Source organism: Brachypodium distachyon, chromosome 3 (assembly GCF_000005505.3).
Source record: "Brachypodium distachyon strain Bd21 chromosome 3, Brachypodium_distachyon_v3.0, whole genome shotgun sequence".
NCBI classification, from domain to species: Eukaryota; Viridiplantae; Streptophyta; class Magnoliopsida; order Poales; family Poaceae; genus Brachypodium; species Brachypodium distachyon.
The window spans coordinates 47,646,321-47,765,183 of NC_016133.3; the positions used below are offsets into that span (position 1 = coordinate 47,646,321).

Genomic DNA, 118,863 nt, shown 5'->3' on the forward strand with positions numbered 1-118,863 from the left:
CTCAGATGGCCGACACCCTGCCTCTAGATCGATGGTTTTTGAAAAGAAAATTCCGCAAAACGATGGTTATGTGTGTGCTCAATAGGTGTTTTTGTGAATTTTACTCATTACTGGAAAGAAAGTGGAGCATTATATTTGTCATTATACTTGACAAAATTAGAATTATCCAATTATTTTCATGTTTAGTTAGTTTCTTTAGGAATACCGATTACATCATTTTTCTAAGAAAAGTGTAAGGAAGACTCCACGGGATTTGCACGTGCCACCACTCGATATCACTGGTACATCGTCTTCCAAAACAAATGCAGCACTTTTTATAAGATAAAGTGTCAAATCTTGCTTTCAGCCAAACTATGCTTGATACTAGGTTGGTCCTATACATTTAGGGAAGAGTAGTTATAATGTAAGGGAGCATGTAGGAGCGAACGTTCGCTCTCTAATCTTTTCGCACTATGGACAAAGTTACCACCGCTACATAACTACAACGAACTAAATTTGTCACCTTCACACAAGTAAAGTTATCACTTACATAGGACAAGTTGTCATAAGAGTACAAAGACACGTGCCGCGATCACAACCACGTTCTGCCCGATCGGACGAACAGCAAAGCGTTCGGTCCAGTATACTAAATATTCGCTCTTTATAGCACATGACTCACTTCAACTTCTATCCAAATTTTGTTCATAGGTCACATCGATATATAAACAATATTTTTTCTTTGAAAGCTGTCCGTAGTGTTCGTGAAACAAAATAAAAATAATAAGTTGATTGGACTGCAATCTCTCGAAATCTCAACGGTTCACTATAATTCTCCAACTTGCTAAGTTGTGTTCTGGACAAGCTAAAGTATTTTAGAAACCAGCTCTAAAGTTCTTTTTCTCCATTATTTACTCTCGGAAAGCCACAGTTTATGCAACCACGTAGGGCTTTGTTTGAATCTTACGCTTCTTGGACTAATTTGAACATACGTACACGTATCTTGCGTTATCTTCTGAGCGATCTTCTGTTGGATCCATGTGGGGTGAGATCTGAGGCCTCGGTTCGCTGGTTCGGTTCTCATCAGGTCCCTCCCCCTTCTCGTTAGAAATATGCCGACAATTATGGGGAAGGCATGATGTATTGAATAATATCTTTGAATATTATTTTTAATGTTGATTAGAAAGTGCTGACAAAGTTTGCGAAACTAAATGTTTATACGGTGATCACTCTTTTATTATTGTCCGTAGTCGCTTGTCATATGTGGATACATACGTAAACTACCGTAGGTATTAGTTGGACAATGTTTCATGACGGTCAGTGACATAGAGATATCGAATTAATAATATGGTCACGTGCTAGAAAACATAAGTTGGAGATACTCATTCCGAGACCTGGCCGCTAGGAAGGAGCGCAACAGAAGGACTTTCGAGGTTTGACATTCCCGGCCAGGAATGGATCAGGGCGTGCTCAGCCGACCTAGGAGGCTAGGAGGCTAGACTCCTCCCATTTGTTTTCTTTCTTGGATTCCCTTTTTGCAGTGTTTTTTTTAGAAATACGGTACAAACGCAAACGCTTACAATACGTGCGTACACTCACTCTTATGAACGCACACACCGAAAGATTGAGCCGCCGATAGATCTTGAGAGATTGATGAAGTCACACATGCGACTCGATGTTGACGGTACGTCACCTACAACTGAAATAATAGCGCCCGTTAAATCCTAAAATAATCAAGAAAAATGTGATACACGTCTCAAATACAGGATTTGAACCTGGATCGGCTAGTTCCACCCCAACGAATCAGACCACCTGAATTAGGTTCAGTTCACTTGCAGTGCTTCCTTTAATCAAATGACGAAAATCAACCATCTTTTTCCTAAAAAGAAGACCTGGCCGCTGGCACTATCGGTGAGTCTCTGAGATTACCGGTTGATACACGCACTTTGCATCACATAATTGTGAGGCAATTGTGTCAATTCATATTATAATCTCCGATATACTGATCATATTTGCCGCCACTGATGCCATCACCTGAAGGCCGAAGCGGTTCAGCCCGTTGTCAGTCTGCCGACATAGGGTAACACTTTGCAATAGTGCGTTTCAGCATGACGGCTTGCATATACCGACTTTTCATTGGATGAATAGCACCAAAATGTAGGCATGTGTTCTTCAACGTCGTGAAGGACGGTACCATCGGCTCCCAAAACTCCCACGAGAGATCCCCGGCCATCGATCCAACAAACAGTCCATGGAAGCAGTGTCACTATTTATTTATTGTCGAGCAGTATCTATCCGGTGCATCATGATTCATGAGGCTGCTTTGTCCTTCTTTTCGAAAAAACAAAACGAGAGAAAGAGAGAGGTCTAGATTTCCTCACTTTCTTACTCATAACTCAATTGTAGGAGGGCTACATCACAGAACAGAACAGCTAGCCACATTGCTCTCATCACATAAACTTTGCTTTTCGTGCGCCACATTGAAGAAGAAAGCTGAGCCTGCCATCACAAAGTTCTTTCGATCTGATTTCTCACTCACTCGATCCACAGTTTGCTGCAGTCCCAATTGATATGGCAGGGATGCTGTTTTTTAATCAGATCGCACTTTCAGTCTATTCCGTTCGATTTTCAGCTACACTACCTCTTGTGGCCTTCTCTTTCGATAAGACCAAGATTAGATTCGGTTCAATGAAAATCTTATAAAATTATAAGTGCGTAGGTGAGGTTGATGTGTATATTTTCCCCAGTTGATATGGATTGTTTATTTGGTAGTAAGCAGCCACGGATATTGATCCAAGAGGAAGAGCTTTTTGGAACTTTTCAATATGTTGTCAAAAGGGTGCACACTAAAGCCACATGCCAAGCCTGCACCAAAGAAGCATAAATGGATGAGGGGAACCAAAGTTGCTCCACTGAAAGGAAGAAAAGTGAGGCATATATGAAAACTTGCTTTAGATCCTACCATTTGACCTGAGCAACACTTATAACATTTTCAGTTGACCGTATTTTTATAAATGCATATCTCACTGCTACAAAATACACTATCACTGACAGGCGCTTAACCATTGTTACTAAGAGGTTCGGCTTCGGTTAGTGATAATTAACAAAAAAAATACAAATACACCGACTTGGATCGGTGCTTGTCGATGGTGATGATAAGCAAACAAAATAAAGGCCAGACATGTCTTGAGCCCCACAATAGTGCCACGAGGTCCTCTGCTGATGCGACCCTCCATCGCCACTACCCCCATCGTCGTAGAATCCCATCTGTCCCTTGTGGCCCTCGGTAAGCTCAAGCAAGGAGCCACTGGCGTCCATTTCCGGCCGTTAGATGGAGGTAACTTCAGCACAACACAATCCCGCAACAAGGGCCAAATGTCCTAATGATTTCTATTCCCGTATAAAAGTCGGTAGCCATTGGTTTATTGGGCCTTGCTCCCCCACAAAACCAAAACATGTTAAGCGCCACACTCCGTACTAACAGGGTCATGTGTGTGAATGTGGTGTGCGTGTGACGCATGTTTAGTGCGTGAGTTCAGATACTACAAGCTTACAAGCTGTATTGTAATCGAGAGGCCCCAAAAAAAAGTCATATGTTCTAAGGGGACACTACTCCTGTAGAAAATTATGTAGCCACCGGTTGATTCAGCCTTTTTCTCAAAGGCAACGAGAAACCCATCTAGTGGACTGCCTGTCATTGGGACAACTAGGCAAAATCGGTCCACACATTTCGATCCAAAAAATTGATCCAATCATTTAGGTTACGAGAAGCCTCCGACAACATGCTCGGCCTATCTCTAGTATGCATTCAACGGTGTTAGCGCCCATATCATTGGGCCAACGTAAACCTTGCCCCCTCCTCTTTTGTTCAGCGTGACCTACCTTGACACCAATGATAAGGACGAAAACCCCCTAAATGTGTATTAGAGATAGACTGAGCCTGTTGTCGGAGGCTCTAAGACGATTCTCGAAGTCTCTAAGCAGCGGTAGTAGTCTTTTCCAAATCCCAGAGTCTCTAAGGAATCTCGGCATCATTATAGATGGTGCCGCTTATGTGCGACGGGCAAAAACATTGTAAGCCTAAAACGGCGCCATCATGCCGGTGGCGGAGAGCTTCCTATGCCATGATGAAGGCCCCCGTGCCACTGCCGGACGGGCCTGGTGATCGCTGTGGTCAACAGAAGGTACGCCCATTAGTATACAATCGGGATGACGATCCTGAGCCTATGGTTCACACCAAATTGAAGTTTTGAAAGGGGCATATGTTTAATTAAGTTTTAATGTCATTTAGGGAGAGAAAAATTGTTTTCTTCTTTCTCCTGGGACAAAACAACACTCTCTGGCTGCTTGATTTGGTCATGTCTGCCGCACGCACGACTTGGTTTTTTTTTTTTATTTCCATGACATTTTTCACACTCTAGCTATGCCAGCTGCTGCTGTTGCAAACTCAGGACAGAAGCAAATAAAAACGAAGCCAACCCAAAAGGCCTCTTCAAACACAAAATGATGTCTGAGCATGTGCACAAGTGCTGTTCCTGGTATGCATGCCACGCCAAAAGAAACTCCTTTCCTTTTTTCCTTTCATCTCTGAAAGTTTCTTTTGGGCAGTGAGAAGTGCACAAGAAGAGACCACATGCTGGAATCTGAAAGGGCAGCATCATTGCATTGTGACTACCACTGTAGGTTGTTTGATTGAAGTTGGAACATGCCAGTGTCACTGCATAAGCATCTCTAAGCATTTGTTTGCAGGGGCATGTGTACAGCAAGTAGAGACATTCCTTTGCTGCAAACAAAGGGTCAGGCCTCACCTGTTTCCATCACATTCAACTATTCAACAGGCTGGTGCATGAAAATTGTATGTTCATCAAGTTCATAGAAGAAACATTGCATAATTTGTTCAGACATCACACATCAACATGTTAAATGTTAAACACAATATCAGTATGTTAGTATGTCTTCAGTCTTGACAGGTGACACTTGGAACCTGGTGAAAGGCCATTGAGTACTACAACAATGAGCTAGAAAATGTGAATAACACAGTTGAAAGGAAAAGACTATCAGTAAATAGTAAATACTTGCACATGAGAATGAGAAAATGTGAATAACACAGTTGACAGGAGTATCAAAAGTTCGCTGTAAATAAACCCTCAGCGCTCAGTTCTCAAACATGCTTTACAGCAACTTTACATTGTATAGATGCTTATCTTCCAATTTCATGAGTTTTGAATGTTTACTCTGCAGTTTGCCGAGCAACTCCTGTCATAGGCTCACAATAGGCAACTGAACCAACCACGCAGCCAAATTATTATCACTGCGAAAGAGCATGCATGCTAAATGTAGAGAAGACAAGCTCTGTCCAACAGATACCAGGTACGTTTTTGTAATTTACATGACGCCAGCACAGTCCAATTTTTGTAAATGAGAGGAGACAAAACCTTTTCACAGTCAACCTCCCATCGAGGTTGAATGGAATTTGTGAGGATTGAGACTCGGGAACAGCCCGTGAATATGTTCTGGCACGAAATCATGCCTTGTGAGAATTCCAACAATGGGAGGCCTCTGCAGTCAGCAGGAGAGAAATCAGTCATCAGTAGTGGATAAAAGAAATGAAATACAGAACATGCTACACCTATGAGTTTTGGTTCATGAGGCCAGTGTGAACAGTTGACATGGAATCATAAACGGATCTTATGACTTTCACTACCATCTACAACTAGATTCTAAAATCCATACTGCGTGCACTGACTAACCAAGTGTAAATATGTGAGGCACTGATTAGTGTTTTTTTTTAATTGCCATTTGTGATTCAGTGAGTGTGAGAATCATCCCAAAAATAAACACACACACACACATAGAGAGGGCCCTTACGTCTGGGGTCTTTGGCACAACCAATAGATGCCTCAATCCTAGTGCTCGGAATAGGATTGCAGCTTTTGCTAGTGACATTGTCTCAACCACTGTATATGGTGAGGTGTTTGCAATCGGATGGAGATCCACATACATTTCCATCTCTTCATCAGTGAAATTTAGGTCCTCAATTTTCAAACCCTTCCCTGACCCTGGCTTGGCAAAGTCAAAGGCACCAAATCTTTCCAGAATAAAGCTACCACTGGTTTTGACCCGCTCCTTCATGAACATCTTGCCTTTCAGCAAAACTAATAGGTGAGATCTGATCACAAGCCCAACCAACTCAGGTGCTTCTGCTAGAGGTGGCTCATCAACCACAGGAAAACCATTGTGGCCTGTGATCCTCAATGCGGTAATAATGTTCCCTACCTTCTCAACACCTGAAAAGGTGATTAGAGGGCCAGACACAACATCACCAGCAACCAAGTGCCTCATGTATGGTTCAGCATGGGCCTCCATGTACGGCAAACCTTTCATTACCACTATCTGATCATAAACCCCTTTGTTAAAGTTATCTGCTATGGTCTTGGATATGAGAAGAACAAGCATGACCAAAGGGAGCATTTGCAGATCATTGGTGAGCTCTAGAAGAATCACACAGACTGACACAGTCATTCTCATTGTTCCACCGAGAAAAGATGCTGCACCAAGAAGCGCAAAAAGGCCAGGATCAAGATCGGATATGGATCCAAGAAGCGTACCCACTATTCGCCCATATGTGGCTCCAGCAAGAATAACAGGGATAAAGAGACCAGATGGGACGGCAATGCCGTAAGTCACAAGACCGAGGCAGTAAATAGCGATGAAAAAGATGAAAAGACTAGACATATGGAATTCAGTCTCAGTTCCATTGCTGAAGAGATTGCGAATGGCATCATCATTTGTGTTGAAGAACAGTGATGCAAGACCATTGTAATGCCCTGGTGGGCACTGGAAGTTCTTATAGTTGCCAGAGCGACCGATGGTGGGACATTGCTCCATGGCATCCACAGGGCATGGGGTGCAAGCAGCAAGCCAAGGGAGACCATAGGAGCACATTGATGTGATAACTGATATTGTCATAGTGAGAAGGATCTTGGACGGAGCACCTCTCCTGCAGGCAGATAAAGAAAGCAGATGATATCACATCTTAATATTAAGCAGAGCAAACATAAAAGAGGCCTCCGAAGATAATACTGTATTGCAATTCTTACTCAGCTCTTACTCATTGATAATACTATAAACACGGAGAATTTTATCCAAGAGAAAGTTAAAGAGGCCTCCGAAGATGCCACCAATTACTCCAAGGAGAATTATTGCAATCAAATCCGGAGTACTGTAAGTTGCAACAGTTGAGCTGAGATCAAACATAATCAATCCACCTTGCCCAAAGAGACCACATTTTCCACTTCGACAGAACTCAATCAGACCCTTCAACACCACAGCAACAACAGCAGTTGTAAAGAATGTTCTCCATAAAAGAGCACTTCGCCACCTGTAAAATGGAATTTTGATAAAACAAAAGCAAATTCATATTTATCATAATGATTTTCGATTTTTTTATTCATAATGGCTAAAAGTTTTGAAAATTTTCCCATAACTAAACTAATATTTTGATGATGAACATGGAGGTTAACAGTAGATAACTATGGTATTATCAATTTCTCTAATCCATTGATCTAACCGTCATACCACATCTCAAATTAATGATTCTCATCAAACACTAGGAACACACTTTACATCAATATTAGATAATGAAACATGCGTAGTGACAGCTCAGGGCTACCCCTGTTGTGGTTTTGCACAAAGCTAACAGAGAACTGAATGCCCCAAAAGAACAAATGATAAGTTCCTAGGAAAGAGGTGCTACCATGATGCTGCTTCTTCAAGAGCAAACAGGACACCGCCAACAGGTGCACGGAAGGCAGCTGCCACTCCAGCCGCACACCCACATGTAATTAGATCTCGCCTATCCCTGTCATTCTTAAAATATCTTAGCCAATTGCATGTAAGATGATACTTGCGTGACCCTCCCTGACCAAGCAAGTTGGCAATGCATGCCCCTGTATGCACCATCGGGCCTTCCTTTCCAAGTACAAATCCAGCTGAAACTCCAAGTATTGAGCCAAATATCTACAAAGCAGTAGGAAATTTCAGCAAAAATATAGCCTAGCATGGACATTACACACGAACATTACACACGAATGTTCAGCAATTTCAGTGCAGAATGATATGACAAGTGCAGACCAGCCCATTCAACGTTTAACAAACAACCATCCACTACAAGTTTTTGTAAGAGAACATCTTCTGAGTCGGCTATTAATCTATTAACATAAGAAGAACGAACAAGTGAAGGCTTGATACACTGATCCTACTTTCTGACCCTTTGTTGTAGTTTCTGGTAGCGGTTAGTACTACCACCATTGTAAAAGTTTGCATACTAATAAAATGATACAGGATGTCTTGTTGGTTGGTCCTTTCTTATCAGTATCACAGCTGATGGATTTCCTAAGCTGCAAGATTTTCACTCGAAATAAGAAGTATTAAGACTGCCCTTTAGTAATTGAAGCATTTTTTAAAGTTAAACTGTAAGAGCGGCGTGATTGCAGTCCGACAGTATATAGATATAAACAATTTACAAAGTGAGGCACCAAAGTGCGACCTTCGAGGATCGAACTCTGGTGGGCTGCCAGCATACCTCACTGGCTGACCACCCAAGCTATGCTTGGTACTCAGTAATTGAAGCATTAAATTTATTCACACGTAATTGACAACAGAAGCCTTATAGGCCATCAATCATGATATAATATTTAGTCAAGCTCAGTTATCCTGTACTGAAAAATGCTTGAAAAGTAAGAGAGTACGCTTGAATTCATGAATCAGTCATACTTGATTACAAATCTGTTTGTAAGCAAGGCCTCACCTTCACAAAGAGTGTACTAGGAGCCAATATAGAATAAGCATCAACTCCATTAAGATATGCTTTGACTTCAGGAATCCCAGATCCAGCTGCTGCAGGTGCAATATAAGCACATATTGCCGCTGCAGCAGATGCTAAGACTAGATTGCAACCTCCATATGCAAAAAATGCAGTAAAATACCTGCACTGGAAGCATAAAACTATTGATTGCTTCAAATAATCCCACAGGTGTAAGCAACTAAAACTTTTCAAACTAGCAACCTGGAATGCTCTTCAGTCCTACTAAATTGGTAGGACAATCCTACTAAATTGGTCATAAGAAAAAGAGAGAAACTTTTATGGTTTCTTTCATGAAATTTGTGATATTCCCAGCATTACTACATGGAAAGGTAAAAGCCTAATAGTTACCATACAATCTATTTGTGGAATTTATGGACCATGAGCAGAAACTGAAGCAGTGTATGACAAATAGCAAAGAGATGAACTGAACTTCACCTTTGTTTGAGCATAAGATCACTTGTAAGCAACAGTTTTAATCCAGCAATGTTTTCTACCGCGAGGTTATTGAAGAAGCCAACAATCCCAGTCAAGAGCCCGATAAGAAGCACCAAAGTCCACTTCATAACAATGTATTGAAATATCTGCTTCTTCTTTCTCGATCGCCAGTCTTGCTTGAAAAGGTTATTCTCCACTACTCTGAAACATGCAAAATATCCAACGATGTAAGAAAACTGAACGAAATGTCCAGTATGGATGTATGCCATCCGTGAAATATTTACATCTACACAATCAATCTCTCTGAGCTCAGTGATCACCGGACAACTCACGCAGGCCATTACCAGGGAAGGAGCAAGGAATGAGGCAGAATTGAATGGAATGGTTCCCTCTACCAAACACTACCCACGTGTATCTGCCAGATGTACATATTGGCAGATTTTCAGATTCTTGGTTCCTTTTACTCCTGCAGTGTTTTATCGGAAAACAGTATCTGCATCCTTCCAAATGAAACCTTTCTAAGGGAGATGAGCACACAACTCAGCAGCAGAGAACAGAGTCCAAAACAAAAATATTCCCATTTATTTTCATTTTTATTTTCTGAAGAACCGATTCCCATTTTTTTCTCAATATCAACTTCTTGTAATCTCATGGGCATACACAATCGATAGTCCAGTAAGTACTGATTATACTTGAAATAGACTAGAGATCAGCAAGAGTCAACATCCTAGATCCTAAAAGTCTCTCGAATTGCTGCTCTCGGCAATCATTTATGTTTTCCTCCTCTAAATAGACAAGACTGCTGCTACTTTCTGTGCCAAACTGAACTAGATAAATGCAAAGAGAGCTTCAAATTCTAACATAACAAAGCCCATCTTACTGTAAGAACCCAAAAAATAGAGCCAAATATAAAGTATATCAGCAACATGAAAGAAGAAGGGGTTGATTGGAAGGCAGGGACCGGAATGCGTACTCGTAGTCGAGGCTCTCGATGGGGCAGACGTTGGCGCCGACGATGGCGATCTGGGAGGTGGTGTTCAGGGTGCGCTTCCGCAGCAGCGGCTCCCGCACGCTCCCGCGGCCACTGCCGCTGTCGTCGTAGCGGAGCAGCGCCGCCGCCGAGCCGTTCTGCCGCCAATCCCCTCCTCCGCCACCGTCCATGCTCTCGATGTCCAAGTTGTGGCTCCCCTCCCGCTCCAGCGTGCGGAGGCGCTGCTGAGGCCGCGGCGAGTGGCCGTCCATTTTGCCGTCGCCTCTTGCGTCTGGCCGTCTTCTGGTCTAATCTTTTTTTTTACCCAGTCGTCTGGTCTAAGCTTTGATTCCCTCTCTACATCTGCAATATAGAAGTGTGAAAGTACAGAAGCATTCAATTAAGGTTGCATCAATCATTTTTTTTTGTTATTCCAAGTCATTGGAGAAAAAAAAAATTACAAGACGTTTATCACAAATAATTTGATTGCAGCTTACAATTTTTTTTCATCCTTCCTAAATACTCCCTCCGTTCCATAATTTTTGTTGTTGTTTTAGTTCAATTTTGTACTTAAAACAGCGACAAGAATTATGGGACGGAGGGAGTATAGAAAATAAACATGACCTTTTCTACAAGATTCATTGGGGAATTATATGCGAAATAGTTCTAAAATTCGTTACTAGAGCTAGCCTGATTTTGTTTTTAGATCTGATAATTTTACGGTGCAAAACTATAACAAGGCGGTATTATTTTTCCTTCGGAGTTCGTAACAAATATTAAGCGGGATATTGCATGAAAATGTAAACCATGTACTACATGGCAATATAAAGATGAACCAACCATATAAAAATGCCCAAAATAGAAAACTGTTGTCAGTTCAACAACGAGCAAATTTAGCCCATTGATATGTTATTTGAACTTGTTGTACAGTCACCGATTCATGCAGAAATAGCTGGAAGCCTGGAAGACGTATATAACACATACTATCTCTGTTCCTGATAAATTAAGATGTTCTATCTTTGTCAATCTCTCAAGATCTGCCGTTCCAGTCTTTCGAAGGTGCTCATAGAGGTAGGTGTGCGTGTGTACGTTCATAGGAACGAGTGTACGCGTCTGTTGTGAGCGTCTGCGTTTGTACTGTATTTCTAAAAAAAATGTTTTATCTTCGTTCCCAAACAAACCGGTTTGAACAAGTTTATAAAAAATATACTAATATCTAAAATATCAAACAAACTTATCATTAAAATATATATCACGACAGATTTAATAAAACTAATTTAGAGTTGTAAATGTTGATAGATTTTTCAATAAAGTGGCCCAAACTTTAAGATGTTTGACTTAAACAAAGCTAGAACATTTTACATTTATGAACGAAGAAAGTATTTAATAGCTGGATTCGGAGATGAAACAAAATTGAGTTGGTACTTACTAAGATTTTTTTGAGAAAAATATCTTCATAAGGTAACATGAATATGTACAACGTACAAGTACAATACGAGCAACAACGTCATCCTGCACGTCTATTGGGTGAACCTTGGGAAGGCAGATCGTGACGATGTAAGACCTATACCCCAGTGACTCTGTGCAGTACGTGAGAGGATCTGCGAACATATTGTAGAGGGGCTGACATCGACTTACTATAAGAAATTGTTGCCTTAAAAATCCTTGATTTAATTATATTGATAATTTCGTTGGAAATGTGGGTCTATCGACTCATCTTGTATCATATTTGTTGGTATTAGATATCATTTTGTCGAGACCGGCTCCACAAGCATTCAGTCACGTGGATGGTATGAAAGTTCCGCTCTGCTTATCCAGCAATCCTCGTAAATACTCCTTCCGACTCATATTACTTGTTTCAAATTTGTCAAAATATGAATGTATTTATGCCTAAAAAACATGTAGATACATGTAATATTTCGACAATTAATATGGATCAGAGGTAGTACTATAGTTCATGTCAACAGACTCGTGGTGTCTATTACGGGATATTTTTTCTCTCGGTTTACCAAACATCCGACCCGACTTACGCGGCTAGGTTTTTGTAATATGCGTGCCCCTTTACGTAAAAATGGCTTCTAGAAGGGACTTTAGAATCAAAAATACGAAGATGGTCTAAAATTTGCAAGCACATCGACTCACAAGAAAATTGAAACATCAGTCCTCCTAGAGAGTCGGTTTTATGCTTGGAGTGAGCAGTTTCGGTACGATTGTTTGGTACGCGTGGAACAATCAACAGAGTCACATGCTATCACTCTTCTGGGTCAAGACAAGCAATGGGACCCACATCGAGAACCCAATTAGGTGCATCCAGCTTGGCTTTCCTGTTTGGCCATTTCTTCCTCCCCCGATATTAAGCTACTGGCCATTTCCACTGATCCAAACTCCCGATCAAGATCAAGGGAGCATTCTAGAAACGGAGCATGGTCACTCAACTCCATTCTACATGTGTGTGGATTAAGTAGTGAAATATCGGATCCATAATTCAGCATGAACTCGGTCGCGTGGCACAGATGAGAATTCACATGGAAAAACAGAGAAGAACATATTTGGAAATTCAGCTATGAATCTGTAGCAAACTAGTCATGCATCATAATGGCAAGGAACAATCGGAAGAGATCTTTGGGGGCTGAGACGAGAAAGAAGCATGTACGTACTCTTCAACTTAAATATTTGAGAGGATGGATCGGATATGCTTACCTAGGTAGAAAATTTGGCGGTGATGAAGCCAAATTAAGGAGGACTTCTGGACATCGATCTGCAATTTGGAGGCTACTCGATGTCTCCCTTGGCTCCCTGTGTCAGTACCTCTCTCCCGAGCCCCTCTATCTCTTTGCTTATATACGTAGCTAGCTGCTGCCTAGTTGTCGATGACTTCAGAGACAGAACAAGATGGGTCCTACAAGTTATGGTTGGGATGGAAAGCTCTTGCATAGAGGATTAAAAGAAGAGGCGTAGACAACAACCCCCACACCCCCCCCCCCCCCACCGGCGCCGCGGCGGATTTGGGGGACACGGCAATCCCAACCACGAGGAGATCTTCGCCATGGATCCACCGCCGCCTTCGCCTCCTCCCGCCCAACCGGCGGCCGCCCACGGCCGTCGCGTTGGCCATATTGTCTGCCTGCATCCTGGCTGGGTGGTGTTGGAGGAATTATTTCCGGATCTCCGGGAACCGACCCGCGGCGTCATTGGGGGGCGCTGGACTCGTTTGGCCCCGAGGCGGGGGAACCAAAGGCCTGGCTTCTGGCCGGGTCTTAACCCCAGCCGCGGTGAATTTGGGGGACATGGCAATCCCTACCACGAGGAGATCTTCGTGGAGAGCGTCGGAGAGTGCTCCGTTGGAAGCGACAGGGAGTGCGACGCGGAGAGCAGCGACCGCACGCGCTCGTCGGCACGAGATGAGGCGGAGAGCGCCCGCGCCATGCAGCCATCGCCTCCCGCCCTGAAGATGGAGCCACCGTGGATGACGACGGCGCCGACGCGTCCAAGTAGTTCTTAGTATTAGTTTTTTTATAAAGTTTAAATTAATGTATTAACTAGTCCTCTCATGTGTGATCGCCTCTTTTAATTTATGAACTTATTAAGTATTAGTCCGATCTTAATTCGATTTAAATCTTTGCATGATAAGTGTTTGCATAATTATCGGCGTGTTAATCTGCACCCGATGTGGCTGTAACCGTCAGGATATTGTTTTCGCTTTTAATCTTACCCCATCGGGGTTACCTCGTTAAGCCTTAATCACGGCTAGAACGGCCTTTATTTCGCCAGATTGCAAACGGGGTTTGCAACAATATAAAATTTTTGTTCTTACTATTTGTCACAAGTAGACACGCGCAAATTGAACACCAATAATGATATGGACGCTGGCACCGCCGCTTGAATGAACACCACAATTCATAGAAACGTCAAATATAACATCATAAATAGTTCATGCAACCAAACATAATGATACTTATGTTCTTCAAACTACTAAAGTGATTAACATCACCACAATTCTGCAATAGCAAATAAAATACGACGATGACTTCATGGTTTGATTCTCACTCCCTCCCCTTCTTCCTCCCCCTCCTCGCCTTCTTCTTGGAAGGCTCGGCATCCACATCCACCTCCTGGGTTTCAAGCTTCCTTAAGAACACGCGGAATGCCACATTGTCGTAGCACGGGGCTCAGACACCGGGGATGCGCTGGCACCCCCTTTTTGGTTCGGCAGTGGGCGACAGGGATCGCTCCAGCGATCGCCGGCGAGGCCAATGCAAAGCGTAGGAGCACAACGATTCTGAATTTGCTATTATCCAGCGAACTAGGGTTTACAGGTTGCCAGGGAGAGTTCCCGGGCACTATCTCCCTCTCTTCCGCTAAGGACTACTTGCTACTTTTAGCTAATGCTAATAGTGACTGGAAACTCAACGAGCGAACCAAACCCTTTGACCTTTGGTGGGGGTCCTCCTTTTATACCGAAGGGGATACCGCAGGTGCCACGGTGCATGGATGACAAATGGCGAGCAGGGAGCTAGTGCAGCTCCCCCTCGGTGCGTTGGCTTGCATGCAAGCTATGTAGCCCTGCAACTAGGGGCCTAGGCGCCTAAAAATTACACCCGGCCAGTCACTATATGCTGACTGGACGGGGAATCCCCTTTCTGTCGGTGCATTAAATGCTCGCGTGTGCTTCACTCTTCGTCCTGACGAACCCTGCGCACAGGGAGCCCGCCGAGCGGCCACGTGGCGCCGCTGTCCTGCCCGCTCGGTCCCGCTCCTGTAACGGGCGCCGGCGCCCGGGAACCCCCCCTCCTGGCAAGGAGCCTCCCGGGGAGCGCCCAGGCGGGAATTCCCTTGCTGCCCTCCAGGGCAATCCCCGCAGGCCCGCTAGTCCTTTGGGGCTGGCGACTTGCCGGGCAGCTTGTGCAGTGCTGCCCGGGATGCGGTCCTCCGGGAAAGCAAGCGAGGTGGCCCACGCGTCATGCAGCGGTGGTATCCCGGGTGCCACTGGTGCGACACGCATGTTTTGCCACAATGTGAGGCGCCCTCTTAGACACACGTCTAGTGTCTTCGGCATGCTGCACCATGCTCTTGAAGTCGTTTGCGAGGCTCATCTTGTCACAGAACGGGCACACCCATTTGTCACCGTAACGGTGTTCGTACGCTCCATACTCCAGTGCCTTGAGGACGTGCCTTCTTTTCGCATCAATCGACTCCTGGTTCACCGCCGACATCCGAATCCTTTTTCCAGCATATTATCAACAACAAGATAATGGTACTCACACGTGTTCTTTACGAATAAATTCACGCCGGATCATCAAGAATATCCAATTCATGAAAAAAGCTAATCACCGTATGTACGACGAAGAAAATGATTCTGACATAAATTCAGCGACAATTTATATCACCTACGAATTGACACAGATCATGCCTACCAACTTAATAGAAAACCTAACATCAATAGTGTATCCGGCTAACCCTAAGTCGAATCGACTTACCCTACAGATGACAAACTAGATTGCATCGACAAACCTTAGAATAACATTGCATCGACCTCATGGACTAACACTAGGTTTGTTCGTACCTCTGGTTGATCGTTGCTGACGACGTCCTGAACCACCGACCCATGATGGATTGGAGCCCTGCCGTAGTCGTTGGAGTAGTCCCAGTCAATCGGCTGTTGCATGGGGTCAACGACGCCGACGATGTCGTCCTTCTCCTGGCAGGGATTGGACCCCGCGCGAGGATGGACGCACATGCCGGTGCTTTTTCCACCACGGTCACGCCTTCCTTCTCCTCCGCTAGATCTGCCACGATCACGGCCTCCTCCTCCTCCACTGGATCTTTCACGATCACGACCTCGTCCTCCACTGGATCTGTCATGACGATACGTGCGTTCGCTTCATCGCCGGAGGTGGTTGTGCGTCCGGGATGTTTTTTTTTTGCTAGATCAGAGGGAGTCGCGGGGCAGTCAATGCGGACGACGCAGGTTTTATTCCATAACAGGCGTACGCCATTCGTGTACGTATACACGTCGACTCCCTCGAATACATATACACGTCGATGCCCTCGAATACATATACACGTCGACGCCAACGAATACAGTCACGTACAACCCCTTGCGGCCCGTATGGGCTTTCGAGTGCCATACGCTTTGTTGTATGCGGCGATATTTACAAAACTCTCACAACAGGCGAAGGGGCATGCGTCAATCCCAACCGTCCTTGTTTTCGCCCGCCCGAAGAGGGGACTATAGAATGAGACGTGTTAAAAGAACTAGTTGAAATCCCCGTGCGTTGCAATGGGCCACCACACTCTCTCCTGCAAATGCAAAGTGACGAAACTATGCAGAAATCGACATGAATGCTTGAAGTCAACCAAATTTGTGTCATTGCGGAGAACATATCCCACACAAACAAGATAATCATGTTATTATGCACATGATGTCTCTTTCATTTTGACTACATGTGCTCGCAAAAACTTGATCATCAATAAAAAAAAAGACGTTGCGCTACCCCATGACTATAGGTGGCCAACGTGCAGAGCCAAAAAGCCCGCGAGCTCCCCATGATTGGTTCGTCCCGGACTTAGCCTGGCACAGAACTAAACGGGCGTGCCAGCCCGCAAGCCATTGTCTCAGGCCCGCGGGCGGTACGGCATGGCCAGTTTAACTTTGATTTAATCTTTTGCACAAGCAACCCATGTCATTCCAGATCCGGCGACCCACTCCGCCACTTCCCACATTATGTGCGGGCCTACCCGTCCCCGACTACTCTTGATCTGGCGGTCCAATGCCTGCTCTTCCCTTCTCCCTATCTACATGTAGGCGGCACACGGGGCACGAATCGGAACCTCTGGCAGGGAGAGAATGGATGGATGGTTCGTATCAGGCCTGGCCGCCTGGAGATGCCATCGCGACGTGGCCGCCTAGAGGCCGCGCTCGCTGTTTGAGAATTTCCCTCACGACGGGGATGGATCCTGGCCTGTTCCGCCACTGCCAAACAAGATCCGGCGCGGGAAACGGGCTAGCCCGCAGTGGCCTCGGAGGCGGGGAAAAACTTTTCGTTATTTTATATATTTTTTTGATGGCATATTGGCTGTAATTTTGATGACATGACGTACCGCGACGTCCGTATCATCACCACCAACTCCAATTTAATATATTGGTATAGATACAAGAGGCAAGTCGATCAGGGAGAAGGACGATTCGGATATGAGAAAAGCCGTCATTTGTCGTAGCTTCACTCCATTTGCATTGGAGGATGTACCGCATATATATAACCCATATATGTGGGACGTGCTTCGTCGGATGAACGTGTCTTGCACTCTTACATCACCTCACCACTGTGAATTAATATTCCAATCCCATGTGTCAATTATCCATGATTAGTAGGAGCAGTAGTAATTGCCTAAAGGGCCATCGGGATCTTTTCCCATCTTGCGTGATCGATCCGTCCATCGTACATGAAGAAGACTGCAAACAGTTCCGAAGAAGAAGATAAGAACGTACCCCGTACTAGTTTGCAGTCCACATCCATTGCACCCCAGTCTGAATTAATATGTGGAAAGCCAGCGTCAAGGGCTCAAGGGTAAGGCTAGGGACGAGACTCCAGATTTTAAAGCCTGCACGGAACAGTGAGAGAGAAAGAGAGAGAAGAGAAGATCAAGGTTGTCAGAATGCTAATCTCGCTCTAGTTCACAGTAAAATAAATTAACTAAGAGAGAAAAGGAGGGAGAAGGTCAAACATGTGGCTAAGAGGATGGATGCCAATGCAATCGGTGGCACCGTTTCCGCTTTAACGAGACTCCAGATTTTAAAGCCTGCACGGAATAGTGCAGCACGACGGTCGTAGGTTCGAAGCCGGCCGGCCAGCGTGTACAAAATCAAAACCTAGGGCTGGGGGTGAGATTACATATGGATCGGATCATTTAGATGAGTTTCCGATCTCCCGATTCCTGCGTGTGCACAGAATGATGACTTGATGCGTGGCTGTGACCTGGGAGAAAGCGATGGAGGAAATAACGCAGAGAGGAACTGAAGTGGGGTTTTGCACTTATTTTAATTGCACGGTGCCAAGCTAACACACGTCGTATATACGTGGATTAATTTGACTCGTCATAGGGGCCCATCGAAGCCATCGATCCAATCTTCGTCTACAAATTGCTGCACGATGTTTTGACTTTCCCAAATCCCATAGACACAAATGCCTCGTTGCAATATTGCATCAGATTGCAGCTGTTTCGCCTTCCTACAAAGCCAACAAAATCATTGGGATGCAAATTATTAGATCAGATCACGATGACCAAACGGTTATCTTGTATCATCATCAAAGACATGGCTCCTTAAAGTGGCATGAATATTCTGCTCTGAAATACAGCAGCAGCTACTGAGAATTAGAAACGACACGGACTAAAACTACTTGCTGCAACAGTATGCAAGAGTAACTTGGTCAATGTCTTTCAGCAAGACAACTATTTAAAAAAAAAAGTGGATTATTTGATAAAGAATTGTTCATGGTGGCACATATACAGATCATATTAGCAATGGCACATTTGAAAACCATTCTAACCACACATTAAGTTGCCATTTATAATGTAAATCCTCAAATAAACAATTCTTCCTACTGGATCAGAACTCAAATAAAATTCAATTGTTAGTAACAGCAGAATTTCGTCTATCCTCAAGTACCAAATAAATCATAACTCAAATAATAGATATCCCGTCTATCCTGAATTACCATAAAACATGTCACCAGATAGCAAATTAGCGTTGACAGGTGTTGCTACCCTGGTTCTGGACCATTTAGCCTGGACAAGTAGCCAAGAACTCAGGGAGGACTAGGAACTGAGTTGATCTAAATATAGGCAGTCGGATCAATAAAACATTGGGATGACATAGCAACATGTCATATCAAAAGGTTAGGGAAGATGCTACCAGAATATATTGGATTAGGAACACAACTTTTTGTAAACCACAATACTGAAAGGAACAAAAATCGATCACCATGGTGGCCTTGGTAGTTTGCACAAGGAGTACGTTAAATTCATTATTATATGATTGCATAGCAGGCGATGCTTTTTTTCATGGCTTGGGTTGAATGCTTGGAAAAGAACATAACGAATAGCAATTGGAAAGGCTTGAAAAATTGCAGTGATCATAAACACAACGTAATGGATAGGTAGGGGCTTAAAATGTTCCAAACTGATAACCATGACCATAAAATGATCTGAAAAAAGGATGACTTGTCATTTCAAGGTCATGCATAAATTAGTCTACGATAGTACTACAGAATATATGCAATCAGAGACATATATTTTGATTCCTTTTGTTTTCAGTATCAGCAATCTAAAATTAGAACACTGAAAGTAAGAACACATCAATTTTCAGAGCACATGTGCACTTACCCACTTCAAAACTGTGTCACTTGGGTACCGTATGACAACAACCCTAGAATAATCCTCTCCACTAACCGCTTGCATTCCTAGACCATTAGCATCCTGGAATTTGATTATATGAATCAGCACAATAATGATTATACAAAAGATATCGTCAAGTTGCTTGCAACACAATTCATGCCTACTCCCTCCGATCCAAAATAAGTCTCAGTTTTGTACTAAGCCTAGTTCAAAACTGCGGCAGTTATTTTGGATCGGAGGTAGTATGTTTTTATTGCTATATCTACAGATTTTCTCTTGGTGATTCCATAACAAAGCAGGGATACTATGCCAGTCAAGATAGAAGCTCAACGCTAAATAAAAAATTCCACCTATTCCTTAACCAGTACCATCCATTGCTGCACAAATTTAAGTAATAAGGACACGGTACCAAATGTTTCATCAGATACTGCAGTTAAACAAAATTAACTACCAATTAATTAGACAAAAAATGTTGTGTACTACTTGATGGAATTTGGTCATTCTTGCTTCTATTAGATGGGGATACTTATGCGGTGAGAGAAGTATGGTAACCTAAAGGAAAATGTTACTTTGATTTTGCTGTGCCAAAAATAGAATGGAAGTACAAGTTTCCTGGTAAATGCGAGAAAAGAATTGCTGGGGCTAAAAACTTTCCTAGGCTGCTCTTCCTAAGTAAAATGATTTTGTATCACATAACCTTCCCATCTGGCTGCCTTGATGGTTTCAGGATAGCTCAGGAAGAGTTAATATAGTAAAAAACAGCATAAATGTTATGCTGTTGTATTACACCCTTTTCTTTATAGAGCTGTGTATTAAAAGTTTAGAACTGGGTAAAATCTGGTTACATTCACGCAAGAGATCCACCTCAACGCAGGGAGGAACAGATCCATGCAAGACACCACTACACAACTCTCTGCGGCTATACTGGGCGAGAGAGCCAGCCTACAAATGTAACTGTGGATGTGATCCAAACCATGGACAAAAATATGCATAGAGAAATCTAACCTCAGTGCTGAAAATGGTAAAACCTTGTGAGGAATCTTTATTGGTAGTGTCTTGTGGTGTCAAGATAGCAGACTCCAACTGGTGTTCCAATTGTAGCAGAATCAGGCATCAACAGATGTTTCTTGTGCGACCACGACAAGTGGGTTCCGTTGCCGTTTGTCTGAGATTGTGTTACTTATTTCATAGCATTAGTAACCACTGAGCTAACAACACTAATAGTTGACACAGCTGTTGACGCTCTACATGAAAAATTAGTTTAAGTTTAATGCTTCATTTGCTGACAAAAATCTAAGGATGCTAACTCTCCTAGCAGTAAACTGGCAGTTCCATACATCTGAGATGGTTTATGAAATAAAAATGCATGTCTTATGCTAACTACAGGGTCGATATTCTCATTGGTCAAGCCCCGGTGGAACTTCTTTGGACAGTTAAGACAGAAAAAAAGTTATGGAGAAAATAATGGACATATTCTTTCATGGTTTGCTTGGTTTTAGTATCAACCACAAGAAATCCCTCATCTCCTTTGCAGCTGGTGCCAGTATTTATGAACATGGTTCAAGCTCATGATCTAAAATGTTATCTCAGTCTACATCAACACAACTTTTCTGGCACGTATGAGAGAAGAATGGACAACTGTTGGCTAGAAGTGAATCAATCTACAGAAGACCTACAAAACGGACAGCCATATGTTCTCTTCAGAGTAACGAGTTGCCTGGAAGAATCGTTGGATTTTCAAATGGTAGGAGCAGATTGCTCTAGTTTTAGGAGCAAACCTGCGGTAATTAGCCATCTATCTTGCCTTTGTCACAAAAGTCTCATCCATTTTCGTAATTATCTCTTTCTTCTACCTCCATAGTTAGGGCCAAGGTGGATGGTCATCTTCCCTATTCTGTGGGGGATGCGGCTTCCAGCCTGGTTTCTCATCCCAGTACATGTCATAATATATGTGCCCAATTTCACGGAACTCCACGCAGCACCATATGCCCACATACCTCTTCACACGATCCCGAAATTTCGTCTCCACAGCCTGGTTTCAGTAACTAGAGTTAAGATGGGAAGCTTGAATTAAAAAAATAGTCAGAACTGCGAATAAGAATAACAGCTTACAGCATCGGCAAAACCTCTGAAGGCGTCAACAATAGACGAGAATTGTAAGATTTTGATATTCTTGTATGGAGAGAAGACATTCAAAAGCTGCAAAACAAAGGGGGTCTCTCTTACTAAAGATCTGAAGAGTGAACTCTGCAATAGCTTTTACTAATAGTGTTAGTTAAAGTCTCCTATTTTGATTCCTATGGGGTATGTTGCTTCCTCTAAATTGATGGAAGTGTCAGGTGCATCCGTCTCTGTACACTTTTAAGCTTAGTTTACAACATCTATACCCCTTGTCTTCAGAGATAAACTAGCAGTGGGAAAAAATTACTATAGCAGTGATGTCGAGTTAACATGAAATGCCTTAATTTCTTGCTTCAACTTATCGTCTTTTGACAGCTTATCTCTAAATTCTATGAATATGCTTAATAAACTGTACAACTCCTAAGAAATAACATGGTTATCTGCAGCTAAACTTACAAATACATAAACGGTGACATGAATTTTCAGAGCAAGATGATTCTAATTTTTCTAAAGCCAAGAAGATTAAACAAAACAGAAAGGACATTTTATAATGGGATAAGTGTGACCATTTGAATGATGTGTTTTGGACTTAGCAGAAACAAGATAGTAAGGAGGTTCCTCATAATTTACCGTTTCTTCAGTGTTATTCCTTGCTAATATAAGGGGTCTGTGCTTATTGGTTTCATTAGCTGTAGAGCATCTGGTACTATGTTCATCGCAGAGCTGCACCTCAAGAAAGGACTCTTTCACCTAAATCAATACTCCAAACAGAAAACATTAGGAGACAAGCCCGTCTTTCATTTTTCAGGATAAAGGAGAAATGGCTACAAGTCATGTAACAGTACCTGTTTAGGCAATGATGGATTCTCAAGAAAGGAGTATTCTCTGAAATCAATATGTGGACCAAAATCTTCCTCAGGCAAGTCCTTAAGCATAACATTTACCTGCACAATGAAATCACTGAGCTGAAGTAGGAATTTTTGCTTTATGGTGACATACAAGAATTATTTAAATAGAACATATTAACTCAAAAGCAAGACCACTGTATAACATATTGATTCTCTACAGTATAGAGAGACTTGTTTGCAGATATATCAACTGTTTCAAACCACTTCGATATACATCACTTATCTCCAACTTGTCTGCCCTATCCATTATGTACTAGCACTATCTATCATCAGGTACTGGCAGGTAGAGGCAGCTTTATTTCACTCTGCTGTTGACCAGTTGATATGAAGTACTATGTTCTCTATCCCTCCCTCCCTCTCTAGTATATTTTGCATGTGACCAAAAAAATGTGTTGCACTTCCACATTTTATACACATATTTACCCACAATACCAAATGCACATGTACCAAAAATTCTTAGTTTAACTTACACACTGTTGTCGCATGGTAGTTACAAGTCATGCTCTTACCATATGTATCCAAAACATGTTATCTTTGATATATCTATTTGGTCAAAAAATGTCAAGTATTTGGGAACAGTCAGTGATGTAAAATCCAAGTCACTGCATCTCCTCAGGATTATTGCAAGAGAAAGAAGACTGGTCCTTATAAATGTCACAGATCATCAATGATTGATGTTGAAAATGGTTCTGGGGTAAATAATGGGGTCTGGATTAGAAAGTAAGCCCAAAGCGACCAAAGTTTGGACCAGAAAGCACAGTATGGCAGGCTTTACAATGATAGACCTCAGATGATGACTAATTGATGGACTTAAATACTCCCTCCGGCCGGAATTACTTGTCGAAATATTACTTGTATCTAGACGCTTTTTAAACATATGGGTCGGAGTCGGAGGGAGTAGTATGTTGCGAACTTGCGATTAGTTTCAATTAAAAATGGTATTGGAAAGTGCGAAAGAAACTCACAGCCCAATGTATTTGACACATGTGAAATGAAACCCTAGAAACAGAGTGAGCAAATAAAATGAAAGCTGTTGTTTTCTTGCTCGATTTCTAGAAAATTTTCTTCAGGATGAAGTGTAAAGAATAATCCAAGCAGTTTGACCACCGGATGTAGACGTGACTACATGAGTGGTTCGCCAGATTACCAAAAAAGATGTGTTCTCAAAATCAGCACCTCACCAGATCAAGAAGATAAGACAGGATTCTAGGAAGACTTCTCCGCATATATACCATATTGTATTCTCATAAGATAATACACTTCCACTTAACCCTAACTTCTTTTACATAATTTCCAATTAGTACGATTCAGTCTTCCTATGGATGAACCTAATTGTGGAAAAAAAAAACCTGAAAACGCAACAATTGAGACAACTAACTACATAAAGATGTTTACTACCATCGAGTACACTCAACATATAGCATAGAAAATGAATGAAGGCAATGGATGGTATCCTCCTCGTAGAATATATTCGAGTACAAGTTATGAAGGAACATTTTCTTCCTTGAGTAATTACCTCAAATACATGATCCATCGGGCAGAGAAAAGGTTGTCTTGTCATTGTTCCTTCCAGAACTCCAGGATGCCCAAACCACATCCTATCAAGCCTGCACCATAATGCAGGCATTACCTACAAGTACCAACAAAAGTCAGAAAAGGTTCATTCACATGCTTGAAAACAGCTGACGAACAAGGTAATACTTCAAAGGAAAAATGGTACTCCGTACTATAATTCCCCAGAACTATTACGTCTTGTTCAATCATGCCCCTCGACTACCCTCCCTCGTCTGCTTTAACTTGAATGTTTACGATAAAAATTAAAGAGAATATAGTCATGAAGAATGAAATTAAACTTGAACGACAAAAAGAAATTTCACTGACCAGGGTTCGCTTTAACAACGAAGCAATAGCAAGTGCTGTTCTTACTTGCTTCATCTGAAAATTTACAACCAATAGACTAATTAGATAATAAACATATACTCCCTGCGATCCATAATAAGTGTCGGGATTTTAGTACAAAGTTAGTACAACTTTGTACTAGATCCCCGACACTTATTATGGATTGCAGGGAGTAGCTTTTAATAATAGAGGTGCAGCCATAAAATAGACCAAATATAGATATGGTTGGAGATACCTGGTAATTGACCAATGCAAAATGAGATTTAACTGTATGGGTACCATCCAACAGCAATTTTTTGGGAATATTAGGTCTAAATGATAGGAAACCCCCTGCAGCATGAGATGAATAATTTATGGACATAACGAAATAGAAACGGGTAAAACTATAGTATGTATTTTCTATTCACGCAGATGCGCCAACCAATGAAGCTTTATAAGAATAATGACAAGAAGAATAAAAGACAAAACCAAACTTTGAGAACTGAATCATGATGTAAGAATGATAATAACTATTGGTCCAAAAAACAATTCTCCAATTTCCTTTGGCTAAATGTGGTTACAATGCTACTCAATAGGATTCAAACATACACAAGAAACCAGGAGCTTCCCTATGGAAACCATGCCATTACTCTGACTAGTTAACTTGAGGTAACACATACACAAGAAACATATGAACACCAGGACACACCACCAAGAGCTGCAAACATAAACCTCAATTCCCAAAGATTGTCGACAGCACAGTTATGTTGGGGGTAACAGTGAACAGACCTGGTGAGTCATAATATGGTGGTGGATCAAAGAAAAGCATTGCCTCACGTAATCTATGGCGCTTTCCTTCAGTACCTGCATACTGGAAAGTAGTGTGCACAGCATACGGTTCTAGACGAAGCTGCTGATGCATGCCCTGACAATTCAACAAAAGCATACAGAACAATTAGCCATCAATTAGCAGTATAGCACACTATGATTCTAAGAACAAACTGGTGGAACAAAGGAGTGGCAATCAAACATCTAAAGAACAAAAACAAATGCCATTCAAGATTGTTACAAACAAAAAATGCTCCTACCTGCACAAAGTAGGTATGGCCGTTGCAGAATATAGTTGCTGGTAGGACTCCAAGCTTCAGTTTCCCATCATATGAATACACAAGTTCATCTTGCCCTTGGACAGGTTGTCCAAAAACTTTGCGTACAAGATCATTAAAAGCATTCTGGTCCCATATTTCATCGTTAGACATGACTAGATCTTTCCAATCTTTCGCCAGCCTTTTAGCAGGTTCAGTGGGTCGCCAATGGAAAATACCAATATTGAATGCCCCAGACACTGTGGTTAAGGAAAAAAGAGAAACAGCAACAAATTATTCTTAAGTTACAAATGCGAAACTTTTGAGAATTCAGGAGTACTAACTACTAAAGAACCTCATGTCAAACTCTCACAAATTGTTGGTGATCATGCTAAACAAAAAAGGTAAATACTATTTTGTTGGTGAATTAAAAAGTTGCAACCAAAAATCACAGCAGATTCCATAACTATTGGAGAAACTCATAACAAGAGTACTATTGTACTTCATGTCCATGTTCTCTGAGGACTTGTTAGTAATGTTGGCAGGCGCGAACATACTCTTAAGCAGTGATATTACATTAAGTAGACCAATATAGTGTTTAGACATTTTCTCGCTGGCTTCTCTATCTAGCTAAGTGAGTTCTGTCTTCCTTTCCCCCATAAAATCTTGTTTTACCAAATGCTTAAAGCCTTGCACACTAAATACTAAATACTGAAAGATTTGTTTTTGTAGTTCAACTAAAGTTTATTTCAAAAATTTCAAGACCGAGGAGTAAAACAAGAGATGATATATATACTACATATTTCCAAGGAATACAAATTGATTGATAGTAAAAACTGCTGGTAGGGATGGAGATCTATAGATGATGCATCACAATTTCTTTTCTCAACATTAAGTCTTGAATGCAATGTAACATTTTCATTTTCAATGTGCCGTAAATAAATTACCTTCTCTCCACTTCTCCAGGCTGTCGTCGGTGACTGTGGGTATGACTTGGTCGCTGGAGGTGAGGATATCAGCGTCGGGGTAGCGGGCAAGGTAGGGCAAGGGGTTCTTGAGCCACACCATGTCCGTGTCGCACATGAGCAGCTCGTAGCCGAATGGCAGGAGCGTGTTGATGAGCAGCACCTTCTCCCTGCCCATCTTGTGGAAGGCGGGGGACCCCCAGCCGGCGTCCTCCGTGGCCATCCTGCTGCCCATGTCGAAGACGGGCACGCCCCTGAGGTAGAGTTCGCGGAGCAGTTTGGTGTCCATGGCGCCTACGAGGAGGTTGTCGACCCCAAGGCCGGTGAGGTGGTGCACCCAGGTGAGGATGAAGTCGAGGAAGGCGTAGTTGCCAAAGGTGACCACGATGACGCCGTCGCGGGCGCGCGCGCGCACCATGTCGCGGGTGAGGCGGAAGGCGCGCGGCGGGGGCATCCGCGAACCCCGCGGCGGAGGCTTCCAAATGGGGCGGTTGTACATGGTCTCCGGCTGTGCGGGGGCGGATGCGTTGGGAGTGATGGTGGTGGCGACGGCGGGGAAGGGGAGAGGGGGAGATGCGAGGGAGGAGAAGGAGAGGAGGAAGAAGAGGGCGGAGACAGCGAAGCCGCCGAGGATGGCGCCGAAGATCCCGACGAAGACAGGCTTGGTGGATTCGGCGGGGCACCACGCCGCCATTTCGTTGGCCGGGGAGGTCGGGTCGCCGGAGCCGGAAGCGCGGGATCTAGCTGGAGGTGGGGGCAGGCGCTGCGCTCCGGACATTCTCTGTCGCGTGGGGCTGCCTCAGAGATGCGTCGGTGGGGCCCACCTGACCCGGATGAGTGATACTCCACTAGTGGGGAAAAACTAGTGAGGTTTTTCGGTTTTGTGTGTCCACTTTGGTTCGACGGCGCCGCAGGTGCACGGTACTGCGGTAAAGGTTCAAAAGATCGAGATCTCTCTTCCAAATGCATCCCTGAAGCTAATAGTTTGAGAAAAGGTTGAGAAGAACTCGATCTAGAATTTTACCAAAACAAAAATTAATTCCTCTCGTTTTTCATTGTAGATTTTATTACTCTTGGGATTTTGAAATCCCTAATCCGAAGGTGCCTTCTCAAATCCATTAGATTGGTGCGGTGATGCTTGTGAATTTGGAAAGGAGCCTTCAATTGAGTTGTGGAGACGTTCTTTCTCCTTGTTTCTAAGGGTTTGGAGTTCATTTCTTGTTAAGAAAATCATTATTGAAGCTCACCTTCCAATGTTAAGGAAGCCATTATTGGAGCCAATTGAGTTGTAGAGACTGCCTTTCTTCTTGTTAAGGAAGCCATTATTGGAGCTCACCTTGCATTTGGGGTGTTCTGAGAGGAGAATAGAGTGAACCTTTGTGAGCCTCTATCCTCGCGGTAGATCACTCCTCTAAACGGAGACGTACAATTCCCAAGAGGTGCAACTCCGGATTCAAATCTTTCATCTCCCATGTGTTATCATTTTCACCCCTTACTTGCAAGTTAAATTGTTTATCTATCACTTCGGCTAGTGCTTCAGCTATTGCATTTCATACTAGGTTTGCATTCACTTTAGATAATATAGTAAGCCCTACGATTAAGTGTTTGCATCTTTCTAGAAAAAAAAAATTAAAATTTGTTAGTCACCTATTCCTTTATGAAAAAAATACTAACATACCGATATTTCAGCGACACTCCTTATAAATTCCGTTATGAAAAAAAATACTAACATATACAATTCTAAATCAGTTGTATTAAATTCGTCATGATATATATCTTTCTAGCATACTTTTTCAAATCGTAGAATACAGTACTCACTCCGATCCTAAATTATTGTCTTTGTTTTAGTTCAAATTCAAATTTAAAACAACAACAACAATTTAGTATCAAAGGGAATAACTTTTAAACTTCGTGCATACTGGAAATCTTATGAAAAAAGAGACGGAAAGATTACATTTCAAGGCAACTAATTGAGCCTATTATACAGTACTCCATCCATCCCATATCAAGTGACTCAAATTTGCTCAAATATGGATGTATTTATATCTAAAAAGCGTCCATATACATGTATTATTTCGTCACTTAATATGGAAGGAAGGAGTACTCTTATATTTGGGAACAAAGATAATATGAATATACTCCAAAGTCACCTAATATGGGAGGACGGAGGAAGCATGTTGATCCCTCCAAACTTAACTACTCCATCCGGCCCATATTAAGTGATTTAAATTTGTCCAAATATGGATGTATCTATGTTTAAAAAGCGTACAGATACATGTAATAGAAAGTCAGACTCAACATTTAACTTGTTAAAGCCATCTACACGGCAATTTATAAATCCACCGTGCATACCTGATGCAAGATTCATCCTAAGATTTTTTTTCTTTTTTTTAAGCAACAAGTGGAATTTTGAGTCCAAACGATATTCACAGAATTAAGGTGCAACCACATGCCAGCACCCGTCCATACAAACTGACAATACAGTTTCCATACCACAATGCAGCCATAGGAAATACATGCTACGGTAATATAACACCATCATCATAGTTTCTTGCTAGACTTGCACATAATGAAGTAGACAGCTACAAGGGTAGAACTCTAGTTGCAGCACGAAGCCTTTCATGTCGAGCAGTCTACCAGCTTTTTAGCCCCCACCAACCTGACGTTTCCAAGAGTCCTCCACAATGAGCTCATCGACTCCCCAGTCCTCGTAGCTATTTCAGCACAAAGTAACAATGAGGCTATATAGTAAATGACAGGAAGTGTAGAGAGGTGATTGGTTTTTCCTTCTGGTCTTACCTTCCATCAGGTAAGTACCGCCTGATTGTGAAGGGTATCTTACGTGCTCTCAGTTCTTTCATGGCAATCTGAAGTTGCACAAAGACAATAATCAAAAGAGAAGTTATTAGTTTACAGAAAATGGGTGCAACTGTAAGAATTATATTCAAGTGAGATCAAATTTCATTTCATTTACCCTTCACAGATGCATTGTTACTCAAAATACTTGTCATTCATGCTTTTGAAGCTATTAACTAGAATAAATCAGGTTAACGGCATTCTGATTACAAAGAACAAAAATTGTAAACCATGTTTCAAAGGGTAGAACCATAGAAGATAAACAAGGAGGATATCCTTGTGCTATAAACAGGTAGAGGTTTAGTTATTTAGGATTTATCATTCCTGTTCAAACAAAGTCCAAGAAAATCTGAAATTTTTGGATGACATAGAGGGACTGACATGAACCCTATAAAACTAGACAAAACAAACATATGTTTGGCAAGGAAAAAGGAGACAATTTGCATCGAAGTATTTGACTACTTGTTTTTTCTCGTTTTGGTTCTGTCAGAGTCCAGTACGACAATGATATTTGCTGTTAGTATCGAAATTAGAAAACTCCATCTTTGCAATATTTCTACAGAATTTAACAGTCTTGGTTCACTCTGTCTATACAGGTATCTTCCGTCTTATTCACTCTCTAAATACAGACCAACGGAAGTACGGAACCATTCATAAGCCAGAACAAGGATACTGCAACCATCAGCATACATTTGGGATCCCAGGGGCAGACCAAAGAGGAGAAGGTGCATACATATATCCACATGTTATATATCAGACTGTCAAACCTTGTACCAAATTCAAATTTACAAGTCTAAATGATAGAACCACAACATAAAATTTGGAGCGAACGATAACCCAAAGTAGTTAGTACCTACATGTGCATGTGTACAACAACTAACCAAACTATACTAGTGAGATAAGACTTTTTAAAACTCCTGTTACGTCTAACTATATGATTTATAAGGAGATCACAAAATTACTAATACACATATAAATTGCAGAAATACATTTCCTTCTCTTTTTTTCTTTTTTTGGGGAAAGATGGCAGAAGCTCTGCCATTCATGAAATACATTTCCTTATCACTGGCGTATTTATATTTCCAAGTAGCAAAATGCATAATGCGACACAATATTAAAAGGCAAGCATTCCTATAATCTAGTAGGACCGAATGATCATTAGTACATCATAGCTGCCGAGACTAAAAGATGGCATATCCAAAGTCTTTATACTGGCATATTTTTCCTTGTCACTGACCCAGCAATTTTGAGAGACCAAACACTATCAAATATCAATTGTTCAACTACCAAACACATTGTTCAACTCATATTTCCAACAATATTGAATACTCATTAGTACATCGTAGATTCCTGGGCTAAAAGATGACATGTCCAAAGTACAATACGCATCCAGAATATCAATCTTTCAAATAGGAAAGCCATTGGTCATTCTAATTGATATTCATAAGTTTGCAGCTGGATATAAAGTAGCTTCTTAAATAAGAAAATGGCAAGGCTAATTCCATGGTTATCAAGGTCAACCTTTAGTTAGAAGGCACAGTTTTCATTGAAACAGACTATCAAAAATTTCCTGGAAAGGGAAGTACAACGTGAGAACTCTAACAAAATAATGAAACAAAATGCTATTATTCATACGGAAATCTATATTAAAAGTATCTGCAGCAAAAAAATATAACTTTACCTCAAGAGGATCTGTTTCTCCCTCAAGCTCAACCATAACTGGAGCATTCATGCTACAAATACAAAATAGTCCATTACTTTGTTGAATGAAATAATTGACTGCGTCGCTGGGATGGTACTCAGATAGAAGTATACCTTATCTGCAAAGCACGTGTGCCCAGGATGCGTGCACGCTCATACTTAGTCATATATTTTGATGTATTGCGTGGACGAGGAGTCTTCTCCTGTTCTTTTTCTTCACCCTCGCCACCTACCACGTCTTCAGGAGCATCCTCATTGTTCTCAGGATCTTCTTCAACTCCTTCCTATTAAACAGAAGAACATCAGTTGTATGAAGCCAGAAGTTTTTCCTCTTTAGAACAGGGGAAGTATATCAGAATAGCAACGGGTCTGCACCTCAATATCAGGTTCTGCGGGCTCATCCTCATACCTGCATAACAAATAAGGAATTGTAACTCATATTCAACGAACTAATCTATAGTTGGTATGCCAAGAGACAGAAGGATACAGCTTAATATTGAGGGGCATACTAATTTCAGGGGCGAACTAATTTTCAAATCAGATGGGGAACAAAACCTAAAACCATATCCTTCGATCACTGGCAATTTGCAATCCACAAACTGCTTCTCTGAGTTGTTACTCAACTCAACAAGAAAATATGCCCTGCCAACTGGGAACCAAACGCACACCTTGCCCGTAAGAATCTGTACGAATTCAACATCAATACAGCGTGCTTTCGTAACCAAACTAAACATACCTAACGCTTGTTGAATCAAATAAATCACCACTACTTCCAAGCGTAATTTCAAATCAACGACCTAAATCCGAATTTCATGGAACCAGATATTACCAAGAAGAGAGGACGATACATATCGAAACCCTAATTTATATCCCGGTGATCAAACGAAACGAGAGAGAGAGAGAGAGAGAGAGTCCAACCCCATGTCAACTTCATTGTAATCATCGTCCGCCATGGCGCCCGCCGCCGCTGGTTCCGCTCGCTAGGGTTTCGCCGCCGCTGGTGACAGGAGGAATGGAGAGATAGACGGGACAAAGGGCACTGGGGGGCGTCCTGGACAAAAGAACGCTTAAGTCATGATATCGGTCGGAATTTTGCACACACAAAAAAGCAAATGCGGAACGCTAGGCGTCGGTTCTTTCCCTCAATACAAGTCTGAAAATGGCACGTCACAAGTAACCACGTGTGTTAATTTTCATGTTCAGTTAATTTGATCGGAGTATTAATTTTGGTTTCATGTTTATTTTGGTCCAAACGGCCGATTTTAGCCTAAATCCGCCCTAAGTGGCACGGCCAAGGCCAGATGCGCGACACACGTGAGGCATCCAAGACATTTTGGCTTTCATGTTTGTTTTGGTCCAACAGCTGATTTTAGTTTAAATCCGTCCTGCGTGGCACGCCAGCATGCCCAAGACCAGATGCGCCGCACACGTGAGGAAGACGACCCGTCTCGGCTGCCTTTGTCGTCCCTCTTCATTTTGCAAACCCCTTCCCCTTCCTATTTTCTTCCGACTCCTCAAACTCCATTCCTCAGTCTATGCATCTTTTCTCTTCCTCGACCACGACGAAGAACTTGAGGACGAAACAACCGTGTTGTGGAGTTGCGCCACTTTCAATGTTATATGTTTCACTGTTGTATTGCTATTAATATGTGTTCACCTATCTTATGTAACGCCCAATCTATTAAGATGTGTTGTTGTCGGATACGTGTTTTACCATCAAATTACATATATGCTTCAGATTTTCCTTCAAACAAGATAGACATATAATTGTAGGCTTCATTCATTAAATCAAACAAGTAGCAGAATGCTTCATTCATCATTTCATTCAATCACTAGGCTTCATATTTTTTCAGGCTGATTTGAGAGGGGGGGGGGGGGAGGGGGGGGCTCGGGATTCGAGGGGAGAGAGTTAGGGATTTGAGAGAGATGGCTATGGAACCGGGGAAGAACGGTGCTGATTTGGTGAAATTATGGTGTAGGGTTAAAATGTAAGAATGATGTAAGTTGGAGGGGGTCCTGCAAAAAAGAAATGACGTGGGCTGCGTCCGGTCTTGGCCACGCGCCATAGTCAAGTAGGCCGGATTAAGTCTAACATGGAAGGTTTGTACCAAAGTTAACGTCAAAGCCATGTTTAATGTGCAAATTAAGGTTTTCTGAGTTGTTCATGTGTCAACAGTTTTTACATATATATGAGTGGAACTGTGGATTGCATGTGCTCAATTACTACTTTTCTAAACTCATTTTTGTGCCCTACTCATTTATCCCCCTTCTAGAATGGAGTATACAAGTAGGTGTACCATCCATTGATTATATCCACTCATTTGATGGATTGAATTTTTCCTTCAAAATGTAAAAAATGTAGTGCAAAGTTATCCTTAATTTGTTTTCATGAAACTCAATCCTACAAATGATAGGAAAATTTCATAAAAGTCACAAAGCGAAAAGTACATAAGATTAAGGGCTTATATTAGTTCAGGAGCTTCTTAAAAATTCTCTACTTCAGAGATTTGTGTTCTCTTTTCTTAAGGGCCCCTTTCGCTTATAGGATCTCTAAAACACAAAAATAGAGAAAATAAGATTTCAGTGTCACTCATTTTTTCTTCTAGAATACACCGAAGTAGGTGTGTCATCAATCGAAGATGTCCACTCATTTGATGGTTTGGAATTTTCCTTCAAAATGTAAAATTGCAGTGCAAAGGAATTCTTAACTTTTTCCCCATGAAATTCAATCCTACAAAATAAAACATTAAATATAGGGGGGGAAATTCATAGAGATCATAACTCTTCAAAATTCATATGAAAATCGTTTGGATTAAAGGGATCCTAGGTTTAAGTGGTGTCTGGCGAAAACAAAGTATTGCTCCCAACTCTTTGAGTGGCAGCACAATTAGCTAGCAGAGGAGTAATCTGTGTAGCGTAAATCATCTAAGATCATAGTTCAGGGATAAACAATAATCACAGGCAAAGTCACCTCGGTGCAGCGCTACATATCATCGCAAATTGAACGACATAAAAAGACCATCCTAAGTTCGAAACATTCTGTTTGACGCCATGTCATGTCCATGTGGAAGCTAGCTCCACGCGAAATAAGAAACAAACCAAATGTGGAACCTAATCTTGGCTACGGAGTACTTGAGATTTGGGAACCAATCGTACTCCAAATGTTTGGATGATTCTTTCATCAGTGATTTTTGTGCCATGCCCATCAAAGCTGATGATGTACTCCTAACAGATAACATGGGAACTTCATTTCCTTGCCAACAGATGGATATCATCAGATTGACAGAGTTTCATTCAGTTTCGGTGTCGTTGATCTCGTATTCTTCCATCATGAGGTACGACTGGGCTCCCATGGAGGACATGAGGTGGAACTCGGCCAGAATCATGGACACCACGACACGGTATCTCTTGCTGGCGCCGCGGATCAGGTGCAAGGTGAGCGTGTCGTCCGCGATGGCGACGCCGACGTCGGCCAGGGCATCCACGAGCGCCTTGAGGCGGCGCCAGTACTGGAGGACGGTCATGTCCCCCTGCGTGGTGTTGCGGAACTCGGCCTTGAGGTAGGCCGCGCGCACCGGCTTGTCGGGGGTGAGGATCTGGGCGAGCTCGGACCAGGCGTCGTAGGCCGTGAGGCCCGGCTGCGCGATGATGTTGACCAGCTGGCTGCTGATGGTGCCGAAGATCCACATCACGATGGCCATGTCCTCGCGCCGCCACTCCTCGGCTTCGTTGGCTCCGGCACCGTCCCCTCCGTCGTCCTGGGCGGGCTCGTCCTCTTCGCCGTTGACGTGGCCGGCGGCCTCGAAGCGGTTGAGGACCGCCAGCATGGAGTTCTGCCACTCGTCGTAGTTCTCCTCATCCAGGCCGAGGACGACGGGGACCTCGGCCTTGATGTCGACCAGGTTCATCCTCGCAGATCTGGTGAGGGGGGCGCTAATAAGCTCGGCATCGAGCGCCGCGCTAGGGTTGCCGTCAGGTGGGGCAGCCATGAGCAGATCGCGGGTGATGGGGATCGAAAGGAAGAAGTTGAATCGGTCAGATCGATGGGAGGAAGAGGGGAATGGGGGGAGGATCGGAGCGCCGCAAAGGGATAGGGCGGCGCCTGAGGTGAACCGGTAGCCATAGTGGCCCTGCCGAACGGTGAAGCTGTTCGTGGAATCGTGGGCCGTGAAAACTCGTTCTGGACACTGTGGATAGGTGAGGAACGAACGCTCCAATAGATCGATTGTGAATTTGTGATGCCTCGCTGGGATCGAATAGTGCAGATTAGATCTACCACGACAACATTGATTATGGATCACAGTAACAAGTCCTGGTAAAAATGTATAAGTAACAAATGGTCGAGCAAGCCGTCTTAGCTCAGTTGGTAGAGCGCATGGCTTTTAACCATGTGGTCGTGGGTTCGAGTCCCACAGACGGCGTCTAACCCCATCTTTATTACCCGACGATGGTTTTGTTTTTGCTTTTGTTATACTATCTTGAGCACACGAAAATATATTTTGGCCAATGTCAAAGCAGTCAGGGTGTGTTTGGTTCTTGCTCATGTATGCTATGCCAAATTTGCTTAGCCAAATATTTGGCCAAGAATTTCTTGACTCATGATTGGTCAAAAAATTGTAAGATTTGTGAAGAAAGATGTAAGATGATTGGCAAGATTCCTTTGACAACCAAAATAATATAGGTTGCTAGAATTTTGAAAGGGCAAACTTTGGACAGGAACCAAACACACCCTCAATCTTGCTATTTAGAGCCTATGTAACGCCAATGTATAATACCAAGCCTCAATGTCTGTGTCCAAAGAGGATGTTTCAGATTTATAATCCCTCCGGTTATCTCGTGCACTAGCAAGATTGTCTGCAATTTCGCACCCTTTTATTTTGCTATTGCACAGCATGACCAATTTCCAGCTTCCCACATCCATACGCATGTTTCTGTGCGGGCCCTAAAGAAATGGCCTGATATACCCTGGACAATTTCAAACTCGTTCAGCTGCAAGCTCCGCCAGGCAAACCGACGACCGGCACGCACACGCTGACACGCAGGCGCTGCCCCTGCACTGCACCAGTCCGGTGGCCGATGCACAGGGACTGCCTCACTGCCCGTCTGAGCTAGTCTCAGGCGACGAGGTCGTACTCGTCACGCGCGGGGGGCACGACGTCCAGCCGCATCATGCTCTTGTACTGCGCCGGCACCTGAGCGCCTGCGCGCACGCAGAGCTCCACCACGGCCGGAGCCTTGCCGTAGTACCTCTTGAGCTCGTTGGCGAGCGGCGCGCCATCGCCGGCCCCAGCCGGGTCGCGGACGTGCCAGACGTAGTTCGGGGGGACAAGGTCGTCCACGGTGGCCTCCTGCCACGCGTGCTGGCCGTCCCGCTGCTGGTGCTTGCTCGCCTTGCACATCCTCACCTTGTGCCCCTTTGGCCCGACCTGCACGTCCGGGCAGTACCCGCAGGTGACCACCCCGTACTTCCGCATTAGCCTCGCCGCGCCGGACCGCATGTCCAGCCAGGACTGCAGCGTCCTGGAGCCAAGCTCCCTCACCGTCATCTCTTGCTCTGTTTGCTCAGAGCCATCGGCAGTAGAAGCAGAGCCGGTTGGAGACAACAGTGATGGTTCTGGTGATGTCTCTGCTTCCAAGCTCTCCTCCTCTTCGTCCAACTCAAAGTCTGCAATCCTGCCATCAATGGAGTAGACCGGCCTGGTCCTCCGTTTGGTCGGGTAGCGCCCTATGTCGACGCCTGCCTGGATGCAGAGCTCCAGGATCGCCGGAAGCCTTGGGACTTCGTACTTCTCCTTGCGCACCACCCTGGGCTTCCCGACGCGATCAGACAGGTGGTAGCAGTATGGGAAGCCCACAACATCCCGCACGGTCCCTGGCTGCCACACATGCAAGGAGTTCCTCGATCCACTCTGGGGCCCCTCGCATGTCCTGATCTCGTGCCCGACATTGCCGATGTGCAGCTCCGAGCAGAACCTGATCACTTGACGCCATTAGCTTATTGGGGATACCACCGAGCTGAATCATAACCATGGCTGTGCAAAGCAAATGATGGTATTTTTACTTTTCTTTTACCTGCATCGCTTCACCGGCATGGCGGCCTCGCCTTTGACGAGCCTCGTGAGGCCGGCGAGGAACCTCTCCCTTGCTCTGTGTACCTGGTGCGCAACCTCCACGAGGTGTGGCACGAGTAGGCCATTGCCAGGCGGGTGCTCCAGCACGCGGCATGGGTTCTCCTGCCGGACGCGCCTCTCCTCCTTGGCCCTCCGAATCAGGGCCTTCATTGGCGTCACGTACGGCTTCCGCTCCTGCTTCCTCCCGGGCCGAGGAACATCGGCATACGGGAACTCCTCGTCCTGCGGCTCTCCCCGGCCGTGCATCCATCTTGTCCCTGCACTGAGAGACCTCGGCAGCGGTTCAGCTCTCGCAGACACGAGTCGCCGAGCCAAAAGCCCCGCAGATGGCATTTCATCGAACACCTTATCCTCGTTGCGGATGCACCCCGCGCCGCCGTTTGCCTGCGCAGCCAAAAGCGATGTACTAGAGAAGTTTAAGACGCGGCGGTCTTAGCATCGGATAACGGCAGGTATGGCCTCTGCTGGGACGGGGAAGGAGCACAGAGGTCGCCGGCCGCCCACGCGACGCGACGCCGCGACGGCGATCCAATGGGTTGCGGCGTGAGTCGAGTCGACACGCGGGCGGGAGTGGATGGCCAGAGGCTCGACTCTCTCCGGCGGGGATCCTACAGCTACGGGCGGCGAGACGCGGGCGGGTGCACGGGAGAGCTCCGGCGAGCGGCGTGCTAACAGTCAGGACGAGGGGTAGTTTGGTCAAACTTTGCTTGCTCGATTATATTTCCCGAACAGCTCATATCGAATCCCAGAGGGACAGAGAGAGATAGCTTTCCTCCTCCTTCCCTCATGCTTCCAGACGCTGCTCCCGCGGAGAACCCCGCGACCGGATCGGTGCCGGCGGCAGAAACGGCGGCGACGGTCAGGGTGAAGGTGCTATTCTTCGCCCGCGCCCGGGACCTGACGGGCGTGGCGGAGTCCTCTGTCGAGGTGCCGCCCGGGAGCACCGCGGGGGCGTGCCTCGGCCAGGTGCTGGCCTCGTTCCCGAAGCTCGAGGAGATCCGCCGCTCGATGGTGCTCGCGCTCAACGAGGAGTACGCGCCCGAGTCTGCCGCCGTCGCCGACGGAGATGAGCTCGCCATCATCCCGCCCATCAGCGGCGGCTGACCGAGTCTGAAAATTGTGACAAAACGAAGAATGGTCTTCTTTCTTCTACAGTACGAAGTACTCTGCTCGTCTCTTTTTTTGCTTCCTGATCATTTGGCATCTTTGTTCTCGAATCAAATCATCACGATGGTTGATTGATGAATAACGTTATGTATTTCGATCTGAAAAGATGCAGAAAGCATGCTCGTTTCAGTAGTCGTTGTATGTGGTAGTTAGCCATGGTCGATCGAAAATATGGTCCACCAAATGATTGATCAATTCATAGTTGGTGGAACTGAAATTGAATATGATCCTCAATTTTTTGGGTTGGAATAATTGTGGTTGTCCAGTAATAGCAACTGCAGTCCACGAGCATTACTGACCTAGATAGATCATCATGTGCACCTCTTCATTGGGGCATCAATCATCCTAAACCTCTTGATAAAGTCAAATCTATAATCTTATAGTCTTAAAACAATTATTGGTTCTAAGGATAGTTTGTCAACCAAGAAAAAGGGGTCACTGAGATTATTTTGAAAAATGTTGGTGATAATCCAATTAGCTATCATCTTCTATTGAATATAGCTTCTGTGTTGGCTGGTAAAGGACAAATAAAGGAACAGTGGGACAACGTGAAGAAGACCTCCACGGTGGACGCTAGACTAGACATCACCCTAGTTTTCAAGGAATGAACTTCTAGTATATGTTTCAAGGAATTTTTTATTCGGCAACAATGAATAACTGAAGGATTTGTTTGCACTGAACTAGTATGAGAACATGGTCACAGTTCAGAGAAAAGCAGGGTACAATAAAAGCAACCTCCAGCCAGTAGATACCGAAGCAATTTTTGGTCAAGATGATTCCTGCTCTCATGACTCTGCTACATGATGTTTGCTCAACCTGACAACATAAAACAGGAAGGAACCTGGTTGCCAGCGAAGATTTTCAGTTGGATAGATATCGATTTTTTCAGGGATTAACCTTGCCTTTGATAGTGGATGCTGTGAAGAAGACTGCAGCATTAACCTTGCACGAATGCTGACGTATCTAAGGTTGTGACAGTAATAAAATAAAATGTTGGTTAAAAGAGTTGTAGGTGTGTGTTTAAAGAGTTGAAGATGCGTGCATTATAAATTCGCTTGGAGCTTCCTATGTATTGATTCGTACTTGCACTCCAAGGAAGGCATATAGGCGTAATGACCTCTGCTAATTTTTGGACTTGCAAAGATATAGGTCTGGAACTATCTTGAAAATGTAGCGCATGCATTCCTGTACTTTGACAGGAATTTTGAAGAAAAACTTGTTCCCTTGTCTCCAACAAATATGTGCATCTCCGTGTATGTTATCATCAATCAAATTCAATCTGAAATTTGCAGTATTTTGTTTACTGCTTAAAATAACGAGCATAACTCCATTTACTTCTGGGTGACCGTGGCTGCACAAGTATCATATCAGGTAAATATTTGCTCACTACACATGAACAAATGCGTGCATATCATAATTACTGTGATTCATGGACCATCTTTAGCACAAAAAGGAAAGTTGGTTCATGAAACGAGACAATTACACTATTCACATGAACCAACTAACCCACCTAAAAGCTTTTTGCTGAGTACAGGCAGAACAAGCATAAGAAAACACATCACATTTGCAAACAATGCCGTTTGAGCAGTCTAGCATTCACACAGATAGACATGTCTGGAGCAATGGGACATTCACTCGTTCAGGACTACATTGACCAAGGACTTAAACCTATCAAGCACGAATAAAAGAAAGGAAACAAGAAGACTATAGACATCACATTAGGCATCCACATCGATGTAAAGGCCAATCGACATGCTCTTACTACGTTTTGTTTTTATCAAACTTCCATGCGGCTGACATGCAAATGGGGAATCTTCTTATGAAAGCTGAGGACAGGCTGGCTCATCTCTCTTGGAACATTGACCAGGGGAGTGCAGCACCAGATGAAGTTCTCAAAGCAGGTACGCGTTTTGCGATCAAGAAAGCCTCGTTGAGACGTGCCGTACGTTCTGCAAACTGGGAGGCGCTCTGTATAGTTCACACCAAATAAACAAAAAGCATGTAAGAAGCTGAATCTTTTAATATAAAATTGAAGTTGACATAAAAGATGACCATCAATTGCTGGATTGTGGGAGTTTATTACATCCCATTGATAAGTAGTTAAAAAGGTGCAGCATGTGGCTGAACAAGCACCACCAAGACAGAAGTCGTTCACCAATTTAATGGCAGATTTTGACACACTTGCTAACTTGCCTGGCAAACCATCAGAAGAAGTACAACAAGGATATCTATCCTTTAAAGTCCTGCCTTCGCATAAAGTCCCTATGACTAAACAAACTTCAAATCCCATCAAGCGTAATTAGATAATCTATAGAGATCACTTTTCGCTAATCATGGCCAAATGTTAGGTAGTTCACACCATTACCAGCCTTTTGGTCCATCTAGTACACACGAAATAGAGCCATATGGTGCTCGTGGTAATAACCATGACCATGATCTGCATTATCCAAAATGGTGTCGATCACTATAACTATAATCCGGAAAAGATTGTGTGCAGTTGAATAATGTGATACCAGTATGGAAACCATTCTCTAGAAATCCAGTTGAATTAAATACAGGCTGCTGGTGGCCTCTGGTTGAAGGAGGAATCAAAATGGAATTATTAATACGTGTGGCTTTGTCCAGAAATTTACATTCACTATTAATTCTTTTTTAGACAACCATTCATCAACAATGTAATACAATAGTTTGGCTTAATAAAATATCGTCATCAGCTCAGCAATAATACAATAGTGGGGCTTGAAATAATTAAGGTGATTGAACTTGGCAGTAGTGAAGTCATGAAATTGCTAAATCCCACTGTTGTACTACATGGTTCAGACATATAAAAAGTGTGAAGAGAAGCTTGGTAACGGCATGGTTGCAAGTATTTATTTCAAGCAGGAAAATCATTATCAAAATCCTGAAACAATTTCACATGTACATGTAGAGATGCATTATATACCTGAAAACTTTCGTCAACTAAGATTTCTCATTTGTGGGCTACACAAGACATTTTTATGTAGCCCGCAAATGAAAATAGTGAATTTTTTACAGATACATAATGCACATCTATAAGTACATTTAGAAGAAAAAAATACTGTAGCCCGGGAGCCATTTGGAGTTTACGCATATTCTATCACCAATACAGATAATTAAGATTTTTCAAGGTTGTTGTAGTTCAGTTTAACAGCAATATTGACCTCTCGTGTTTAAACTCCTAGCATCTTAAATTGAATAAGCAAGTAAGTTCTATCTAAAGTGATTAAGTGAAAAACTCACCAACATAATCTATTTAGATTCTAAACATCTCCAAAATAAATACATGAAAATAATAAAGGATCACAAAAATCTGACGAAATTTGCAGATATATGCTTAGGTGTCATTTTTACTGAAAAGACATGATTCTCCTGCTGATTTTGAATCATAATAAAAAAAAATCTGATTGAATTGCAATTGACTACATGGGATTTCTTCTCTAAGTACAATGTATTCTAGGCAGGAATTCACTTTGCAAATTGTTCCCTAATATAACTCGGATATTGGCTGTATTAAAGTAAGCATTTTAATCAGATGAACAAGCAGGTAGGGACTCTATGTTCATTGTGCTCTGGATTAGACTACTAACAGAATCAAGTTTCTGAATCCAGTTCAAGCATACATAAACGCACAGAACATAAATAATTAGGGAAAATGCTCACCTTATCATCAAATGCAATCTTAATCTGGGGAAGACCCTGGGTCTTGCGCCTCATCCTGTACATCCTCCTCCCCAGCACAACTATCCCCAGGAACGCTGCAGCAATGGAAATCGACCAAACGGGCCTCACCTTCCAGGCATAGTAATGCAGCAACTTAATCGGCAGCCTCCACCACACAACTAATCTGCTCTTTCCCTCACCGGTGCCTGGGGTTTCAACCAGAGGGGAAGAACCATCTGATTCATCAGCACAATCCGAAGCGGCACCAGCATCCTTCCCCTGCTCCGGTTCCTCCTGTGCAGTATGCATTGCATCACTTGTTGCGGCAGCTTCATGAACTGAGCTTTCTCTATTGACATCGGCCCCTGCTCCATCTTCCAGTTGCACACTATAATTTTCAGACAGTTCTATCTGGAATTCCTCGCCGGTTACCGCAGTTGCGTCCAAATCCAAAGTTCCCTCCACCGCTTGATGTGCTGCTTGCGGAACAGAATCCAACTCGCCGCACCTACGCGCGGCATCCACCTCGTCATGGTCTATCTCCGCGCCTAACGCCTCAATTTCCTCCTCCTCTGCGCCGCATGCCGCATCAAACACCACGGGGACCCGAAGAACCGAGCCCTGTGCAGTCACATCAACCGCACCTGATTGGGGTTGCGCGCTCGAATCGACGACAGCGATGAGATCCATCCTCTCCTGCGGAATCGAATCAAAACTATCCAGTAACCCTAACCCTGCTTCGTCCTCATCCTTGTCGGAGGCAGCCTCGGACCACGAATCCTCGCCGGAGAAGTCGGCGGGGGGAGGGGAGTCGAGGGCGAAGTGGTCGTGGACGACGTCGCCGCCTTCGCCGGATACAAGGACGACGTCTCCATCGCCTTCGGCCGCGGAGAGCACCTCCCAGTCGCTGAAATCCGAGCCGCCGTCCTCCATGGCCGCGGCTCTGTCGCTCTGCCTATGGGCGGCTATGGGAGGAAGGGAAGGAAACTAGGGAAGGGTCTCGAGAGACGCTAAAGCAGGGGAAGACCTGCGGGTGGGTCCGGCTTGGCAGTGGGAGAAGGAAAAGGTTGCGGAGGAAGAAAAGGCGGAGGGCGCGCACACGTGGCCCGCCCGTGGTATGTGATGGTGGGCGAAATCACTTCTGAACTCGGTCGGGATGGTCTCGCTGCGCTGTGGGCCTGGATGGTTCGCCTTGTGCCAGGCCCACGTTTCATGGAACCAGAGGCAGCACGTTCCTGGAAGGCCCGCGTCAGCGAGCAGTTTCCAGTTAGAAATATCTGAACGGTAGACGCCAAAAGACGGAGACACAGGTGCCGGCGACGCGTACAGCTCCCTGACACGTGGTTCCCATCGGTTGCCGGTCCGGCGCGTCTCGCCGCACGAAAGCAGAGTCAGTGTGCTAGAGAATGATAGCTGTGTTGGAAAGATTACGAGGTCTAAAAAATACGGACCGTTTCTATCACCGTCGTGATAAATTTTTTATAAAATTTGTGGGATCCTAAGGTTGCATGTATAATAGGCCTATTAGCCCTATTTCGTAAATTATGCCTACAGCCTACAAGCGTCCCTAAAAAAATTACTCCTCATTCCGCTCAATTCTCAAATTTGCCCAAATATGGATGTATTTATGTTTAAAAAGTGTCTAGATACATGTAATATTTTAACCACTAATATGGATCGGAGGGAGTACGTCTACGGGTGGACAGAAACTACAAGTCCGAACGCATGGCACAAGCCGCTGCACAACGCAATCACCCACGAAAATGCAAATCGGCGCAGGCGCACAATGACAATTCGACTGTTGGCACATCGGCCTATACGAGGATTCTACACTAGACTCTAGACATCGCTGACGCCTTGAAACCAAAATTTATTTGGGTGGATCTATTTGAAAGCTAGCCTTTTGTGATAGGTTTAATTAGCTCTAATTGTTGGTTTAAGTTTTGAGATTGTCATGTCGACTAAGAAATACGCATCGAGAAAAGAGCAAGCGAGTAGATGACTTGATAAAATCATAGAGAGGATAAATTTATAAAAATTTATGTGTTGTGACGAGTTTTTGACATATTCTATACATACATATTTGGATATATTTAGATGTTTATATTAGGGATCCGGTTTTTTAAGTTCGGCCGAGGCCCCCAAAATCACAGGACCGGCCTTGGCCGGATGCCACCCAGTTACTGACCATATCATTGGCAGCCGCCTTCATTGCTCCCATCAACACAATGACAGGGCCGCCGCTGCATCCCACCTCCAATCCGCCACCACCAGGTCCACCACCACGCTACTGCCTATCGTTGTTTCTTCCTCACGGGTGAGCCCCAGAATCGTTCCCTCCCCTTATCTGGGCAATCCGGCCATCGCCTCACACCTGCGCCGACGAGGTCGTCCCCAGCCGGACCCCGAGCCGCCTTTGTCCCGTCTGTTTTCGGGCGAGGGGTTCCGTCGAATCAGGCCGCCCTTGTGTATCAGTACTTTGCCAGAAAGAGTGCACCTGCTAGCTACTAGCTCTATCCATTAATTGCGAGAGATACATCGTTTGTGGATCGAATTTAGCTAGCTACTGAATACCCTGTTTTAATTTCCTCAGTTGATCGGTGTATATACATGCGTCGAATTTAGCTAGCTTACTAAATACCTTGTTTTTGCTTATGCTGCTACAGGTTTTTTTATGGAATCTTGCAATGTGAGAGAAGGTTTATGGCCCGTATAGAAAGTCGAAAACGCAGCAACAAAGATTTTTGTGATACTGCTCCTCCGTCTTGCAGGCTTCTGGTTTCCGGAGGTCTTCAACCAAGGGGTCGTCCCACTCGCATACATAATCAGGAAGAGGAACAACATGACCGGGCTGTTATTCACCTACTAGACGGCATCTGCCTTCCGTGGAGTGTGGACAAGCTCAACGGGCCGTGGCCGTGGCAACGCACGGGCATTTCAGATAGTATTTTAAAAAAGTTAGGTTTCGAACTCACTGTCTTTTACTCCATCTGGATTTATTACAGTTTCATATTCATTTGCGTCAATTAACATGGAGTGGAGAGAGTATTCATTTCCTCGTTTATTTCCTCTTGTCAACCATTGCATTAGAGGATGCAAATGGGGTTCAAAATTTGAATGAGAGATTTGATAATTGAACCAGAAGTGAACCCGCTTGCATCTGTACTCTGTACTCAACATGCATGTCTTAGTATTATTTGAAGAGATAAAGTGTAATTTTCGTCTCTCGACTATTACGAAAAATGTGGATTTCGACCAGAAGTGATACCGCTTGCATCTGTACTCTGCACTCAACATGCATGTCTAGTTTTATTTGAAGAGATGAAGTGTACTTTTCATCTCTCGACTCGAAAATGTGGATTTCGTCCCTTCATTCTCCCATGATGTCAGTTTTTTGTCCTTCAACTATCAATAGTGAGTAAACTTGATCCTTATGTCAGTTTGTTGTGGTCAAATCCCGCTTTAACCTGATGTGGCCGGTAGATTGTTGGCTCCTTTGCCACATCGCCGCACGTTCGTGGATCGCAACACTATGCGCTGACGTGGCAAAGAAGTCACTCATCCATGTGCCACATTAGGTCAAAGCCAAGTTTGACCACTCAATAAGGACAAAATTTACTCGGTATTGACATCTGAGGGACGAAGGTTGCACCGACAAATGGTTGAGGGATGAAGTTTGCAACAACAAATAGTTGAGGGACGAAGTGTCTCGAAACAAGATTGGTCAGATCAAGTCATCATATCCACATTGTGCAGCTACAACGGTTCTTTCTCAACCAATGGCTCAACGAGTTTAGGAAACTATCATTGCAGCGGTTTCGGAGTGGTCTGGCGTCGGGAGGTTCCTCTTCGTTTGATGCGGCGTCGACTTAGTCTTCTTCCTCCGTGCTTGGAGGCAGCTTGTCAAGAGGAACCTTCTTTTCGCTGGTGGCGGCCATGGCTGGATCTCGTTGTTCACAGGGTCGGCAAAGGTCGACGCCGAAGTTTCCGGATGGACACACGAGCGATCGGTGGTACTGTCGTGGCAGCAACAAGGGATTGTTAGAGACGCGTGGCGGAAAGCTATGTTTGGTGACTCACCAAGTGTATCTTAAGGGCCTGGTTGTAAAGTTTATTTTCTAAGGCCTTCGGTGTTACTGGAGTTGTAATCATCTAGGGTTTTTTGTCCCTATAGTTTTAATGGAAGCGGGGTCTTTTCCAAAAGAAAAGTTTAGAAGGCTGCAAAAAGCAAAGAGGCTACGTATGTAATACTACGCATGTTTGTTCTTTGTTCTAAGTTAAACCCCTTCAAGTTTGACAAAGTTTATAGAAAAGTATATTGATATCAATCTTTTCAGATAAGTATATTGTGAAAATATATACCATGGTGGATTTAATAAAGGCGACGATCTAGTGAAAAGTCTCATTCAGTGCAAATTTGCAAACTATCATCGTAGATCATTAGATAAAAAACGCAGATCAAAGGTGGAAATCCGACCAATCATTTAAACTCAACTATATTGTGTTATGTGCAAAAGTTTGTTAAGGTGCCTTTGATCCGAGTAGTCTGTTTTTAATCCAATGGTTTACGGGCATAGCTTGCAAGTTGCACTGAATGAACGTTTTCACCGGATAAATCGTTTTTAATAAAACTATTAATTTCTATAACCTTGGTCGAAAGTTTGACTTACGACAGAGCTAGAACATATTATATCTAGGAATGGAGGTAAATGTAAGATGTTCTATCTTTGTTTCAAGCCAAACTTCATAAAGTTTGACAATGCTAATAGAAAAACTCGAGCTCCATTGTGACGAATCTATGGTGATTAGGAGGGGTCGCTGCAGGGACCGGAGGTGTTCGGGTGCTGGAGAGTGGAGACTAGAGGAGCTCAGGAGGGAGAAAAGAAAGAGGAAGGGGCTTGAGGAAGGTCGTGCCGGCATGCGTGCCATATCGATGCGTGTGGGCGCCGACCCGATCGATCGGTTGATGCGTCTGGACGTCTCCATAGGTTTTTCATTTCGAACTTGGATCACTAATTCATATAGTAACAAGATTGTTTATTTGTAAACGCCGATTGTTGCATGGATTATTTATAGTTACCGGCTGCGGATGGAGCATTGCGCAGTTGCTGGAGCGACGCACCACAAGAGCACACTATGAGATGATCCTTGTGGAAACCAACGTGAGCAAGAACAAACATCGCGGCAGATACCACACAAGTTGGCAAGTTGCAGACAAATCGGACGTTTCACGGCGAATTCCCTAGCTCCAACAGCGCCAAGCTGTCCACAAAAGTCCACACACAAGAAGCACAAAACAAAAAAGGCGTCATATCGATTTCCACATCTCGCTTTCACTGACCACAGACAAGAACAGGCAAAACAATCGTGGAGAAAAAGCGATGCCTAACTCTTTCTTAGATCTGATTAACATACTGATTATACTGAAGCCGACATGCGAAAATAATATGAACCACCTCTCGATCGGCTACAATACCGAGCTCCAGAGAAGCCCATTGGATAGCAATACTAATTAACCAGAAACCTGGCAAAGTCTCTGAATTTTTCTGCGTTTCAGAAACCTATCTCTATCTGTCCACTAGCGCGTCAGAAACTGTTCTGGGACAGGCGTGCGGAACACAAGGCAGGGCAATGGCGTGTCATCGCCATCGTGGCCTCTCCTGTCTGCAAAAAGGAAGACAAATGTTCCATAAGACTGACAAGTTAGCACGAGTAAGCACTGGCAATCAATAATATTGACAGTCTACTAAAAGTTACTCCCTCCGTTTCATAAAGATTGGCGCGGTTTTGAACTACGGAGGGAGTATTGATCATGCAGAATTTAGAACGCACAAAATGGACATATACCTTGCCTTGCTCGTCAGATTGTTCCTCGTACTCGATGACAGGCTACCAGCGCGCGATGAGATTACCTGCACAAGATGTGTGCATCAACCATAATTTAGTTACTTGTTCGGCTGGGTAGAGTGACAAAATTCATGCAAAATCATCAAAAACATGCATGTCCACCATGCATAATAGTCTATATAAGCGCCATGAACTAAAATCACCCCTGCTCCTACATGACTTCTACAACTGCATTTGGTTTCGTCGAAAAGAGGGAGAGAGCTGATGCAATATATACACTATAGAGGCTCTCCAGGTCCGCGATTACCACCAAGATAGTGAATGCCAAGTTAGCATGAGGAGACCACATTTTAGCAAAAAAGAAATAAAAAGTCAGACCTTTCTGTTTGGTTCATTGCAGTTTACAAGGTGTTTTGGCAAAACATTCCTTCCTCCAACAGGCTGACTTCCATATTTTGTTGACTTCTGCACAATTTCAGTCCAGAATGAAACCACATTAGAAAGTAGCAATTAAGCAGAAGTATAAACTTTCTCGATAAAGAAAAGAAGGTTTCAAACTGGCAATGTCACCCAACCAAAAAAGATATGAACCGTCTATGGGTACCGTTTTTACCTTGACTGCGTTTTTCCCATTTGAAATCCTAGGTGCCTTAGCAGCTTTGTAAGGACGAGTGTTGTCGTAGCTACTTCTGCATGAAAGAACAGAACAGTTTATAGAAGGACTAGATACTTCTCACAAATTCCACACTTTCGAAACAGATAGATACCTTGCGCTTGTGGGTGCAGATATGCGCATGAATCCTCTATTCTGGCCATTTTCATCTGATGCCGCTGGTGTGCTCAGCTGCTTCCTGTCAAACAGCACAAACAATTACACTAATTTCAGTAATATTATTCAAGACTTTCACTGTACATGATGAACAAAAATGAAAAGGAACAAAGTTGAAGACCTTTTATTCTGCAACCCATTCCCTACAGTGGTAAGACCTACTGATGCTCTTTTTGAGGTGACCTGCCAAAATTAGTCAAGATTATTCCAATTGTTTGAGTTGACTTTCAATAACATTCGTCTAAGACTTTCATTGTTTAGCGAAAGGGAATATTATTCATAGATGGAAGCAAGTGCCGAAAGTTGTATTTGTGAACAAGGTCAAAGGCCGAATCAACATTTGATCGAGAGGAAAACTACCTGAGCAGTCTGAAAGGGTTTGGCACTAATTTCAGATGAACTGGGCATAATTGAGCTTCTAGCTGCCAGCTTTCCAGTGGTGCTGTTGCTTCTGTTGCTAGAAGTATGTGACCCTTTGTTGTAGACATTTGTGCGAGGAAGTGTGGTTGTACGTTGCACTTCTTTAAAAGATTTGTGCGAAGCTTGTCCAGCTGATTTATATGATGTAAAAACTCTATCAGCTTTCCGACACGAATTGGGTCTGGAAGAAGTCGCAACTCTGTCAGGATCTTGACATGACGATCTAGCGACAGGCTGATACGAAACTGATTTAGAAGAGGCAGCAGCTCTATCAGCACTCATCCTATCAGATAAAGCACGCAATTTCATCTCAACCCTCTTGTGGAATGGATCTTTCAAGCCTTGGGAGTTCCTGTTTTCTGAATTTCTTCTTAAATCTACCCTTGGGATCTGGATAAGAGAACTAGGCAGGTCCTGAAATAATGTAAACATGGACATGTCAGATAACAAGTTTTACATACTCCCTCCGTCCAAGAAAGGATGTCTCAACTTTGATCAAATTTGAATGCATCTATACACTAATTCATGTCTAGATACATCTAAATTTTGACAAACTTGAGACATCTTTTGTTGGACGGAGGGAATATTCAAATCAGTGAAGACAAAGATAAATCTAGGTATGAAACTTTCTTTACACTGTGGAGTCATTCACACATGCAAGTCAACATTAGAGTACATTATATTATGGATGTTAGAGTACAATATATTATGGATGTTAGAGTACGTTATGTTATGGATGTTAAACCCTTCCAAAATGCCCAAACCTCATACGAAGTCTTGAACTGGTCATGCAATTGAAGTAAATTGATGATCCTAATATATTCATGGATGCTTCCAGATGTTCATTACTTCACTAGTATGTGAAATATAAAGTAAAATAAATCTATGCCGCAAACCTCATACGAAGTCTTGAACCGGTCATGCAATTGCAGAAAACTGATGATCCTAATATGTTCTCATGGATGCTTCCATATGTTCATTACTTCACTAGTATGTGAAATATAAAGTAAAATCAATGCCCGAATCTATGACTCTAGTACTCTTATGATAACTTTCTAGAATGGAATGTCCATTATCTGTAATTTACATGCTTCTACAACAGAACCAAATAAAAATAATAATAGCTTTCTTCTATTATATCTTCTCAGTAATTCTACATCAATTGTAGATCGTTTACTAAATAAATAGTAAATGTAAATCCATTATTTCATTACCTTGGTCCCCTTTGCCAACTTATTGATGACTGCTATGCTCTTGCTTGGCTCCTGCTTCTCGAGATCAACTTTCGGACCTTCTGACTGTAAAATTTTTAGTGGCAAGACAATTCTCAACGCAGCAACATTACTTTCACCATAACCATTTGACACCACTTGCTTTGGTGCAAGAACCTTGCGCTCAAGAAGTTCATGGTTGAGCTTATGTGTACTACTTGTGTGTGTGGCACAACGAAACACACCATCAGCATATTGCTTTGGACCAGTGTTACATGCCTCCTTCCGTTGAGTACTTAGCGATTCTGTTATCCGTGAAAACAAAGGATTAAATGTCAAGTATCCTAGCCCATGAGGTTCTTGGCATTTATTCTCATCTGATGAGCTCACTCCAGTAGATTGTTCAAAACTAGAGCATGGAGCATTATCGATTGGAGCTTCAGTAATTACTGCATGTAATTTATCTTCTTGCATACTATGCTCCAGAGTGTTATCATCGTTCCTTTCTTTCAATGTGGCTTCAGTTTGGTGCCCTGTTGCTTTCTGAGCCTTCCTCCGGTAATATTCTTCAAAAAAAGCCTTCTTTTGTGCAACTAAACCAGGCAGCGTGAGTTTTCTTATCTCCTCTTGGCGTCTGTTGTGTGCAAATACCGATCTGCTTTCCCATGACAAAGACTCTGCAGCAAATCTACCAAATGATACTGAACCATGATCAAGTACCATTTGCTGAACTGAATCATCCTGAACAGCAGACATTAAGTGAAATTAGGAACTCACGAAATCTAATTTATTAGAGCATACAACATTAACAACCTAACAATTTACAAACCAGTATCTAGTTATCTAAAAACACTACAGAAATAAGACCCAAGCAGCATCAGTTGCATCACATTGTTTCCGGGTCTCAAATATCTAGTATTAGGAACAGTTCACTTTTACTGCATCATATGAAGAACAATATTTGGAATTCAGGAAATCGCATGTATTAGAATAACATACAACAGTGAATAAAAATAAAATTACAAATTATATCATCTAGCATTCAGGATTCAGGCAGCATCAATTGCTCTCGCATTAATGCATCATGCTGACATCACAATTTTTTGCAGACCACATTAAGATATAAAGGAGCTATTTAACCTTGAGACAATTTCCAGATATGTATATTTAACCTTGGTATTTTTAGGGAGCAACCAAAGATGAACATTGTATGATTTCAGAAGACCATACTACCTGTGTGCAGTTGTCGTTGTAGGTTAAATCTGAGTGTGACCATCCACTGAATTGCTGCCCAACTTCAGCAGCCATCTGCTTATGTTCTTATATCACTTAGCCAACCTCAGCAGACAAGAAAACCTTGACCACCCTGCTGCTTAGATCTACCTGCAGAGTTAAATATACCAACGGATAGGCACATTGTCACGATCCGTCCCCGTGAAAATTTCAGGAAAAATAAAAGAAAGTGTGCGGTATTTTAAGAAAAAAGGAAGAAGAATTTCCTAGAAGCAAACATTAACATTATTAAACCCACATAAACAACACTCGGGATGTTTAGAGAAATACGGAGTATAAATAAACCCACTAAGAAACAGCCTAATCTCGAAAATAAACCACCTAATTTTCATGGGCTAGGCAGCGGATGATTGAGCACGTAAAATGGAAATTTTGCTTCTCAGCTGTAATCACTTGGAACCCACGACTTGATAAGTGAACAGGGAAAAAATTAACCAAGAATGGCGATCTCTTGGATGGAAACTGGAAACGGCAACTGAAAATCAACTCCAACAATTCGTAAATCCACACTACAAAACGCATCTGGCAACACCAATAAAAGGAAACAACTAGACGTACCGAGATGCAGCAGATAATCCTTGGAAGTAAACAGCAACCTATCGCTTAATTTGAAATCAAGAACCCGTGGCGCTCAGAGAACCGTAAGCAGGGAACCAAGAAACACAAAAATGTAGAGGGAGCAAAGCATCTAGCTAGCGAAGCACATCACACCGTCGCCGACTAGGACGGGAAAAGGTCAACGAACCTAACAGCAGTACCGCATCCGCACCAAGCGAAGCCATCAAGAACCGAACCGTACAGTACAAGAAAGGGGCAGATAAATCAAAGAACCCACCGGCTAGAACAACAGCCACCCTCCAACGAGAGGACGGGAAGCCGAAAAATCGGACGCTGACGCCTCACCTACTCGCTGATCCGCACACGCTCCTCCCTCACGGAGAACGGGGGAGAAAATCTTCGGTGCGGCGGCGCTCGTGAATCGGGAGGGGAGGAGAGAAATGCCTCTAACGGCCGGGAAGGGGGTAAATAGTATGAATTGTGTGGAATATGGAATCGAGTAACGGTCGAATGGAAGGGGTAGGCTGCGGGCTCGAATGCAGTTGCTGGACGCGTGGGCCTTTTGTTTTTCCTGGGCTTCTTCTCTCCGGGCCCGTGTTGGTTTGTGCTTGTCTTGTTTGTGGTCTTGGGTCTCGAGCCTGCCTTTCGTGAAAGGTTGCGCCACGCTCTCTTCACGGTTTGGCTTTTCGGAAAAAAAAACAAGTGTTGGACTTTTGTGGTTTCCGTTTTTAGCAGTCAAAAAGTCAACTTTCCGTTTTTGAATGGACGGTGAGTTTCAGCAAATGGTTCAAGAATTATAATGGTACTGGAAAATCCACATTCGGGCGGTGTGTTTGGGCAAAAGTCACAAAATAACGATGTCCCCGGCCAATTTTCCCAAAAAACAAGGGTTGGACTTTTGTGGTTTCCGTCTTTAGCAATTAAAAAAAATGTCCGCGTTGAATTTAATTTTGGAGGGATAAACTGACGGTTTGGTCAGATGACCGATCAATTGTTTGTTAGACATTTTTATTTTCACGTTTTTACTGCTTCACCAATGAGTTAGAGAGAAGTTCGATCTTGTGGTACGTTCAGTGCTAAACAACCTACTGTTGAGTCAGTATCAAGCATACAAAAAATTCAAGATGAAGAAAGGTATACTTTCATTTGGTAGAATTGAAATCAAATTTTTGATAGGATTCCATTTGGTTGAATAATTCTAAATTCAAAAGTCATCTTTGTCTGTCACATGGATTTGGAGGATGAGAGACAATTCTATGGCAGCCAACCAAGTTCGTTCTTCGAAACCAAAATGATTTTCAGGATTTTAGGTCCAAATGATGTGAGACAAACGAGTAAGGTCCTTTTGGTCCTTGGAATATTGATATAATTCATTTCCATCCTTAGAATGGTCTCACAAGTGCTTTTCATGCAACATTGACTGATGCCATTTGTCTGTTGCAGTGTTGCCACACTGTTGGAGTTATCCCATTTCAATTTTTTGCCTTCTTTATCGCATAAACATGGGTATGACGTGACACAAGATGTCAACCGTGTCACCTTAAGTGACTTGTCAAACCACCCGTGGATGCAAATGAATCCATGTTGCCAGTAAAGTTTTGAGTTGGTGGTTAGGGATGACATACGGAACCATAACGTGTATCCTCTGACAGGTGCAGTACGTTAGAGGATCAACATCCAGGATTAATTCACCTTCCCCAAGTGGAACCATGTATAATTCTTGCAAAAGATCTGAATACATATTTGCGTGGGACAAAGGAGAATTCAGCCAATCCTTGACCCCCTTCGACTTTTGTCCCTATTGAACTACCCATACAAAACAAATACACTTGGCAATCTTTGCAGTCTGCCTTTTTCGTAGCAACATGCTCAAATAACTCAATGCTGTAATCCAAATAGTTTACACAAGTTTAAAATTGAAAAGTGAGTTTAAATTGGACAAATAAAGAACATACCAGGAATGATCTTGTGAGTTATGACATACACGGCACATGAGTTTACATCGATTTCCTGAAATATGATATTATCGGTTACAACATCGAACTTGGAGGCCTTAATTTGTGGCTCCTTGGTAATTCATTCAAAATTGCAAATACCCTTCTTTCTCTCTCCTCATTTTGCAGCACATCTTCTGATGGATTGGCTTCACTCCAAACGTACACATAACTTAACGACCCGCAAGAAAATTAATTCAAACCACACAAACACATACTGGAAATTAGCAGTACGTACGCGTACGTAGCTGAAATGCTGAATTAGCATCCATCCCAGAGAGAGCCCTGCGGCCAGCTGTGTGAGCTCTCGGCCGCATCCCCGCCGCTGCCATCCTGGCCCCACCTGGGCGGGTCCAGCAGCATGGCCTCCGCCATCTGGTCCCACAGCTTGGGCGACTCCAGCTGGTCGTCGTCGAACTCGCCCGGGTTGATAGTAATGGTCGTGTTGGCGGCGGCGCTGACGAGCGCGGGCTCGCGGCGCACCCGCTCGGCGGCCTCGGCGGCGGCGGCGCGGATGTCGGTCGGGTCCGTGGTGGGCGGCTGGGGCAGCCAGCCGACGGAGCCCGGGAAGTTGAGCTGCGCGTCCCTGGCACCCCGAAGGCGCAGCGCCGCCACGTCGTGCGCCACGGCCGCCATCTCCGCCGTGTCGAAGCTCCCGAGCCAGACGCGGAGCTTGGTGCCCGGCTGCCGGATCTCCGACACCCACCTGCCCCATTTCCGCCGCCGAACGCCCCTGTACTGAGGAGCAGAAGGAGCCGCCCGGAAGTTGTTGTCCATGGAGATCGATATATGTTTGCGCTTAGCTATATACTTGATCGATGATGCGGATTTCGAAGCCATCTTGGTGTGCTTATATAGGCATGCATGCAATGGATTGGATTGGATGAGATGGTCGATATTTTGCCAATTAAGCTACTGGTCTCTCTCTCCCCAAGTTGTGTGTGACGACGATTTGATCGATCCATCTGTGACTCTGCTCTGTGGGTTGCTGTTGTAGCAATTGACCAGCTGAGAGGACGTGACGTCGCGCGCTAATAACGAGAGTGAGTGGTTGATGAGACTTGTCATCACACGCGCGCGTGTGTGTTGATAGAACACTGATCGATCGATTGAATCCACATCGGAGCGAATGAAGGAACTGATCGATCTGCAAGTACGTTCACGTACTGCTGAAGATGTACTAGACGTAGTGTCATGGTCGTAAGCTACAAATAGCTAGTGTCTAGAAACCAGTTTGCACCACCCACAACCGTGTTCTCTTCCTACTGGGTGGATCCACCTTGGCGCCGAGAGGCCTCCTCCCATTGCTACCTAGCCCTCCTCGATCAGCATATGCTATTGGTATATCCTACTATTAATCTTCACAAGATATACTAGCGGGATTTCAACAAAAGATCAGATTTTTTTTCCCTAATGTTCCCTCTGTTTCAAATAATTATATAAATGTTCTAACTATGTCTGTCCTAAGCCAAACTTCTTTAAATTTAATCAAGTTTATAGAAAAAATTGCTAAGATCTGCAATACTGACTGATTTAATAAAACTAACTTGGAATTCTAAATGTTCATAGATTTTTTTTATAAAATTGGTCAAACTATAAACAGTTTGATTTAAGACAAACTAGAACTTCTTATATTTAGGAGCGGATGTAGTAGTAGTTCGAAGGTCTTAAATCTTGTCCCAGTGCTTTGCTATATGATATCTTTTTAACCATCAGCATCAAAATGCCTAAGAAAACCTCAAGTCATGACTATGTAACATTTTGCAAATGATTTCTGATTCAATACACCCCATCTCCTCCAACGAAAACACAAGGACAGTCCAGATCACTCCGTACCCCTTCACAAAAAAGGGCATGATGGATATTAATTAATATTTTCTTCTCTTCTTTCCACCTGGCTCCGAACAACACTAGGTGTTTTTGATTTTGTCGGATATTGCAACGTTGGATCGTGACGAAATTTTACGATCTTGTAGTAGACACAATTCCGCACAATCCCACCGAAGGGATCAGCGAAATACTTCTTGAGCCAGCGGGAAACATGCGAACAAGTCGGACGTTTGTGCTGTCCCGCCCGGTTGTGACAAATCCAAACAACGCTCGGTGTTTTGCAATTTTCCAGAGATTCCACCGTTGGATCGCGACTAAATTTCACATTGTAGTGGTACACAAAATTCCACACATTTTCACCGAAGGGATCGGCGAAATATTTCTTGAGGCAGCGGGGAACATGCGAACAATTTGGACGTTTGTGCGGTCTCGCAGGGTCGCGAGAAATTCAAACAACGCTCGGTGTTTTCAACTTTTCTGGAGATTCCACCGTTGGATCGCGACGAAATTTTACACCGTCATAGTAGACAAAATTCCGCACAATCGCACCGAAGGAATCGTCGAAATAATGATTGGATCAACGGGAAACATGTGAACAAGTCAGACACTCGTGCTGTGACGAACGGCCGCGAGGAATCCGAACAACACTTGGTGTTTCGGAGTTGGCCGGAGATTTCACCGTCGGATCGAGACGAAATTTCACACGGTCATAGTAGACACAATTTCACACAATCTCACAGATGGGATTGTCGAAATAATATTTTAGACTGCAGATACTTTGCGAGAGAGGAAGGAGACAAGAGAAAAAAAAATTAGGCAAAAGGAGACAAAAGGAAGTAGAAGAAAAAACATGAAAAGACCATCCTGCCCTTCTGAGTTTGGAAGGGGGGTTCTATTGAATTAGACCTCTTTGCAAATTATTTTGTATCAATTTTTTTGCGTGTTTTGTGAATATCTGTGTTTTCTAAAAAAAAAAACACAAAAACTATTTACATCAAGTTGCTAAGCTATATTTAGTCGGTGAAGAGGACGGATGTGTCACCTCCTTTTTGGAAGAAACAAACTAACGCATGGCAAGAGGTTACCTCATTAAGTTAAGCCATTAACACCTACAGTATATAGAAGAAAACAGAAATACCAACGCGATGTCACGATCTATCGAAGGGAGCGATCACATCACGCACTGCATGCATGATTAGAATATGTTGCATGCTCGCAACCAGCTGAAGGCCTGCAGCTGCAGTTAATGCGCGCTCCTTACTCCCGGTTCAGCCATGCACACATGCATGCACATTTTGCATTTGCAATTTGCCGACAGAGAGATGTGCCATCAATACGATCTCAATCGATCGATCCTGATCAAATTTTTTTCGTTAAAAAAACGATCTATCTTTACTGGCCAAAACAAAATGAAGTGCAATAGTAATCGTGGAAATAACAACCTAGCTACAACAAAGAACAAAACCGAAAGCTTCGTTTAGGTTCTTGGAAGTCAACATCTCTAGCTAGACCAGATATGCATTCATATAATCTCGACGTTTCTTCCAAGCATCAGTTGACGAAATTGCGAGAATATATATTAAGCATGTTCGAGCTCGAATAACCTCATGGGTTTAAAAAGAATCGTATAAGCCATGCATGTCTCAAAAAGTGGGATCCTAACGTCCATGTACATGTCGTGGTTGAGGACATGCCCCTTACAGGACAGACTGCGAGACTGCTGCTTTCTTGCTGAATTCAGGAAGTAAGAAGACCAAAAGCACGAGAAAAGGAGTCATAAGAAACATTGTCTCTATATATGGAATAAATTAGTCGTGACAGCCAGATGAACATTGTCTCCGTCACCGGAAAACAGTTAGAAAAGGCAGGCAAACCTACTAACGAAAAAATATTACTCATCCGTCCAATAAAAAATGTCTCAACTTTAACTAAATTTGAATGCATCTATATAGTAAGTTACATCTAGATACATCCAAATTTTGACAAACTTGAGACATTCTCTATCGGACGAAGAGAGTAAATCACTTCGAATCATTGATCATAATTAGTTGGCACGTACGCCCAGACCAACTGATCGATTGGCACCTGAATTTTGTGGTCAGCACTCGAAGAAATTTGCGCAGGATGATTAGCACTAGGCCAACCTACTAGTCACATAATAGCCAGCGAAGGCACCCTTGGGCCCTTTTTGCCCAATTGCACTGTGTCTGTGGCAAGACCATATGCAGCAGCTGGCAACAGGAATTCGCTCAGGAAAAAAAAAAGCTGGCAACAGGAAAGGAGAACAAGTCACCGAGGGTCTCTTTCAATCGAAAGAATTTTTTTTTTGAAGTGTTTGTAGGATTACAATTTGCAGAAAAATTCTATATAGCCAGTGTTTGGATAACAGAAATATGCTACCGCAAAAAATACTACTCCCTCCGAGGGTCCGACCCATATTACTTGTCAAAATATTACATGTATCTAAATACTTTTCAAACATAGGTGCATCCATATTTGAACAACTTTGAGACAAGTAATAAGTGTCTGAGGGAGTACACAAATTTTTATATGGAATTGCCAAAAACAAAACTGCAGAATTCTTTTAGAATTGCCAACCCGAACAAGTTTTTGAGAGAATTGAAACATGATGTTTGGATTTCGTAGAATTGTTCGTGTCTTGCACGAACCTTCTCTTTACAAAACTCCTGTAGAGCATTAATTCAAGAAAGCTAATTTTGCTTGTCATGACTAATTTCAGTAACAGCTTGCTTGGCACCCATCATTTGAGACTAGAATTGTGGAATTCATTTTGAATCCTAGAAACTAACTTGTTTGGTTGGCACGGGATTGACTACATGAATTCAATTTGCAATTCCATGGAATCACAATACAACTAATCTCAATTCCTCTCTACAAACCAGCATTTCTCTGAAATTGTCTCTAATTCTACAAATTCATGTGGCAGACAAACATGATTTTTAAATCCGAATTCAAATTCAACCAAATAAAATCCTACAAAAATTAGATTTCATGAGATGAGAGGCGCCGAACCAGCCGTAAGATTTCGACAAGCCAGGCAACGAGGACGCGCGCTTTTTTACGGGCAAGTGCATGCATCCGTACGTCCATCCAATCAATCGATGGCATCGCATCACTGCATCAGAAAAGGTTCTCGGGTACAGCATGTACTGCAGCATCCGAACGATCGAGCTGATGACGTGGCTAGCTAGCTTCCTTTAATTCTTCAGGTGTCGCGATCACGATTCCGATCGATCATGCGTGATCATATCATTGGCAATTAATGACTGCGATGTGACCGCTGACGCGATGAGCTAGCTAGCTAGGGACGGGCGTGTCCTTTGCTGTATGTGCATGCACATATATTTGGTGATCGAATCAGGTGTGAGACGGCGGAGCTCTCAGCTCTGCTGCCGTACGTGGGCTATCATGCATGCATGGGGAGAGATTCCGACTGGACTGGACGGAATGGATGGATGGCGAGCCGCGTTTGCTAGCTGTTCTTGAGACAGCGATGGCATATATGCATGGCATCCGCTCCATCCATCGGGTTGTACGTGCCGACACCACGCCTGGAGTCTAGTAGACAATGTATTTGGAGCACGCATGCATACGAAATTGTTGAAGGAGCATGCATGGCATGGTATGCCACGCCTTAAAAAAAAAGCACCGTTGGGTATAATGGAAATACTGTAGTATGAATTGAAATATTCACTGGTTCAAGTCCAGCATACGAGAGTTGTTGGATTCGCGGTCCATCAAAAGTTAAAACAATACCTTCAAGAAGAAGACATGATCAGCTCAGAAACACTCTTAGCAAGCTAGACGGTCAGCCGAGCGCATGTATCATCTTCTAATGATCCAGTAGCTTTCGCATGAATTTGATGGGTTCAGTTGATCACGTACCCATAGACTGTACTTGTGAGTTCCAGCCTCTGCACTACTACAAAACAGAGTATATGTGACGAGTCATCAGTGACGGGCATACCACTCATCAAACGGCCCGTCACTGATGACCACTCATCTAGGCCTGCCACTGATGAGTCCTGGAGACGGACACGGGCCTGTACCGACCTGTTAGGCCCAGCTATCCTTAGGGTTTTTTGGGACAGTATAAATTATCCCCTCATCTCCCACCAACCCACCCCCTTCGATCTGCCCCCGCCTCCCTCCCCCTCCTCCTCTACACGAGCACACAGCCCCAATCTCCCCTTCTCTTCCTTGCCAAATCTCCCCTTCTCTCCTCTACAAGAGCACACCGCAAGAGCTCTCCTCTCCCTCGTCCCTCTCTCAGCTCTCCCTCCTCTCTCTGCCGCTGTGCAGATCCAAGAAGGCGCCGTTGGATCGAAGGAGTTTGCCACTGGATCCAGTAAGTCTCTCGCTCGCCCCCTTCTTGCTCTCTCTCTCTCTCTCTCACCCTACTGCAGTCAACGAGGGCGCCGCCACCGAGGAGAGATGAAGCGGGCGGTGGCGGTTAGGAGGAGGTGACGGCCAGGATAGCTAGGTTTTTTTTTTCTTGTGTTCCATCCAATGTTTGTTTCTTGATGTGATGTGATACAATTCCATGTTTCTGATAGTAATGCATTTCATTCTTGTTGAATCTTTGATTTTTGGTCCCTGCTCTTGCCGCCGTTTCGGCCTCCACCGGCGAGCTGCTGATTCCGGCCGGGATTCCGGCCTGTTTTTTTTTTAAATCGCGAAAAAGTTTTTAGTGTCGGTCGTGGTTTTGTTCCCCGCCACTGATGTGGTAGACATCAGTAACGAGCACGCCGCCCGTCAGTGATGATACCCACATCACTGGCAGGAAGTTAGTGGCGGGCGGCCTGCCCGTTACTGATGCAGTTTTTCGACCGTCACTAATACCTGTTTCTGTAGTAGTGCTGCTTTCAGAGAAAAGATAAATAAGTACGACAATATGTCCGTACAACCACACGTAAGCTTGTTGAAGGGATATTGTATGGTCATTGGTCAACGTGGCCAGGGGAGGGCCTGTGGAGTGAGATCCCTGCGAAGCCTCGATTTGGGCCCAAAGTTAGGCATTCCATAGAGCAACGTAGAAGGGGCTGATTATGTCCTTAATTAAAAATAAGTGTCTAATATTTTGTATGAGGGACAAAATAGAAAAATTGCTACTCCCTCTGGCCGGAATTACTTGTGATTAAATTAGTACAAGTCTGTGACAAGTAATTAATATTGGTCGGAGGGAGTAATAGAAGAGCCAAAGCACAAAAACATATACTCCAGTTTATAGTATAAGAAATCAAGGATGTAAGCATAATTTTTGAATCTTTTCCCCTGGTTCTGCAAGTGTCTGATTTTGTGCATGCAGAACCAATTTTTTTTTAATGCAACATGATCCATTAATCGGGGTTCCTAGCAAAATTGATGGCGCCCAAACATTGCATAAAACATAGGAGCACCAATTGGTTATACGTCTTAGCGCTCACGCCATCTTCACGCCAAACATCATCAGGGCATTCGCAACCCTATTACACGCACGACTGCAATATGCAAATTTGAAAGAAACAAAGTTCAGCATCACAACTCCTTAAACAAATCATCATTTGAACCAAGATTTTGCTTACCGCCCTGAAACAAAAACAGATCACGAACGTCCTGCAGGACAACATGGGGTCGCTGATACGTGACTTGTCTCTGTAGGACCCACATGCCAATGGTGCCGCATACCTCTGAAACTGAAGCTGTGACCGGTAAGGAGAAACTGGAATGTGAACTGAGAAACGGCCTTAAGGCCTGTTCGGTTTGTAGGAATCTCATAGGATTTTTATAGAATTTCAACCTTAAGAAACTTTCCTATATGTAGTATTCGTTTTGTAGAAATGAGGATGTTAGATTACTAGGAATGGGTTCAAATTGGTCTAATTCCTAAGAATTCTAAGCATTAGGTAGGACCTTATTTAAAATTCCTAAGGATTAGAGTGTGCATGACATTCCAATCCTCTACGTTTTCTATCCCTATGATTTTAAAATCTTATGAACCGAATAAGCCCCAAGTCTAGGCTACCCTACGCGCTAAATCCTGACGTTCAGCACGTATCCAACGGCAAAGCACCTAAGGATGGAACGAATTATTGAAAATTATCGGGCCTGGGCCTGTTGAGCCATAAGCCCATTCCTTTGACACACCGATGCATATGTTACACATGTACGCACTAGTTTAAAAAAGCCTAAAAGATGATGTACGGAGTAGTTTATTTGTGGCTTCATGGGTTCTTAAATCGCCCATAACTCACAAGCATCAAGCTAACAGGATTATTGCGCTCAGAAAAAGGCTAACGTGATCATTAGCAAAACAAGTCCACTTACATACTCTGCTATATTCTCTCAGTGTCTTTTAATCAACTCAACTAAATTTCCGAGCGATCAATTATATTCCTTCCGTCCAACAAAAGATGTCTCAAGTTTGTTAAAATTTGGATGTATCTAAATGTGACTTAATGTATAGATGCATTCAAATTTAGTCAAAGTTGAGACATCATTTGTTGGACGGAGAGAGTATCAACGATACAACGAGAATCAAGTGCTCTGCTGTTGCATGTGCCCGCACCGGAAATTCTGACCACCTTCTTCTTGGTTGTGTTGTATCTCGAGAAGTTTGGTTCAGGGTTCTCAACGTATGAAACTGTGCTCAATGGCTGCCGGACGGGAACTCCAGCCTCTGTGAGTGGTGGTCTTCCATTCCTCTCTCCGATAAGGCTCGCCGCGACTTCGGTACAAGCTCAACGCTCTTCTTTTGGTCCAAATGGAAGCACCGAAACAGGGTAGTTTTTTATTCTGCCGCTCCAAGTATTGACCACATCGTTTCGGAGATTGCTAAGGAAGGTGCAGCATGGAGACAGGCAAAGTTTGTTGGGAATCTATGTTTTGATTGTTCTCTAATGGAAAACATCCAGTGTAAAGATACCGGCTAAATTATACTCCTCCCGTTTCATAATTCTTGTCTTAAATTTGTCTAAGAATGAATGTATCTATTTTTTAAAAAGTGTATAGATACATGTAATATTTCGACAAGAATTATGAAACGGAGAGAGTAATTTGTAAAACTTGTTCCTGGGTTGCTTATGTGTACTCTAGAAAAAAAAATCTCCGACGCCTGTCTCTCCCATTTCTTATCTATGCGTACTTTTTCGTGAGTTGATTTTCTCTATCTCCTTTCGGCAATAAATACAGCTGCGTCTGCTTCGGCAAAAGAAAGAAAAAACTGTAGGAATCTCAAACAGATAATGGATGGTGGATGCACCTCCGGTACGTAGGTACTGAAACAGGTAAAATCACTGCAAGTTCTTCTTTCTCATCTCTCCAGCTGCTCTGCGTCCCTACGGCATAACCGCTCCACAGCTCGGACGAGCTCTCATACATGCATGCACCGTCAGCCCCTCCCTGGCTCCCTCCGCCTTGCAGCCGTTCGGCAACGTGTGCGTGAGGTCGAAGTCAACTGCTACGTTCTTCTTTTAAAGCAGTGGGTGGACTCTGATGATATTAGCAAAAAATGCGATGCATAACGTAATTGAAATACAATGGCAACAAATAACATGATGGGGATTGATTGGGGGATTCGTTTCCTCATACGTGGCATGCACGTTAGGAAAGGAAATCCGTACGTGCTCCCACGACGACCACCGCTTCCTGGAGGAGACCTTCCCCGCCTAGCTAGGTAGGCCTCTGGTTGTTGCGCGCGCGTGCCCGGGCGCTGCATGTCTAGCCTCTCCGCCGCGCCTGCCGTCCCCGTCCAGCCCCCCGTTCTCGAATTGCTGAGCCACCTTCCAGGAGCGTTCCGGCGGTCGGAGACAAGCCGGCTCCGGCCGGCGGAACGCGTATACCTAGCGTACGGTAATAATTGATTAACCATTAGCCATGGGCAGCCTCTGCTCCAAGGAGCATGTCCGGGATCCTCCCCTGCCGGCGCCGGCCCCGGCGGACTTCAGGCAGCTGCACAAGGCGCCCAGCCAGTCCCTCAAGCAGCTCATCACGCTCACCGCCAAGGAGGACTCCGCCGTCGTCGCGCCCGTCGTGCACGCCGTCATCACCCGCTCCGAGTCCAGCGTCAAGCCCCGGCCCAAGCCTCACCCCCAGCCACAGCCGGCCCCGGTCGCCGCAGAGAAGAAGACCCCGGTCGTCGTGATCGCGTCCCTCAACAAGTCCTGCAGCACGGCCGGGGCCGCCCTGCCCACGCACCACCGCCGCGCCACCGTCGACGCTGCCGCAGGCCGGAACCCGGTCCACGACGCCGCCCAAGACGCCGCGGACGACAACAGCCCATACGGTGACGTGCCGCAAGGGTTCTCGGGCGAGCACGTGATCGCCGGGTGGCCGACGTGGCTGACGTCCGTCGCCGGGGAAGTCGTCCACGGGTGGCTGCCCCGGCGCGCCGACACGTTCGAGCGGCTGGACAAGATCGGCCAGGGCACCTACAGCAACGTGTACAAGGCCCGGGACCTGGAGACCGGCAAGATCGTCGCCCTCAAGCGCGTCCGGTTCGTCAACATGGACCCGGAGAGCGTGCGGTTCATGGCCAGGGAGATCCACATCCTCCGCCGGCTCGACCACCCCAACGTCATCCGGCTCGAAGGGATCGTCACGTCGCGGCTCTCCCACAGCCTCTACCTCGTCTTCGAGTACATGGAGCACGACCTGGCCGGGCTCGCCTCCATCCCGGGCCTCCGGTTCACGGAGCCGCAGGTCAAGTGCTTCATGAGCCAGATCCTCGACGGGCTCCACCATTGCCACAGCCGGGGTGTGCTGCACAGGGACATCAAGGGCTCCAACCTGCTCATCGACGACAACGGCGTCCTCAAGATCGCTGATTTCGGGCTCGCCACCTTCTTCGACCCGGCCAAGCCCAAGTCGCTCACCAGCCGGGTCGTCACGCTCTGGTACCGCCCGCCGGAGCTCCTCCTCGGAGCCACCGAGTACGGCGTCGCCGTTGACTTGTGGAGCACCGGATGCATCCTCGCCGAGCTGCTCGCTGGGAAGCCCATCATGCCCGGACAGACCGAGGTTCGTACTCATTCATTAGCTCCATCATATCGTCTTAATTCAATTTTTGCTCTCCGCAATGCATGCATGCCGATTAAAACCAACTGACCCTCAAATGGTCGGCAGATCGAGCAGCTCCACAAGATCTTCAAGCTCTGCGGGTCGCCGTCCGAGGAGTACTGGGCCAAGGCGAAGCTGCCGGACGTGACGCTCTTCAAGCCGCAACGGCCGTACCGACGCCGGATCGCCGAGACCTTCCGGGACTTCCCACCCACAGGGCTCGACCTCCTCGACACGCTCCTCGCCATCGAGCCTTCCGACCGGGGCACCGCAGCGTCGGCCCTCGACAGTGAAGTAAGTAATTAAACAGAACCTTCTTCCACCTGCCTAGCTTTGCACATTCTCATGTGCTTAATTTTGACCGTGTCAATCTGTGTCATCAGTTCTTCAGAACCAAGCCGTTGGCGTGTGACCCGTCCAGCTTGCCCAAGCACCCGCCCAGCAAGGAGTACGACGCCAAGCTCCGCGGCAAAGAGGCCATGATGAGGTACTACGCAATTAATTAATCGTTTTGTCTAAGTCAAGCTCTTGGGTTCTTATCCAGTACTAAGTAATCCTGACCGACGACGATTTGCGCACTTGGTGATCCCACAGGCAAAACGCGGCGGCCATCGGAGGCAAGGGCTCCATTTCGGTGAAGCCCGGGAGGAACGAGGCCATGCCCAAGGCAGCGCCAGCGCAAGAAGCCATTGGAGTAGACCACCAGGTATACATACATTTGCTTAATTAATCATTCGCATTCATTCCCACGATGTCCCATGTCCCTGAATGCGTGCTCTTTTTTGTTTTGTTTGCAGAGGAGGCAGCAGGCGGCGGCGCGCGTCAACACGAAGAGCAGCAGCCACCACTACACCGCGCTGGAGGACAGCGTGGCCGGGTTCCGCATGGAGCCGCCCGCTGCGCCGGCGCCGTCGACGATGCAGATGCAGATGCAGAGCGCGGGGCAGTTCGGGTCGACGTGGTACCGGAAGGACGAGCACCACCAGCGCGGCGGCATGAAGCGCACCACCAGCTCCCTCAGGGTGTCCAACCTGCCGGTGGCGCACCACCTCACCTCGCAGAGGTCCTGCGCGCCGTCCCGGGGCGGCACCGACCTGCACCCGAGCTCGTCGGCCGTCAGGAACACCAACTCCAAGTACAACCGCCTCGACGTCGCCGAGCCCGCCAACGCGCTCGACCGGCCCGGCCCTGGCGCCGGCAAGAAGGACATGGGCATCAGGGACGCTCCTTCAGCTGTGAGTGTAGCATTCATTCTTGCTCTCTCTTGCTGCAGCAGTGTGATTCTTCAGATATTGCCGATTTGCCTTGCTAATGTGGTTGCTTTGCTCTGTCTGGACAGTATCAGGGCCAGGGGTTCGGGGGTCGGAACAGGAGGATGAACTACTCCGGGCCGCTGGTGCCGCCGGGAGGGAACATGGACGACATGCTCAAGGAGCACGAGCGGCAGATCCAGCAGGCGGTGCGCAAAGCACGGGTGGACAAGGAAAAGACCAACAACAACAGCAGCAGCAGGAGGAACAATTACTGACCGCCGAAAAGGAGCGAGACGACGATCATCCACGAACACCACGGTCATCCTGGGAACCGCAGCCGGTTGTGCTTGTGCGTGCACAGAAAGATCTCCAGCCAACCATGGCGCCTCCCCGAGCTCGAGCTCGGGCACGGCGCCGCTGCTGCTGCGCCCGCTGCCGTCGGAGAGTCAGGCTTGCCTTGATCCATGTGTATAATAGCAGTGTTAGAGGGATCTGGGTAGCCTGGCGAGGGAAAACAGCACCGGGTTGTAAAGATGGAAAAGGAGTGTGTGTATGTATGTGCTGCCGATCGACCTCACCTCATGCAACAGAGTCCACTTCATGGCTTAGTTTGCGAATCAATAGCCACGAGAAGGGAATGAATCAGGCTGTTCGAAACTTCTCAGCTTCGCATTTTTATACTTTATTTGTCTAACAAAAGATGTCTCAAGTTTGTCAAAACTTGGATGTATCTAGACATTACTTAGTGTATAGATGCATTCAAATTTGATCAAAGTTGAGACATTTGATTGGACGGAGGAGTAATATCCAGGCAAATTCGCACATGATAGCAAGGCAAGGCAGTGCGCCGTTGAGCTAGCCATGACAAGATGGGTTCCTCCTAGTTGGTTACTTTTCCACGGAATATTGGTGAAAATTGCAGCAAGTTCAGTTGGCCGGTGGATTGTGAAGAAAAGAGTTAATAACAGATGTTACAAAATTAGGAGAAGCTAATTACAGATCATATACTTAATGGATTCTTTCACTGCGGTCAAAAAATGTTCTGTAAAGCTAGTCACAGATCATATTCTTAATGGATACTTTCGCTATGGTAAAAAAATTAAAAATGTCTACAGCAACATGGAATTCTGGGAATGATGCATGAAATGTTCAGAGAACACTGTAACCTGAAAGAAACTGAGACTAAGATCACTTGAAAAATGAAAGGAGAAGCAAATAAGTTCACACTATCCTGAATTTTGCTCTCTGATCGGATGGAAGCAGTTAATAATTAGACAGAACAGCTGAAGAAGGAGACGGTAATGTATGTACCGAGCAACCAGATCAGGAGCGTAGAACGTCAGCATACCTGTTCAAAGGCGCATTCAGCTCGAACCACTTCGGCAAATTCAGATTTGCCAAAGAAAACATTTGCAATATGCTATCATGTCCGTGTAACCCCCAGACTGCTCAGTTGCATGTTCTCTTTCGTATCATCCCATGGCGATGAAAGTAGCAGCTACCGCCTCCCTGAAGTGCAACATTCTGAAAGGGATTTGCACCTTGACATCCACTTTGGCCACCTCAGGCTCAGCACCTCAACCATGCTGCAGTAGAGGACGCACAGCTTAGCGAAACCATACTGATACTGCAGCTGACAAAGACTGAATCGGGATCACAAAAACAGAGAGTAACTGGATCATATAAAGAGAAGTAAAATTAGAACATGGCCAGAGTGGAAATGCTGAAAATTCTCATCTTTTCACTAGGAAGAACTGAAAGTAGAAGGACTCGCCACTAGCCAGTCCTATATTTTAGAATAAGAGAAGTAACATGTGGACAGCAATTTCTTTCTCCAGTACAGAATAAACTAGAGCCTGAACAACACAACAGTCGAGCAAGCTTCAACTGAGACATGATGCAGGCAAATCTATTGTCAATTAGTTTGGATGTTCTGGGTCAAGTGTAAATTATTATATAGTCTAACCACGTAAGAAAATAGTTTCAATTTAGTAGTTTCTAAAATATAGCAAGAAATATACACAATGTCGTTTGCTAATGGCACATGCAAAATCGATGTCAAAATATTGCATGTGCTGCAATTCTTCAGTGAAACCAGGGATATCGAGTCTAAATAAGTGTCGACCATCTGCTTTATTAGCAAAATTTCAAAGAAATCTTGAGAAGCATAACAATCAGACTTACCTGAACCACAAGCAATGGTAGATTTGTGAGGCTTGCAACTGTCCACTTGGGCCTAAGAGAAGCTGGAACAAAGTGCTGAGAAAGAAGTGACCCACTCATCCTGTCGAGGGTTTGTGTAGCAGTAAAATGATACTAGCACAGTTTGAATAAGAACTACAACCCTTTTGTTTTCGACGTTAAAGTTCAGTATTCAAGCAAGGAAATTTTGGGGTCAGCAGTACCCCAGACACTGCCCACCTGATCATGTCAGCGATGTCACCAGTATTACCAAGAGGATGAGCTCCATAAAATAAAACATTCTCAGGTGGCGAGCCATGGACTGATCAATATAGGAAAATGGTCTATGTATGCTTGGGGAATAGGAACACCATTTTTCACAGCATATCTGTAGGCCTTAGAATAGCATTAAGAATTCACTATCAAGAGAAGTTAGTATCATCATTCAAGCAATATATTCGTTTCACTCTCAGAGTATATGCAATATAAATATGTCAGAAGCAAAACTGGTATCATGCTTGGGGTTCCTTTTGGTGGCCAGAATTTTTTGCTTGAGATAGTAATTCTTTCACATAAAAAACAGCTTACATAGACATACATGCTTTCACTGTATGCAGCAAGGTGAAAAAGGCACAGTCCTATATTTCTGTTAATACTTTGTACAATATATATGTAACATCCCAAATTTTCAAAACTCTCCATGTGCATTACATTTCATATTGCATTTAATCACATTTAAAAACCCTAAAATTAACCCAGAAAACCATTTTACAAAAGTGCTTTTATTTGAATTTGGGCCTGGTTCTTGCTTTTGAATAATTGCATTTCAATCCATGAGGGTTTTGGCATAAAAAGGGATTTGATGCATATATAAAGCTATCCCATAATTTGGCTTTTGAATTCGTTTTGAAAGAACAAATTATTTTGATAACTAAAAGGCCCTAAAGGCCAAATTATAGGCAAAAATATTTTTAAATATTTTATATGAGGGAATTCTTGTCCCAAAAGTTAGATCATATGAAAATATGATTTTACAAATTTTGTTGCAATTTATTTGGAGTGATTTGGAGCTTTGAATCAATTTTGGTGTTCACAAACAGAAAATAGTACGAAAAAGGAAAAAAAAAGAAAACCGTGACCGGCCTGCTAACCGACCGAACCGGCCTGCTAACCGACCGAACCGGAACAAACCGGCCAGCCCCGCACGCCTGAGCGCCTGTGCCGCCGACCGGTGGGCCCCGCCGTCTTCTTCTCCAACCGCCCCGTCCGGAATCCCCAGCCACGACCCCGCGAGCACGCCTCGACCCCACCTCGTGATTTCTCCACGCTCGAGCTCCCCTTTCCCAAAACCGTGCGCGTCACCCCGAAGCCCTCTCTTTTCTCCTTCTTTTCCCCCAACTCCCGCGCTCGATTACGCCCCGGTTGCTTCGCGATTTCTTGTCGGAGTTGCCCTCTGCCGCCGCTGTCACCGCCGCTCCGGTTGAGCTTTTCGCACCACCGACCCCCTCCCCCTTCTCCTCTCTCTCTCGCACGCGCACCTTGTGACGCGGTCGCTTTCTTCTTTGGACCGCCGCAGACCTGAGGCCGCCATCACCCGAGCTCCGTCGCCGCCGGCCGTCGCTCAACTTCGTCCTAGGCGTCGCATCCGAGCACCTCGAGCGAAGCCGCAACCGCCGCCGGAACCGCCTCGCCGAGCCGCCCCGTTCCCCTGCTTCCCCGAGCCGAACCGCCACCGAGAAGCCACGCTGGTCGCCGCCCGAACCGCCGCCGCCGCTGTCTTCCTCGTCTCCGGTGACCTAGCGCCGCCCGGTGAGCCATCTTCAATCACGGCCGTAGATTTTGATCCAACGGCCCACATTAAAACCCTAGTTGAACCGGTACCGTCCAATAAGATCACGCCACGTGTCAAAGTAAATTCTTATTTCTCGGCCGAATTAAAAAGCAACTTTGCAGGAAAACCCCTGGAACTTCAGACCATCATAACTTTCAAACTGTTTGGCCAAATTTGAAGTTCTATACCTTTTTGGAATCCTCACAACTTGTAGAATCTTTTAACATAGTTTAATTTTAACCTTGAACAACTTTACTAGAAGAAAATTACAGAATGCTTAATTATGGTTTATTATTCAAATGAATTATTTCAAACTAGTTTTGAGCATGTTAGCTTGCTGGAAAATATTTTAAGTATGTTCTCTATCCATTAGTACTAGAAGAGAAATTATTTTGTAATTGATATGGCCACACAAATTTAATCTTGCTCTATGCTTTACAAAAATCATATAAGCTTTTAATTAAAGCCCATCCTTTTTTCATGCATAGTAATTACCTCCTCATTATTGTATTAATCTGTCCAAATCTTTTGAGAAGCTTTTCAAGACAGAAACTAAACAAGTTACATTTAGAAGTAACCTAAGTGTGCAGGCATATGCATCATAGCATGATTTTGTATTGAATGGCATGTTTATGGTGTGTGTGCTTTCTTTTATTTTAGATTGTGTGGATTGTGAATCTTGTTGTTGCGAAGAGTGCGAGAACTATCACAACCTTGGACAAGGCAAGTTCACTTTGATCATCTCCTAAATATTTTACTATGCACTGATTGTTTTACTAGATGCATTAGGAATATTACTCGTACCTCTATGGTAGCTATAAATCCCAGGTAGTATAGTTTACCCTTGCCATTACCTTGCTACCAAATTACCATTGATTGTAGTTGAATACTAGGCTATGGTAGTATCGTGGGGGAAATTACTACATTATGATATTGTTATGCCTATGGAGATATGAAATGTTTTATTAGAATAAGGCAAAACGATTAATTCAATGAACCATCCTGGGTGGGCGGCTTTGAGGATTTTGAGGATTAGCGACGTCAGGTCCATTTCTATGGGTCCTTCTGAGTCGACTTCCCGTGGATTCGGAAAGGGATCGTCCATGGACGTCTCTCCCGTGGACTCAGGGAGCACCTACGTTGCAACTGTGGAATGCCACCTGGGGTAACCGAGACTGGACTAGTTTCCTATTTAGTAGCTTCCAGTACAACCACGATGCTATATGGGCTGTGGCGAGACAAGGGTAAGTTGTATGAACCTAGACCCGAGAAATTGTACTGAGGTAGAATGTGTAGGGGGAGCGTGATTCTCTCGTGGTTTAGGGAATTATCTCTGAAAATCTCGTAATCGACGATGTTGCTACTCTACCCTGAGGACAACAAGGGATTAACCCGTCGGTTTCTTGTGGGGAATGTGTACAAACTCTCGAGAGCGTCAAAACTAAGTACTTAGCCGTGTCCCCGGTAATGGACAACTATGAGCAACTGGATGTGGAGCTGTAAGGAAAGTCTCACTCATTATAATTTCTTAATAAAATGAATGGTTTGAACTTGGGTTTAGGAGCATTGATGTGTCTACTCAATGTCCTTAGTTTAATAGGAGCATGGGTGTGTCTACCCCATGTCCAATAGTGATAAAATTCTATTTGATTAAAAGATAGGACAAAACAATTAAGCTTTTATGCAAATAGCCTTGAACCTCACTTTGAGACATCATGCATATACTCGGTAGGTTCTGATATAACTCCTAGTGAATCTTGCCAATACATTCAATGTATTGATTCTAGTGGCTGCATCGTTTAATGATGCAGGAAGCTCCGACGAAGAGTAAGAGTACGTTCTGCTTGTTTGGGTTACGGGCCTATATTCCAACACGCTCTCACCGTGGTGTTGATGTAGCCCTTGTATCTTCCGTTTTCCGTTGCTGAACAATTATTTTATTTCCAGCTAACCCATGGGGTTATGCGAGTTTGTAAGTACTTTTAAATTCTGGATGATGCGTTGTAATATTGAGACCTTTGTTTTATGATATTACATTTTGAAACTATGTGTGCTAGTGAGTCGATCCAGGGACTAGCACTAAAAGCACATAGTTCGCTTCAATATAATAAGAAAACTACGAACTGTGGTGCTGAGTGTCCCACATTATACATCAAAGCTCAACAAGCCTAAGAAGACAAAGCCTTTCCGTTACTGATTTCCACTCAGAATTTTCGTTCTCCTTGTTGACCAATCTATATAGGTAATTTGGTATAGTACATTACATGTGCTACTTAACACATTAAGCATGTTTAATACAACTTTCCTTACAACTGAATAACCGATAACAAAATAAGAGCTGTGTCTATAAATCTGGCACGAAGCTTCAGTGCTACAGAAAAATGCATGGACGAAAAATCAACATAATCTCATAGTCAAGAAAGAAATTCAACTCTCAAGGAACTGAGCATTAGCTACCGTTTGAAAACTGTGTTCCCGAAGTATATAAACTTTATCAAATCACATGGTACACTTCCTTCGCAGGACATATTGTGACAGATAATGATCATCCACGTTTTGGTCTTTATCCTATGCTCTGATGTTTTTATTCCTGAGATTTCTCTGCAATCTCCCTCTTATAGGCCTGAAGTTGTTCTTTAAATTTCTTGCTCTCATCAAAGTTTGCCTTTCTCTTCAGAGCTTTCTGAATTTTCATAAGTAGAGTATGTGATTTTTTGAAAGAAAAAAAAATCTTAACTCTGTCATGTCATGCAATGAGTGAGAGAAACCAGCACTAACCTCCTGCCGGAAGCAGCGATCCAGCTTAACTTTAAGTTCAATGCACTCTCCAAAAAACTTCTTGAGAGGGTTATCCAAATGGCACTTTTGGAATTCTTCAATAATCTAGAACAATCCAAGTATTAGATACAAAATAGACAAGGCAATAATTTTAATCAGTAAATAAAAAACATGTCCATGTAATTTGGTCGAGAGAAGAGGTACCTCGGCACATAGGATGTCTGTGCAAGGTCAGAGGGGGATGCATTTCAAAGGCTAATACTGCACAAGTATAGCTTGTGTTAGAAGCAAAACTAACCCATGGTTCTACATACAAATGAAACGCACATCTTCCGTACTCTCGTCAGCATATTGCCATGAAAAGAACTCTCGTGAAGTAAAAACATCCATGGCCGCAGACCTAACGAGGAGCAGCAGGAGGAGGGTTCTCCCCCAAAAATAAAATCCCCAGAAAAACAAACTGCCATCAATTCGCCACCACGCAGTAAACGGGAGGGTTCGAGTATTCACGCAGCAAACAGGAGGGTTCGAGGATTGCTCACAGCGAAAAATAACAGGACAAAAAGTACTCCCAAGTCCCAAACAATTGCAATCAAGTTAGGGTTCATCACCTTCCAAAGGAATCAATCTACGTCCGGATGGATCTGCGCTGCACTCCAGTCCAGTAGAGCGGGAGAGGGATCGAAGTGGCGCGCCAGTGGGAAAAGGCCCGGAGCTGGAGGTGGATCATCAGCGATTCAGCGGAGAGGATTTGCAAGGGGCAGGAGGGGGTCAGGTAAAACGCACCAGAACTTCAGACTTGTGTGAATTCACATTCAGAAAATATGTCACACACACAGGTACCGCTAAAAAAAAGTCACTATCTTAGAGATGAAAACCTTCATTCAACGAAAACTTGAAAACTTCTAATCTCGGTCAATAGATCTGAAATAAATGGCTCAGTGGAAGATCCAATCAACTAAAAGCATTTTAGGAAAAACCCTCACGAGGTGGAAATTTTTAAGGGGTTCATAAAATGATTAGATTCATCTAAACCGTTTATTTGAGATCTAATTGTTGGGATTAGACGTTTTTACTGAACCTGATGCGTTCTGTTTTTGTATGAACATATAAAAATGTCATGGAAGGATGAAATCTGATGTAATAAAATAAATCTTATCATTTCCACTCTTTTTAAAGACAAATCAAACATTTTTCTTGTATTTCTTCCTCTTTCACATCATCTTTTCGCTTCTTATCATCTGTGGTTTTGCGAAGAAAATACTAACGTCCATCATAGGTACCCTCAAGCGGACGGTTCGTTCCGGTCGTGAATTTCAGATACAGGTAAAGGTCACTTAACCTAACTGTTGTCAAGGGTTGACATGATTACGGTGTGTATCTCTACTCTTATAAAAATGCCAATGGATGGCCCACTATATTGCCATCATACTTGGAACTCACAAATGCTTATGATGAGAACAACCAAAAGGTAGTGTTTTGACAGCAAATTACCTCTTTATTTCCTAGAAATAATAGTTACATGACCAACCATCCAAAGGTAGTTTAGTTTAGCACAAAATGGTCGTATTGTTGTAATTGAAACATGAAAAGTTATATCTTGTTTTATTGAAACATGACGAGTTCTACAAGTTCAGGATTTAAAATTGACTTTTCTCACAAAATCCCATGACCCGTCAGCATCCCATCCGAGCCAAACAGGTATTCTCGGGATAAGGTTTTAATTGACCGGGATTAGATAGGTTAGGGTTGAAAGGTTAGTGTTTGATTCAAACGAGTTCTACAAGTTTAGAATTTAAAATGGATTTTTCTCCTGTGTATATATACACGCACACGTCCTACTATTAACTGACTCGAACTCAGGAAACCAAAACCGAGTCCAACATGGACACGTACAATTACTTAAACTTCCTAATTATCAAATCTAATTAGACTAGTGCTTTCCTATCTAGGTTCGGACATGCATGCACTGTATACATACGACCACACTCCGAATCCTACCTCGACTTGATTAGGCACTGGATTAATGGACTTGATCTCCGGGCGACAGTCCGGCTACACACCTCCCGCTAATTCCGGTGCTACACAGCAGGTCTCGGGGACTCGGGGTTGCACAGGATGACGCTTACGGCGGCAGTTCCGCGCGAGTACCGACGGTACAGATGCTGACAGCCCACTCGACGTCTGCCGTTCCTCCACCGCCGCCGCAGGAGCAGGACGGAATCGACGATCCTGCAGGCCTCCCGAAGCTCCACAACTTCTTCAGCGATCTCGGCCTCCCTAATCCCGGCGACTTGGCCGCCGCGTCGCGCGGGACGCCACACGCCTCTCGGATGTCGATCGCCAGCGCTGCCGCGGCAGGGGTAGAGGAGCTCGCGCCTCCATCGGAAGGCACGGCGCCACGCGTGGCATGGTCATAAGCCCCGAGAAGAAGCGCACTCGCCGGCAGCGGTAGGACTACATTCCTGTAGTTGGCCGGCTCCGGCGCCACGGGAGGGAGACGAGGACTCGTGGACGCAAGCGCGGCCTGCAGCGACACGTCGGGCTCGGCTTTGGCGGCCACGGCGACGCGGCAGAGCGGGCAGGTGGAGTGGGAGGCGAGCCACGTGTCGACGCACGCGGCGTGGAAGCCGTGGCCGCACCGGGGCAGGAACCTCGCCTCATCCCCGTCCTCCAGCTCCGCCAGGCACACTGCGCACTCCTCTGCCCCGACGACGTCCTCCGCGAAGCCCTTCGCCGGGGCCCCGCGCGCGCGGTACACCGTGACCGGCAGCGACCGCAGCAGCTCCAGGTCGACGCCCTTGTTCTTGTTCCCGACCGCCGCCACGGCCCCGGCGCCGCCGATGCGCGGCGGCCAGCCCAGCGCCGTCGGGAAGCAGTTGTAGAAGCGGTACAGGAGGAAGACGAGCGCCAGAGCGAACACCGCGAACACCAGGAAGATGCGCGCCATGATGAGCACGTCGTTGAGCGACATGCTCGGCGCGGCCGCCGCCGCCGCTGCCGGCGCGACCGCCCAGCTCGATAACGAGTCAGCGGCGGCGCCTTGCATCGCCATGAGGTTGAGCGGACGACTCGCGGCCGTGAACTCCGTGGGGTACGCCGTGGAGTACTTGGTATAAGATGGAAGTTGTGTAGGCTGCGCTCTAGAGCTAGCTCGTATTTATATCTGCCCTGCGTCGGGAAGGAGTGGTGGAGCTGGAATGAGGGTAGTGACGCCGACGTGGATGAAGCAGAGGAGAAGGAAGCTGGAAGGGGGCAGGGGCGTGCCCCTCGACTGGATCGATCGACTTGGGTGGCAAGTCTCGATCTCTGTTGCTGCCGTTTGCTCGCGGGGAGGACCAGTCAACGGCGGTGCCCGCGGGTTTTTTTCTACTCGTTCTGCCTGCGGAAGATGCTTCGGAAGTTCGGAGGCGGACGGAGATGTTCCGTTCTGTTCATCGGCTAATATTTCTCTTATCTAAAGGCGGAAGATTTGAGGCCCTATCCCTGCATGTACGTGTCCTTATCTCTGACGTTGGCAAGTCGTCGTTCCAGCCGTTCGATGATTTTTCTTTTTTCTGGGGATGATCTGTTGGGCTGGGCAGTGGACACCGAGCGTCGAACCATCTGGATCCCTCCTGACCCTACCATCGCTCGCAACTCCCAGCTCCGCCGCCTTCCTTCCTTCTCCACCGACGAGGTCCGCCCAAACTGATCCCTCCTGACCCTACCATCTCTCGTGACCCCCGCTCCGCCGCCTTCCTACCTTCTCCACCGACGAGGCCTCCCCTAACTCCGCAGCTGCCCCTCCTCAGCCATACTCTCGTGTATATGGAGAAACATCCTCCCTTCTCAGGTATTCCTCCGCCAACGAGCAACGCCATGGCCTCACTGATCTTGCTCTTCCTCCTCTTCTGTGATTACTCTACTGTTCTTTTTTTTTTCCGTTGATATGCTAAGTGGATATTTGACCTGATGAGGCATAACTTCTTTATTGAAAACAATAAATACTTCGATGCTTTTGTCATATACTAAGTGGTTCCCTGTTCACGTCCCTTCATCAATTTCAGGTTCACGGTAATGTATGCTTCTCCAGTGTAGTTGTTACTCAGGAAGCTTCATTTTTTTTATGTTCTTTCAGAATTTGATGCCAATATTGAAATCTCTGGTAGCCCCATGTTGGTAATGTTTCTTAATCCACACCATTGTTTATGTTAGCTAGAATAGAACTAGATGCAGTTTTTTTTTAAATGTTCTGCTGAATGTTCAAGCCACGCTGTTGTGTCAATCTCAGGAGTTCAAATACTCTTTACACATGTAGTTTTCTTTAAAAAGCAGATTTATCATAAACATATCGAGTAACAAAATTCATGAAATATATTATCCAGTGATTGTATTATATACACGTTTGAGTCTACGTTGTTCAGTATAGGTAGTCATTTTTCTTGTGGGTAGTATAGGTAGTCATTTGATTGATCCAAGATGAAAAGGACTGAACTACTCCCAAATTAGGAGTACATACGCTTTGAGACTGAAGGCTTCCCAAATTAGGCCAATTTCTCAAAATAATCATGTACTCTGTATATGAAGTGTATCGTTGTTCGTGGAGTACCTTATCCATAGTACATTATGTGAATCTATGAATATGGATGCTCAGTGTTACTTCAGTATCGACTGGACCTGCGATTCTGTTTCTAAGAGAGCAAGCAGGAACCAAAGATTAACAAAAACAGTATATTTTTCTGAAGTTCATACTCCTTGTCGTGTATGCTTTGATTTTTGAAAAAATAGAAATTCTTAAATTAACTGTGTGTGGTAATAGGGCGGACATCAACATAAGGCCGTGGGGTGCACTACGGAAAGATTTGGATGCTGGCAATAGGAGGGCGAGATGGTAGATAGAGAACCTTACGCTTACTGGAAAGGAAATCTAGATGTCACACTATAACGCAAGAGCTGGTTGTTTCCAGTAAAGCAAGAATGGAATGCATGGATTTACAGGCAGGTAATTGTTTGGGTTTACGTTACACTGCACTCTTTTATATGGAAATCTATCTTTCCTTTTTTTTCCTTCTAATAAGTAGAAAATCCTACTATTGTCTACTATAAAAAATTAAGTCACCTCTGAAAATGTTATAATCCTTCTGATCTAGGTTTCAAATAAAATAAGATGGTCTTATGACTGATTAGTGCTTAGCTGGTTTACTTTTGTTTTCCCATTTAGGATTGGATCAAACATAGCAAGGTAGGATACAAAAAATCAGATTTGGCCAGTCATTGTACCCACATGTTTGCCTCTGTTATAAGATAGTTTTCTTCTTTCGTCAATGTTGAAACTGTGATGTTCGATTATAGATACAAGATCTACATTGAAGGATCAGCATGGTCAATCAGTGATAAGTATATCCTAGCTTGTGATTCAATGACGCTGGTGATTTACTACGATTTCTTTTCAAGGGTGCTGATGCCCACTAAGCATTATTGGCCAGTTCGAGATGACAGCAAGTGCAGCTCCATAAAGTACGATGTTGACTAGGGAAATCGATATATTTAGCAAGATAGCACGTGTGGTTTCTAATTATGCTTTACCTGAATTAGTTTAGTACCTGGACATTAGATTGGTAGTTTACCCGCATATGATTGGAGGTCATCAGAAACTATTGAAAAGGAAATATGTCACAATTTAGGTATTTTGAGAGAAACGTTGTTATGAGATCTACAATCTCTAATATCTAATTTTAGCTCCTCTTGTCATGGTGCTATAGTTAGCTTTTTTTGCTATCTTCTTTTTTATATATTAACAGCCAAATGGTAGAGTTCACTTCATCTTTGATTCCAGTATAGCATGGGTAGCCTCCATCCAGTATATGTAAAGCACCAGGTATTAAACTACTTTTATCCATCCATGTCAGGAGAAGATGACATTTGCTCATGTGTGTTACAATACCTATGGATGAATCTATTGTAGAAGTTACCTTGTGATTACTTAACATATGGAACCTAACTATACTATATGATGAGTTAATCACTCAGCTACTTCTACTGTCTTTTTGTACCACATTTAAACTTTTCTTTTAGCAAGGCTGTGCCATGTGTACGTTTTCAATTAGCATGGCTTTGCTTCTTTTCTTTTGACACTACTTCATATTTCTGTAGTGCTTATTTTGTCAATAGTTGCTAACTGTGTTGCCACTGCTCTTGAATTTGGTTCAGCTGCTGCTCCAGCCTTGACGGTGTTGTTAAAGATGGTTCCTGGCTTCCATCTTGCGAATTTAGTACCGAGGTTTATCTTCGTGTTTTTTTTTTACTTTCAGTCAATACATGGTATTTTTGGTCATCCAACGAAGTATTTTCACCATGATCTTCGTTGTATCGTAAGTATCCTGTGACATGTTTCCATACAGCCATTGCAAGAAGACATTGCAAATGTCCAGGGCCACCTATGGTAGGTGATGCCGATGGACATCCCTTCATCATGTGATTTTCTCCTTTCAGATCTGGTATATGTGATTTTTCTTCTGCTTAATTCTGACTCATTGTTGCTATTGTAGGACTTTGCAATCCTAGCACGAGCCAGGAGGAATCTACTCATGCGTGGTGTATAGTGTACTGGCGCTTAATACTTAGTAGGTAACAAACAAAGGTGGAATGTATTTGCTGTGAACAATGCGTATAAACCAGGTTTTTCCATGCTAATGGTTTTAGTTCTATTTAAGTTATCTTTTGGTCCCGTGAAGGTAAAAATTGTCCTGTTAAGCTTATTTCACAAAAATAATCCTATTAAGTTTATTTCGTGAAGATCGTTGATAAAACACTGGGCGCAGCGAAGCGCGCTATTCCATCTAGTTATTACCACACCTGGCCCTTGTCTCTTGATTCGTAGAGGTCCTTGTCCAACATGCTCAAAGAGGGCTCACTGGACTGGGGAAAAAAATCCTAAGAGACCGTCTCTCACCTAGCTAGTAGGAATCCAGATGGTAATGGGTACCCATACCCGTTTACCCGTAAATACCCATTAGGGTATGGGTATGAGTATATGAGTTAGCGTAGACTCGAGAGTGAGAAGGAGGGATCCCGACTCGGGTGAGTTTGATGCGGGTTTAACGGGCCAACATGGTCAGGTCGGGTTTAGTCCGACGTATCACCTGACAGGTGCGCCCCACCTGTAAGAAATCCCGTCAAAACGACTAATCACGTCATTTCATTTCGGGTTTGTTGTTACATCGTGACTGTAGACATGTGCTTTTTCGGGCAAATTAGCGAAAGTGGGGGCTTCGTGAGAAGAATGTGTGATTCTGTGAAATTTACTCCAATTATAAAGTAAAACACACTTGGATTAAGTATTGGTCCTATTATATTTGACCTATTATCTTCTGTTGCTTAGTGGATAGCCGTGAAGGTGCTCAGCCATGGAAACTTGTCATATCTCCGCTACTGAAATCTAACTGACGGTTTGTCGACAATGCCGTGGCATCTCCGTGAGCTTGAAGAAGTAATCTTGTAAACTCTCCTTGGATAGGCTGAAACGTCGCAGGGTACTCAACAAATGGCAAAGCTGGTACTGAGTATTGATCGCGAGGTGCTGATGGCGACGCAGCCGGCGCAGCCCGCTTCGAGGCAGCACGCATAGGCGCATCCCTCGGCACAGCCCTCGCAGCAGGCTGCAATGCAGTACCCGCAGTCGATGTTGTACTGTTGTAGTCCGAGTCGCTCATCGTCTCGATCTGCAGGTTGAAAGCGGCAAAACCTTATCAAAGTTAGTGTTGGCGTGGTATATACATCGCCGCCGCAACGTTCGATTGAACACGAGACGGAATCGGATCCGCGTAGCAGAGAGATCGACTACTCCCCGGAGTCCCGAACGCATCATAAAGAAGGAACATGCATATGCGCGCCGAAGTCACCGCGCCGCCGATAATTTAGCGATAGGAATAATATCCCTTCCTAATACAGAGGACTAATTCTCGGACTGAAACCCAATAATAATAAGGAAACCTGTACTCCTACTTCCTTCTCAATATATGGAGCTCAATTGATCAGCCCTTTACAAAAAGAATGTCTATGCGCCTATGTCCCGTACCCAAATGTGAAATATATGTACGGGTTTAGGAATTGGAATTGATCTCCGGGCGACAGTACTCCGGTCTCCGGCTACACCTCCCGCAGTCCCGCTAATTCCGGTGCTACACAGCAGGTCTCGGGGTTGCACAGGTCGACGATGCCTCCGGCGGCAGTTCCGCGCGAGCACCGACGGTGCGGATGCTGACACCCCGCTCGACGTCTGCCATTCCTCCGCCGCTGCCGCAGGAGCAGGACGGAATCGACGACCCAGCTGGCCTCCCGAAACTCCACAGCCCCTTCAGCGATCTCAGCCTCCCTAATCCCGGCGACTTGGCCGCCGCGTCGCGCGGGACGACACATGCCTCTGGGATGTCGATCACCAGCGCTGCCACCGCAGGGGCTGAGGAGCTCGCGCCTCCGTCGGAAGGCACGGTGGCACGAGTGGCCTGGTCGTAAGTCCCGAGAAGAAGCGCACTCGCCGGCAGGACGACATTCGCGGCGGCGTAGTTCGCCGGCTCCGGCGGCACGGGAGCCAGACGAGGTCGAGAACTCGTAATTACGTCGGCTTCGGCTTTGGCCACGGTGACGCGGCAGAGCGGGCACGTGGAGTGTGCGGCGAGCCACGTGTCGACGCACGCGGCGTGGAAGCCGTGGCCGCACCGGGGCAGGAACCGCGCCTCCTGGCCGTCCTCCAGCTCCGCCAGGCACACCGCGCACTCCAGACCGCTGCCGTTCGTGGAGTCCTTGGCCGAGGGCGCGCGGTACAGCGTGACCGGCAGCGACCGTAGCAGCTCCGGGTCGACGCCCTTGTCCTTGTTCCCAGCCGCCGCCGCCGCCACGCCGATGCGCGGCGGCCAGCCCGGCGCCGTCGGGAAGCCGTTGTTGAAGCGGTACTGGAGGAAGACGAGCGCCAGGGCGAACATGGCGAACACCAGGAAGATGCCCGCCAGGGTGAGTATGCCGCTGAGCGACATGCTCGGCCCGGCCGCGGACACCGCTGCCGCCGCCGGCGCGACCGCCCAGCCCGACGACGAGTCCATGGCGGAGGCGGCGCCTTGGTCGGAGCCTTGCGTCGCCATGAGGTTGAGCGGACGACTCGCGGCCGTGAACTCCGTGGGGTACTTGGTATAAGTGGCAAGTGTGTGCGTATGCTGCGCTCAAGAGCTGGCTGGCTCGTATTTATATCTGCGTCGGGAAGGAGTGGTGGAGCTGGAGTGTGAGGAATCTATAGCAGTGACGCCGACGTGGATGAAGCAGAGGGGAGAAGGAAGCTGGAAGGGGGCAGCCGGGCAGGTCCCTCGAGTTCATCGATCGACTTGGGTGACAAGTCTCGATCTCTGTTTGCTGCCGTTTGCTCGCGCGGACAGGAATTAATGACGCGCATGACCAGTCAACGGCGGTGGCGGCGGCCTTTTTTTCTACTCGTGCGGCCAAATGAGTGGAACTGTGGAAGTCTGGAAGATGCTTCGGAGGCGGACGGAGATGTTCCATTCTGTTGATCGGATAATTATTACCACACGTGGCCCTCATCTCTTCTTCGTACAGGTCCAACATTCTCAAAGAGGCCGGGCTCACCACCAGAAGAAAGCAATTTTAACTCGACTTTCATTATTTCCCTTTTTACGCACACAATATCATAAGCTGGCCACCATATATACCATGCACTCTCTTACTCGTCCGCAGAGCTCTCACGCGCACGATTTGTGTGTTTGTAAATACGAGCAGCGAGATTAAAATCTGACAGTTACAATTACTCAACCGGCCACAAGGACAAGTTTAACAATGAGATAATGACGATGAACGATCATTGCTCACGTGCTCCAGAGATGCACTGGCGCAGCAGCATCTCGGCCCAAGTCACGGCTTGACTCGCGACGCCCGGCTGCTGAGTTGACAAAGATGGACCGACATATGCTCTCTCTTTGTATATCTATATCCGGAGACGGATTTTGCTTTTGCATCCAGTAGGACCACCGGGGGAACAAAATTTCAGTTTTGCTTTGGCTATCTTTGATGCATGCATAGATGCGGTCCTGGCGTTTCAAGATGCGGCAGGTCATGCTTCCGAGGATAAGATAAAAGCAATGTCTTGCTCTTTTTTTTTTTCGGAGACAACAATATTGTCCTTAACTTTAACGTAAAGTTCAAAGCTACTCCTCCGTCTCATATTAAGTGTCTCAAATTAATCAAATATGGATGTATTATGCTTAAAAAACGTTTAGATGCATGTTATAAAAAATCACATAACATGAGACAGAGAAAATATATTTTTTCGTGTTGTGACCGGTCAGCTATCAGCCGTCGGAGCGACGATGGAGGGTGACGGAAGGCAAAGCCTCGCGGAGTTCAAGAAAGACGGGGCCGTGGCCTCCGGACCGTTTCTAATATGTTTGGAATTCAAAGTCACAAACAGAACAAAATCTAGTACTCCGGATGTTTGGATTTCGGAGACATTCAAGGGAAAACGTGAAATAGTTATCACTAGAGCTGCAAGTTATCCTTAGTTCAATCAAATGAACTAAAGTTTTAAAATGACACAACTTTTTTAAAAACTAGTTCATTTGTTTGAACCAAGGAGGATAAAAAGATACCCTGAGGGTCACCATGTTGCACCTCTAGTTATCACTAGCCAAGTCGGGCCAACAGATGCAGACGTCGTGGTCTTCCTCCTTTTCGAAAAACTAGATAAGCCAGCTTGGAAAGTTATCCTAAGGGTCACACCGTGTTCTTTTTCCCTTCATGTTTCGCCCAAAAGCATGTCAGTAATAGAAACGGTTCTTTGCTATATGTAAGTTTCTGCTTTAAGATTCAAAACAAATGAAAGCACAACTACAAAAATAGAAAAAGCGAAAAACGAAACAAAATTAGATGCTTAATGGGCTGGCCCAGGCTGCCGAAGAGGGGAGGATCCTTGTTTCCCGCGATGGGCGGGAAAGAAGAGGGAAATAGCCCCAAACCCTGACAGTGAAACCCCATAATCATAATCCCTCGGCGGCGGCGAGCTGGCCGGCGATGCGGCCGCCGGCGCCCAAGCCCCCACTCGCCACCTCCACCTACAACCAACAGGAACCTCGCCCCGAGAAACCTCTTCTCCTCCTCGCTTCCTCCCGCGCTGCCAAACTCTCCCTCGGCTGCCCCCTCCTCGACCGCTTCCTCTCCGGTGGCCTCCCCGCCGCGTCCGTCACTGAAATCGCTGGCGAATCCGCCGCCGGCAAGACCCAGCTTTGCCTCCAGCTCGCACTCCTCGCGCCCCTTTCCCCTCTATCCTCTTCCTCCCTCTTCCTATACTCCGACCTCCCCTTTCCCCTCCGCCGCCTCCGCCTCCTCGCCCCCAAATCGCGCCCCGACCTCCTAGACCACGTCCTTGTCGCCGCCGTTCACTCTCCCTCTGATCTCCTCTCCCTTCTCTCCCGCGCCCAGCACCACCTCGCCCACCCTAGTCGATCCCCCAACCGCCTCCCTATCCGCCTCATCCTCCTTGACTCCATCGCCTCCCTCTTCCGCTCCGATTTCGACGCCTCACCCGCTGACCTCAAGCGCCGGTCCGGGTTGTTCTTCAAGATATCTGCAAAACTGAAAGAACTGGCCTACAGGCACCAGTGTGTGGTCGTGGTGACCAACCAGGTGGTCGACGTGGTGGAGGGGAACACCGGTAATACAGTGGCCTGGTCGTCGGGGCGGCAGGTCAGCCCTGCACTGGGACTTGCCTGGGCCAACTGCGTTAACACCCGTCTGTTCCTAACGCGGGAGGTAGATGGCAACGGTGGGAGCGTCAAGAGGCACATGAAGGTGGTGTTTGCACCACACCTGCCAGAGCGGACTTGCGAGTTTGTAATAAGGAGGACCGGTGTCTTTGGCGTCGAGCCAGCGCAAAGGTAGCGCTCCTGTTCTGTTATTCGTGATCTTTTGCCATGAGAGAAGGCGTGTGTTTGTTTGATCATGACTCATAACCTGTTTGATGGAATGTGCCTGTGGGCGATTCCTTTGAAAACCGGTGTAAGAAGATTTACTGAGCACCTTGTGCTTGTGATATTATTGACAGTAAATCAGTAATACTAATACACTATCATAAGATGTGAATTATTTTTTAGTTGTAGTATTTGTGTCCTGCAGCCAGCACTTGCCTTCAGTGATTACATCATTGTGCTTATGGAACGATAGCAACACACTCTAATTTATGTAGTACTTTGTAACTCTTAAGCAAATAAAAGGTCCAACGGGATTGACAATCATCATGTAAATGTTAAATATGAGACGTTACCTGAAGAGGTGAATAATATTACAAATATAGTATTTTGTGATTTGACAACACAAATTTACAGGAATATTATTTTTGAGATATATCATCCCAGATTTAGTTTTTGCCTTTCTTAATTATGAAATAGTCACGTAAATATATTTTCAGTTTAATTGTTAATTAGGCAGTCATGCCCAACTTTTATACTCCCTCCGTTACAAATCCACATCAGTTAATTTGGGACGGAGGGAGTATATGAATTACAATGGGCCCTGTTGACTAAACTAAAATATATTCCATCTATAAATCAATTAATGATTAGAGGGTTGCATAATTGTGTCATAAACATTCATATCTTTTACTCGTGTACCTTATTGATCCTAAATGTCCTTATGATTTTACTAACTCCTAATAAAGGTTCAACATCGTGTGCAACTTCAATGAGAAAAACATTGCTCCCTTGAAGTATTACTGTCTAACAAATCCTGAAATGATGTGCGAGCAGCACTGATTCTTTAGATGAGGTAGCTTGCTCTTGCTCAAACTTCTTGTACTCTTCAGTTTAATTAGAAAGGACTGATTTTCCTAGCATTATCTTGCACTCGTGTGATTGGGCTGTGCTTCATTATTACGATTCCTGAAGCCCTGAAACTTCGTTGTATCATGGAAGATGTACTGCACATGGGTATAGCAGTAGCCATTACTAACATGATTGAAATGCTACAACAGAATAAAACTTGTACACATGGTAATACTGTAAAAAGCCCTGCACGTTTATGAAGCGTTAACATTGGCAATATTGTACATAGATTATGTTTCTAGCTATATTTTGTTTCTGCACTCTGCCACTGCATATGTCGGAAAACTTTATTTGAGTTTACTTGGTCACCACTTCTATTTTCCATCTTGCATCCCTAATAAATATATCAAATATGGCCATTATATGGTGTATATGAGTCGCACTTGAATATGAACCTATTTCCTAAGGAATCAGATGTGCTAAAGTTTAGACAGGTGAAATTTCCTATTTGAACTGTTCCAGATTCAATTCAATGGACTACCACCATCTGCACCTTATTTCCATCACAGCACCCCTCCAGTTCCTCAAGTGCTATGAAAATAACTAGCTTGTCCTTACTCCTCCTGTCTTCTTTAAGGAAGCAGATCTATAGTCGTGGGAATGGAAACATAATTATTGGAGGTTTACTTAAGAATACTATATGTTGGGTTGGATTCTGGTCTATGAAGACTTGGGAGAAATCTGATAAATTTTGTGATGTATATCTTAGTTTGTCCTTTTTTAGACCTTTCTTGAAAGCCTTGTCCTATACATATTTCAATAAGAAATGGTTCCATCATTTTAGTTTGGCGTAGCAAAACCCATCGAAGGACTCTTTAATCCTTTATCTGTTAATAAGCTCCTAATCAGGATCTGCATGGTGAATCTGGTGTGTTATATGTTTGAAGCATAGTTTCGCTGCAATAGTTTATCAGATTGTTAAAGTTTACTTCGTTGTTGAGGACTCCAAAAACAAGATATAGGGATCCTAGCAATTAATTTGGCACAAGTGGACGGTCCATCATAATCATGTTAGAATTAACGTCTAACCTTCTAGATCAAGCTTGGTCTAGTCAGGTTGAGAAGAATATAACAGGTGCAGATTGGACCAGGTAATTTATGCTTCCGGGCTTCTTGGATTTAAATGTATCCTCATGGGACAGCATCCATGTTCAGCCTATAAAAACTAACCCTTAATATGCGAGGTTAGCATCACATTTAACTTGGCCTGGTCACCACCCTTTGTTGCAAATACTGTACCATGCAGAACAGATCAAACAACAGTTCAGAGGTGAAAGCACATGGATACTATCTTGAGAGTGACCGGACTAGAAAGGGAGGAAGTAACCAACATAAGCAATGCACTCACACATCAATATGATCTTATGAGCTTCTATGCTAAGGTAAGTTCCGCACGAGTTAACACCTCCCCTGCTTACCGATGGGTCTAGAGAGGAACAACCACTTGCTAGTCTTCTCTCACCTTCTGATCATTTATCCATATCATTTCTAGGTGTAACTAAATTCATGGATATTCAGATGAACATTGATGAGCTCAACCTGAACCTGTCTCTCTGTCCATCATATTCGTATCCAACAGCGTTTTCCTGCTGCTATTCCGTAGTCTTTAGGTGGCCACCAGAATGGGCACACGATCCAGTGTTATCTTGCAAAGAGAAGTCAGAAGGTGCTCAGACAATAAGGTGTAGGAAGGGTAAAAATGCTGGGATTAATGAGGGAAACTCTGAGTTCTCTGCTGAGCTTGGCTGTGTACTTTCAAGTGGAAAGAAGCATCATGAAGAGATTTGGCTGTTATTGCCAGGTCAATGATTTAAAATCATCTGATGCAATGATCCACGATGCTATTAAAATCATCTGATGCATCATGAAGAGATTTGGCAGTGAAAATCTAGAAAATGAGATGACCGACTTGCTGAAGTTATAATATGCTATGTGTTTCTTGTTTGCCTGCCGCTTCCTTGGAATCATAATTTATGTCTCTGAGCTACATGTACATATATCTGTAGCATCACTTGGAATCGTTTGGGATCATCCTGTGATGAGTGCCTTCATGGAGAACTCCTGTTCTATATTCGCATATAAATTTTTGAATAAGAGTACCAATTTCTTAGCTGTGATGCAACCTGTAGTTCCATACTGATACTGAATATTGAATCATGTTATAATCAGATGACAGGACGAGGGTGGGAGGGACAAACTTCCTGTTTATAGCAGTAGATATTTCAATATTTTTGATCAATGATCGTGTCTAAAGGATCAATGAAGCTGGTGTGCACATCCGTAGGTACACAACTTAGCAACTTGTGTTGCGGTAACAAAAGTTCATTTGTATCATTTGTGCTGAATAACTTCACTTTCAATTGCATCTACCTGTGTTGATTCAAGGTTTCCAGGCTTCAAGATGATTACAAAAGCATGGTACTGCACTTTGCCGGTTTATGATATATCTCATGGTCTTGTACTTCATTCGTCAGTCCATATGATGCATCAGCACACCCATTTAATCTCTCGCTTTCCTAAATTCTTACTTGCAAGCTTACAGGATGCTGTGATGTTGATTTTGTAGACAGTAAACAGTTCTTTTGCACTTTGAATACAGTTTTATGATGCGAAAATTGTTGTGTTTGAATTAGTTTAGTGGAGCAAACTCTCTACCGATGTTCTTGTCGAGCAGATGACATTCTTTTCCTCATCACCGTGTCAGGTGGCTTTTATGCAGTACCACTATTTCTTGAGCGTAACAAGCAGCACTACAGAGCAGGCTAGAACATTGTTGCAGACTTGCAGCCTACATTTAGTCAGATCATCTGACGAATTGCACCATTTCTGCATGTGGTTGCAAGGTTAATCCCTTGATGCTTGCATGGAATGCCTCCTGAATATAAAAATGCATGATGATTAAATAATAAGAAATCTGATCCAATGGAAAAATCTTATATCTATGTCGTGAAGAGAACACCCTCTTAGCAAACGGAAGACACACACATTTTTCGTGTTTCTCTCTATTTCAAGTCAACAAATCCTATTTGATGTTGTGCTCGCACTAAAGTCAATTATACAGGCATCTAATGCCGATAGTTTGTGCGCACGCCTCATGCTCTTGTCAACGGATCAACAACAGCCAAATCCATATATATTTTGCCTGGAACTCTTCTAACTCGATATTTCACCATTCAAGGTGAATATGAATCTCGGCTGAGATTAATTGTCATCTTCATCGGTTTGAAAGCTAACGTTGGTGTAATAAGGTCGACACTTGTTGATTCTTACTCAACTCTTGGCTAAGAGTTTTTACTCCGTCTATTCTCTTGTCTCTCTCTCTCTCTCTTCTGCGTCGACAGGTATTTAGATAAGAGTCTCCTAATCTACACCCTTGTAGATCCTAATAGGATTTTGCTGCACAATTCAGGTAGTACAACTTTTTAACCAATGAACTAGATACATTCTAATGTTTGGCAAGTGAAAGTTTCCGGTAAGGCACTGTTTGGTACTAGAGTTTTTGGGATGTTTTCTAGAGTCTAAACCACTTCAAATTGAAAAACACTACAAACCTCAAATAGTTGTTGGGTAGGAAGGGTTTGGAGGGGATTATCCCTAGTTGTCCCAACAAAACACTCCATTTTTGTACCAAATTAAAACACTACTCAAATTAGTGTTTTTTTAGAAAAAACACTAGTGTTTTGGGTTTTTCAGTGTTTTGGTGAACACCCAAAACCCTCAAATACCAAAACACTAGTGACTAAGAAATACAGTAACACCAAACAAGACCTAAAAATGTTTTGGTGAAATTTCAATTTTTGAGGAACAAGTGGAAGACTGCCACGTGGCACCATTTTTTTTGTTGAGGATCCATTGAATATGGAGGCCTATGTAAATATGAGTTGAAGAGATGCTCGCGATTTGTAATTTCATAAACTTTTATTGTACTTCTCTTTCAAGAGTGGTGACATCGTAGATCGCAATGTCAAGTGTCAACACCGAGGTTATGGATTCCTATTTGGTGTCATCACTCATAGCATGCCCTTTTCATGTTTCCGCGAAGGAGTAATTCAAATAATTTTCTCAAGGAAAGATGTCAAAACACAATTACACTTGAACAGTTCATATATTGCCTGTAATTCTTGATGGAGGTAGTATATGTTCTGCACGCTATGTAAAATAATAGTACTCACTCCGATCCATAAGAAGTGTACTTTGTATCTAAGTTGTATTAAATCAGCAACATTTATTATGCATCAGCAGAGTAACAAATTTCATGCTTAAGAAATATACGCTTCCACCGAATTCTACATTTTCCTATGCCACAAACATGCCAATACTATTATTTATGTAAGTTTATAGACACACTTCCAACTATACGCTGGCCTGAAGCCCGACGTCCCGGGCCGGGCTTGGGTCTCAGTTTTCCGTCCCAAGCCCGGCCCGAAAGCCTGAAAAAGTCCGAAATGACCAAAAACGGGTATATTTTAGGAAAATAGGTATAAACAAATCAGTTATTTATTTCGAAAATAATTATTGTAATGCTTAAATAACTTATTTTTGGGGTTTCGGGCCGGTCCGGGCTTCAACGCCAGGCTTTTATGAAGCCCGGCCCGGCCCGAGGTTTGCCACGTATACTTCCAACACAGACACTTACAAAAAAAAGACTTTTGTTGCAGTTCATCTCGGAATTAGCACATTGCACCATCGCCTGATTAACATCTGCTCAGTGTAAATGAATATCGTTTACAACGGCTACAATGTTAACGGATACTGCAGTTTCAGTTGCTTGCCATTACGGAATATCAGCGGCTACGGAGTACTCCATACGTTACTTTCAAAATGTCATACTCCGTATTAGGTTTTTTTCATTAAGGTAAGATTTTTATCACAAATTATTTTGTTAAGCATGGTTTATATGACATGAAACCACAATTATCATGAAGTATTTTTCATAACGAATATAGTGATACTAATTTCATGTCATATAAAATACACCTTAACATAATAATTTATGGTCAAAAATTTGTCTTAACCAAAACTAATATAAAACAGAGGGAATATGTTATGTTGGATTATAAGGTGAAAATATTAGCCGTCGTAATAGCAGACGATATTCTGTACTTTGGCAAGCAGCCGAAACCGTATAGAATCTCGGCCGCGCCACAGGCACATGCACAGAAGATCCTACCCCCTTGACTAGCTACAGTGTCTGGTGCCATCTGTGTGGTCCATCACCAACTACTGTATCCAACCAAGAAAAGCCACCCATTTGTGGATTGGCCTCGTCTCCAGACCCAATTATAAGCAGATGACAGGTAGACCATGAGTATCAAGACCCACCAGTCAGTGAAATGATCGAATGAGCGGCAGTGCACAAGTGCCCGGCGCCTCATCGGGAAAAAAATATCCTATCATCAGTGTCTCCGTGCCATCTGTTCCCCCCCGATAGCCGCCACTCGCACAGGCGACCCCTCATCTACCCCCACTTCGCTGAGCCCGGGACCCACGCGGCCCTGTCCTACGTGCCATTCTCTCAGCACTACAAGACACACGCTCTGGCGGGCCCGTCACGTCAGTGAGCACGCGAGGCGACCGGGCCGCTGCTCCCGTGGTAGTAAAGCGAAGCCGGACAAGTAAACAAAAACATATAAAAGTCGTAAAGAAAGGCGGGCGCTAGGGGGGCGAGCACAAACAAACACACGAGCAGGCGCTGCTGCGCTCACTCCCCCACACTTCTCAATCAAACGCCGCTCGCAGATCTCCCTCGCTCGCGTCGCCCCCGGTCCTCTCGATCCGCGGGAGTTTCCGCCGGCCGCTCGAATCCGGTATCGCGATTGTTCGATTGGGCCCTGGTTGTTGATTTCTGTGGGGATTTTTTGGATGATTTGTTTTTTTTTTTGACCCGGATTCATTGTGGTGGTGGTGGGAACAGATCTGAGTGACCGCTCCGGCGCCGGCAGAGGAAGAGCCTAGGGTTAGGGTTTTGGGGGCGATGCAGCGGCCTGGGCGTGGCCTGCAGCGGTCAGGCTCGAAGCGTGTGCTCGACCCGACCGGCGGCGGCGGCGGCGGCGACGACGACGACCATGCGCCCAAACGGCCTCGCGTGCCCGCCCTGGCAAGGTGCGTATTCGATTGTACCAAATTTACAGAGTCTGTAGGATTCGTTGGCTTTTCTCTTCTGTTTGGGGGTTAGGTCGTCGGCTACTTTCATGAGGACGAATTTAAGATCCTTGACTTAGCTTCATTCATGTGAGATGACTGAGGGGGGTGATTTGATGCTAATGCTCGTGTTAAGCTTCCTGCGACTGGAATAGCGGGCTGGAACTCGGCATAAATGATAAATCCATTATAGTGGAGTTAGTTAAGGAAGTGTAGGATTAGAACTCGGACCCAAGATGATTCATACCACGATTACTAATCATTGGAAGGTATAGCATGTTACTGGAGAGCATAATAGCTATAACCCAAAATGTACTGTGGCCCATACATGATACCTTTTGTTGCGACTTGGAAGTTGGTACGTACTTGTGAGTGCGGTTCAGTTCTGTGTCAGTCTGTCAGATCACCTACTGATAGCAGAAAGTTTCCACGTCCTGCCTCTGTGTCTGTTTCTATGTCTATATGACTCCTCCGCTATCATAAAGTTATGGCATTTTCTCTTATTTTGTTGGTGCACCTGCAAGTTCCGTATGTTTAAAGGCCTCTTACAGGCAGTCAGGCATGACTTATTTTAGAACGCTGGACGAGGTCTTCAAATAGAATTGTTTAGAGTGTCAAGACTCAAGAAAGTTACTCCCTCCGTTCCTTGAAAGAGGGCATATTAGCTTTTGTTAAGACAAGGCTTTGACCACAAATTACTATGTTAATGTGTGCTTTATATGACATGAAACCACAAGTATTATGAAGTACTTTTGATAACGAATCTAGCGATACAAATTTCATGTCATATAAACCACACCTCAACATAGTAATTTATGGTCAAAGCATTGTCTTAATGAAAGCTAATATGACCTCTTTTAAGGAACAGAGGGAGTACATATGTAACTGGATTATTTTGCTTACCAGATGTCAATAGCAGATGACCTTTTGCGTAATATTATTGGTGGCATGCATGGTCATTTATGATTAACTTTCCTTGGATTTGGTGTTTGTCTTGTCTGTGTGCATGGTGTGCTGTGGACAAATATAGTGAAACAGACGGAGTAATTGTTTTTTTCTGTGAAGTTATAACTGAAATTGTCAGATCTTGTTGATGGTTGGCATGCCAAAATAAATTATAGGAAAACTATCCACACTAACATTGATAATGTATTGAACACAATGAGAATCTGACAGTCAAAGAGGTGCTAATACTTCATGAGAGCTATGGATACAGGCACACGGATACACCAAGTTACCAATTACCAGAAATGGCAATACATGTATATGTTTAACTATTTTTTGCAAGGAATTATAATATACATATCAGGGGTTGAAGAGCAAATTACCTTCATAATTATGTTCTTACTCTAGACATGAAAGTATGAAGGCAATGAACATGAAAGTATTAAAGCAATGAATATGGAAGTATGTCCTTTCTTGAGACATGAAAGTATGAAGGCAATAAACGTCAAGACCAAAGCATAGAATTAAGTTCTAGTGTCAGTAGGAAGGGCAGTGGTTACATGTAGGGGGTTAAGACCCAGTCGTCTTGTTTGGCTGGCATATCTGATAGACTGACAGGAGTCCACAATGTATTATGTATCCACAACCCATAGTATTTGTTTTAATATCTCCCGAATACTCAGTGGATGTGTATCTGGATGTATCTGTAATGTATCATGTATCTGGTACATATTGGATATAGATAAACCATCTTTTCCAATTATCGGTGTATCAGAGAATGAGAGTATCTTTTGAAAAAATTAGTATATATGCAACAGTTCTGTTGCCTTTACCTTAAAATTGGATACAATGATGATCTGATTTATCTGCAACATTTTGAAATCTTCGTAACTTAACAAGTGGTGTATTGCAGCGTCATTGTGGAAGCCCTTAAGGTGGACAGTTTGCAGAAGCTTTGTTCTTCACTGGAGCCAATTCTTCGTAGAGTTGTGAGTTAAAGCATTTATAGTATGGGCTGTTGACTTTTTTGCTTTGGCGTGTTGATCAATGTGTTCCATTATTTGCTGGGAATAGGTAAGTGAAGAGGTCGAGCGTGCTTTGGCCAAGTTGGGTCCTGCTAGAATTGAAGGAAGGTAAGCTTGTTCTTTATGGTGACACTTGTAGGATGAATTTATCTGGGAATTTCAGATTTATTTCTGCAGATGTGAATATACGATACTAATACATAGCGAAAACAGGTCCTCTCCCAAAAGAATCGAAGGACCTGATGGGAAAAATCTTCAGCTTCAATTTAGAAGTAGGTTGTCTCTTCCACTCTTTACTGGTGGAAAAGTAGAAGGTGAGCAGGGAGCAGCTATTCATGTTGTGCTGCTGGATACGAACACTGGATGTGTAGTCACTTCGGGACCCGAATCATTTGCAAAACTGGATGTTCTTGTGCTTGAGGGTGACTTCAATAAAGAGGAAGATGAGGATTGGACAGAAGAAGAGTTTGAAAGCCACATTGTCAAGGAGCGTGAAGGGAAGAGACCTCTTTTGCATGGTGATCTTCAGGTGACTCTTAAAGAAGGTGTTGGAACCATAGGCGAGCTTATCTTCACTGACAACTCCAGCTGGATAAGAAGCAGGAAATTCAGACTTGGTCTGAGGGTGGCCTCTGGTTTCTGTGAAGGTATTCGTGTTAGGGAGGCGAAGACAGAAGCTTTTACTGTTAAGGATCACAGAGGGGAATGTATGTAATGTGCACCACATTGTTGTTTAATCTTATTTTAGACAATCTAAACCTTAATTGTTAAGCTTGGTGATGTTGTATTTTGCAGTGTACAAAAAACACTACCCACCTGCCTTGAAGGATGATGTCTGGAGACTAGAAAAGGTTGGCAAGGACGGTGCATTCCACAAGAAGTTAAATGCTAGTGGGATCTATACAGTTGAAGATTTTCTACGGCTTCTTGTTAGAGATCAGCAGAGGTTGCGAAGTGTAAGTTATGCCTGTTATCTTATTGTAATTTGTGGAGTTTGGTTTATCATCCAACACTCTTGTTCCGTGTAGATTCTTGGGAGTGGTATGTCAAACAAGATGTGGGAAAGCCTTGTTGAGCATGCAAAGACTTGTGGCTTAAGCGGAAAGCATTATATCTATTATGCCAATGATTCAAGAAACGTCGGCGCGATATTCAATAACATATATGAGTTCACTGGCTTGATTGCGGATGATCAGTTCATTTCAGCTGAAAACCTCACTGACAACCAGAAGGTTTGTATATTTGTGTACTTGAAATAATGTGTGCTTGCTACAATGTCTTTGCCACTCAACATTTATAGATTTCATTGGTGTTGGAAGGCTGACTTTTGGCATAACGGGGTAAGTTGCTACAGGATACTGCAAACCTGTGTTGCGTTGGTCTGCTGTTGGACACCCGTATTTCACTGAGATGCGCGCATGTCCAACATGTTCACCAATCACCACAATTCAGGGCCTCCTAATAATACATATAAATTTTCAGATCCCTCTAGCTAACTTTCAATGTCATACTTTCAGTGGATGCCAATTTGGGACACCACTAGGATGCCTTATGAATTTTACTATATTTTGCGTGACCTGTATTAATTCTACAACTCCAGTACTGCCGGAGTCCATAATTAAATACTCAGTTTGACTGCCTGCCAATGTAGTGAATAGATGATATCTGCAGCCAAATTATAATCTTCGTCATGTAAGCAAAAACTTCAGATCTTTAGTTTTTGATGTAGTCACATCAAGTTGGCAACAATAAATAAAACAAATTACCTGCTGATATTCTTGGTGATATGTTTCAAGTTATATGTGCTATATACAAATGAACTTTGGTTGTGTTGATTCAGTATGCGCTACTAACTATCTTAGCTAAATCTTGGCCCCTCATAGGATACTTAAATCATTATACACTTGAGATCAGAAACATGGATAATTCTATTGAGTACGGTATGACCTCGCTCAACTTAAATGCAGGTCTATGCTGACACATTGGTAAAGAAAGCATACGAGGACTGGATGCATGCTGTAGAATATGATGGTAAGGCACTCCTGAGCTTCAAGCAGAAAAAGAAAACTGTCACAACAAGAAGTGATACTGCAGCAGCTTCATCAAGCAATCTGGCTTCTTATGGTTCGGTCAATGCACAGAAACAGATATTGCCAGGAAAAGCTGGGCAATCTTCTGCGGGTACTACGAGTGAAGGTAATAAGATCTCGAACTACTTGCAATGAATTAACAAGCCTGAGGCATCTTGTTTGTATTTCTTGTTTGCCATTGTTCTTATAGGGTCAATAATCTTGTTCTAAATGATATATTATTCCCATCTCTAGTTTTTTTTTTGTCATTGCAGTCTCTGCCTAGATAGTATAATAAGAGCATAATTTGGTGGTAGTATAACAGAGCACATGCCTTGTTAAATAGGCCCATTCAGATCATTAAACCTTGCTGCAAAGTGCTTTAACTACCTTGCTTCAGTTTTGACTCATGTATGCATAAAGAAACAGGCTGCTGTTCGGTTATACATGTGTAGATAGCATGATATTTGGGAATTTGTTATTACTGTTTCTTTTTTCTTTGAAAAGGAGGGCATCCCCCCGGCCTCTGCATCGATCGATGCACAAACCAAGTTATCACCGTTGCTAGATAAAATTACTGAATTCTTTTGTTCTCTCCAGCAGATGGAGCAAGAAGCACATACAACGGAAACCAAACAGCAAGATACACCGCCAGTCCCCAGAGTATCCCCGCAAACATTACCATGCAATATGAGAGGAGTGCACTGTTACCTGAAAGCCAATTAAATGGGTCCTCTCTCCAGACTCAAGCTTCTGGAGGCTCCAATATGCTGGCATTAGGACCTCCACAGCAACAGCCGCAGGGTTTTGAATTCCAAGCACTTGGTCAGTCCATGCAGCCGGCAGGTCTGAATACTTTTGATCAATGGTCACAGCCTCAGGAGAACCGTGGGGTTGACGACTACTTGATGGAGGAAATCAGGTTGAGGAGCCATGAGATACTGGAGAATGACGAAATGCAGCAGATGCTGCGGATTTTGAACATGGGTGGAGTACCGACTAACCTGCCTGAAGACGGCTTCAGTTTTCCTTACAACATGCAGTCACCTTTGCCGAGCTTCAACTTTGAAGATGACCGCACTCGACCACCAGGGAAAGCCGTCGTTGGCTGGCTTAAAATCAAGGCAGCTATGCGGTGGGGCATCTTCGTCAGGAAGAAAGCGGCTGAGAGAAGAGCTCAGCTTGTTGAGCTAGATGACTAGCAAATACATCTCGAGTACTTGACTGCTGGTCTTGTAACAAAGCTCCATTCCTGTTATTGTTTAGGGTTTCGTAACCCATGGGGCTAAATCCTTGCACCCTTGGGGGGACAGTCAGGTCATGAGCCGTTAATCATGGGCAAACTCTTTTAGTTTTTGAGTTTTTCTTATTTTTGTATAGTTGTGTCACCATTGTTGGTGTAGTGTGATGCTTGTTAAGCTTAACCTGGACGGTGTACATTTATTTGTTGCAGAACTGAAGACATTAAACATGGCGTTCCTTTTGTTTTCACGTAAAACCTGAGTAGTGCGAGCCATCTTTATACCATTGCTATATGCTATTCAGTGTGTTGCAGACCATACCATGGTTGGTGCCCTTGCCTCAACTACACAATGCCTCGGAGAGAGTGAGAGGGTGACCACATCAGCGAAAACCAGATATTTAGGTACGGCATATCGATCGGCTAGTTAAGCCAAAACTTGAAAGGTAAATCTAAACACCAGATTATGTATCATTCGTACGTGTCGTCTAAGCAGGCACATTGCAAAGCAGGCACGGAAATGGTTAAAGAATGCTAAAGAGGCCTGGTAATTGAGTGGCACGTACGTAGTTACCTGCCCAGGGTGGCCAGGGGAGAGGAACCTGACGCATGGTTCCACGAATTGCTGCATGCATGCTATTTTTGTCAAAGTCGGGTCTTATTGTCTTAAGTTGCTTATAAAACTTCATCACTGTCACCTCAAAGCATTGTTGCTTGGAATAATGGCTAATCATGCAGCTGGATGCAGTGTATCCACCCTCACCCTTCACAGTTTTCACAGTGGTGGGAAAAAAATATCTAGAATGATTGTATTTGTATATGTGTATGATCAGGAAATGACAGTAATGACATTGTCAATTGTTTGAACAAGAAATTAATTTATGCATGAAGGTCCCGCTCGCGCACCATCTGCCAGGAGCATCGGCCGGCCATGGGAGGAAAAGCGGGTGTCTGCCGTCCATGTTCCATATACAACAACTCGTATAACTTCAGTAGAATTTCATTTTTGAAACCCAAGGAGGTGGTACTGTCCTATTTATATTTTGAATGAGTAATAATTAGTGTGACAATTAAATCAACTCACATAACTTGTTCAAATTCGCTTGGTTCATGCAAGTACACAAACGGCCGGTTACACCGTGCACGCCTCCTCGCGACCTACCTACCGAAGCTCAACCTGGCGGCCGGCGTCAAAGAACCCAGACAAGACCACACTACTGTCCTGTTCGACCAACAACACCGAAAACGGCTATAAAAGCCCCCTTGTCGCCACCAAGAACCGATCCCTCCGTCCGAGGGGACAAAACACCGCCGGACGACATCGACACGGCCGGCTCTTAAGAGCACGAGAGTTAATATTAATGCCGTCGTGGCCTCCATCGAAGTCCGACGACCCTGATGGCGGCCGGCGCAAGCAGCAGCAGGGGTTCTGCGGCAAGTACTTCTCCGTCAAGTCGTTCCTCCTGCTGGCCCTCGTCACCGTGTTGCTGCTGATGCTGCCCCTCGTCCTCCCGCCGCTCCCGCCGCCGCCGGCGATGCTGCTGCTCGTGCCCGTGGCGATGATGGCGGCGCTGCTCGCGCTGGCGCTCATGCCGGCCGGTGGCCGGAACGACATCGCCGACCCAACGTCGTCATACTTGTAGAGTATGAGCCTCTGCTTGTAGATTGATATGTGGATATGTTGCAAGAATATCTTGTGTGTAATTCCAGTTTTGAGGGGTTAGGAAGAATTATTGAGCAGGTTGTGTCTCAATTTAGGCTTAATTTTTTTTGTTATTTTTTCTCTTTGTAAAGAGCTTTTTTCTAATACTACTTTGGTCCAGCTGTGAAGGAGCAGCTGATTTTAAATATTTTTCTCTCTCGTTCCTAGCTAGATGTAAGATATCCCTGCTTTGTCCTAAATCAAATTTCTTTAAGTTTGATTAAGTTTACAGAAAACCACATTTACAATTCTTAATTAGTTTTATTAAGTTCATCGTGGCATATATCTTCAAATTATATTTATTTGATATATTGTACTCCTTGATCAGCTGTGAATATCTGTGAATGAGCAGATTAGTTTAGTTTTGTGAGAAGTAGATGTTAGCATATTTTTCTATAAACTTGATCAAACTTTAAATATTTTTTATTCAAGACAAAGCTAAAACATCTCAATCCTCCTTGTTTGTGTTTCCGTTGGTTCTTCCCAACCTCTCGCGCACTCGCCCTCCTAAGTCCTACCAGGGATGTAAACGGCGGCCGTTTGATACCGTTTAAACCCGTTTAGCACCTGTGCATGCATGTAACAGCCAAGCAGAAAAAAAAATGGGGTGGAAGTTTTTCTTAGGGAAAATTGGGCTGGAAGTATTTTTTTTAGGGAAAATTGGCTGGAAGTTGGATTAAACGGGCCTTGGGGTGTCTAGTTAGTTGTCGTTTACATCCTTACCTCCTACCTACCAAGACATGAAGACAATACATGATCTCTCCAACTCCCGGAGCTTGTTTCTGAACTTATTGATGGCACATCCTGCTCTTGGAAGGTTGATGTCCTTGCTGAACACTTTTACGATATGTATATTGAGTTGATTCTGAATATTCCTTTGAGCACCTGGCGTCAGAAGGACTTTTGGGCGCAGCATTTCGAGAAGAAGGGCAGATTCTCTGTTCCATCTGCTTATCACATGCTGGTTGAGACGAAGAAACGTAGGGAAGATTGGCTTGACCGGAGGCCTGCTAATTTGGGCGTGGAGAGAACTCGCAAACAATGGTCTTCTTTGTGGAAAGCTAAAGTTACTTCTAAGATCAAAGTCTTTGTGTGGAGGTTGACCAGAAATTCTATTCCTACAGCAGAAGTGAGATTTAATCGTCACAAGGAGGACAACAAGGCATTCCTATTAAGGATAAAAGGCTAAATAATAAGGATTGGAAAGCAATAGAAAATAAACTTTGTTGTTGGCAAGGTAAAGTTTTATCTCTAGGAGGGAGGCTTACACTGGTGGAAGCTGGTCTAAGCAATGCCCCTAGCTACATGCTTTCTTTATTCAGAATTCCTAAAGGGGTCAAAAAAAAGATTGATTTCTTTAGGGCCAGGCTTCTGTGGCAAGAAGACCAATGGAGTAAAAAGTATCACTTGGTGAACTGGCCAGAGATTTGACAGCCTAGGGATCAGGAGGGTTTGGGAGTTACTGATTTGGATATGAAGAATATTAGTTTATTATGTAAGTGGTTATGGAAATTAGAGAATGAAGATGGCGTGTGGCAAAGTTTGCTTAGAGAAAAATATATTAAGAAACACTTGTTAACTACCTGTGAGTTGAAGAGTGGACAGTTTCATTTTTGGCAAGGTTTAATGCAGGTTAAAAATATCTTTGTTAATTGTTGTAAGAAAAAGGTTGGTAATGGAGTTAGAACCTGTTTCTGGGAGGATCACTGGATTGGTGACCGCCCCTTGTGCCTCCAATTTCCTAGATTATATGGCTTAGTGAATAAGAAGTTTGTCTCAGTGGCTGAGGTGCTGAACTCTAATTGGCATTGTATTAGCTTTAGAAGATCTTTTAGGGAAGAAACTGTAGAAATGTGGACACAACTGAGGATGTTGTGTTATGAAGTGCAGCTTAATGATGAACATGATATATGTGTTTGGAAATTGACCAAAATTTTCAGTTAAATCTCTTTGTATAATTTACTTAAGGATAGACATTTAGGGGTTCCTTATGTACAACTTTGGCAGATAAAGGTGCCTCTTGAAAGTTAAGGTTTTCTTGTGGTTAATTTGTAAAAATAGCATTCTCACCCGAGATAATTTGCATAGAAGGGGGTGGACAGGACCTACAAACTGTGAGTTTTGTGGAGCCCAGGAGAGTATAGATCATCTTCTTTTTGAATGTGCTACAGCTAAGGTGTGTTGGAGTACAATGTGTTGTTCCTTCGGGATTAACAATGGTCCCAGCTCGGTTGAAGATTTACTTTCAATTTGGATACTGCAGTTCAGAGGACGGCAACGCAGGCTCATTGTCGTGGGCGTTGCCGCCTTGTGCTGGACCATTTGGAGGAGTATGAATGCTTCTTGTTTCTCTGGTATAGTTCTTAAGGCGCCTACTAACCTGCTGTTTTCTGTTTGCTACTGGATGAACTTCTGGGCTGATATACAAAAGGAGGGGGATCGGGATAAGCTGAGGGATGAAGCATCCAAGCTATCGCTCATCACCTCTGGAGTATCTCGGGTACATTCTGTGTGGAAGGCGACAACAACTTGAGAAGCGCGGCTTGAACTACAAAGGATGGTGTGGGATCTAGGATGTCTGCGCTATCTGAAGATGTTGCTGCCAAGTTACTTCCTTGTTCTATTTTGCTGGTTTCTGTAATGCCCCGGCAAAAATTTAAAGCTCCTGCTATGCTTTTATGTTTTGGACCTCTAGCTACAGAACACAACTGTGAACTATATGTTTTCATTAATGAAAACGGGGGCTGAGCCCTTATTACTCTAAAAAAAAGGAGGACAACAAGGCGTGTCCTATTTGCAGAGCAGCCGATCGAGGATGATTGGCGAAATGCACTTATCCATTGCAACATGGCGTGGTGCGTCTGGTCGTTAGTTGACGACGACCTGCTAGAGCATGTAACAGCTAGTGTTGCCCCTAAAGCTAGATCATGGCTGGCAAAGCCGTTTGAGTCGTGCAAACACGAAGAGCTAACGAAGATCCTTGTGACTCTTCGGGCCATCTGGTGGGCAAGACAACGGGCGATTCATGACGAAGAATTCCAAAGCCCTCTGTCTACGTTTGGTTTATCCAGTAGTTCCTCGATGATCTCCAAGTTCCCATGGTGAAGAAGCACATTTTGATCCGCTAGCGCCTCGGCCTGCTGCCAAACTGCTATGGATTCCGACGAAGATCAATGTTGATGCGGGACCATCTCGTGGAGGGAATACTGGAGCGGTGGCGGCAGTTTGTCGGAGTGAAACAGGTGAGTACTTGGGGGCCTCATCTGATACGATTGATGTTCTCAACTCCCCGAAAACTCTTGAAGCCATCGCCTGCTGTGAAGCTTTGGCCTTGGCTTGCGATTTAAACCTGAGATCGATTCAGGTCTCCTCTGACTGTCTCAACGCCGTCAAGAATCTTCAGGAAATAATCTTTGCGCCTACAACTCAATTGACAGGGAATTCCAGGGGAGGAAGAAATCCTTGAAACGATCATTTTATGCCATGAGAGGAGGGGCTCTAATGTTGATGCTCACAAGTCACAACCTCTGCAAAGCGGCGTCTACTGTTGCTGCGGGGCGCCGCCTGTGGATTCTTGATACCTCTGATATTGCTTGTATCCCAACATTTGTCTTAAGCTAATAAAGTGGGGTATTCTGCTAAAATAACAAGACAATACAATGACTTTCTTCTCTTCTCCAACCTCTTCGCCTTTACTTTGGCTTCACATCGGGCACCTTGGGCAAAATGGCTCAAACGAACGGTTAAGTGGCGGCCAAACAAAAAGCAGAACATTTTCTGTGCGAGAGACGAAACGAACCGAGGCGCCGCTCTAGAAGACATTTGCTCATACAGCGCGGGGGAGGGGGGGATGTGCAAAAGGACATTAAGAGCATCTTCAACGGTAACCTCTAAAACAAGGCCCCTAAATCATGTTTAGGAGCTTTCCCCTAAAATTTCTAGTCCCTATTTCTGATCGAGCTTCAGTTGCACCCTCTAAATTCCAGCCCCTATTTATTTTTCCTTGTACAATGACACATGGGACCCGTATGTCAGTGGAACATTCTCCTTTCTCTTGTCTTCTTCTCTGATGGCACAACAGCGGGCACGACCAAGGTCGTCGGCGGGCTCGAGAGTGCAGGCAGGCTGCACAAAGGCAGAGCAGGGGCGGCGAGGAAAGGCGGGCGCGGCCTTGCGTGGCGGCGCGGAGGCCGGCGGTCGGGGCCAAGTGGCGCGGGTGCAGCCAGGGCGCGAGCGACACGGAGTCGGGCGGCGGTGCGCCGAGTGTGGCGACGGGAGATGGGACGGCCGGGAGCGCACGAAGCCAGGGACCCGGCGCGGCCGACGGCATTGGAGTTGGTGATGGCCCGACGCTGGAGTTGGGGGTGGCCGGGCGCTGGAGATGTGGGCGGTCGGGTGCTGGAGTTGGGGGCGGCCGGGGGCGGCGGGTTGCCGGCGACGAGCGAGGTCGGCTAGGGGTGGCGAGATGCAGCGGCCGGAAGAGGAGGCGACGGGCTGGCCGGCAGCAACAGAGGTCGGCCAGGGGATCGTGGAGGAGAGGTAAGAGAGAGAGGGGGAAAAAGTGACGTGGCAAGAGTAGGGCCTCCCTTGGGAGCCCCCAGGATATTTTAGGGTATTGAGTAGAAAACCTGCTGAAGACGTTTTTTTTCTTCGGCCCCTAAAAAAATGCGCAGGGGCCCTACTCTAAATGCTTGGTTTAGTTGTTGTCTGGTCATTATGTTAGTTAGGACACTAAGTTAGTGTGCGGGACCCACCCTTGCCCTGCCCCTTAAGAGTGGAATCCTGCCAGCATCCTCGTCGTGCCGTCGCTGCACTGCTTCGAGCCCCCGCGAAGCACCTCGCACTGCCGCTGGACCGCGCCGACAGCCCTGCGAAGTAGCGAATCCACCTCCCGTGGCAGCCCCTGCACCCCTGCCGTCGTCTCCTTCACCCGCCGCCGGCTGGTTTCACGTCGGTGCATATACCCAGTGCTGAGGCCAAGCCCGGAGGCGAGAGGCGCGTGCATAGGGAGGAGCATCGCAAGTTCATGGTATAGGGATTGGCCTACGGGGATCACCGGATAAGGCCGGCGACGAGTGGCAATGGCGGCCGATGGAGGCTCTCGTCGACTGAACACAGGGGAGCTTCTCCTCCAAAATTGGTTGAGGGCAAACACTAGAGGGGTCAACGAGATGCTAGAGGAGGGAGCAATTGGAAAATAATGGGGCAAGACGCTTGCCGTGAACGGAGAGGTCTCCACGGAGCTTCTCGTCAGACTTGAGGAAGACGCGGGCCGGCCTTGTAGTCCCACGCGTCCATCAGGTGGCGCCGCTGGCCTGCATCTTGCCGACGTCCGGCATGGTCTCCGGCTATGTCCCCATCTGTCCCGCTCGCCCCTGATTGCAGGTGATGCTTGGCAGAGCACTGTGCCGATCTGTCCCGCTGGCCCCTGATTGCAGGTGGTGCTTGGGAGAGACGAGGAAGCTCGAGCTCGAGGAGGGGGGAGGTAGGTGGTGGCGGTGCTGATGTACCAAACGCTCCAATGTATTCTGACTTGATTTCTGAAGTTTCCTCTGTTGCTTGGTCGGCCATTGTTTTGACCCATCATGTGTTTGTGGTAATGCCTAATAGGAGCCTCATACTAGTTCTTACGCTTTTGCTGATATTTGTGTAATCTGAAATTCAATTGTTGAAAGGGAGCTCCGTGTTTAGCTGCTCAATTCACGGTTTCAGTTAGCTGCATAATCTGAGATTTCAGTTAGTCCAGTTTGCAGCAGGGAGGAAGGGCGTCTGGCTGTCTGTGTTCTCTTCTGAATCGTTGTATGCTCGGGTCCGGAGATATCGTATCGCTGCTTGATTTTTCTGATGAAAATCGTTTTTAGATTCGATTTAGTCCTTTCAAGTTAAGATTAATGGCAGAGGAAGGGGCTAAGCGACGGCATAACGAACTAGAGAGCAACAGAGCGGATGGGTGGGCCGTTGTGCTGTCCGCGCAGCCCGAGTCGGGCGAGTTTGTGGCCATGGTCGCAATCCCGGGCTCGAAAGAGGTCACGATCTGCCGCATCCAAGCCGGCGTCACGTCCATGTGGACGCTGCTGTACCTTGAACTGAACTGGGAGCTGCACCTCGTCGGGATGCTTGTTTGGTCCAGGGTGCCTGCAAGGTGTTCGACGAAATGAGACCCGAATGCCAACTCCTGGAACTAACTCCTATTGGGTGTCTGATTCGGTTGAGGTGCTCGTGCACTAGTTTGTTAGATGCATGCATGAAGTAGTTAGCTGCCTTGTGTAAGAGCACATGAGGCGGCAAGATGCTTGTTTGGTCCAGAGTGCCCGCGAGGTGTTCAACGAAATGAGGCGAGCCACCTGCGACCCCGAATGCCAACTCCTGGTAGCTAGAAGAAGAGCATACGTGACCGTGCTATGCCAATCCACATTTCTCCCCGTACGCATGAACACACCGTCCCATCGTAATGTCTGCCACCTCGGCGGCCGCCGGCAGGACAGAAGCTAGCGTGGTCGATCCTTCGTGACGATCAAGGTGATATCATTTTCAGTGCTACTAGATTCCTGCCTACATGTGTTGATGCTCTTGAAGCGGAACTTGCTGCGTGCATAGGTCAAACTTGCCACTCCAGGTGGAAGCTGATAGTGCTCAGCTCATCGCTCTCGTCCAAGCTACACCTGTCGATCGTTCTCGGTATAGTAGTTTGGTTCAGGAGATTAAGTACTCGTTAGTTTCGCAAAGGGAGATAAAAGATCACCAAAATTCAGAGATCTCAGAATAGTGCTAGTCATGATCTCGCGGCTTTCGCGAGGTCGAATCAACGTACGGCTAGTTGGTTAGGGTGCAATCCCGTGGATGATGTACCTGATGTAACACTTCTTTGATCAATGAAATCTCCTTTTCTCGTAAAAAAAAAAGCTAGCGTGGTCGAGTCAGGCCACGTCAATCCTTCCCCTGCCATCCCCACAAACGCCTCCAGGGCCTCCGAACCGGACAGCCCAGTAACCAGCCTATTCCAAAGGACGGTGTCTGGAAACGGAATTGCGTCGAACACCTTGCGTGCAGTAAACTCTGCATTTCGCAGATTTAGCCAAATTCGAATAATTTATGCAAATTTGACAGGATTTCAATCTTTGATTCAGCCATAGATTTTATATAGTCTTTTGAGAACAAAACCTTCGTCGACGCTGAATTTTAGATTTTCTGGACGTCATTTACTATATTTCGTACATAACTTGATTTTTTTTTCTAATTTCGGTTATAAATTGAAAAATCAACTTTATGTGTCAAAAATTGTGAAGAAACGCCGAGATAATGTTACATTTGACTCACTGAAGTGTAATAAACATGATTTCAATCGGTTTTGGTGAAATTGGTGTGTGTTATACCTTTGAAATTCAATTTGTGTGTTTGGGCCATTTTGAAAAAATGATAATAATATGAAATATAAGTCAAAAAAATCTGAATTTTGGCATGGGTACATATTTTGTCATGAATACTTACCATACAAAAATTCAGAAGATTATATAAACGTTACGTAACAGTTCGTGTGTAAACTACCACATATGTCTGCAGTGTTTTAAAAACTTGTAGTGAGATGTTGGGGAAACGAACATTTTTTGAAAATTCCATTATGCACCTTTATCCAAATGGATTGAAATTTGGAACACACACCATTTATGACTTATTAGACATGTATGTAAAATTTGGGCGAAAAATAAATTGGTTTGCTATTTTTTGAAATTTTAAAACATTTAAAATTGATTTTTTGATCAAGTAATTGCACAATATCTTGGTTTTGGAATCAGTAAAGAATATTTCAAACATGGATAAGATTCAGTATGTCATATGAAGCAGAAAACATTTATAGCTTGTTTTCAGATTTGAAAGTTTTCGGTACTTTTAAACCCGGTCAAACTTCGGCCAAATCTGGTCAAACCAAATTCGACTTTCTCAAAATAATACGAAATTTGGTCAGCGTGCGTAACTTCACAATATCGAATCATTTGGTGCCACAATCATTGATACGTGCTTTTGAGATTTGGATGTTTTCGTAGGTTTTGAGTTCAAAAAGATACCAAATTTGGGCATCTTTCATAGCTTCAAATGATTTGAAATTTCGAAGTCCGGCATAACTTTCCATTCTCACTCCATTGGTGCAATCAGAATCCAATTTGGAGGAAGTTGAAATTTGAGGATTCCTCCAAAATGGTCTATTTGGGTGGGCTAAGACTACAATTTTTGGCTAGTCAACAAAAGTTAACTCTTTCAAAATGAGTTCAAATTTGATCAGTGTGCCTCACTTTCAGTGTACAATCCATTTTTGTAATCATAATCAAATTTGGGTGAAGTTCAATTTCAACAAAATTCTCAGGAAATGAAAGTGCAGATTAACAGTACAGGTTCACGTTTAGGCAAAGAGCTAAAGCTAGCTCTGCTACATGACATGTTCAGGTTCCAATATTACAACACATGCTCGTCGAACACTTCGGGGGCTCTGCGGCTTCAAGCTCCCATGTTCCCAGCCCCCTTGTTAGCTAGCTGCCGTGTGAGCTCAGCTCCAAGAGAGAATCAGGGAGAGGACGCATGGAGGTGACAGGGCCCGGATGCCCGCGTGCGGCATGGTTGTGTTCGACGGCGCGCACGTCTACCACCTGTTTGAGACCGCGTTATTCGCCGCAGAATTTGTCAGCATTTGCAAGCACGGTACCATATGGTCTAATCAGGCTTGGCTTGTCTCATTTCGTCGAACACGTCACGGGGACCCTGGAAACCCCGTGTTTGCTCTTTCTCCACGGCGGGCTCCAACTCATCGTCACCCAGCGCGTCATATTCTCCGCCTCTTCTTCCTCGACGTCCGTGCGCAAGGAATTGAAGCGAGATAGACTGCAAGGAGCCGCTGCTCCTCTTCTTCCTCTACAACGCAAGGAATTGGCTCATTTTGTCGAACACCTCACGGGCACCCTGCTCGTATAGGACGCACGCGGCCGCGCGGCTGGCTTGGCGTGGCCAGCGACCAAGGAGGAGCTCCGCTGAGCCCCAAAATCGTGATGGGATCCCCCTTGGCGTAGCTCCTAGACAGCATCTGCACGGCCGCGAATTGTTGTCAGGTGCACGAACTTCTGCGGCTCGCTGGCGGCGGCCAGGGCGCGTGCAGCGTGGCTAGAACGCTACGGAGCACCGAATCACGAGCGGAAAGAAGGCACGGATAGAGGAGCTCACCCTGAAGCTGTTAGAGGAAAAGCACGAGCTTTCCATGGACAATACGCCGGAATTTCGCCGGAGAAGTGCCGGCGGACGAAGTCTAAGAAACCAAACACCTTCTTGCTGTATTCGTTCCCGCGGCAATTACTCGCTTCCGGACATGGAGGTGGACGTTGCGCATCTCATGACACGGTCGGTTTGTCCTGGTTCGAAAGGAGTCGATTGCTCCACAGCAAGGCGGCGGTGGCACATGGCGCTCGCGGCGGGAGAGAAGAAAAAAGACAGGAGGCAGGGGAGCTGGCTAGGGGCGGGCCACGACGCGTTCAAAGAGGACGGAGAGAGGAAAGGAGATGTCGAGAGGGCAAAGCGGGGCTGGGCGTGCGCACGGAGGCAGCGAGAGGCGTCCGTGGTAGAGCGTGTGCACGGGATGAGCAGCGCGAGGCGGTGCAGCGGACAGAGGAAGAAGACTGGCTGACTGGGGAGCCGGACGCGCGTGCGCGAGGAGGCAGCGAGGGCGCACACGCGGGAGGAGCAGCGTCGGGCAGCCAGCCGGAGGAGGAAGGCAGCCGGCCAGATGAGGAACAAGATGGCGGACGTGGCTAGTTAGTGGGACCAACTGTGGTTTGGTTCCTCCTTAATTAACCAAAAGAGCACATGACAAAAACCGACCTGGCAAGTTGTAGGACCCACCGTTGTCTTCGGCCTCTTAACTGTAACAACACATGTTTCAATCTATTCTGTTGACAGTTTTGGCATTTTGCGTTCAGCCCCGGGTTCAGTTTCTACTATTGGCCTCGACTCATACAGTTCATAACGTCACTCGACCAGTAGGACAGTCCACTTCGTGTTTGCCACGACATGCAGAGTCGGAATGAGCGACTGGCCCGGCACCTTGTGGTGTTTTGGTCCAATGTTGAACGGACTGGCAGACGTCCGGCACGGTTGCTAATTTAGTACTCGTAGGCTTTTTCTAGATACTAGCTAAATACCCATGAGTTGGAAACAAATTAGACTACTCACTAAATTAGTCTAAAATTACTATTATATATTAATCGCACTATCTAATAGTATTCCAACTTTAGTGATGAACATCATCACCCTGCCGGTCTTTTGCAATAGATTTAATTGCTTGCATTACAAAGAGACGATGAGTTTTTTCTTTTTGGACAATAGAAGGTGATGAGGGTTTTTTTATAACAAAAGGAGGTGATTGCTTGCGTTACAAAGAGACGATGAGTTTTTTTTTTTTGAACATAGAAGGTGATGAGGGTTTTTTTATAACAAAAGGAGGCGAGGATGGTTTTTCATAACAAAAAGAGGTGACGGACCGCCGCCACCAATTGGCTCTTTTATAAGAGTAAAGATAGATAAATGATGCATGTCTGAGTGCAACGTGTAACCACCAAAGCAAGTGGTAAGGTGCAAGCTAAGCCAAACTGCTGGCTTTGGGTTTGCATCTCGAACCATTATACGTTTTTTTGTTTTTTCAGTTAAGCTCTATTAATGTTTAGAAGCATTATATTTTGCCTGCACAATTATTTGAACCATGTGCAAAATTCAAAAAGCGCAAAGTTTTCAGCTCGCATTTTTAGTAAAATTTCCATTGCACAAGTAAAATTAATTGTACAATTCGCCGAAATGGTACTCCTGTACAGCCCTCTGTATTTGCAACTTTGTATGCAACTATACTAGCCTGGCAGTCCCTTCCTCCGCCGATGAGTTGGCCTGTGTATTTGCCATTTGAATCGCCCCACCATTCACCCCATCAATTGGTGAACTACTTGCACCTACACTTGAGTTGTTTGGGATTCTTGTGCGTCTCCTAGCCTTTTCGGCCCAATTAACGAGGCCTTCAGTCACATTCTCGTCAAATATAGACTTCTTGAAAGAATTCCCCATCTTCACCAACAAGGAGATGAAATTAGAATAAAATTATAGATCAAAATAGCAATAGTAAGATCATGTCACTAAATTATACTTCTAAAGTGAGAACAGTCTCTAGAATCATTTGCACAAACTACAAACTTGTAGTAGTAGTAGTATTTCTCAAGAATTAGCTTCGTATGCTAAACCAAAGTGAGCAATCACTAAAATCCAAACAAAAAGGTCATAATGTTATCCACTTCTAAAATGTGCTCACCTGAGAGACGATTGCGTAAAGCGGTAGGGTACTGTAACCGCAAAGGAGTTGGCTGACAACACTGAAAGAAAGAGAAGTGATAAGTATACCCTCAAGATGTATCAAGAATTCAAGATGTAGCTTGTACCATTCCGATTGTACCTTATGACAACTCGAGTAATAGCATACGCTGGTTTTCCCATGATGCATGATTTAAAGCCATATGTTACCTGTAAGGTTGATAAATTATAGGGTTAGTTCTTTTTTGTGCTTATAGACTATAATTTGGGACTACCAAATCAGTGAACTTATATAGTCCATGTGGGTGCATCATTTTTGTGTATATCTCTTGAAAACTATAAGTTGAATTGAGTTGTTGACCTACCAACAACCACAAGAAAAATGCAATTTCAAATGCATTTTGGAATAGGACAATGTGGATCAATAGAAGGACCAATTTAGGCCGGTGGAACCAAAAGAAATCATCTGAAGGAGCTACTACTAAATCCCCTTGAATCGCCGTATGCTTCTGGGCAACCTCATAAGCCAATTCGGTAATGATGTGCTCCATCTTGCTTCCTACGAGAAGTAGCATCTGCAAAAACGAAAAAGGTAAGTTGATGTCATGATTATGCCTTTTAGCACAATCATTTGTTATAAAAGTATATATGCATTGTAAAGGTCATGTCACTGTATGTAGGAAGCATGTCTCGTATGAAACAATATAAATATTTAACCGCCGAAAGTCCGGAAAGTGTGAATATATAGATCGTTCAAATTTAGTGCCTTTTTGTGTATTCGTAGTACTTCATGTTTACTTACAATGAACGGCACCACCGATATCCAAATGTAGACATACCATCCTACAATAACGGTAACAGAAGAAAGGGTTATTTTCACATCAAGCATCCTAGTTATAGCCAAAAAAATACTATAAAAATCATTTGCATGGTAATTAACCAAAAACAACCATGTAATTGAGTCATAACTTAGTGATACATACCATGAACATTCAACAATAAGAATATCATCAGCATAGCCCAAAGGTACCAACTGCATTTGAACAACATGCACAATAGTTATTTTCTATATTGGCAGTTGATAACCAAACCAATAGCCATATATTTTAAATAATAAGATGTCATACTTTCTGTAATAGTAGCATTGAGTATATTTACCTAATACCAACAACCTTCTTGAAATCAGCCTCCAATGCTCTAATCATGTAATTGTAGAAGTTAAATTTTGGGTTCCCCTTGCAATGTTTCTGTTAAAAGGAGAGAATGCTCTATAATGTTCTTCTACGAATAACATGGATGGCATACTAGAAAACATAGAAGTGACTTGTGTTGGTGACAATCTACTCATGATTACCATGATGAAACCAAGTCGCATTGTTGTGTAGTCTGCCACAGTGACCGATCCATATAATTGTTTGAAGAAGGAACGCTAAAAAAATTTGATGAATTAACTTATACCAATTGTAATCACGAACAAATGCAATATGAATTTTGTATCGTCGTCACGTAAAACACAAAAGAGAGAAATATTTATACCATCCAGCCAAATATCCTCCACCGTCTTCTATGACCTTTAAAGTGATCTTGAATAAATTTGAATTCTTGAACATGCTTGATCATTTCAGGAGCTGCAACCATATAACTTCATGTCAAGATAAACTGTGAATTTGAACTCAACGCTCGCTAAAATGGGATTTTTTTCTTGTCATACCACTCTCATCATTTGCTTGGATCTTTTTCTCCCAATGTCGCCAATTTCTCGTCTAGACAACAGTAAAATAAATCTTTAGGAAAAAAACATATTGTAAATTACTTGTTGGTACTAACACAGAAGACATAGTTTGTGTTTTAGTTAGTACCTGCGCAATTCCTAGTAGAACTGTAACGGCGCTGAGAAAGAAATGAGTGACCGCCAAAAAGAAGATAAATATGTGTAACTGATGAACAGCTTCAGCTGAAAGTATTGGAACTTTGCCCTGTACATGCCAAATAACGTAACCAACAGATCATCAGAATGCGTCAAAGATGAAAAAACAACAAAAAAATATTTTAGAACCGGAGGAGAAGTCAAGACACAAGAGAGTTGCAAAATGGGAAATTTTGGAGTATTAGCAAAAGACCAAATCAAGCGATGCCAAGCTAGCTGTACCCACTCACCTTCTTGAGGCAGTAGTCATCGGAGGCGCTTGCTCCAGCCAGGAGCCGCCTCGCGCCGCCCACCACGGCGGTGAACACGGCGTCGACACCGAGGTGCTTTGTCTTGTTCAGCTGCCGTGGCGGCGGCTTGCAGGGTAGCAGGTGGCGCATGACGCTCCGGTCGACGCAGACTTTCCCCATGGGGCCCTGGAGCACGTTGAGCAGCAGCGAGATGAACCCCAGCAGCATCAGCTCCTCCTTCACCTTGAGCAGCGCCTCGAACAGCGGCTTCTTGCGGCTCTGCTTCAGCCTCTGCGCGCGAAACGTACGTGAAACCCCTTGATTAATTAATTAAACTCGAGGAACAAAACAGAGATTTGATCTCTTAATTAATGGCAGTTTCAGAAGGCAAACGTATGTACCTTGCCTAAGCGGTGGAGCAAGCGCTCGAAGAGCAGGGAGATGATGACGATGACGGAGCAGACGGACGCGACGATCCATGTCGGCGTGAACTCCAGCGGCTTGGCTTTCCCTCCCCCTCCGGCCATGGCGCCCCAATTGCAAGCCCAGTTAAGGCCACACACCCTCCTAATCCCTGTTAATTACTTCTTCTTCTTCTTCAGCAATGACGTCTGTTCAGCCGAATGAAATTAGTACTAGCGACCTGCTGCATGGAGGGCTCTCCATCGATTTATATATCCACTGCTGATCTTTTACATGGTCCTCAGGCTCAGAGAGATGGAGATTATAACTAACGGTCTTACACATTGACTTGGCGTGCGGCTGCGCGTTTTAGAGAATTATATATTTATATTACAGGCCGAGGCATGGTTTAATTGACGCAATAAATAAAAGAAAAATAAAACAAGCTAGAGCGAGCAAGAAGAATCTCGTGACCTTCCTCCACTGACGTACGTACATTTTCCATATCAGTTACCACATGTGCATTTAAGCGTTTTTCTTCTTCTTTGTGGAACGGTCTATTAATTTTGGGTTCTTCTCGGCTTGATGGCCATGTGCACCCAAACTTGCCAAAATATGGCGATAGATTAGCCAACAACCGTCGCCGCCGTCATTGCAAACGAGTAATCCCCTACCTAGCTAGCTAGTCCAGGGTGCTACTGGGGAAGATGCAGCTTAGCGAGCTCTATGTACGTACTCACATGACGTGATCGACAACTCTTCAGAGCCAGCTTAAAAAAAAAACTCTTCAGAGCCTTAACCGTCTAAAGTCGTATTATTTTTAGCTTAATCGCCAAGTAAACGATGTGAATATATCTTGGAGAAAGATTGCATTGACTGAAGAAAAACAACTAGACTTGTTTCACCAGTTCGATCGATCTGCGACGCGGCTAGCTACGTGTAGTACGAAATCAAAGCTGCCGCGGCCGGGCCGGGTGAGACGGTCATCGGCGACCGGAGACTGGAAGTCTGCAATGTTTGGTTTGCATGCATGCATGAGAGCGTCCGGTTCTAGCGCAGGTCCTGATCATCAACCATCAAGTGGGCTAGCAACGACTGTTCAGCTGCAATTTGAGAACAAAGCACTTGCAATTACTCGTGGGCTTCGTGACGAGGAAAGTGGCCCAACGTACGGTTCACCACAAATTTAGTAAAATATCGCCGAGAAAATGTATCATATGGTTTAATTTTGGCATGCAGCTAGCGTCGATGAAGAAACATTCCAATTAGTTGCTTTATCTACTAACCAATTGCCGTTGAATCGGTCACCATGCCGCCACCAGCCGACCACACGTAGGATGATGCCGAAGAGAAGAGCTAGCAGTTCGTGTCGTATACAACCAGTGGAGATATATCCGGTGAGGGTGCATCCGAGGTAACCAGCGCAAGTGGCTACAATTAGTGAAGGATTGTTAAATGCCTTATTGCACACGGCGTGGTTGACCGGCGGCGTGGACTACGAATGAGGCCATATGGGAATGGAGCTTTCGTTTCCCGGATGATAAAAGCGAGGTGCTCCTTGTACTGGTGTGAGTAATTTGAAGATTATCTATCCGGGAAAAAAGAGAGTATTTAGGAGTACGGAGTACTACTTAACTTGGAGACCTTGTCGTCTTGGTCTCTGGTGTGAGTGCGTCCGTTGCATTAGCCGTCGAAAGAGACTAGAGCAGCGAGTCTAGTCAAGGGAGCGAGCGAGCGACCTCTCTCCGGCCTGTTTCGGATATGTGGAAATTAGGTGGCTTCGAGGAACTATAGCCAAGCTGGTGGGCAGTCAGTGCTGGACGCTGACGCGCGGGGCAATTAAGTAACCGTTCTTAATTAGACCTGCTCGATCTCTTTTCCAAAAGACCGACTGCCGCGGTCTTTTTTCTAGTTAGACAACACTCAACTGTAATTGCCGGCCTCATTTTGCAAATCATCAATAGCTGGATTGCTGGAAGTGCTTCCCAGCAGCTGCAGAAATAATGCGTCTGTTTTTTAATCTCCGATGATCACGATTCACTTCCCGGCTTCCCGATTTGACAGTCTCCTTCAGGAATGCGCGCCCCACTTCTTCAGTACCGTCTGAAGAGCACTGCTCTCGGGTTTTGCACCACCATCCCCTGAGTTTTTGTTGTTTCTCTCCGTCCACGATCCCCAGACAAGAATGATAATTGTGTCCGATTCGGCAGAACTTCGGACAACACGAATAGAGGAGCACATAATTTATTTATTTTGGTCTGTTCAATTCCCACCAAAAAATTCTTGCGCAAAATTATAGTGCCTCTGAAAGTAAAAACCTTTCTTGCGTAGCAGCTAGAAACAACATACCAGCCTAAGAGAATCTCATAAGAGGATAAACTTGAGATACTCATTGTCATTTTGTGTGACGCACTTCTGACCGTAGACCTTTTTATCTTGTTGACTTCCCATTGGCTAATTCATTTGGAGGGCATCTAAGAGGAAAATTGAATCTTCATATAATGGGGGTGTTCTCACCTCGCGTGGAGGATGGGAAGATGCTCGATGTTTGATAAATTAAACTGAATGGCTTTAGCATTTGAGGGATATCGCACTAGAGATTCCTTAAATTGGCAGCAGGTGGAAACAGTCTAGTCTATAAAAATGTAAATTGTGCACTCAGACTCTCACCTTGAGGGGTCAGAATGACCCAAATCACGTTTCAGAGGATTGACATGCCACATGGCTAGTGCGGTAACTCCGACATTTCTTAACAAATTGGGGGGCTTAGAAAAATTGAACAGAACCCCCTTGATCTTTCATCCTACCATCCTGAGGTCTAGTGAACCTCATGTGAGTTGCACGCCAGTAGTCGAAGATTCACATCCAAAGTCATTTTGAAATAAAAAGAGTGTTGGAAATAATTTTCCTTATCATGTGCAAGTCCTAAAAGTAGCAGGTATTCAAGTGTCACGTTCGACTGCAGCCTAAGAGCATCTCCACCAGCAAGAGAAAACTGACTCTCAAAACCAAATACCTACTTTTTCCCCCTCCAAACAGCTTCACTAGCTCCCCTAAAGCACTTTAAAATGAGTAAATTTTTTGGGAGGGAGGAAAAACCTCTCTCCTCCCCCCTCCAAATAGGGAGGCAACACCCCGAGGAGAAAAAAGTTTCCTCCTCCGCATTCACTCCCAACTGCCGCCAACTTTCTCCCGCTGCCGACAAATCCTCGCCCACGCCGCCTCCCAGAGGTCCCCGCCGCCGCCCTGACGGTCGCCATCGGCCTTGACTCCCTCCGCCGTCTCGGCCCGAAGGTTCCCCGCCCCTCCGCGCCCTCCCCGCGGCCTGCCCTGCCCGCATCAGCCCGGTCATGGAGCCCGGGCTTGGCCGGCTGCCGCAGGGGCTATCTCCTCGAAACCGCCGCCCCATCCTCCATACGTCCCCGCCACCCCAGACTCCCTCCATCGCCGCCACCCTCGACTCCTTGCACTGCCGCCCCTGCCACATGAAGAAGGTCGCTGGGCAGGGCCTGCCTCGGCCGCCAGCGCCGTCGGAGCCCATCGCCCGGACACGGATGGACTTGCCGGATGCGTCCCCGTCTGCCTCTGGCGTCGAGTCGAGCAGGAAAGGAGTCGTCGGTGGTCTCCTGCTTCGCCGGAGATGTTCATAAGGAAGCTGAGGGGAAAAGATAAGATAGGCACCGACAGGTTGGCCCCATGTGTAAGATGGAATATAGGGAGCCGTTTTTTCACATGCTGGTGAAGAGGAAAACTATGAAGGAGAAAAAACTCTCACTCCCAAAAATGAGTTTTTCTCCTCCGTTTTTTCTCATGCTGGTGGAGATGCTCTAAACAAGGTGCGTGCCTCCCGCCGTAGTATTTTCTATTTCTTGGTCATAAAAATCGCTCGGACCAACACGTGCGAAGTCAAAATCAGTACTCTCCATCTTTTGTGAAATCTGATTTTCTAAACCAACGTGAGAATACCACACTAACCTGGTTGCTTGATATGTCTGTGTGTATCAATTGATGCCGAGACATGAGCATTTTCCCTTAAAAAAACATTGTTGCTCAATAAGCTACAATGGTGTCATGAATCCAACATCAGCATCATCGACCGGTGTTGTGTGCAAGAGGACCAAAAGGAAATGAAACACTTGGGAAGGGCACTGAAATGTCCATATAGCTCCAAAACATGATTTGGATGAAATATTTTCCAACCCGCCAAGATAGACTAAATTGTCCCACCTGCCAACTCCGGTGCCATTTTTCTGAGTAGCTTGTCCTTTCCGCTCCAACCTTACGTGTAAATGCAATTGTCATCTCACTCAGCCCAACAACCCCAATGTTTTTGGCAACTTATATTTTTATCTTTGACAAATATGCTTTAGGAAGGACTGTAAAGCAACAAATTAGACCCAGGAACTTGGTTACACTTTTCCCGAGAGAAAATTGCGCAAAATCACCACATTTGAGGCAACATTCTATGAAAACCAACTTTAATTTTTTTTTCAAATCACCACCAGTTTTGAGGCTACCAATTACCTTGATCACTAATCTCACGGTTGAAAGAGAATTGACAACGAATCTGATGGTGGGACCCACTTGTCAGGTCAAAAGTGGTGTCATGCTGGACACTTGGTCTGACCTGGACGATCGGACTATACCCTTCCCTCATCTGTGTCTCTTCGCACATTGACCTTGTCATCCCCTCCGACCCCGACCACTCCTTCGATGCCCTACTCTCTTCCCACGAATTGGACGAGCAGGCAAGGCGAAGCAATCGGAGAAACCATGGTAATTTGAGAGGAAAGGGTCGGGGACAGCGAGGCAAAGCGACACGACAGCGGCGACGGATCCAGGAAGCAAGTGAAGGGGGAGGCGGAGGGCTGCGAAGGGGAGGTAGCCTCCTCGGCGGTGTCGCCGAATCAGCGGCGGAGGAAGCCGAGGCCTTCGGGTGGCAGCACCTCGTCGGGGTGATCCAAGTCGTCCTCGGGCGCATCGCCTCGTCGGATCTGCAGGCGGCTAAGTCGGTGGCCACGGACGGGTAGTGCTTCTAGAGGAGGAATTGCGTGCTTGGGTGGAGTAGACGCAGTCGGTGGAGACCCGGCGACGATTGATGGCGCGGGGTCATGACGGCTCGAAGGACCTCCGAGGCGTGGAGGCGTGGGATCCGCAGCGTCGTGGTAGTTCTCGCCGACTCCACTCCAAGCCGGAGCAGAAGATGGTCGCGCGGGGTCTTCGGGCACGTGCCATCGTGTAGGAGCTCGCACAGGGGTGCAAGGTTGTCGCGGTGGGGTCGGAGTGGCGCTTGCGGGGTCGGAGAGCATCAGGTGGAGGCGGGAGCGCTCACAGGAGCTACGGGAGAAAGGGGCAGATTCTATGGAGGGAAAGAAGAGAAGAGCAGGGGCTCATTGGGCTGGGTGGGTCCCACGTGCAGGGAGAGAGAGAGGGGAGGGAGGTCACTGTAAATTGGGTCAATAGGCAGGTCAACCGGTGAAACTGGCTTCCGCGGTGGACGGCTTCTCCAGGATGACACCACGGTGGCACCGACATGTGGGCCCCCTTGTCAGGTTTTTCATCAAACCGCTCTCAAGTGCCTAATCAGTGCGAGAATACAACGGTGCACAAAAACGATAGTAATTTGAAAAAAATAATAGTTTTCCTATAGGGTTGCCCCAGATTTGTGATTTTGCGTAATATTCTCTTTTCCCGGCGTACATGGGTCCATTGGGCATTTGGGCCACAGCCCACAAGGGCGCACAAGCCATTCCCCCGGCCTGTATGCGCTGCTGTTTGC

The 118,863-nt window shown here is 44.8% G+C and overlaps 17 protein-coding genes, 2 long non-coding RNA genes and 1 other non-coding gene across 43 annotated transcripts; 8 read left to right on the top strand and 12 right to left on the bottom strand.

Moving 5' to 3' along the window:
* Nucleotides 1–3,539: 3,539 nt before the first annotated feature.
* Nucleotides 3,540–5,192, top strand: LOC112271977. Of its 2 annotated transcripts, none has more exons than XR_002965571.1 (3): nt 3,540–4,160; nt 4,398–4,514; nt 4,585–5,192. It is a non-coding gene; the product is annotated as an uncharacterized LOC112271977 (long non-coding RNA). The 2 variants fall into 2 exon arrangements; XR_002965572.1 differs by having other exon boundaries at nt 4,407–4,514.
* On the bottom strand, nt 5,038–13,105 carry LOC100843995 (chloride channel protein CLC-c). Of its 2 annotated transcripts, none has more exons than XM_003575104.4 (8): nt 12,948–13,105; nt 10,251–10,610; nt 9,278–9,478; nt 8,786–8,963; nt 7,733–7,995; nt 7,088–7,357; nt 5,845–6,976; nt 5,038–5,535 (listed from the first exon to the last, which is right to left on the bottom strand). In XM_003575104.4, exons 2-8 carry the CDS (start codon nt 10,517–10,519, stop codon nt 5,422–5,424), a joined length of 2,427 nt encoding a protein of 808 aa, XP_003575152.1. In that variant the 5' UTR covers nt 10,520–10,610; nt 12,948–13,105; the 3' UTR covers nt 5,038–5,421. The 2 variants fall into 2 exon arrangements, with proteins under 2 accessions (XP_003575152.1, XP_014757006.1); XM_014901520.2 differs by having other exon boundaries at nt 10,251–10,604; nt 12,948–13,092.
* Nucleotides 13,106–17,455: 4,350 nt separating this feature from the next.
* Nucleotides 17,456–27,444, bottom strand: LOC100829311 (arabinosyltransferase XEG113). 5 transcript variants are annotated; one of them, XR_002965574.1, is made up of 14 exons: nt 26,583–27,444; nt 25,639–25,895; nt 25,340–25,475; nt 24,807–24,901; nt 24,554–24,607; nt 24,189–24,302; nt 22,610–22,708; nt 22,395–22,514; nt 21,756–21,842; nt 21,422–21,675; nt 20,649–20,808; nt 19,632–19,724; nt 17,973–18,475; nt 17,456–17,849 (listed from the first exon to the last, which is right to left on the bottom strand). XR_002965574.1 is itself a non-coding variant. In XM_024462294.1 (10 exons), the coding sequence occupies exons 1-10, from the start codon at nt 27,376–27,378 to the stop codon at nt 21,505–21,507; spliced, it is 1,929 nt and encodes a 642-aa protein (XP_024318062.1). In that variant the 5' UTR covers nt 27,379–27,443; the 3' UTR covers nt 21,057–21,504. The 5 variants fall into 5 exon arrangements, 1 of the variants encoding a protein (XP_024318062.1); XR_002965573.1 differs by having other exon boundaries at nt 20,649–20,887; nt 26,583–27,443; XR_002965575.1 differs by lacking the exon at nt 20,649–20,808 and having other exon boundaries at nt 26,583–27,443.
* Nucleotides 27,445–29,007: 1,563 nt separating this feature from the next.
* Nucleotides 29,008–32,230, bottom strand: LOC100844296 (DNA-directed RNA polymerases II and V subunit 6B). The gene is made up of 6 exons (XM_003575105.4): nt 32,076–32,230; nt 31,533–31,566; nt 31,272–31,441; nt 31,138–31,189; nt 29,400–29,467; nt 29,008–29,314 (listed from the first exon to the last, which is right to left on the bottom strand). Exons 1-6 carry the CDS (start codon nt 32,108–32,110, stop codon nt 29,245–29,247), a joined length of 429 nt encoding a protein of 142 aa, XP_003575153.1. The 5' UTR covers nt 32,111–32,230; the 3' UTR covers nt 29,008–29,244.
* Nucleotides 32,231–34,447: 2,217 nt separating this feature from the next.
* On the bottom strand, nt 34,448–35,146 carry LOC104584277. The gene has a single exon (XM_010238513.1). It carries the CDS (start codon nt 35,144–35,146, stop codon nt 34,448–34,450), a length of 699 nt encoding a protein of 232 aa, XP_010236815.1.
* Nucleotides 35,147–35,505: 359 nt separating this feature from the next.
* TRNAK-UUU lies at nt 35,506–35,578 on the top strand. The gene has a single exon. It is a non-coding gene; the product is annotated as a tRNA-Lys (tRNA).
* Nucleotides 35,579–35,800: 222 nt separating this feature from the next.
* LOC100844907 (APO protein 3, mitochondrial) lies at nt 35,801–37,720 on the bottom strand. The gene is made up of 2 exons (XM_003575107.4): nt 37,230–37,720; nt 35,801–37,130 (listed from the first exon to the last, which is right to left on the bottom strand). The coding sequence occupies exons 1-2, from the start codon at nt 37,619–37,621 to the stop codon at nt 36,272–36,274; spliced, it is 1,251 nt and encodes a 416-aa protein (XP_003575155.1). The 5' UTR covers nt 37,622–37,720; the 3' UTR covers nt 35,801–36,271.
* A 317-nt stretch (nt 37,721–38,037) lies between these two features.
* On the top strand, nt 38,038–38,704 carry LOC100845715 (molybdopterin synthase sulfur carrier subunit). The gene has a single exon (XM_003575110.4). The coding sequence runs from the start codon at nt 38,075–38,077 to the stop codon at nt 38,390–38,392; it is 318 nt and encodes a 105-aa protein (XP_003575158.1). The 5' UTR covers nt 38,038–38,074; the 3' UTR covers nt 38,393–38,704.
* A 1,244-nt stretch (nt 38,705–39,948) lies between these two features.
* On the bottom strand, nt 39,949–43,176 carry LOC100845213. Of its 3 annotated transcripts, XM_024461111.1 has the most exons (3): nt 42,137–43,176; nt 40,821–40,892; nt 40,709–40,732 (listed from the first exon to the last, which is right to left on the bottom strand). In XM_024461111.1, exons 1-3 carry the CDS (start codon nt 43,067–43,069, stop codon nt 40,724–40,726), a joined length of 1,014 nt encoding a protein of 337 aa, XP_024316879.1. In that variant the 5' UTR covers nt 43,070–43,176; the 3' UTR covers nt 40,709–40,723. The 3 variants fall into 3 exon arrangements, with proteins under 3 accessions (XP_003575156.1, XP_003575157.1, XP_024316879.1); XM_003575108.4 differs by lacking the exons at nt 40,709–40,732; nt 40,821–40,892 and adding an exon at nt 39,949–40,423 and having other exon boundaries at nt 42,137–43,168; XM_003575109.4 differs by having other exon boundaries at nt 40,652–40,892.
* Nucleotides 43,177–47,427: 4,251 nt separating this feature from the next.
* Nucleotides 47,428–52,793, bottom strand: LOC100829919. 4 transcript variants are annotated; one of them, XM_010237254.3, is made up of 10 exons: nt 52,640–52,793; nt 51,677–51,826; nt 50,447–51,184; nt 49,173–49,646; nt 48,934–48,995; nt 48,751–48,834; nt 48,597–48,672; nt 48,362–48,448; nt 47,984–48,048; nt 47,428–47,800 (listed from the first exon to the last, which is right to left on the bottom strand). In XM_010237254.3, the coding sequence occupies exons 2-10, from the start codon at nt 51,749–51,751 to the stop codon at nt 47,776–47,778; spliced, it is 1,686 nt and encodes a 561-aa protein (XP_010235556.1). In that variant the 5' UTR covers nt 51,752–51,826; nt 52,640–52,793; the 3' UTR covers nt 47,428–47,775. The 4 variants fall into 4 exon arrangements, with proteins under 4 accessions (XP_010235556.1, XP_014755786.1, XP_014755788.1 ...); XM_014900300.2 differs by having other exon boundaries at nt 52,572–52,772; XM_014900302.2 differs by having other exon boundaries at nt 52,482–52,772.
* Nucleotides 52,794–54,262: 1,469 nt separating this feature from the next.
* Nucleotides 54,263–55,150, bottom strand: LOC100830222 (ethylene-responsive transcription factor ERF022). The gene is made up of 2 exons (XM_003572575.3): nt 54,527–55,150; nt 54,263–54,304 (listed from the first exon to the last, which is right to left on the bottom strand). The coding sequence occupies exon 1, from the start codon at nt 55,126–55,128 to the stop codon at nt 54,550–54,552; it is 579 nt and encodes a 192-aa protein (XP_003572623.3). The 5' UTR covers nt 55,129–55,150; the 3' UTR covers nt 54,263–54,304; nt 54,527–54,549.
* An 8,666-nt stretch (nt 55,151–63,816) lies between these two features.
* LOC100830528 (probable serine/threonine-protein kinase At1g54610) lies at nt 63,817–67,148 on the top strand. Its single transcript, XM_010237255.3, has 6 exons — nt 63,817–65,136; nt 65,242–65,469; nt 65,559–65,662; nt 65,770–65,881; nt 65,973–66,410; nt 66,515–67,148. The coding sequence occupies exons 1-6, from the start codon at nt 63,994–63,996 to the stop codon at nt 66,701–66,703; spliced, it is 2,214 nt and encodes a 737-aa protein (XP_010235557.1). The 5' UTR covers nt 63,817–63,993; the 3' UTR covers nt 66,704–67,148.
* Nucleotides 67,149–72,650: 5,502 nt separating this feature from the next.
* LOC100846021 lies at nt 72,651–73,819 on the bottom strand. The gene is made up of 3 exons (XR_002964722.1): nt 73,423–73,819; nt 73,219–73,323; nt 72,651–73,123 (listed from the first exon to the last, which is right to left on the bottom strand). It is a non-coding gene; the product is annotated as an uncharacterized LOC100846021 (long non-coding RNA).
* Nucleotides 73,820–74,996: 1,177 nt separating this feature from the next.
* Nucleotides 74,997–76,591, bottom strand: LOC104583784 (E3 ubiquitin-protein ligase EL5). The gene has a single exon (XM_010237256.3). It carries the CDS (start codon nt 76,271–76,273, stop codon nt 75,344–75,346), a length of 930 nt encoding a protein of 309 aa, XP_010235558.2. The 5' UTR covers nt 76,274–76,591; the 3' UTR covers nt 74,997–75,343.
* A 194-nt stretch (nt 76,592–76,785) lies between these two features.
* LOC104583783 lies at nt 76,786–79,933 on the top strand. Of its 12 annotated transcripts, XM_024461011.1 has the most exons (6): nt 76,786–77,053; nt 78,020–78,202; nt 78,553–78,717; nt 79,411–79,480; nt 79,602–79,642; nt 79,749–79,933. In XM_024461011.1, the coding sequence occupies exons 2-6, from the start codon at nt 78,183–78,185 to the stop codon at nt 79,762–79,764; spliced, it is 312 nt and encodes a 103-aa protein (XP_024316779.1). In that variant the 5' UTR covers nt 76,786–77,053; nt 78,020–78,182; the 3' UTR covers nt 79,765–79,933. The 12 variants fall into 12 exon arrangements, 2 of the variants coding, with proteins under 2 accessions (XP_024316779.1, XP_024316780.1); XR_002964721.1 differs by having other exon boundaries at nt 78,020–78,717; nt 79,602–79,646; XR_002964720.1 differs by lacking the exon at nt 78,553–78,717 and having other exon boundaries at nt 79,602–79,646.
* Nucleotides 79,934–80,513: 580 nt separating this feature from the next.
* On the bottom strand, nt 80,514–82,407 carry LOC100830837 (E3 ubiquitin-protein ligase EL5). The gene has a single exon (XM_003572577.4). The coding sequence runs from the start codon at nt 82,335–82,337 to the stop codon at nt 81,381–81,383; it is 957 nt and encodes a 318-aa protein (XP_003572625.1). The 5' UTR covers nt 82,338–82,407; the 3' UTR covers nt 80,514–81,380.
* Nucleotides 82,408–84,161: 1,754 nt separating this feature from the next.
* LOC100831144 (DNA repair protein XRCC3 homolog) lies at nt 84,162–85,354 on the top strand. The gene has a single exon (XM_024461013.1). It carries the CDS (start codon nt 84,271–84,273, stop codon nt 85,135–85,137), a length of 867 nt encoding a protein of 288 aa, XP_024316781.1. The 5' UTR covers nt 84,162–84,270; the 3' UTR covers nt 85,138–85,354.
* A 6,367-nt stretch (nt 85,355–91,721) lies between these two features.
* LOC100846328 (calmodulin-binding protein 60 B) lies at nt 91,722–97,753 on the top strand. 2 transcript variants are annotated; one of them, XM_010237258.3, is made up of 9 exons: nt 91,722–91,882; nt 91,990–92,177; nt 94,075–94,150; nt 94,236–94,294; nt 94,400–94,893; nt 94,982–95,142; nt 95,215–95,418; nt 96,154–96,382; nt 96,856–97,753. In XM_010237258.3, the coding sequence occupies exons 2-9, from the start codon at nt 92,050–92,052 to the stop codon at nt 97,455–97,457; spliced, it is 1,953 nt and encodes a 650-aa protein (XP_010235560.1). In that variant the 5' UTR covers nt 91,722–91,882; nt 91,990–92,049; the 3' UTR covers nt 97,458–97,753. The 2 variants fall into 2 exon arrangements, with proteins under 2 accessions (XP_010235560.1, XP_003575160.1); XM_003575112.4 differs by having other exon boundaries at nt 96,859–97,753.
* An 848-nt stretch (nt 97,754–98,601) lies between these two features.
* On the top strand, nt 98,602–99,433 carry LOC100846632 (protein AUXIN-REGULATED GENE INVOLVED IN ORGAN SIZE). The gene has a single exon (XM_003575113.4). The coding sequence runs from the start codon at nt 98,857–98,859 to the stop codon at nt 99,136–99,138; it is 282 nt and encodes a 93-aa protein (XP_003575161.1). The 5' UTR covers nt 98,602–98,856; the 3' UTR covers nt 99,139–99,433.
* A 10,515-nt stretch (nt 99,434–109,948) lies between these two features.
* LOC100846941 (MLO-like protein 1) lies at nt 109,949–113,435 on the bottom strand. Its single transcript, XM_003575114.4, has 13 exons — nt 113,084–113,435; nt 112,683–112,973; nt 112,385–112,501; nt 112,237–112,288; nt 112,062–112,153; nt 111,880–111,954; nt 111,684–111,772; nt 111,509–111,558; nt 111,328–111,368; nt 110,891–111,100; nt 110,668–110,735; nt 110,527–110,587; nt 109,949–110,285 (listed from the first exon to the last, which is right to left on the bottom strand). The coding sequence occupies exons 1-13, from the start codon at nt 113,207–113,209 to the stop codon at nt 110,070–110,072; spliced, it is 1,488 nt and encodes a 495-aa protein (XP_003575162.1). The 5' UTR covers nt 113,210–113,435; the 3' UTR covers nt 109,949–110,069.
* Between the last annotated feature and the right edge of the window lie 5,428 nt (nt 113,436–118,863).

Coding starts and splice junctions, on each gene's coding strand:
- LOC100843995 (XM_003575104.4), bottom strand. CDS start 10,519: ATGGACGGCCACTCGCCGCGGCCTCAGCAGCGCCTCCGCACGCTGGAG. Junction 7,996..8,785: donor CTAGTACACTCTTTGTGAAG/GTGAGGCCTTGC, acceptor ACTGCTTTGTAG/ATATTTGGCTCAATACTTGG. Junction 7,358..7,732: donor CTTGAAGAAGCAGCATCATG/GTAGCACCTCTT, acceptor TCCATTTTACAG/GTGGCGAAGTGCTCTTTTAT.
- LOC100829311 (XM_024462294.1), bottom strand. CDS start 27,378: ATGTCCGGAGCGCAGCGCCTGCCCCCACCTCCAGCTAGATCCCGCGCT. Junction 24,902..25,339: donor ACCATATTATGACTCACCAG/GTCTGTTCACTG, acceptor CTCATGCTGCAG/GGGGTTTCCTATCATTTAGA. Junction 22,709..24,188: donor CGATGGATCATGTATTTGAG/GTAATTACTCAA, acceptor TTCATTGTGCAG/GTAAATGTTATGCTTAAGGA.
- LOC100844296 (XM_003575105.4), bottom strand. CDS start 32,110: ATGGCGGACGATGATTACAATGAAGTTGACATGGG. Junction 31,442..31,532: donor CCGCAGAACCTGATATTGAG/GTGCAGACCCGT, acceptor TCTGTTTAATAG/GAAGGAGTTGAAGAAGATCC. Junction 29,468..31,137: donor GAGAAACAGATCCTCTTGAG/GTAAAGTTATAT, acceptor GTGCAACTTCAG/ATTGCCATGAAAGAACTGAG.
- LOC104584277 (XM_010238513.1), bottom strand. CDS start 35,146: ATGGCTGCCCCACCTGACGGCAACCCTAGCGCGGCGCTCGATGCCGAG.
- LOC100844907 (XM_003575107.4), bottom strand. CDS start 37,621: ATGCCATCTGCGGGGCTTTTGGCTCGGCGACTCGTGTCTGCGAGAGCT. Junction 37,131..37,229: donor ATGCCGGTGAAGCGATGCAG/GTAAAAGAAAAG, acceptor TCAAGTGATCAG/GTTCTGCTCGGAGCTGCACA.
- LOC100845715 (XM_003575110.4), top strand. CDS start 38,075: ATGCTTCCAGACGCTGCTCCCGCGGAGAACCCCGCGACCGGATCGGTG.
- LOC100845213 (XM_003575108.4), bottom strand. CDS start 43,069: ATGGAGGACGGCGGCTCGGATTTCAGCGACTGGGAGGTGCTCTCCGCG. Junction 40,424..42,136: donor AGATTGCATTTGATGATAAG/GTGAGCATTTTC, acceptor TGAACTATACAG/AGCGCCTCCCAGTTTGCAGA.
- LOC100829919 (XM_010237254.3), bottom strand. CDS start 51,751: ATGGCTGCTGAAGTTGGGCAGCAATTCAGTGGATGGTCACACTCAGAT. Junction 48,996..49,172: donor AACCCTTTCAGACTGCTCAG/GTAGTTTTCCTC, acceptor TAATTTTGGCAG/GTCACCTCAAAAAGAGCATC. Junction 48,835..48,933: donor AATGGGTTGCAGAATAAAAG/GTCTTCAACTTT, acceptor GCTGTTTGACAG/GAAGCAGCTGAGCACACCAG.
- LOC100830222 (XM_003572575.3), bottom strand. CDS start 55,128: ATGGCTTCGAAATCCGCATCATCGATCAAGTATATAGCTAAGCGCAAA.
- LOC100830528 (XM_010237255.3), top strand. CDS start 63,994: ATGGGCAGCCTCTGCTCCAAGGAGCATGTCCGGGATCCTCCCCTGCCG. Junction 65,137..65,241: donor TCATGCCCGGACAGACCGAG/GTTCGTACTCAT, acceptor AATGGTCGGCAG/ATCGAGCAGCTCCACAAGAT. Junction 65,470..65,558: donor CGTCGGCCCTCGACAGTGAA/GTAAGTAATTAA, acceptor CTGTGTCATCAG/TTCTTCAGAACCAAGCCGTT.
- LOC104583784 (XM_010237256.3), bottom strand. CDS start 76,273: ATGGCGATGCAAGGCGCCGCCGCTGACTCGTTATCGAGCTGGGCGGTC.
- LOC104583783 (XM_024461011.1), top strand. CDS start 78,183: ATGCATGGATTTACAGGCAG. Junction 78,203..78,552: donor ATGCATGGATTTACAGGCAG/GTAATTGTTTGG, acceptor GTTCGATTATAG/ATACAAGATCTACATTGAAG. Junction 79,481..79,601: donor CTTGCGAATTTAGTACCGAG/GTTTATCTTCGT, acceptor GTTTCCATACAG/CCATTGCAAGAAGACATTGC.
- LOC100830837 (XM_003572577.4), bottom strand. CDS start 82,337: ATGGCGACGCAAGGCTCCGACCAAGGCGCCGCCTCCGCCATGGACTCG.
- LOC100831144 (XM_024461013.1), top strand. CDS start 84,271: ATGCGGCCGCCGGCGCCCAAGCCCCCACTCGCCACCTCCACCTACAAC.
- LOC100846328 (XM_010237258.3), top strand. CDS start 92,050: ATGCAGCGGCCTGGGCGTGGCCTGCAGCGGTCAGGCTCGAAGCGTGTG. Junction 94,894..94,981: donor TAAGGATCACAGAGGGGAAT/GTATGTAATGTG, acceptor TGTATTTTGCAG/TGTACAAAAAACACTACCCA. Junction 95,419..96,153: donor ACCTCACTGACAACCAGAAG/GTTTGTATATTT, acceptor ACTTAAATGCAG/GTCTATGCTGACACATTGGT.
- LOC100846632 (XM_003575113.4), top strand. CDS start 98,857: ATGCCGTCGTGGCCTCCATCGAAGTCCGACGACCCTGATGGCGGCCGG.
- LOC100846941 (XM_003575114.4), bottom strand. CDS start 113,209: ATGGCCGGAGGGGGAGGGAAAGCCAAGCCGCTGGAGTTCACGCCGACA. Junction 111,369..111,508: donor CTTATTGTTGAATGTTCATG/GTATGTATCACT, acceptor CCGTTATTGTAG/GATGGTATGTCTACATTTGG. Junction 111,101..111,327: donor TATCGGTGGTGCCGTTCATT/GTAAGTAAACAT, acceptor TCGTTTTTGCAG/ATGCTACTTCTCGTAGGAAG.